Genomic DNA, 144,179 nt, shown 5'->3' with positions numbered 1-144,179 from the left:
TGCAGAGGCCCTTCAGCTGTATTGCAGCCTCCATCCATTTTCTTATAGGTTTAATGTGCAGTTGAGGGACTCCCCACCTACAATCCTCGTCCTCTGTTAGGTGCAAATCGTCGAGACCAAATGGTTCGAAAGTGGTATTAAAATCTCCTGCGATTAATGGCAGTACATTAGGAGGGGTGGCCAGGAGCAATGGTTCCAGAGCTGTTACTACATCAGATTTCTTACCACCTGGTAGGCCCCTGGCATAAACATTAAAGATATCAATTTTTAAATTCGATGGGAAGCTAAGCCTAACAGCAAGAATATCACTACTTGTCACAGGGGTAGTTGGGTGTAACACTTAAGGCTCTGCCTAACCCATACCACTAGTCCACTCATAGGCCGGCCCGGTTGTTTTTTGACTGCAGGGACAAAAAAATTCAAATAGCCCACTTTAAACACAGGTTCAACCACCCAAGTCTCCTGTAAAAGACAGATATCAAATTTGTCAATAAATTCCATCCAAGCGGGTGAGTTAAGTTTGGGCCCCACACCCGACACATTCCATGAAATAAAGGATGTCTGGCATACTGACCTATCAGATCTAAGAGCAAGTGCCCCGCCACAGGAGATACACTAGGGGCTTGGTATGCAATATTCAAATTTACCAATGGGCGCTCTCTTTTAGCCACCTCTAAATTACCTAGACATGTAATGTTTTGCCTGCAGCCACCATTCCCTTCATTCCTGCTTCCCTGGGTGATCACTTGCCCTGCCCTCCTTTCTGCATCCTCCCCATTTCCTGAGGCTATGCTATTCAAAACGGGACTTTGGGGCACATACCATCAGTCGCAATCCCCCAGCCCCGACAGAGCCTCGAATATATTGAACAGCCTTATGTTCCCCAAGGGGCAAGGAAACGGGGTGGCCATAAAAATAGGATAGGGGGAGTGCTTGTATCCCAGGGGACCGGTCGTTTTGAGGCCAGTTACAGATGTGATTGACACACCTCCAGTCTCTGAAGTTAATGATGACACAATCCGCCGCCGACGACTTACAACTCCTTCCTAACCAATTCACTCTCCTGGCAAACAGAATTTCTGCATATATATTAATCGGTAGTGGGCGATACTTATTAAGCCAGAAGGTGCACTTGTTTTTAAGGTCAATATATGACTCCCGCTTCTCCTGGGCCAATGAGGGAACCCCCACCAGGACTACCACAAAGTGGGCTGATTCACGAGGGAGATCAATATTAGGTAAGGTAGCTACACTATGTGCCATAGGCATCGAAGACGATTTTTGCTGTGTGGCAACCGGTCTGCTCCCATCTACCTGGTGCATCCTATTGCTCAGAGCTATATTCCCAGACCCTGTCCCTGTCAAAGTAGGAGGCGGGGGTTCAACAGTGGACACCATGGTGGCTGACTGAATTGAACTGACCCCCCCCCCGTTACAGCACCAACAATACTAGATTCGAACTTTGGGCTATAGTTGTTTTCTGCGGGCAGGTTGGAACACTGGATCTGGATCCCACCTGCTTCTAGACTGATGCAAGCGAGAGTTCGAGACACACCAGTCTGTTTTCAATAGAGTCCAACCGGTCATATATTGGATGACATATCTTCTTGAAGGGGCCCTCCAGTCTTTTCCAAAACAATGGACCCAAGTCGAAGTGTGCCTCCTCCCCCACAGTTACTGGGTGACCACTATGCCCTTCTTTGGCAAGTGATACAGGCCGTGTAGGGCTAGTAAATGACGTAACCACAGGATCCTCGGTGGATGCAGCGTTTCTGGCGATTTTTGCTTTCCTCCCCCCCAGCTTGCATTTGTGCCCCAGGACGCTTTCTTTTTGCTAGCGCTCCCCCCTCCTGCTGAGTAAATCCCGATTTTGCATGGCAGGCTGAACGAGTTTTAATATTAGGGGAGGGAACTCTTCTTGCAACTCTGTGAGAGTCCGTACCCCTAGTGGAGTTCGCACCTGTTTCGAGGATAATCAGTGGCTGTGGTGATAAGCTTCTCTCCTCCACCCCGAAGGAGGAAGCGTACCCTGGGAATCAGCCTGCTGATGAAATGGCGATCTCGCCCTTGCCAGATTTCCCAGAGAAGATCTCTATTCAAAGGGAGTATCCAGGGATAGTCTCTTTTCTGTGAGTTCTATATCCTTGGCCAAGGCCGACGATACCCTGATAAAAAAGTTATCTAAGGTGCCCATTAATGTACCTCCAGTGGACTTCCTACCATTTGAACCTGCGTTCGGCAAGGTATTCATGCTTGCTGAGGTGGGATTGCTACTGTGCACTCTTAACTTGCAGGATGTATCACACCAAGACTTTATTATGAATCACTGACCTTGGGCGGCTGGATCAGATGTTAGGGGGGTGGCCCGTCCCGTCCTTGTCCGGTCTTGAACGGGCTTAAACGGGCCCGCCCTTGGCCCGGGCTTTGCCCGGCGCACGCCCGGCGCGTCCGCATTGCGGAGATTAAGATGCCAAGATGTACTTCCGGTAAGTGGCGAGGGGTCGGGGCTGTCCCTCTGCTCCCAGCGTGGCAACAGTTGCGGCAGGTAAAGCAGCGTCTCCCGTGAAGCGCAAGGAGTCTTTGTAGACCTGGGCGAGTGGCGAGGGGGCGGGGCGGTCTCCTACCAGCACCCGCAGCACTCTGGGCTGTGTGGGCCCTCTGCTCCCAGCGTGGCGTGGCAAGAATGCCAGAAACCGGTCCTCAGAAGCTTGTTTCCAGTCCAGGGAAGACATGGCTTGGCAGTTCGGGCTGGACTGTTCCCATGAGGCACAGGGTCAGAATGATTTGCATATAGCCATGTCTGAACTGGGGTGGCAGAGTGGGCTTAAGAACGGTGATGGATTAAACCCAGATCTTTTGACTGTGTGTGAGTGTTTGATTGATTCAGATGCTCCGTCCATCACCACCCCCTTTTGTACCGTGGCAAGAGTTGCGGCAGGTAAAGCAGCATCTCCCGTGAAGCGGGAGGCGCAAGGAGTCTTTGTAACCCTGGGCCAGAGGCGAGGGGGCGTTCTCCTACCGGCACCCGCAGCACTCTGAGCTGTGTGGTCCCTCTGCTCCCAGCGTGGCGTGGCAAGAGTTGCGGCAGGTAAAGCAGTGTCTCCCGTGAAGCGGCAGGCGCAAGGAGTCTTTGTAGCCCTGGGCGAGTGGCGAGGGGGCGGGGCGGTCTCCTACCGGCGCCCGCAGCACTCTGGGATGTGTGGTCCCTCTGCTCCCAGCGTGGTGTGGCAAGAGTTGCGGCAGGTAAAGCAGCGTCAGTGTTTGGGGCTCACTTCCGGGTTCAGACCGACCACAGGCCCCTCAGTTGGTTGATGCAGATGAGGGGTGAGAACCCCAAGTTGTTGAGGTGGTCAATTTCCCTACAGGAGATAGACTTTAGGCTGTAACACCGCCCTGGTACAGAACATGTCAATTCTGATGGTCTGTACAGATTTTTCCACCTTAGTGAAGAGGACTCCTAATAGGGTGGTTAGTTCATCCCACATTTCAGCTGGAGGGGACAAGTGTTAGACCCGGCATCCTTGGTGTGGATTTCCCCTGTGTTTTTGCCTTTGCCACCTGTGTTTTTACTGTGTGTTGGACTTTGTTTTTTCTGGGCTAGATGGTTTGGGCACTTTGCCACTGCTGTTCAGTGCCAAATAAAGGTGGGCATAAAATCCTTTTCGCGGGCGAATTTGCGGATTTTCCGCGATTTCGCGATCCGTGAATCTCGCGAAATCGCGGTAAAATCCGCGAATCAGCTGGGACGAATTTTCAGCCAAGCAAGGGTTACAGCAGCAGGTGCACAAGTTGAACCTAATTTCTTTGTAACCTTTTACAAAAGGGTTACAAACAAATTAACTTCAACTTGGACACCTGCTGCTAATTGCTTCCTGGCGCCTCGTAGCCTACTTGCAACTATTCTCTGACCCTGCTCTGACCCTTGAAGCAGGGTCAGAGAATAGTTACAAGTAGGCAACGAGGCACCTGTCCAAGGAATTAAACCTCATCAGGAAGCACTTACAGATATAAAAAACAGGAAGAAGGGAGAGAATGGCAAATACACCCATTTTGAGTTGTCAGGAGGGGTTAAACTAAAAGAGACCTTTACAGCACAATTTTCATATGCATTTTGCTAAAAATAAAAAGCTGTATGTTCTGTAGGGGCAACTCAGGAATCTGGCCCTTCAGAGATCCGGCCTCTCTTTCTTTCTCTCGTTCTCTCTCTCCCTCTCTCTTTCCCTCTCTTTCTCTATCTATCTATCTATCTATCTATCTATCTATCTCTCTCTCTCTCTCTCCCTCTCCCATAAACGACTGCATGGGTAACTTCGCTATGCAAGCGGCTCGCGAAGACACAAAAAGCCCCGCAAACACGCAAAAAACCCGCGAGCACGCAAAAAACCCTGCGAACACGCAAAAAAACAAAAATCCGCAAATTCGCACAAATTTGCGAATTTTGCGGATCGCGAATTCACAATTCCGCAAATTCGCGGATCGCGAATTCGCAAAATTCGTCCATGCTTAGTGCCAAAGTGCAAGTGCTGTCATGGACTAGTTTTTGCATAATTGGCTTATTTAGTTTACTATTGAGTCCCTAGTACAGTGCACTGGGTGTGCCCAGGGCCTGTAAACCAAATGCTGTTAGTGGGAATGCAACACTGAGAGTGCCACTCACAATAGCATCCTGTAAATGTAGCTCAGACCAGCCACTAGAGTGTCTGTGCGCAGTTTGGTACTGCCATGTTGACCTGGCAAGTGCACCCACTAATCAGGCCCTAACCTTCCCTTTGAGTCACCCCTCAGGTAGGCGCAAGGTACCCATGTGGGCAGGGTTTAGTGTATGTGAAAGGTAGGACATGTCCTGGTGTGTGTGGCATGTCCTGATAGTGAAATACTGCCAATTTTCTTTTTCACTATTGAAAGGCTATCTGTTCATTAGGATAGAATGGGAGTTTATTTATGACATCTTATAAATATAACATCCCAGTGGGACAAGATAGGAAAGTAAAGTTTAGTATGCCTGAACTCAGAATCTAAAGATGCATCTTTTAGTGACAATGATTTTTACATTTTGTGTTTGAAAATACCACTTTTAGAAAGTAGGTACTTTCTTGCTTAGCCATCCTGTGTGCCTCTTCTAGGTTTGTGTATTGACTGTATGGCTTTGGAGTGACAGGGGCTGTGGATGTGCATTCTGTTCAGACAGCTACTTGGGGGGTGAGGTGTGTCCTGCCTTTCCAGGGTGAGTCAGGGCTGGGCTGAATAGACCTGGACTACAGTCAGAGTACTGGTAGGAGATACCTTTCACACCTGGATGGGCCTCATCTGCCTTGGACAATGCTGTCTCCACCTCCTGCCAGGAAGCTGCACCAGAGAGGACAGAACTGGGTTTGGCTGAGCAAAGAACGTCTATGCCACCAGAGAACAAAGGAATTTGTGCTATAAAAAGTGGAGCCCAGACCCCAGACTTTTAGTTACTTCTGGAATTCAAGAGGAATCTTTGCCAAGGAGAAGAGCTGGAGAAACTGAGGAGTCGAACTGCCCTTTTCCTGTGTGCTGTCTGGGGTTGGCCTGCCGTGGCTGTTTCTGCCAAGGAAAGGATAAGGACTTTGCTGTGTGCCGTGTCCCCTGCTTGAGGAAGATCTTCAAGGGCTTGAAGTAGAGCTTGCAGTGGTAAATCGCACAGGTAACGTTGTGGGGTGGGCAGGACCCGGTGGGGGGTAGTGGAGTGTGACATATGACGGGAAGGTAGAGAGTAAGGAAATAAATAAATAAAAGCATTTACTTTGCGCTCTCCACCCCCCTGTCGTATGTCTCACTGCACTACCCCCCACCCAGCCCAGCCCCACCCCACCCCCTCACAGTACTACCTGTTCAAGCCGCCACTGAGAGCTTGCCTCCTGTTTAGAAGTCTAAGGGAATGAAAATACTTCACCCCCAGCTCTCCTGAACTTCCTTGCTGGGTATTCCGACCTGCCAAGAGGTGCCTGCTGCTGTTCCGAGCCTCTGGAGGTTGTTCCTGCTGTTGGGAGCTGGAAAAGTAACGCAACAATGAGAAGCACGATACATCCACACCTGTTTCCGACGCACTGCCGTAGAAACCAACACAGCGACTGCCCGCAGCTTGAGAAATTGCTGCATGGCGCGTCGAGTGCACCGATCTACGAAGGGCCGAGATCACCGCACCGATTCTGATGCAGGCCCTGCTCTGTGGCTGCAAGAACCAACGCGTCATGGGACAGCGGCTGAAGAAATCAACACAGCGCTGCTGCCGCCACCGCATCGAGAACCGACACATCCCTGATCCTCACGCATCGCACCGGGGCGCCTAGTCTACAGGACACCTGGGCCGCAGTAAGAAAACCGACGCATCACCTCCCCGCACAGTAAGAAACCGACTCATCACCTCCCCGCGCAGTAAGGAACCGATGCATCACCTTCCCTGCGTGGCAGTAAGGAACCGACGTATCACCTTCCCTGGAGTAAGGAACCAACACATTACTTTCCCTGTGGCTGTTATTGCTTTTGAGTTTGAAGCATCCCAGGTACTTTGTGTTGAAAGTATTGCATCTATAGTTTTCTATGGACAACACTGCTGTTACCTTTTAACAGCCATATTTTTATTACTGTATTGTGGATTTTTTTCATTTTGGTCTTGCTTGGTTTAGATAAAGATTACGTATTTTTCTAAACTGATGTGGCATCCATTTCTAGTGTTTTCACTGTATTACTGTATGTGTGCACACATGCTTTACACACTGCCTCTGAGATAAGCCTGTCTACTTGTGTCAAGCTACCAAGGGGGTGTGATGGGATTATTTTAGAAGTGTATCCCCCTTACCCTGACTAGGAAGAAGGGTCCCTACTTAGACAACGGTGTAAACCACTGCCAACTAGAGCCTCCCATTTCTAATAACACATGACTATTTTAAAATGGAACAGCCAATCCTTGTGCTGGTGAGCTGCTACTGGATTCCTACCTCTCTTCTTTCTCCCCTCCCATGAACATTGGGGTAACAACCCTCATGCCTGTATACAGCAGCCGTGACTGTGCATGGCCTAAGCCAGAGGTTGCAATTTAAAAGTCAAGAGTCGCAGTTTTGATCCATGATGACCCCCAATTGACGTCCATGATTATAGCAAGGGTGCATACTTGTCTATTTAATTAATATTTACTAAGCATGGGTGAATTTTGCGAATCTGGCGTTCGCGAATTTGCGTATTTGCGAACTCGCAATCCGCAAAATCCACGAATTCTCGCAAATTTTTTTTTTGTGTGTTCGCAAGGGTTTCTGCCAGTTCGCGAGGGTTTTGTACCAGTTCGCAATTGCGAACTTACTTGTCGGCTCGCAACGGTCGCGACTATGTTGTTTCTACGTCTGGTTCATCATCACAGGTTCCCAGCACCCTCTGTTTCACCACTGCCACCCTCTGTTTCACCCATGCCACCCTCTGGTACATCAATGCCACCCTCTGGTTCATCATCACTGTAGATTATGGGGGGGGAAAGCAAGCACACCTGCCCTGCTTCAACTGACATGAATTAATTTGTGGTTGATTTATTAATGCGTCACTGTTTTAAAATTCCAGTCTGGCACCTGCTTCCTTATCTGTAATTTGCTTTCTGTTGCAGTGCATTTTTTTTCCAGGACCTTTGTGGCCTACTTGTAGCTATTCTATGAGCCTGCTGTGAGGGTCAGAGCAGGGTCATACAATTGTTGCAACTAGCAACTGAACTCTGGATGGGCCCCAGTCAGGAAGCACTACAGGGAATGGTTACTATTACTAATGATGAGTATGAACTTTTGCACCTGCTGAGTGCTTTCAGTTTTGCAAAATTCGTTTTTCTGCAGAAGAGCAACTGTAATGCCCCAAACAAACATAGGCAACTGAACTCTGGAGGGGGCCCTCAGGAAGTACTACAGGGAATGGTTACTAATGATGAGTGAACTTTTGCACCAGCTGAGTGCTTTCAGTTTTGCAAAACTCGTTTTTCTGCAGAACAGCAACTGTAATGCCCCAAACAAACTTACTTATGAAAGTTGATTTCTAATCCAAAAGTGATCCAAAGAAAGTCAAAAGGCCTCAAATCCAAAAAAGTGCAGGCAAATGTCAACCTGCGGAGTTATTCTGATAAAAATCATCATTTTCAGAAGGTCTATGCTGCTTGCTAGTGGATTTCTTGTGCAGAATTGCAAATTTTGTAATTTCGCGAGTGCGAGATTGTTGCTGCCCGCCGCACCTACATGTTCGCAATTGCCAACTCCCACGATGCGTCGCCAAACTCCCACGGGATCCCGCAGCAAGATCCAAAATGGCGCAGCACTCGCAAAATATCGAGAAAAACAACTCTGCAAATGCTGAATGACGGTAAGTGAACGCCGCACACCGCAAAATTCTATCACCAAGAAAAAAAAATCCGCTGCGTGCGAATTTGCGGATTTTCGGTAAATTGGTGAGCGTTCGCGGATTGCGAATTTACCGAAAATCCGCAAAATCCGCGAGCGGAACGGATTTTCCGCCCATGCTTAATATTTACCCATTAGGTGGCCTACTTTGCCAGTATGCGATGCTTTCCCCTGCATCTTGGTGATTCCCATGTCACTTTTCTTGTATATATTGATGACTTGATATTAAAAGATGAGGTTGGTATTGGACTTCAAAGATTACTGGATGCTCTGAATACAGATAACCAAGATAACTTCTTGAGAATTAATAATAATAAAACCAGATTTCTGATCTTTTTAAAAGTAAAAAGATATAAGTGATGATTCATAGAGAAGGTTAAAGTAGCAGCTGACCGCACTACAACTGCCTGGGAAGAGCTCAACAAGGAGGGCTCATATTCAAGATCTGTGTAAACTTAAAACACAGTACTGCATGCAATGGACTCGTTTCAGTAAACAGTATGTTATGCTAATTGATATTTGTATAGCCCGGAATCACCAACAGGTCTCTCAGCGCTAGGGAGGGAGAAGGTGGGCAGCTAGACGACACAGGGTCGAGCGTGAGTTAGGCTGTGCTTAGTGATTCTCTGAACAGGATAGTTTTGAGCTGTTTCCTGAAACGAAGCAGGGAGGGTTCCTTACGGAGACGCTCGGGTAGCTCGTTCTAAAGCTGGGGGTCTAAGACAGTAAAAGGCTCTACCTCCTTTTGATGTAAGCTTATACAGAGGGCAGAATAGGCGAAAGGCCTTGGAAGACCGTAGTGTGCGGCCAGGCACATAGGCCTCCAGGCGTTCTTTTATGTAAGTTGGGGCAAGGCCATAGATTGATTAATGGATGATGCGGAGGCCCTTAAACTTCGCTCTCTGCCTAATAGGGAGCCAATGTAGTTTGTGTAACAACGGGTGGCATGGGATCTTCTAGGAAGCCTGAAAACCAACCTTGCTGCATCATTCAGAACCACCTGGAGTCTGTTAGCTAGTTTCTGAGGGAGGCCCATGTATAAGGCGTTGCCGTAATCTAGCCTTGAGACGATAGTGGCCGAAACTATCATTTGTAGTAAGGTGGTGGTCAAAAGGGGGGATGAGTTTCCGCATCTGTCTGATCAGACCGGTGCATGTACCGACCACCGAGGTGACTTGTTTGGCCATGGAGAGCTTGGAATCGATTTTTAAACCAAGACTCTTCACAACCGGCACGGGGGTAGGGGTGGGGCCTAGCTCTTGGGGCCAGAAGTGATCATTCCAGGGGGAGTTAATAGAGGGGATGACCAAGACCTCTGTCTTGTCCGAATTGATTTTCAGTGAGTTTGCGGACATCCAGCTCACTTTAAGTCTGAGCACATTTTGGACATGGGCCTGGGCAAGGGGGGTGTTGTCTATGCTGAGGAGGAGTTGAGTGTCATCAGCATAGTTGAATATTTTACAGTCCATGCTAGCCAGGGCTGCTATCAGTGGTTGCAGGTATATATTAACAAGCATTTGCAATGCTATAGGTCTCGTATTAGGAAAGTTTGAGCTATTGGTCTTGTAAATGACAATTTATGTGTTGGTTTTGAAAATAGCTAAATTAATAGCTTTGTCATTTACAATGCCAAAAGTTATAACTTTCGCAAATGTGACACCTATAGCATTTATAATGCAACATGTTTTGTATTTACGTGACTTAGATGTATTGATATTACAAATTACAATGGCTTTTAATTTTTTTAAATAATTAATACTTAAATAAAAGTGATTGTAATTTATAATGGCAATAGCTTAAACTTTTGTAAATAACTTTTGTGAAGATTATGTTCAGTGTATTTTATTGTGACGAAAATTCAAGAACAGAAGTGAAATATTAACATCTTTTTGTGACATTTGTAATAAAGCTTGAAACATTGAGAGAACATATTTTAACCAGTTGTTGTTGAATGGTTGCGCAGATTGATGCTGGGGTGGCACTGAGTGATGCTGTGGTGGTGAAGAGTGGTGCTATGGTGATGCTGAGTGGTGCTGAGTGATGCTGGGGTGGTGCTGAGTGATGCTGGGGTGGTGCTGAGTGATGCTGGAGTGGTGCTGAGTGATGGTGAGTGATGCTGTGGTGGTGCTGAGTGATAATGTGGTGGTGCTGAGTGATAATGTGGTGGTGCTGAGTGATGCTGTGGTGGTGCTGAGTGATGCTGTGGTAGTGCTGAGTGGTGTTGTGGTAGTGCTGAGTGGTGGTGCTGAGTGGTGCTGTGGTGGTGCTGAGTAATGCTGTGGTGGTGCTGAGTGATGCTGTGGTGGTGCTGAGTGATGCTGTGGTGGTCCTGAGTGATGCTGTGGTGGCGCTGAGTGGTGCTGTGGTGGTGCTGAGTGGTGGTGCTGAGTGATGCTGTAGTGGTGCTGAGTGATGCTGTGGTGGTGCTGAGTGATGCTGTGGTGGTGCTGAGTGATGCTGTGGTGGTGCTGAGAGATGCTGTGGTGGTGCTGAGTGGTGGTGCTGATGCTGAGTAATGCTGTGGTGGTGCTGAGTGATGCTGTGGTGGTGCTGTGTGATGCTGTGATGGCGCAGAGTGGTGCTGTGGTGGTGCTGAGTGATAATGTGGTGGTGCTGAGAGATGCTGTGGTGGTGCTGAGTGGTGGTGCTGATGCTGAGTAATGCTGTGGTGGTGCTGAGTGATGCTGTGGTGGTGCTGTGTGATGCTGTGGTGGCGCGGAGTGGTGCTGTGGTGGTGCTGAGTGAAATTGTGGTGGTGCTGAGTGATACTGGGGAGGTGCTGAGTGATGCTGGGGTGGTGCTGAGTGGTGCTGAGTGATGCTGGGGAGGTGCTGGGGTGATGCGATAGATAGGGTGTAATTATGTGGCTTGTAACTATGTGGCACTGAGTGGTATTGTTTGGAGTGTATGTTGCATTGAGTGCATTGTAATTATGTAGCATATAATTATGTAGCACTGAGTGGAATTGTGTGGAGTGTGTAATGCATTCAGTAGAGTGTAATTATGTGGCGTGTAATTAGGTGGCACTGAGTGGTTTTTGGAGTGTATGTTGCATTGAGTGCAGTGTAAATATGTGGCGTGTAACTATGTGGCTCTAAGTGGTATTCGGAGTGTATGTTCCATTGAGGGCAGTGTAATTATGTGGCATGTAACTATGTGGGACTGAGTGGTATTTGGAGTGTATGTTGCATTGAGTGCAGTGTAATTATGTGGCATGTAACTGTGGCACTGAGTGGTATTTGGAGTGTATGTTGCTTTGGGCGCAGTATAAATATGTAGCATATAATTATGTGGCACTGAGTGGTATTTGGAGTGTATGTTGCATTGAACGCAGTGTAATTATGTAGCATATAATTATGTGGCACTCAGTGGTATTATGAGGAGTGTATGTTGTATTCAGTAGAGTGCAATTGTGTGGCGTGTAATTATGTGGCACTGAGTTGTATTGTTTGGAGTGTATGTTGCATTGTAATTATGTCGGTATTATATATGGGGTGACCCAAAGAAAGTCCTAGGGCCTGGGTATCAAGTGTTACAGATAAAGTGGTCCTAGACGTTAACTCCAAATACGATTATTGGTACTTTGTTACACAACTCAATTCAATTTTTATTCCACATGTGATTGAATCCTGCAAGGAAGAATTTTGGAAACAAAAGAGAAAACAATAGCCCAAAAGCAATCAAATGTCCAACACACACAATACGTTTTGAATGTCTTAAAAGTAGAGGAAAAGACTCTACTATTTATTTATTTTTTAAATTCCTCATCATTATACAATATACAAATATACAAATTTTGGAGAAGCGAAAAAGGGGTTACCAACAAGTAACGTGCATAGAATAGAGGAAAGTTTTAGTGCTTGTGTGGGACAGAAAAGGACCAAGAGGGTCTAGAGAAGATGCGTTCCAATTAATTTTTGAGTCCAAGGTTAAATAATCCTTAGAATGGTTCTGGAGGAGCCTGCCCTCAACGTTTATTCCACAAAAAATGTCTTTCTTTCTTGCTATGTTACGGTGGACAATTCATCCGTTGCTCTTATTTTCGAAGGGAGGGGGACAGGGGCACAAAAGATGCAGGCTCCAGGTAGGGAAATGGTTGTCGACGTTTCGACACAAGGATAAGAAGGGCAGTTGATATCCTCATGAGCGGGTCTTCATCAGGACGGTTGGGGTGGTAAAGGGAGGGGGCTTAGTTACATTGAATTCATGTAACCCCAGTAGTGTGGGCGAAAAATCAATTGGTTTTAGAAAGCCGTCCAAGCGTGCCCTCGAGTACCTCGCTGTCAATGGCGGCGGGTGGGGTCCGATAAGTTTTCCAAACAATCCGGTCGTCAGCAGACAGATCCCCACTAACAAGTCGTGCAGTCCGACATATGAGACACATCGCGCATAATTGTTTGGAAAACTTATCGGACTCCACCCGCCGCCATTGACAGCGAGGTACTCGAGAGCACGCTTGGACGGCTTTCTAAAACCAATTGATTTTTCGTACATGGCACACCATTAAAGGGTGTCCGCCCACACTACTGGGGTTACATGAATTCAATGTAACTAAGCCCCCTCTCTTCACCACCCCACCCGTCCTGATGAAGACCCGCTCATGAGGATATCAACTGCCCTTCTTATCCTTGGGTCGAAACGTCGACAACCATTCCCCTACCTGGAGCCTGCATCTTTTGTGCCCCTGTCCCTCTCTCCCTTCGAAAATAAGAGCAACGGATGAATTGTCCACCGTAACATAGCAAGAAAGAAAGACATTTTTTGCAGAATAAACGTTGAGGGCAGGCTCCTCCAGAACCATTCTAAGGATTATTTAACCTTGGACTCAAAAATTAATTGGAACGCATCTTCTCTAGACCCTCTTGGTCCTTTTCTGTCCCACACGAGCACTAAAACTTTCACTCTATTCTATGCACGTTACTTGTTGGTAACCCCTTTTTCGCTTCTCCAAAATTTGTATATTTGTATATTGTCTAATGATGAGGAATTTAAAAAAAAAATAAATAGTAGAGTCTTTTCCTCTACTTTTAAGACATTCAAAACGTATTGTGTGTGTTGGACATTTGATTGCTTTTGGGCTATTGTTTTCTCTTTTGTTTCCAAAATTCTTCATTGCAGGATTCAATCGCATGTGGAATGAAAATTGAATTGAGTTGTGTAACAAAGTACCAATAATCGTATTTGGAGTTAACGTCTAGGACCGCATTGTAATTATGTAGCATATAATTTTGTGTTCACCCAGTGGTATTGTGTGGTGTGGTATTCAGTAGAGTGTAATTATGTGGTGTGTAATTATGTGGCACTGAGTGGTATTTGGCGTGTATGTTGCATTGAGTGCAGTGTAATTATGTGGCGTGTAATTATGTGGCACTGAGTGGTATTTGGAGTGTAAGTTGTATTGAGGGTATTGTAATTATGTGGCATGTAACCATGTGGCAATGAGTGGTATTTGGAGTGTATGTTGCATTGAGTGCAGTGTAATTATGTGGTGTGTAACTATGTGGCACTGAGTGGTATTTGAAGTGTATGTTGCATTGAGTGCAGAGTAATTATGTAGCATATAATTATGTGGCACTGAGTGGTATTGTGTGGAGTGTGTTTTGCATTCAGTAGAGTGTAATGATGTGGTGTGTAATTATGTGGCACTGAGTGGTATTTGGAGTGTATGTTGCCATCCATCTGCGGGGCCCTGATTTCCGAGAGCGCGTGTACAGAATCAGAGTGCGTGGCACTCCCAAATGCAGTAGATTGGTTGGAAGCGCACACCGAAGCACAGCACAAATGCGAGCGCACAGGACACTTCCTGCTTGGAAGTGCATTGGGTTTCTAGATTACGTATTCACAATAGTACCAAGTAAAGATAATCATTCACCCATTGTGGCTTCCAAAACGGATGTGCGTCATCTGGTAGGATACAAGGTCACACAAACCCTGGAAAGGGTGGAGAGCGGCAGGAAGATTATATGTTTTATGAAATGCCTGAAACACTGTAGAGACGAACATTAAAGCAATACTGAAAAAAAGAGTCGACTACGTCTTCTGCATTCCTCCTGGCCTAAATGTCTGACTTACCACTGGAATATTATAATTACAAAGCTGGCATTAAGCAGGCTGAGGATCAAGTTACTAATTTCTTGCGAGCAAGCGCTGTAAAGCTGTTTCTGCCAGTAGCGGCTCTCCTGACAAAAACCGTGTGTCTCGTTCATGATGTGACCTGTGGGGAAAACTGGCTTTAATCAAGCAACCTAAAAATGGTATGCAGTTGTGGTCCTGGCTCAAATATCAGACAGCGGGGGAAGAAAATGAAGGGGTTGGAAAAAGCTTTCAACGCAGCAACATGTGAAAACAACGTTCTTAACCCTCTCTGCCGTCCGTGCTTGTACTGAAACTGGGACGGAACATAGGCCAGGGCCAAAATAAAAGTGGCCCCTGTTACAGAATTAGATAGTTAAAAAGTTGCCTGCGTTTGCAAATCATTGCAGTTTTGAATATGTTAAGACAAGCGGTGTGAGTGTTTTGCAAGGAATGGGAGGGTGTATGCATTTGTCCTCGCTGCGGGCAATGTTTATGTTAACAGTAAACAAGGCACGGCCTGCAGCCGTGAATAAGTGACGGCGGGGGGCGGGTGACTGATTTCCGAGAGCGCGTGTACAGAATCAGAGCGCATGGCACTCCCAAACGCAGTAGATTGGTTGGAAGCGCACACCGAAGCACAGCACAAATGCGAGCGCACAGGACACTTCCTGTGTGGAAGTGCATTGGGTTTCTAGATTAAGTATTCACAATAGTACCAAGTAAAGATAATCATTCACCCATTGTGGCTTCCAAAAAGGATGTGCGTCATCTGGTAGGATACAAGGTCACACAAACCCTAGAAAGGGTGGAGAGCGGCAGGAAGATTATATGTTTTATGAAATGCCTGAAACACTGTAGAGACGAACATTAAAGCAATACTGAAAAAAAGAGTCGACTACGTCTTCTGCATTCCTCCTGGCCTAAATGTCTGACTTACCACTGGAATATTATAATTACAAAGCTGGCATAAAGCAGGCTGAGGATCAAGTTACTAATTTCTTGCGAGCAAGCGCTGTAAAGCGGTTTCTGCCAGTAGTGGCTCTCCTGACAAAAACAGTGTGTCTCGTTCATGATGTGACCTGTGGGGAAAACTGGCTTTAATCAAGCAACCTAAAAATGGTATGCAATTGTGGTCCTGGCTCAAATATCAGACAGCGGGGGAAGAAAATGAAGGGGTTGGAAAAAGCTTTCAACGCAGCAACATGTGAAAACAACGTTCTTAACCCTCTCTGCCGTCCGTGCATGTACAGAAACTGGGACGGAACATAGGCCAGGGCCAAAATAAAAGTGGCCCCTGTTACAGAATTAGATAGTTAAAAAGTTGCCTGCGTTTGCAAATCAGTGCAGTTTTGAATATGTTAAGACAAGCGGTGTGAGTGTTTTGCAAGGAATGGGAGGGTGTATGCATTTCTCCTCGCTGCGGCCAATGTTTATGTCAACAGTAAACAAGGCACGGCCTGCAGCCGTGAATAAGTGACGTCGGGGGGCGGGGCAGCTGAAGCCTTTGATGTGGCAAATGCTGCTGGCAGGGGGAAGCCTGTGGGGAAATGCAAGCTCGTGCATGAAGGAGCTTGTGGTCACGTGATTTAACGTGAACTGTTGAGAATCCTCTTCATAAAAAAGTGGATGGATGGCAAAAGGTCTCTCTACAAGACCTAAAAAGTAGTGGAGAGAAGGCAGAACCTTGAGGGACGCCGCAACTAAGCAACCCTTTATCTGACGTCTGCTCACCCTGCTGAATTCTTTGGGACCGGCCAGATAAAAGGATTTGAGCCATTGGTGCGCTCGACTACTGATGCCTAAGGTTGAAAGTCTGGTCAATAATTTCTCATGGCTGACAGTATCAAAAGCCGCTGATAAGTCCAATAGGATCAGGGCACTGGGCTTTTTACTGTCAGCCATGGTTCTGAGCTCGTCAAGTACAGATAACATGACCAGTTCAGTACAGTGGTGTGGTCTGAAGCCAGCTTGGCGAGCCTGGAGGAGTTGGTTGTCCTCCAGGAAGGATGAGAGCGATTTGAGGACATGTTGCTCCAGGAATTTTGCGAGGAAGGGTAGTATGTGTGGCCTATAGTTTTTAAGGTTGGCCGCATCTGCCTCAGATTTCTTCAAAAGGGGTATGACTCTAGCTTCTTTTAGGTTGGATGGCATATACCCGGACTCCAGAGAGTGGTTGAGCATGGAGATGATATGGCTTTCCAAGCCAGGGAATGCCATTGTGAAAAATTTGGGGGGGGAGGGGTCTGCGGGGGAGCCTGTTTTAATTCGAGTCATAATTCGAAGGAGGGAAACAGGGTCCAGAGTGGGGAAGCTAGTAAGCTTTTGATCTGAGGGGGGTTCCTGAGGCAGGTGAGCGTGGCTATAGTTGATCGAGATATTATCAATGTCAGAGAGGCTGTCTCTCACTTTCTGCAGGAGGAAAGCTTGGAATGTGTTGCAGTTAATGCTGTCATCCTCTGGTTTCTGCTCTGCCTTTTGAGTTCCTTCAATATTCTGAAGGTCTCTTTCTGTATGTTTGCCGCTGTAGTGATTCTAGTCTCATAGAATTCAGCTTTGGTGGCAGTGAAGCATTTTTCGTATAGATTGAGCTAGGTCTTATAGATTTCTCGCTCCGCTGGGTCGTTAGTTTTACGCCATTGCCTCTCTGTGTGGCGGAGATTTGTCTTTTTTTCCCTTAGTGATTTATTGAACCAGGGTGCACCTTTTCCCTTATCTGTGATCCTTTCCCTTTTCTCCAGTGCAACGTGATCTATAGTTGCACGTAGTATGGAAGTAAACCTATTGTATAATTACTGAATGCCACAAATGTAATGGAAACCTTGGCACAAAATATTGGGTTTGAGATTTACTGCCTAGCACAAAACCTGTTTTGCACCTGAAATTACCTCCAAGATAACGAATAATAGTAATAGTGCAACTCAGCATCAATGAGCCCTCATGGGGATTTCTTTGCAATCACCCTTGGGTTGTGAGCAAGCCATTACCTACTAACTTTGGTAGACAGGAATTTGTGCCAAAAATTTAGGCCTTCTTGATGCTGACGGAAAGTTAGACACAAGTTTTCTTTTCTCAAAACTTTTCATGTGTGCTGTACTGTAAAGTCCAAATGCAAAGTTATACAGTGTTAACATACTTCAAAGCATAGTATTTCGTACTAGATACGTCCTTCCAATACAAAACATATGCTTGACGTCAAGTACACACCCTTGCACTGTAGCTCCAGGGTGTTTGTATTGGTGTAAGGCAGCAGAAAGAGTGCCAGTGCAAGGACAGAGCAAAAAAAGTGCTTTATCTTAGTAGAGTTGGAGCACAGGGATTACTCAAACCTTAACCTCTCACTCACACCCCGCGTACAGGTCCATGGATCTTTGATGTCGACCTGAGAAGGTGGGAGCAGAAAACATTATTCAATGTAAATAAATACCATTCGAAATTCTCAGTCAATAAAGAGAGCTGATGTGAGTTAAGGGGTTATATTTGAGTCATCAAGGGCCAGATGTAGGTAAATCCTGATTACCGACTCTTAAATACAGACTCATACCGAATCGGTATTTAAAAATCGGAAAACGGGATGTAGGTTAAAAATCGGTAAAAATTACCGATTCTGTATCACTCGGAAAATGAAATGGGTATTTACCGATTCGGTATTTTCAGATTCGGTAAATACCGATTCGATAATACCCATTCATTCCTATGGTCCCCCTTACCCATAGGAATGATTGGGAATTACCGAATCAGTATTTACCGATTCGGTAAATACCGAATCGGTAAATACCGACTCGGTAAATACAGAATCGGAAATATGAAAAAGAACCCATGTGAGCCTGTGAACCAATCAGTAACACCTACCACACCCCAAAACAAAGCTACAGAGGATCCAACCAATCAGATGCAACCACCCCTCCCCAGTACCTGGGAGTGGTCACACCCATGCAGGTGCAGAGCAACTGAACTGTTTGCAGAGCAGGAGTAAACAGAGAGGAGCAGGCTTCCCTGAGCATACCTGATCACCAGAATGGAGTCCCAGGATAGCCAGAAGGATGCATCAGAGTGCAGGAGGAAAATAAAATTCAGCCCAGCAGAATTGCAGGTGCTTGTTGAAGAGGTGGTCAAGCACCACACCCAAATTTTCGGTAAACAGTCTCTGCATGTTGCAGAGTCTGTGAAGCGCAATACATGGCTTGACATCCAGACAAAGGTCAATGCCAATGGGGTGACGTACAGGGAGATTGATGACCTCAAGAAAAGATGGTACGACCTGCGTATCATCACAAAGAAGAAACTTGCTGCACAAAGAAAGGAAGCTGGAGCCACAGGTGGTGGAAAAAACAGAGCACCAAGACTAACAGACCTTGAGGAGCTGGTGGAATCCGCCCTGGAGCCAGAAAGCATCCATGGAATTGGGGATGCAGATAGCTCTGCCAGAGCCGCAGAGAAGCAGGTAAGATGCATGGAGAGTAATCCCCACCCATTTCCCTGTCCCCATTCCCCACTGTGTGTGTAAGCATAACACTCCAGAACAGGTTGTACTGATGGGCAGCAATGCATCATGGGAGACGTAGTAATAAGTACATAAATTCAATGCAGTCACCATAGCATTCAGCAAGGCATGCCACACACTACTTCGAGAAGCTGATGTAGACTAGGCAATTGTGTGATAGAAATGTAATTTAATCATGAGACACAGGTGAACAACACCACTAACCCAATGTCCATATCTGTCCACAGGAGAGTCCTCACGCAGTACAGCTCCAGAAAGGGAGGAGAGGGCACCAACAACTGAGAGGAGGGAAAAGATGAACGAAAGAGCAGGTCACAGCGCTGTTGAGGAAGACAACACCACAGCGCAGGAAGTCACAACACATGAGCAAACCACAACATCACAGCCTCAGTCACCTCTGTTGTTTGGGACACAAGAGTTGGAACCAGCATCACTTTCCCCAACACCAACAACACAGTCAACTGTGCAGGAAAGGGCAAGGAGGCTTGATATGCCCCCTCTGAGGATCCTGCAAACCTCAGATGAGGAGGATGAGGAGGGTGAAATGCAAAGTACTCCACCTGTGGCTGACAAGGCTAGGCAGCAGAGTATTGCAGGCGCTGTGCGGGCCAGTGTCCTTGGCCGAAGGGCACGGGAGAGAGGCGAAGGCCAGGAAGGAGAGGGTTTTTTTTGTAGACTAGAGGCCACCATGGTAAAGGTGCAGCGCCTGCAGGCGAAGGCAATTTGGCAGTGCACAGGCAGGTGCGCAGTACCAATTGCAAAATATCCAACATTGAGCAAGGAATTAGCAACATGGCAAACAAACAATACCAGATCAATGCTACCGGCGTGTTCCATAAAAAAGCTCTCTATTCTAAATAAACACAAGGCTAGATGAGAGAAGGGCAAAGGTGTCAGTTCAGATACCCATGAAGAGTTCTGATGAGAGAAATTTGCATAAGCATGAAACTTTTTCATAAGCCTGAAAGTAATATCAGCTAAATATCAACAGATAAAATTGGCTAATACCTCTCATGAAGAGATATCTATGAAACTTAGTAAAGAGTCTCCTCTAGAGAATCAAGGAATCAGGAGTAAAGAAGTGGGTTTCTCAGAGCAAATCAGAGTCTCCTTTTTCAAGGAAAGGAAGGAAATAGGGGTTCTGAGCCTAATCTAGGAACACACACTAACATAAACACACCCATCTATGTTGCAACACTAGTGTTCTTTCTTCTTCATGTTGACCAATAGTGTTTCCTCCTCGGAACAGGTTTAACTTTAATGCCCATCTTCTCACCAGAGTACAATTGTGTTTCATACATGAGCCCTGGAATGTTGCAGTACATCCAGGGGTGTAGCTTCAGGGGGGTGTTTGGGATGTTACACCCCACTAATAAATGTATTTTATGATGAATAGTTTGATGCAAGTGCTTTCAGTCGGGTATGGTGAGGGGTGTGTTGGATTTCACCCTGGATTTTTGCATGGTCACACTGACAAAAACACACCCTCTATTTCATCTCTGTTTTGAAAGTCCTAATACATTTCATTTTAGAAAATGTTGTGTTTTTCTCACTTAGTGCTCATCCCAATCGGCATTCCTTTCTCTTTCTGCTGCCCCTTACACCTCCCACTGGTGCCCTGCTTGGCATATATTTTAACATTATATGCCAGCGTGATTGTCGGGAAATCTGAAGCTCACCCTCCCCCCCCACCTGTTCCCCCCCCCCTGCCTACCCACCAATCGTACTGACTAAGCTACGCCCCTGAGTACATCGTTCTTGTTTATCACATTCTCTTTCTCATTAATCCTCCTTCCTGTCTGGCATCGACATCTTTCGCAATGAGAACTTTCTTAATTATCAGTCCTCTAACACAAGAAAGCTCTATTCTTTAACTAATTAAACAGTAACTTCTGGAAACAGCAACACCTGCATCAAAGAGATAAACTTCTCGCAAAGCAAATATTTAACGTGAAAACAGGTCTGTCTATACTAATGGCTTTTCCCTGTTTCCATGGCCCACTGCCAGCATGGGCGTCCGCAGGGGGGCAAGGAGGTGCGCTTGCCCCCCCTGGAGCGACCCTCCTTGCCCCCCCCCCCTGCGGACACCCATGAAAACCGTGACTTCAAGGGGGTTCTCACTCTCTTTCCTCTCCTTTCTTTTATTTGCTTCCCTGTGAAATGGATCCAAAAAAGAAAGATGGTTTTGCTGGAAATGTCATATTTTTCTGACACTTTAATTACAAAATGCAGCATTGGGAATAAAAGTCTAAAAAAATGAAAAATAGATAAATAACTAAATAAAGTAAGACAGAGTGGTAGCAAACTGGCCAAACTTTTTTTTATTTATACTGAAACACTGTAGTGCCACTTTTACAGAGTTTGCCAGTGAAGCGCTATTTTTGTTTTCTTGTCTTTGTTTTCCCTGGACTTGGAACTAGTGCACCAATCCTGGAGGTACTGCAATGTGTGGATTGGAAAGCAAAATGTGTGCTGCGGCTCTGCGTCCGGGGATGTGGTCTTTTTACCATACAGCTTACGTTTAGTACGGTTATAAGCAATGGCCATTGAAATGGGTCCATTCAGGGCCCTGTAGTCGTGTCCTTAACTTTTCAGGCAAAAGCACTCACTGATTTCTAAATAGTGAGTGTAAAAGCATTACGGTAACCATGTTGTTTCTGCTTACATTTCCCATGGTTTGCTAAATTTTGCGTTCCCTATAAGTGTTTGCTTTTTCCAGGATGTTGTTACTTTTTTTTTGTAGGCCGCATATTGCTCTTGTCTAGTGCGTAATTTAAATTGAGCCGCATCCAGGTGTTTATAGTGGGCAACAATTGGGTTGTTGTTGAAGACAGTGGGAGTTTTTCTCAGTGGGGCAGTAAGGTGTTCAGTGGGGGAGAGGATGTGGCACTATGGTCAGAGCTGCTGAATTTGGAACTAGGAACCAGGTTCAGCCTTAATAACCAGTCCACCAGACCACTCTCCTGCGAGAGCACAATCACATGCTAGACCTTAGAAGGCTTCGCAACACCCTAGAAGTCCTGGTGTCCTCGCACCAGCAGGTGGGCTGTAGCATGACAAGTGTAGGTTAACCTTCAAGGCTTGTCCACCACTATCCATACTGACGTTCACCTCCAGTCTTGCGGGCAGGCCTATGAAGCAGCACACCCTAGGACAACAGTCACTGAGGTCACAGGACCCTTGAGAAGGGCCAGCTCTAGGGCGGTGTAACCAGTGTGACTGCACCAGGTGCTGACTTTAGGTGGAGGCATCATGTTTGCAAGTTTATTATAGTTTTAAAAACGCTTGCTGCCTCCTTCCTGGCCTCCAGCAATTTTCGGCAACAATAAAAATGTCATGATGACTCTGGTGATTAATGTTCTTCCTAGAGAGAGATCAGAATTTTGTCTAGTGGAAGTTTTGACTCATGGAAAGGTAGCTCAGAGGGTTAATGTACCGGCTGCAAAGAACATGCGCCATGCAGATCACAAAGTGCACATAATGTAAATAGGTCAGTGGGTTACTGCTTTTGTCAGAGAGATCCTTTTGTTACTTGCAGTTTATAAGTTAAAATCCTAACGTAGAACAGTGAGCTATTAACTGTCATCTAAGAGCTGCATACAAACTGCAAGGTATAAATTATGTCTCCCCCCAGTCTTTGATTATCCTAATGTCCCAAAAAGTGTTCTTTTGGACAGAAATCAATTCTGATTATTAAGGAGAACCCCCAACCATGGTATTAGGTTTTAAATTCTGGGTATTGTGTTTCTCCAGACCAATCACTATAAAACTATACGGGCTACTAGTATGGTTGTCATGTGACTCCTACACCTTGTAGTCCTTAGTCTTATGTAACATTTTCTATACAGTGATTTACACACATATTAATTGTCTCTGTGTAATGTGTGTGATGTAAAGTGCTCTGACACCCTACAATGGTATGAGTGGCGCTGTAAAGCAAATTAAATGCATCTGGAAGAGAGTGGTTATGGAAAATGGGGGGCACAGTTAAAGGGTGGTAGTGAGGGAATCCATGGCAGAGGTGGTCATTGGGGGGCACTAACAAACATTAATGCACAGGACACCACCAGTGCTGTGGCTGCACTGGCTGGCCCTGCCCTTGAGGCCAGTCTGCCTCACACGTAGTAGTAGCTGCAACTCACCAGGGATTTGCATTGCAGGATTTGCACGCATACCAAACTAAGGGGCCCATTATGATGGCGGGTGGATTGCCCCCGCCAGGCTGGGTGTAGCCACCGCCAGCCTGGCGGGGGCAATCCGCCCGCCATCCTTCCCTGAATTCCCCCGCCATATTACAATGGCGGGGGGGACCGCAGCGGAGAAAAACACCGCCCCCCACTTTTCCGCCCCGGTCGCCTTGCGGCCGGGGCGGAAAAGGAATATTATGGTGGCGGTGTCAGGGAGTCGGGTGGGGTGGGGACCGGTTACGACTTTGCTGTACGAGATCAATGCTACACAACGTTGATGTAACACACGGTAAAACAGGGAAGGTTCACAATATGGTTGATTATTATGCATAATTTGATTTAATTAAGGTATCTCCGACACCTCTGTACTAGCAGATTTGGACACTAGATAACATGTCAGTTTATTAAAGTTTACTGGGGAGAAAAAGGAAAAGACTGTACATTGATGGAAATGTATACATAAGTAATGGGATACTCTGTAGTCGTAAATAAAGAGTTTTAAAAAAATGGTGGCGGTGTCTATCAGACACCGCTAGCCATATTGTGATGGGCTTTTGGCAATGCTGCCACGGAAAGGCAGGCGGACTTCACTCTGGGGGCCCCGTGCGGGGCCCCAGAGTGAATGAGAGTAGGGGGGTGCATACAGGGGGTGCCTGTGCTACCCCCCTTCATTTGCATTTACAAGCGGCAGGCACCGCGCGGTGCCTGCCGCTTTGTAAATGCAAATGTGAAAGTGCTTTTTCAGCATTGTGGCGGGTGGTGCTGAGAGCACCGTCCGCCACAATGCTTAACATGCAGGATGTGCCCGCCACTGTGGCGGACGCATCCTAATACCACCCCCGGGACCCCCACCATTATGGCGGACGGCCCCAAGTCCAGCTAGGATGACGGGCGGACTAAGTCTGCCCGTCATCATAATGACCCCCTAAGTTTGTAAAGTTACTGTCACCCGGCTTCATTCACAAGCACAATTAACATGTGCTGCCTGCTGTGGGGCCACTGGGATTAATTATGCAGCAAAGGATGACAACATTATGCCGTAGTGTTGACTAGATTATGCATTAAAAAAGGCTGCAGCGTAATGCAGGATATTTTCAGATATTTTACTATTTTGACGTGTGTACACATGCTAACAGTGTCTGGAAAGATTTTGCCTTTTTAGTACCAGTGCAACATACAAAGGCAGCAGCGAGAAAGGTGACCAGTCAACCTTTATAATAGGCGATGCACTCCGCAGCAACACAAGTCACATTTTATAACTTTTGATACGTTTGAGATACAAACAATTTATTAGTTTAAATGGTCAGATCATGCAGCAGATCTTGTATTATGAGGCAAATATGGCAGAGCCATAATTTTAGAGAAAACATTTGCAAACTAGGATATTTTGCCATTCATGTTTGAACTGCTGTTGTGGAAAAAGGGATTAGTGCTGATGACAGAAACTCCATGGCTCGGAGACAAATGGCTTGTGTTTCCACATTTTATCGTATTTGGTACATTCTGTGATTAGAAGCATATCCCACTTTGTAAATATATGTTAATGTCAATTACTCATTATACCCTTAAATAATCATGTGTATCCATTGGTTGATTAAACTGGGCAGTGAAATGCCAAACAAATACTATAAATTGGGATGTCTGCGCATTCTGGCCACACCTCTGGCTCCACCCACAGATCCAATCCTTGGGTTATTCCCGCCCTTTGATTCTCTGCCCACTGTTCCCCTACTTTCCCCCCCCCCCACTTCGACCACTGTGTAAGACTCAGCATCCCTTGACCTGTGATGTGCCGCCGCTGCGGGCACTGCATGTGCCACACATTTACGGTGCCAGGCTTCCGCATAAGGGAGGTGGCCATTATTGTATCCCTAAACGTGGGCACGTTGTCAGTTTGACATTGACTACACTAGAGGGATTCAAAGTTTCTTTTAAAAAATATAGCTAACATTTGGACCTATACATTTTATTTTGTACAAATTAATTGAATGTGTGTAAAATTTAGCAATGCCCGGGGAATTCTAGTAAAGGGACTACCCACTGTCAAATCACTAGCGTGTGTGATTGCTGCATTATTTATTACAAACTCTGACGTTGTGCTTTAACTTTGGATAAAAGTTATCATGAATTCTAGCACCAAGAAGCCAATATTGGTAAATATGTGTGTTACAAATAATCCCTAACACACACTGTGCATACAGTATATTTAATCTGGTGCTTTAATCATAGGCTGTTTTAAAGTATTCTGATAAAAATCGAATCGTGCTGTAGACAGCCTTGACTGGTGTTGGATCGAGGACCCGGAAGTCTGCACACCTAGCACACAGAGATAAAGCACCTTGTCAGAAAGTTTAGCGTTTTCCCTACAGATGGTGTTTGTTGGCCTGTGGCAGCATCAGTCACATGTCCTGGATTCCTGGCATTTAATTGAGTCTATCACAGTTCTGCCCCCCAGTGTTTTTTGTGCCCCACCTGACACACATCATGTCGGAGGATGGTTATGACGTTAACATTTTGCCCCCCCCTGGAAAATGTCTGCGCATGCCCATGTACACAAAGATGCATTGCAGGCAGGAAACGGGATCACCCCATCAACAAAATCGCCCCCCACCCGCGGTGAAACCTGTCCCCACCCTGCCATCCCACTGGGAAAATGCCCGGTGCCCCGTAGGCCAGTCCGGGCCAGGATCTTTGATTAAATTACCGACGGGAAAGAGATGGAGCAGTGCCCAGGATGCTGAGTTCAGCTCCACTCTGACCAAGCTGTCCCAGGGGATCAGGACCAAATAGGAAACAAGCCCCTGGCCCGAGCCTGCATTGCCCACCCCCTTGCCAACCAATACAAATGAAGCACCGTATTTCTATCACAGAGCATTGCTACAGCTGTTTTTTTAATAGAGAGAACGCTGGTACTGGTAGTCAAACCTACATGACTCTGTAAGTTCCCTTTCACACCCACACTGCCTCTTTTATTTATTTATCTTTCCACTGAATTCTCTCATAGATGATTATAGGTTGATAAGCGTTTTTAGGAAGAAACCTTGAGCCTTGCTGCCCCTCCTCCCCGCCTACACACTGGGTTCTCTGCGAATCACTCTTTTGCAATTTCCCTCAGAATCAGAGGTCACTCCATCTATATGAGTCACTTACCAGCTATATAAGGCGGAACCCTCCTGAGCAACACCAGCCTGAGCAGCAGAGATCGAAGATCCAGCCTGAGCAGCAGAGACCGAAGATTCAGCCTGAGCAGCAGAGGGAGTAGATCCAGCCTGAGCAGCAGAGATCGAAGATTCAGCCTGAGCAGCATAGGGAGTAGATCCAGCCTGAGCAGCAGAGATCGAAGATTCAGCCTAAGCAGCCGAGGCAGTAGATCCAGCCTGAGCAGCAGAGATCGAAGATTCAGCCTAAGCAGCAGAGGCAGTAGATCCAGCCTGAGCAGCAGAGGCAGTAGATCCAGTCTGAGCAGCAGAGGCAGTAGATCCAGCCTGAGCAGCAGAGCATGGGGGACCAATGGAAAGTGGTGAGTGTGAAGCAATTGAGGAGGTGAGTGTGAGTGACAAGATGGAAGCGGTGGTGGGACAATGGAAGAAGTGAGTGGTAGTGATACATTAGAAGAGGTGAGTGGGACAATGGAAGAGATGAGTGGGAGTGACACAATAGAAAAGGTGAGTGGGACAACGGTAGAGGTGAGTGGGACAATGGAAGAGGTGAGTGGGAGTGACATAATAGAAAAGGTGAGTGGGACAATGGAAGAGGTGAGTGGGAGTGACACAATAGAAAATGTGAGTGGGACAATGGAAGAGGTGAGTGAGGTGACACAAAAGAAAAGGTGAGTGGGACAATGGAATAGGTGAGTGTGAGTGACACAATAGAAGAGCTGAGTGGGACAATGGGAGAGGTGTGTGTGAGTGAGACAATGCAATAGGTGTGAATTGAACAAAGGAAGTGTTGAGTGGGGGTGAGACAATGGAAGAGGTGTGTGGGACAATGAAAGAGGTGAGTGAGAGTGGGTCAATGAAGGAAATGAGGGAGAGTGGGCCAGTGGAAGAGGGGAGTGGCACCACAAGAGTTAGGTTTTTGTCGGAGTATTAAAGTTTCCAGAAATTCGTAGACCTCAGCATGGCAATTTTAGGATTAAAGGAAAGGTGGTCAAATATGACACCATCGTTCTGGGCTTGATCATCTAGAGATTGAGGAGAACCAGGAAGGCAGGACACTATTGGACAGGCCAGACTGAGCCGGTTGTTGCCAAAAACAATCACTTCAGTCTTGTCGATGCGCATGACAAGAGTTAGTCTGTTGAGCGGGGTACATAATAAGTTGTGATTTGTTCGCATAGCTGTTAAACTGGTGCCCATACTCTGATGAGTCTGGCCAGTTTGTTATGTACATATTTAGGAGACTGGCACAAAGGAGGAACCGTTTTGGGTGTAAGAGACACCATTTGGCACCACTGTTTCTGAATTTCCCTGGGGGAGCAGCCCAATGTGTGTTGGGGTTTCTCATCTCCCTATTCACTCTGTGTGATTAGGGACATGGTTGGAAGTGTGTGGGGGCAGTTTTTTCTTCTGTGTACTCCCTTTGTATGTGAGAAAGGACAAAGGAAAAGGTGAGTGTTAGGGGTTAGAGGATGGACAATTCAAGGGAAGAGGTGAGTGTGAGGGGGTCTGGAGCGGCTTTGGTGGGAAAACTGTGTAAGAAGTATGCACATGGATAATGATGGAAGAGGTGAGTATAAGAGAAGTGATAAAAGGGAGCCGGGAAGGCTGAATGTACGGGGGTGAGGGATAGTGAAAGAGAGGGCTGAGGAGTGAAACATGAAAGGTGGAGACAATGGAAGATGAATTGTTAAAGTGCAATTGGATAATGATGACGCCAAGTGTGAATATAGTGGAAAGGAGGAGAATAGACAAAGAGAGAACATAGAGTGACATGGAGGCAAATGAGTGACACTTGGACACATTATTGTGAAGGTGAGAGGGGGCAATGGAAGGGTGGACTCTGAGGGTATGGCGGAGGGACAGCTTTCGTGAAGACTGTATCTGTGTGAAGCCGAGAGGCAAACCAGGGTGGAGATTGGGTGACCTAGAAAAATGTGTACACACGGGAAGTACATTCGACGATGCTTCACTATTACTAACAACACGTGCCCTTCTTCCCAGTCCTCGTCGAGTGAAGGGTGTCTGAGGTCTACGTCACGTGCAGCACCAGGGAGAACGAGCGTCACCTGAGCGTGTGACGTAGGGCAGGCACGCAGCAAGCGTGCACTCGTGAGGGAGATTGTAAATCCTCGAGGAGCAACAGGTGGTGTTCTAGTGTGTGTGCCTCACGGGTGAGAGTGCCCACAGTCCTCCTGAGTGCACTTGTTGCTTAGAGGTGCGCAACATGTTGCCTCAGCGAGAATACCCATAAACACAGGCTGTGTACTTTCTTGTGTGTTGTCCACACCGCTGCAAAGCATGTCTTTCACATGTGATGGTGTCCTGCTCCGATCCTGTGTGTGCGTCAGGGTGTGGAGCGCGCGTGGCAGGAGTGATGAGGCAGTTCAGTCCTCACTGCGGCTGTAGATCACGTGCTGCACGAGTGAGGGTGTTCTTTACTCTTCAGTGTGGGATTGGTGACTTGCCTATGGGGTCTTCAGACCATGGCTTCCTCCAGTGGAGGTGTGTCATCACCTGCGTGTGTGATGGGGCTGTGGAGCTTGAGTGGCATCAGTGAGGGGCTCTTCAATGTTCTGTGTGTATGGTGGCGTTCCTCGGACCTTATCCTGGGTGTGAGACAGGTGCTGCTCGAGGTTGTGAGCGTGTGCTGCACTAAGAATGGAACGCAAAGAATCTTATATAGCGCATTATGCCAAGGCGTCAAAGCGCTAGAAGCAACAGAAAGAAGCATTCGCTAAATTAATGAGAAAAGACAACATGCCTTTACGGAAGAGAAGAGAGCCACGTTTTGAATTGCTTCCGAAGGGCATCAAAAGAGTCCAGACTAGCAATTTGAGTGGGCAGGGTGTTCACATGTTGGCATCCGCTACAGAAAAGGAGCGGTCGCCCCATCCAGCTTTCCTAAGTTTTGGAATAGTCATCTTCTTAAGGCAAGATGACCTAGAATGTCTTTTCTTTCGGGAGTGTACCAATGAAAAGCTGTTCTGAGAGGCACAGACCTTTGCTGGTGTAGAACCTGAAATACCATGCAGAGCGCCTTGAATGTCTAACAGGAAGTCAGTGAAGGGAGCGCATACCCTCCCTTTCTGAGCGATGTTTGGGGACATTCAGAAGCAGGTGTGCAGCCGCATTCTGAGTGACCTGCAATCTGATGAGCGAGGACACTTCTGCTGTCTAAATATAAGGCGTTACAATAATCAAGGCACCATGGGGGATATCAATAACAATTAGAGATAAACAACGCTAAAGCGCGTTTAGCGATGTTTATCCTATCGCTGGATTTCATCGCCGTGATAGCACTGTATCCACAACGCTTTTCACAACAGCGATAAAAAATCCTGCGAAAGCGGGGAAATCGCCGTTTTGCAGGGAACATCGCTGGAAAACCAGCGATGTTCCCTGCAAAACGGCGATAACCTTGCTGATGCGACCCTGTGGTCGTATCAGCATATTCAACCCCCTATGTTAAGCATAGGTAAGTCAGGATTTTAGCAGGCGTTAGTTTTTGGCGAAAACCGCAGTTTTCGCCAAAATCTAATGTGTGCTACAATCCTGTGGGCTGCCTTGTAAATATTGCGATGTGAACATCAGCAATATTTTACATGGTAGTCCATCCAAGGTAAGCCCAGTGACGCCCACTTTGCCTCTCAGAGATGCAAAGGGAGGCGTCTGGAAAAGGGTACTAACATGCGATTATGCATGTTAGCACCCTCTTGTAAATAGGACAATAGTTTTATCTCCACTTTTTTGGCTTTTTAAGCCAAAAAAGCGGAGATAAAGCCCTTGTTAATATGCCCCCATGTTTTCAGAGCAATTGCTACTTCCACTCTAGGCTCCACCAAAAGGAATGCAAAGATTTTTTTAATGGATTTTGATTATATAAAAACAGGAGCTTACAGTTCTATTGACCTGGGTGTCAAAAGTGAGAGAATTGTCAAAAATGACACCTACGTTTTTGCCCGAAGCCACAGGGGTAGGTAATGGGCCTCACATCTCAGGCCACCAGATTTCTGATGATACCGATTGCTGTGCTCCAAAAACCAGGATCTCGTCTTAGCGGCATTTAATTTCAGATGATTTTCCTTCATCCAGTTACTAACACTGACCATGCAGAATTTAATCTTGTCAGCTGTCCCAGGCAAATCATCAGTTAAAGAAACAATGATTTGTAATTCGTCTGCATAAGACAGCACCTGAAAGTCAAACGACCTCACCAGTCTGGCCAGGGGTGCAACATATGTGTTAAAAACGGTCTGAATGAGGGAGGTCCCCTTTGAAACTCCGCAGGGAAGCTGGAAAGGATCAGCCCTGAACTTGCCACAGCTGACTTTATGAGTCCTATTAGTCAGAAAGGACTCTAAAAGTTCCAAAGCCGTATCCTTCACCTCTGCCTGATGCAGTCTTTGCACCAGGCGGGATGGGGATATCGTATTGAATGCAGTTGACAAATCCAGCGTTACCAGAATAGCAGCACCTACCCAATCTACCTGGCAGCGTATAGAATTTGCAGCGGCAATCAATGTCGACTCAGTGCTATGACCACTGAAAAATCCATTTTGTGAGGGTCTAAAAGATCATGTGCAGTTATGAACTTAACCAGTTCCTGGTTTAAATATGTGTCTAAAATCTTTGCTGGTGCAGGCTGCAGCGAAATAAGGTGCAGATTTTTAAGATCCTCCGCATCCCCACTAGGCTTTTTTTGGAGGGGAGGACTACTGCTTCCTTCCACAGTTGAGGAAATACTCCTGTGGGCAATATCTGATGGAAACCTCTTGCAGGAAAGGCACAATCAGGTACGGAGGACGTTGAAGAATTGTAGGAGGACAGGGACCATCAGGTGATCCTGATTTTAAGCTCATAAGAAGATTTTCTGCTTTAGACAAGGAGATTGGAGTAAAAGCTGACAAAACAGAGAGCACATAATCGTCGAACGCATATTCCGTTACCAATGCAGAGGGAAGTTCTTTCTCCAGTACGTTGAACTCAGACTAGATCTTTAAGATCTTGTCTTTGAAATACGCTGCAACATTATTGCAAAAACTTTGAGAGCTTTCCAAGGGTTGCTGAGTACCCGGTATGCAAAGCTCTTTGACCACCTTGAATAATACATTGGGAGTGTTGGTGACGATTCTAATTTTTCTAATTTAACAAGTGGATTTGGTTGCAGCACTAGCACGTTTATATATAAGTAACACTTCTTTGTGTTTACCTTTTTCTTCTGATGTAGAATTAGCCCTCCATTTTTCTTTTGCCTCCAGCACTGCCTTCTTAGTATTTTCATTTCTTCCGAGAACCAGGGTGCGGAAGCTTTGGCTCTAGTGCAAATCATAGATTTAATAGAAGCGACTTGGTCAATGGTGCCCGTAAGCCAGTTTTTAAAGTTATCTGCACTAAGTTTATGGGCATAATTATTATTTTCAAAAGCCTCTCTAAGCGCAGATGTCATATCTTCTGCAGAGATTTTATTCCAACTCTTAAAGAGTATAGGTTTATCCTGTGACTGTCCTACTTTTGTCTGCGTTAACATTCTATAAGTCACCCCCGAGTGATCCACCCAGCTTAAAGGAAGAGTATCCCCCACCGACAATGCTTCATGGTTGGTAAAAATCCATTCCAATTTATGTCCTACTGTATGGGTCGGGGATTTGACATATTGGATAAATTCAAAGCTTGACATACATCCCAGCAGTTTGAGGGAGTCATTGCGCCCCTTATCTTCCAAATGGGAGTTAAAATCACCCAATGTAGTGAGCAAGGTAAAGAAATTCAGCCCCAGGACTCGATAAACTGAGTCCAAGAGCCAGGGGGTGATATATCAGTAGCCCGGAGAGTGAGATATTCTTGATCACTTTAAGTTTAAACTCTGCCACCTCACACATCCCGTCAAAGTCCACACTAATTGGCTCTAAGGTGCACCTAATAGACTTTATTTTAGTGTAATAGCCACACCACTCTATGGAGGGGCCAGTCAAGCCTAACAATCATAAAGCCTGAGCGGACAGATGACACCAGGTCGGGTCCTGAATCCCCCTAAGCTTAGGTCTCCGTAATGAACAAACATTCTAGATCCAACATCAGTGAGGGACTCTTCCATGTTCTGTGTGTGGTGGCGTTCCTCAGAGGTGCAGATCACATGCCTCCTCAGTGTGTGACAGGTGCTGCTTGAAGTTGCAGTGCGTGTGCTGCACTAAGTGTCTTCAGTGTTCAGCGTGTGTCGGTGATGTCTGCCCTGGTGAGGCCTCAGTGTGTGACTAGTTATCTAGAGTGGGTTTGTTCACAGGTGAGAGGGCAGGCACTGCTGCTCAAGAGTGAATGCTCATCTTCTTAGATAGTCACGGTGTGAGGCACCAGGCAAGAGCATCTCAGTTCCCACTGTGTGACAGCGACACTCAGTAATGCCCTGCATTAGTGAGGGTGTGTCACCATCCTGTGTATGTGACAGGTGGTGCTTCGTGTAGTGCAAAAGGTGCTCTTCAGTTCTGATTGGTTGACGAGTTTACTGTGGTACAGAACATGTGCCGCATCAGTGAGAGGGTTCTTCGGTCATCTTTGGGTCCCCGGGGTCTTAGGTGTTCAGAGAATGTGCAGCGCTAGTGAGAGAACTTCGTGCCATGTGGTGTTCAGTGCTGTAGAGTATTTGCTTCTCTACTGAGGCAGCTTTTCAATTCCCGATGAATGATTGGTCAATCTGGGCAGGGGCTGAACGCAGGCCCCTGCAGCCCCTGGGGAGCAGGCGGGGACCCCGAACCTTTAGGGGGCTCCAACCCTTCAGGCGGTCCCCACTGAGCCCAAGACCAATGATTATCTGTGAGACATGGGCTACTCAGGAGCCTCTATCACATTCTGCAGGGGGGGGGGGCTCATAATATTGTGTTACACCAGTGGATCTGAGCTGAACATGTGCTGCACTAGTGTGAATGGACTCTCCATATGTCATTGTGTGACAAGCATACAAGGGGCTACAATGCATATGCTATACTAGTGAGGGTGCTCTTCAACCCGTAGTATGTGCCAAGGGGCCTGGGCACGTCATAGGCACTACTCAGTCCCTGCGTTTAACAGGGAGTTCTGAGGATGCATTAAGGAGAGGGTGTTCCAGGGAGTTCTGAGGAGGCATCAAGGATGAAGTGTACGATGGAGTACTGAGAATGCACTAAGGAGAGGGTGTACATGGGAGTTCAGAGGAGGCATTAGGGAGAGGGTGTACATCAGGGTTCTGAGGATGCATTAGGGAGAGGGTGTACCTCAGAGTTCTGAGGATACATTAGGGAGAGGGTGTACAGGGAGTTCTGAGGATGGATTAAGAAGAGGGTGTACCTCAGAGTTCTGAGGATGCATTAAGAAGAGGGTGTACAGGGAGTTCTGAGGATGCATTAGGGAGAGGGTGTACATCAGGGTTCTGAGGATGCATTAAGAAGAGGGTGTACCACAGAGTTCTGAGGATGCATTGAGGAGAGGGTGTACATCAGGGTTCTGAGGATGCATTAAGAAGAGGGCGTACAGGGAGTTCTGAGGATTCATTAAGGAGATGGTGTACCACGGAGTTCTGAGGATGCATTAGGGAGAGGGTGTACATCAGGGTTCTGAGGATGCATTAGGGAGAGGGTGTACCTCAGAGTTCTGAGGATACATTAGGGAGAGGGTGTACATCAGGGTTCTGAGAATGGATTAAGAAGAGGGTGTACCTCAGAGTTCTGAGGATGTACAGCGAGTTCTGAGGGTGCACTAAGAAGAGTTGTGTACCAAGGAGTTCTGAGGATGCATTAGGGAGAGGCTGTACCTCAGGGTTCTGAGGATGCATTAAGGAGCAATGTACAGGGAGTTCTGAGGATGCATTAGGGAGAGGGTGTACCACGGAGTTCTGAGGATGCATTAGGGAGAGGGTGTACCACAGAGTTCTGAGGATGCATTAGGGAGAGGGTGTACCTCAGGGTTCTGAGGATGCATTAAGGAGAGGATGTACAGGGAGTTCTGAGGGTGCACTAAGGAGAGTTGTGTACCAAGGAGTTCTGAGGATGCATTAGGGAGAGGGTGTACATCAGGGGTCTGAGGATGCATTAAGAAGAGGGTGTACCAAGGAGTTCAGAGGATGCATTAGGGAGAGGGTGTACATCAGGGTTCTGAGGATGCATTAAGAAGAGGGTGTACAGGGAGGTCTGAGGATGCATTAAGGAGAGGGTGTACCACAGAGTTCTGAGGATGCATTAGGGAGAGGGTGTACCTCAGGTTCTGAGGATGCATTAAGGAGAGGATGTACAGGGAGTTCTGAGGGTGCACTAAGGAGAGTTGTGTACCAAGGAGTTATGAGGATGCATTAGGGAGAGGGTGTACATCAGGGGTCTGAGGATGCATTAAGAAAGGGGTGTACCAAGGAGTTCTGAGGATGCATTAGGGAGAGGGTGTACATCAGGGTTCTGAGGATGCATTAAGAAGAGGGTGTACAGGGAGTTCTGAGGATGCATTAAGGAGAGGGTGTACCACGGAGTTCTGAGAATGCATTAGGGAGAGGGTGTACCTCAGGGTTCTGAGGATGCATTAAGGAGAGGGTGTACAGGGAGTTCTGAGGATGCATTAAGGAGAGTTGTGTACCACGGCGTTATGAGGATGCATTAGGGAGAGGGTGTACAGGGAGTTCTGAGGATGGATTAAGAAGAGGGTGTACCTCAGAGTTCTGAGGATGTACAGGGAGTTCTGAGGGTGCACTAAGGAGAGTTGTGTACCAAGGAGTTCTGAGGATGCATCAGGGAGAGGGTGTACATCAGGGTTCTGAGGATGCATTAAAGAGAGGGATTACAGGGAGTTCTGAGGATGCATTAAGGAGAGGGTGTACCACGGAGTTCTGAGGATGCATTAGGGAGAGGGTGTACCTCAGGGTCCTGAGGATGCATTAAGGAGAGGATGTACAGGGCGTTCTGAGGGTGCACTAAGGAGAGTTGTGTACCAAGGAGTTCTGAGGATGCATTAGGGAGAGGGTGTACATCAGGGTTCTGAGCATGCATTAAGAAGAGGGTGTACCAAGGAGTTCTGAGGATGCGTTAGGACGAGGGTGGACATCAGGGTTCTGAGGATGCACTAAGAAGAGGGTGTACAGGGAGTTCTGAGGATGCATTAAAGAGAGGGTGTACCACGGAGTTCTGAGGATGCATTAGGGAAAGGGTGTACCATAGAGTTCTGAGGATGCATTAGGGAGAGGGTGTACCTCAGGGTTCTGAGGATGCATTAGGGAGAGGGTGTACAGGGAGTTCTGAGGATGCATTAAGGAGAGGGTGTACATGGGATATCTGAGGATGCATTAAGGAGAGGTTGTACCAGGGAGTTCTGAGGATGCATTAGGGAGAGGGTGTACCACAGAGTTCTGAGGATGCATTAGGGAGAGGGTGTACCTCAGGGTTCTGAGGATGCATTAAGAAGAGGGTATACGAGGGAGTTCTGAGGGTGCACTAAGGAGAGTTGTGTACCAAGGAGTTCTGAGGATGCATTAGGGAGAGGGTGTACATCAGGGTTCTGAGGATGCATTAAGAAGAGGGTGTACCAAGGAGTTCTGAGGATGCATTAGGGAGAGGGTGTACATCAGGGTTCTGAGGATGCATTAGGGAGAGGGTGTACCTCAGGGTTTTGAGGATGCATTAAGGAGAGGATGTACCTCAGGGTTCTGAGGATGCATTAAGGAGAGGATGTACAGGGAGTTCTGAGGGTGCACTAAGGAGAGTTGTGTACCAAGGTGTTCTGAGGATGCATAAGGAGAGGGTGTACATCAGGGTTCTGAGGATGCATCAAGAAGAGGGTGTACCAAGGAGTTCAGAGGATGCATTAGGGAGAGGGTGTACACCAGGGTTCTGAGGATGCATTAAGAAGAGGGTGTACAGGGAGGTCTGAGGATGCATTAAGGAGAGGGTGTACCACAGAGTTCTGAGGATGCATTAGGGAGAGGGTGTACCTCAGGGTTCTGAGGATGCATTAAGGAGAGGATGTACAGGGAGTTCTGAGGGTGCACTAAGGAGAGTTGTGTACCAAGGAGTTCTGAGGATGCATTAGGGAGAGGGTGTACATCAGGGGTCTGAGGATGCATTAAGAAGAGGGTGTACCAAGGAGTTCTGAGGATGCATTAGGGAGAGGGTGTACATCAGGGTTCTGAGGATGCATTAAGAAGGGGGTGTACAGGGAGTTCTGAGGATGCATTAAGGAGAGTGTGTACCACGGAGTTCTGAGAATGCATTAGGGAGAGGGTGTACCTCAGGATTCTGAGGATGCATTAAGGAGAGGGTGTACAGGGAGTTCTGAGGATGCATTAAGGAGAGTTGTGAACCACTGCGTTATGAGGATGCATTAGGGAGAGGGTGTACAGGGAGTTCTGAGGATGGATTAAGAAGAGGGTATACCTCAGAGTTCTGAGGATGTACAGGGAGTTCTGAGGGTGCACTAAGGAGAGTTGTGTACCAAGGAGTTCTGAGGATGTATTAGGGAGAGGGTGGACATCAGGGTTCTGAGGATGCACTAAGAAGAGGGTGTACAGGGAGTTCTGAGGATGCATTAAAGAGAGGGTGTACCACGGAGTTCTGAGGATGCATTAGGGAAAGGGTGTACCACAGAGTTCTGAGGATGCATTAGGGAGAGGGTGTACCTCAGGGTTCTGAGGATGCATTAGGGAGAGGGTGTACAGGGAGTTCTGATTATGCATTAAGGAGAGGGTGTACATGGGATATCTGAGGATGCATTAAGGAGAGGTTGTACCAAGGAGTTCTGAGGATGCATTAGGGAGAGGGTGTTCCACAGAGTTCTGAGGATGCATTAGGGAGAGGGTGTACCTCAGGGTTCTGAGGATGCATTAAGAAGAGGGTATCCGAGGGAGTTCTGAGGGTGCACTAAGGAGAGTTGTGTACCAAGGAGTTCTGAGGATGCATTAGGGAGAGGGTGTACATCAGGGTTCTGAGGATGCATTAAGAAGAGGGTGTACCAAGGAGTTCTGAGGATGCATTAGGGAGAGGGTGTACCACAGAGTTCTGAGGATGCATTGAGGAGAGGGTGTACCACGGAGTTCTGAGGATGCATTAGGGAGAGGATGTACAGGGAGTTCTGAGGGTGCACTATGGAGAGTTGTGTACCAAGGAGTTCTGAGGATGCATTAGGGAGAGGCTGTACCTCAGGGTTCTGAGGATGCATTAAGGAGAGGTGAACCACGGAGTTCTGAGGATGCATTAAGGAGAGGGTGTACCACGGAGTTCTGAGGATGCATTGAGGAGAGGGTGTACCACGGAGTTCTGAGGATGCATTAGGGAGAGGGTGTACCATGGAGTTCTGAGGATGCATTGAGGGGAGGGTGTACCACAGAGTTTTGAGGATGCATTAAGGAGAGGGTGTACCACGGAGTACTGAGGATGCATTAGGGAGAGGGTGTACATCAGGGTTCTGCGGATGCATTAGGGAGAGGGTGTACCTCAGAGTTCTGAGGATACCTTACGGAGAGGGTGTACATCAGGGTTCTGAGGATGGATTAAGAAGAGGGTGTACCAAGGAGTTCTGAGGATGCATTAGGGAGAGGCTGTACCTCAGGGTTCTGAGGATGCATTAAGGAGCAATGTACAGGGAGTTCTGAGGATGCATTAAGGAGAGGGTGTACCACGGAGTTCTGAGGATGCATTAGGGCGAGGGTGTACATCAGGGTTCTGAGGATGCATTAAGAAGAGGGTGTACCAAGGAGTTCTGAGGATGCATTAGGGAGAGGGTGTACATCAGGGTTTTGAGGATGTATTAAGAAGAGGGTGTACAGGGACTTCTGAGGATGCATTAAGGAGAGGGTGTACCACGGAGTTCTGAGGATGCATTAGGGAGAGGGTGTACCTCAGGGTTCTGAGGATGCATTAGGAAGAGGTTGTACATCAGGGTTCTGAGGATGCATTAAGAAGAGGGTGTACCAAGGAGTTCTGAGGATGCATTAGGGAGAGGGTGTATCTCAGGGTTCTGAGGATGCATTAAGGAGAGGCTCTACAGGGAGTTCTGAGGGTTCACTAAGGAGAGTTGTGTACCAAGGAGTTCTGAGGATGCATTAGGGAGAGGCTGTACCTCAGGGTTCTGAGGATGCATTAAGGAGAGGGTGTACCAGCGAGTTCTGAGGATGCATTAGGGAGAGGGTGTACCACAGAGTTCTGAGGATGCATTAGGGAGAGGGTGTACCTCAGGGTTCTGGGGAGGCATTAAGGAGAGGGTGTACAGGGAGTTCTGAGGGTGCACTAAGGAGAGTTGTGTACCAAGGAGTTCTGAGGATGCAATAGGGAGAGGGTGTACCTCAGGGTTCTGAGGATGCATTAAGAAGAGGGTGTACAGGGAGTTCTGAGGATGAATTAAGGAGAGGGTGTACCACGGAGTTCTGAGGATGCATTAGGGAGAGGGTGTACCACAGAGTTCTGAGGATGCATTAGGGAGAGGGTGTACCAAGGAGTTCTGAGGATGCATTAGGGAGAGGGTGTACATCAGGGTTCTGAGGATGCAATAAGGAGAAGGTGTACAGGGAGTTCTGAGGGTGCACTAAGGAGAGATGGGAGTTCTGAGGATGCATTAAGGAGAGGGTGTACCAGGGAGTTCTGAGGATGCATTAGGGAGAGGGTGTACCACAGAGTTCTGAGGATGCATTAGGGAGAGGGTGTACCTTAGGGTTCTGAGGATGCATTAGGGAGAGGGTGTACAGGGAGTTCTGAGGGTGCATTAAGGAGAGGGTGTACATGGGAGTTCTGAGGATGCATTAAGGAGAGGGTGTACCAAGGAGTTCTGAGGATGCATTAGGGAGAGGGTGTACATCAGGGTTCTGAGGATGCAATAAGGAGAAGGTGTACAGGGAGTTCTGAGGGTGCACTAAGGAGAGATGGGAGTTCTGAGGATGCATTAAGGAGAGGATGTACCAGGGAGTTCTGAGGATGCATTAGGGAGAGGGTGTACCACAGAGTTCTGAGGATGCATTAGGGAGAGGGTGTACCTCAGGGTTCTGAGGATGCAATAAGGAGAAGGTGGTCAGGGAGTTCTGAGGGTGCACTAAGGAGAGATGTGTACCAAGGAGTTCTGAGGAGGCATTAGGGAGAGGGTGTACATCAGGGTTCTGAGGATGCATTAAGAAGAGGGTGTACCATAGAGTTCTGAGGATGCATTAGGCAGAGTGTGTATCTCAGGGTTCTGAGGATGCATTAAGGAGAGGATGTACAGGGAGTTCTGAGGGTTCACTAAGGAGAGTTTTGTTCCAAGGAGTTCTGAGGATGCATTAGGGAGAGGCTGTACCTCAGGGATCTGAGGATGCATTAAGGAGAGGGTGTACCAAGGAGTTCTGAGGATGAATTAGGGAGAAGGTGTACATCAGGGTTCTGAGGATGCATTAAGGAGAGGGTGTACCACAGAGTTCTGAGGATGTATTGAGGAGAGGGTGTACCACAGAGTTCTGAGTATGCATTAGGGAGAGGGTGTACCACGGAGTTCTGAGGATGCATTAGGGAGAGGCTGTACCTCAGGGTGTACAGGGAGTTCTGAGGGTGCACAAGGAGAGTTGTGTACCAAGGAGTTCTGAGGATGCATTAAGGAGACGGTATACGAAGGAGTTCTGAGGATGCACTAAGGAGAGTGTTTACCGGGGGAGTTCTGAGGGTGCATTAAGGAGAGGGTGTACCAGGGAGTTCTAAGGATACACTCAGGATAGTGCTCTTCCATTCACAATACTGAGATCTGGAGGGGTGCACAGAATGTGCTACACTATTAATGGTGCCCTGCGAACGCTAGTGTAGGGCCGGAGGTGCTAGGGGCTTCTGGGCATGCACTGCACTCCTGAGTGTGCACTTTAGTCCTCAGTGTTGGCAGAGCGTGCCCAGGGGCTGTATTAATAAGGTAGGTCTTCAATCTTCACTGCACGAAGAGTGCTGAGGGATTCAGGAATGTGTTGCACTACTGAGGTTGCTCTATCAAACGCAGTATAAGGCAGAGTATGTTCTTGGGAGCAGAAAACACTAGCGAGGGTGTTCCAGTACGTGGTCCAGGTAGATCTTAGGCATGCAGACAATGTACAGCACTAGTGAGGGTGTTCGTCAATGGGGTCCAGGTAGATCTTAGATGTGCAGACAATGTACAGCACTAGCGAGGGTGTTCTGCAATGTGGTCCAGGTAGATCTTAGGCGTGCAGACAGTGTACATCACTAGTGGGGTGCGCCTCAGTTGGTGACACAGGTGGTCAGCGGTAGAAAGACTATGATGCACTGGTTAGGGTGCTTTTCATGCCACAGTGTGTGACGAAGAGTGCACAAAGGTGAAGAGAAAGCGCTGCACTACTCTATAATATTGAGTGTGAGTCAGGAGGTTTGTAAAGGTGCATAGAATATGCTCCACCAGCGATGGTGCTCTTCAGTCCTCAGTGTGTATGACACAGTCTTGAGTATGTGCTGCATTAGTGAGGCCTCTCCCCAGAATTCAGTGTATGACACAGTCAGGGGTATACGCTGCACCGTTGAGGGTGCTCTTCAGTCCTCAGTGTGTGACACAGTCAGGGGTATATGCTGCACTGGTGAGGGTGCTCTCCAGACTTCAGTGTATGACACAGTCAGGGGTATATGCTGCACTGGTGAGGGTGCTCTCCAGACTTCAGTGTATGACACTTGTCAGGGTATATGCTGCACTGGTGAGGGTGCTCTTCAGTCCTCAGTGTGTGACACAGTCAGGGGTATATGCTGCACTGGTAAAGGGTGCTCTTCAGTCCTCAGTGTGTGACACAGTCAGGGGTATATGCTGCACTAGTGAGGGTGCTCTTCAGTCCTCAGTGTGTGACACAGTCAGGGGTATATGCTGCACTAGTGAGGGTGCTCTTCAGACTTCAGTGTGTGACACAGTCAGGGGTGTATGCTGCACTGGTGAGGGTGCTCTCCAGACCCTAGTGTATGACACAGTCAGGGGTGTATGCTGCACTGGTGAGGGTGCTTTCCAGACTTCAGTGTATGACACGGTCAGGGGTATATGCTGCACTAGTAAGGGTGCTCTCCAGACGTCAGTGGATGACACAGTCAGGGGTATATGCTGCACTAGTGAGGGTGCTCTTCAGTCCTCAGTGTGTGACACAGTCAGGTGTATATGCTGCACTGGTGAGGGTGCTCTCCAGACTTCAGTGTATGACACGGTCAGGGGTATATGCTGCACTGGTGAGGGTGCTCTCCAGACTTCAGTGTATGACACAGTCAGGGGTATATGCTGCACTAGTGAGGGTGCTCTTCAGTCCTCAGTGTGTGACACAGTCAGGGGTATATGCTGCACTGGTGAGGGTGCTCTCCAGACTTCAGTGTATGACACAGTCAGGGGTATATGCTGCACTGGTGAGGGTGCTCTCCAGTCCTCAGTGTGTGACACAGTCAGGGGTATATGCTGCACTAGTGAGGGTCCCCTCCAGACTTCAGTGTATGACACAGTCAAGGGTATATGCTGCACCGGTGAGGGTGCTCTCCAGACTTCAGTGTATGATACGGTCAGGGGTATATGCTGCACTGGTGACGGTGGTCTTCAGTCCTTAGTGTGTGACACAGTCAGGGGTATATACTGCACTAGTGAGGGTGCTCTCCAGACCTCGGTGTGTGACACAGTCAGGGGTATATGCTGCACTGGTGAGGGTGCTCTTCAGTCCTCAGTGTGTGACAAAGTCAGGGGTATATGCTGCACTGGTGAGGGTGTTCTTCAGTCCTAAGTGTGTGACACAGTCAGGGGTATATGCTGCACTAATGAGGGTGCTCTTCAGACTTCAGTGTGTGACACAGTCAGGGGTATATGCTGCACTAGTGAGGGTGCTCTCCAGACTTCAGTGTATGACACAGTCAAGGGTATATGCTGCACTAGTGAGAGTGCTCTCCAGACTTCAGTGCATGACACAGTCAGGGGTATATGCTGCACTAGTGAGGGTTCTCTTCAGTCCTAAGTGTGTGACACAGTCAGGGGTATATGCTGCACTGGTGAGGGAGCTCTTCAGACCTCTGTGTGTGACACAGTCTGGGGTATATGCTGCACCGGTGAGGGTGCTCTCCAGACCCCAATGTATGACACAGTCAGGGGTATATGCTGCACTGGTGAGGGTGCTCTTCAGACCCCAGTGTATGACACAGCCAGGGGTATATGCTGCACTGGTGAGGGTGCTCTTCAGACCCCAGTGTATGACACAGACAGGGTTTTATGCTGCACTGGTTAGGGTTCTCTCCAGACTTCAGTGTATGACACAGTCAGGGGTATATGCTGCACTAGTGAGGGTGCCCTCCAGTCCTCAGTGTGTATGACACAGTCAGGGGTATATGCTGCACTAGTGAGGGTGCTCTCCAGACCTCGGTGTGTGACACAGTCAGGGGTATATGCTGCACTGGTGAGGGTGCTCTCCAGACCTCGGTGTGTGACACAGTCAGGGGTATATGCTGCACTGGTGAGGGTGTTCTCCAGTCCTCAGTGTGTGACACAGTCAGGGGTATATGCTGCACTAGTGAGGGTGCTCTTCAGTCCTCAGTGTGTGACACAGTCAGGGGTATATGCTGCACTGGTGAGGGTGCTCTTCAGTCCTCAGTGTGTGCACAGTCTGGGGTATATGCTGCACTAGTGAGGGTGCTCTCCAGACTTCAGTGTATGACACTTGTCAGGGTATATGCTGCACTGGTGAGGGTTCTCTTCAGTCCTAAGTGTGTGACACAGTCAGGGGTATATGCGGCACTGGTGACGGAGCTCTTCAGACCTCTGTGTGTGACACAGTCTGGGGTATATGCTGCACCGGTGAGGGTGCTCTCCAGACCCCAATGTATGACACAGTCAGGGGTATATGCTGCACTGGTGAGGGTGCTCTTCAGACCCCAGTGTATGACACAGCCAGGGGTATATGCTGCACTGGTGAGGGTGCTCTTCAGACCCCATTGTATAACACAGCCAGCGGTATATGCTGCACTGGTGAGGGTGCTCTCCAGACTTCAGTGTATGACACAGTCAGGGGATATGCTGCACTAGTGAGGGTGCCCTTCAGTCCTCAGTGTGTATGACACAGTCAGGGATATATGCTGCACTAGTGAGGGTGCTCTCCAGACCTCGGTGTGTGACACAGTCAGGGGTATATGCTGCACTGGTGAGGGTGCTCTCCAGACCTCGGTGTGTGACACAGTCAGGGGTATATGCTGCACTGGTGAGGGTGCTCTTCAGTCCTCAGTGTGTGACCCAGTCAGGGGTATATGCTACACTGGTGAGGGTGCTCTTCAGTCCTCAGTGTGTGACACAGTCAGGGGTATATGCTGCACTGGTGAGGGTGCTCTCCAGACTTCAGCGTATGACACGGTTAGGGGTATATGCTGCACTAGTGAGGGTGCTCTCCAGACTTCAGCGTATGACACAGTCAGGGGTATATGCTGCACTGGTGAGGGTGCTCTCCAGACTTCAGTGTATGACACGGTCAGGGGTATATGCTGCACTGGTGAGGGTGCTCTTCAGTCCTTAGTGTGTGACACAGTCAGGGGTATATGCTGCACTAGTGAGGGTGCTCTCCAGACTTCAGTGTATGACACAGTCAAGGGTATATGCTGCACCGGTGAGGGTGCTCTCCAGACTTCAGTGTAATACACGGTCAGGGGTATATGCTGCACTGGTGACTGTGCTCTTCAGTACTTAGTGTGTGACACAGTCAGGGGTATATACTGCACTAGTGAGGGTGCTCTCCAGACCTCGGTGTGTGACATAGTCAAGGGTATATGCTGCACTGGTGAGGGTGCTCTTCAGTCCTCAGTGTGTGACATAGTCAGGGGTATATGCTGCACTAGTGAGGGTGCTCTCCAGACTTCAGTGTGTGACACAGTCAGGGGTATATGCTGCACTGGTGAGGGTGCTCTCCAGACCTCGGTGTGTGACAAAGTCAGGGGTATATGCTGCACTGGTGAGGGTGCTCTCCAGACCCCAGTGTATGACAGGGTCAGGGGCATATGCTGCACTAGTGAGGGTGCTCTCCAGACTTCAGTGTATGACACAGTCAGGGGTATGTGCTGCACTAATGAGGGTGCTCTTCAGACTTCAGTGTGTGACACAGTCAGGGGTATATGCTGCACTAGTGAGGGTGCTCTCCAGACTTCAGTGTATGACACAGTCAATGGTATATGCTGCACTAGTGAGAGTGCTCTCCAGACTTCAGTGCGTGACACAGTCAGTGGTATATGCTGCACTAGTGAGGGTTCTCTTCAGTCCTAAGTGTGTGGCACAGTCAGGGGTATATGCTGCACTGGTGAGGGAGCTCTTCAGACCTCTGTGTGTGACACAGTCTGGGGTATATGCTGCACCGGTGAGGGTGCTCTCCAGACTTCAGTGTATGACACAGTCAGGGGTATATGCTGCACTGGTGAGGGTGCTCTCCAGACGTCAGTGTGTGACACAGTAAGGGGTATATGCTGCACTGGTGAGGGTGCTCTCCAGACTTCAGTGTGTGACACAGTCAGGGGTATATGCTGCACTGGTGAGGGAGCTCTTCAGACCTCTGTGTGTGACACAGTCTGGGGTATATGCTGCACCGGTGAGGGTGCTCTCCAGACCCCAATGTATGACACAGTCAAGGGTATATGCTGCACTGGTGAGGGTGCTCTTCAGACCCCAGTGTATGACACAGCCAGGGGTATATGCTGCACTGGTGAGGCTGCTCTTCAGACCCCAGTGTATGACACAGCCAGGGGTATATGCTGCACTGGTGAGGGTGCTCTCCGGACTTCAGTGTATGACACAGTCAGGGGTATATGCTGCACTAGTGAGGGTGCCCTTCAGTCCTCAGTGTGTATGACACAGTCAGGGGTATATGCTGCACTAGTGAGGGTCCTCTCCAGACCTCGGTGTGTGACACAGTCAGCGGTATATGCTGCACTGGTGAGGGTGCTCTCCAGACCTCGGTGTGTGACACAGTCAGGGGTATATGCTGCACTGGTGAGGGTGCTCTTCAGTCCTCAGTGTGTGCCCCAGTCAGGGGTATATGCTGCACTGGTGAGGGTGCTCTTCAGTCCTCAGTGTGTGCACAGTCTGGGGTATATGCTGCACTAGTGAGGGTGCTCTCCAGACTTCAGTGTATGACACTGGTCAGGGTATATGCTGCACTGGTGAGGGTGCTCCTCAGTCCTCAGTGTGTGACACAGTCAGGGGTATATGCTGCACTAGTGAGGGTGCTCTTCAGTCCTTGGTGTGTGACACAGTCAGGGGTATATGCTGCACTGGTGAGGGTGCTCTCCAGACTTCAGTGTATGACACAGTCAGGGGTATATGCTGCACTAGTGAGGGTGCTCTTCAGTCCTCAGTGTGTGACACAGTCAGGGGTATATGCTGCACTAGTGAGAGTGCTCTTCAGTCCTCAGTGTGTGACACAGTCAGGGGTATATGCTGCACTGGTTAGGGTGCTCTTCAGTCCTTGGTGTGTGACACAGTCAGGGGTATATGCTGCACTGGTGAGGGTGCTCTCCAGACTTCAGTGTATGACACAGTCAGGGGTATATGCTGCACTAGTGAGGGTGCTCTTCAGTCCTCAGTGTGTGACACAGTCAGGGGTAAAGGCTGCACTGGTGAGGGTGCTCTTCAGACTTCAGTGTATTACAAAATCAGGGGTATATGCTGCACTAGTGAGGGTGCTCTTCAGTCCTCAGTGTGTATGACACAATCAGGGGTATATGCTGCACTAGTGAGGGTGCTCTCCAGACCTCGGTGTGTGACACAGTCAGGGGTATATGCTGCACTGGTGAGGGTGCTCTTCAGTCCTTGGTGTGTGACACAGTCAGGGGTATATGCTGCACTGGTGAGGGTGCTCTCCAGACTTCAGTGTATGACACAGTCAGGGGTATATGCTGCACTAGTGAGGGTGCTCTTCAGTCCTCAGTGTGTGACACAGTCAGGGGTATATGCTGCAATAGTGAGAGTGCTCTTCAGTCCTCAGTGTGTGACACAGTCAGGGGTATATGCTGCACTGGTGAGGGTGCTCTTCAGTCCTTGGTGTGTGACACAGTCAGGGGTATATGCTGCACTGGTGAGGGTGCTCTCCAGACTTCCGTGTATGACACAGTCAGGGGTATATGCTGCACTAGTGAGGGTGCTCTTCAGTCCTCAGTGTGTGACACAGTCAGGGGTATAGGCTGCACTGGTGAGGGTGCTCTTCAGACTTCAGTGAATTACAAAATCAGGGGTATATGCTGCACTAGTGAGGGTGCTCTTCAGTCCTCAGTGTGTATGACACAATCAGGGGTATATGCTGCACTAGTGAGGGTGCTCTCCAGACCTCTTTGTGTGACACAGCCTGGGGTATATGCTGCACTGGTGAGGGTGCTCTCCAGACCTCGGTGTGTGACACAGTCAGGGGTATATGCTGCACTGGTGAGGGTGCTCTTCAGTCCTCGGTGTGTGACACACTCAGGGGTATATGCTGCACTATTGAGGGTGCTCTCCCGACTTCAGTGTATGACACGGTCAGGGGTATATGCTGCACTGGTGAGGGTGCTCTTCAGTCCTCATAGTGTGACACAGTCAGGGGTATATGCTACACTGGTGAGGGTGCTCTTCAGTCCTCAGTGTGTGACACTGTCAGGGGTATATGCTTCACTAGTGAGAGTGCTATTCAGTCCTCAGTGTGTGACACAGTCAGGGGTATATGCTGCACTAGTGAGGGTGCTCTTCAGTCCTCAGTGTGTATGACCCAGTCAGGGGTATATGCTGCACTGGTGAGGGTGCTCTTCAGTCCTCAGTGTGTGACACAGTCAGGGGCATATGCTGCACTGGTGAGGGTGCTCTTCAGTCCTCAGTGTGTGACACAGTCAGGGGTATATGCTGCACTGGTGAGGTTGCTCTCCAGACTTCAGTGTATGACACGGTCAGGGGTATATGCTGCACTGGACTGGTGAGGGTGCTCTCCAGACTTCAGTGTATGACACGGTTAGGGGGATATGCTGCACTGGTGAGGGTGCTCTTCAGTCCTTGGTGTGTGACACAGTCAGGGGTATATGCTGCACTGGTGAGTGTGCTCTCCAGACTTCAGTGTATGACACAGTCAGGGGTATATGCTACACTAGTGAGGGTGCTCCTCAGTCCTCAGTGTGTGACACAGTCAGGGGTATATGCTGCACTGGTGAGGGTGCTCTTCAGTCCTCAGTGTGTGCACAGTCTGGGGTATATGCTGCACTAGTGAGGGTGCTCTCCAGACTTCAGTGTATTACACTTGTCAGGGTATATGCTGCACTGGTGAGGGTGCTCCTCAGTCCTCAGTGTGTGACACAGTCAGGGGTACATGCTGCACTAGTGAGGGTGCTCTTCAGTCCTCAGTGTGTGGCACAGTCGAGGGTATATGCTGCACTAGTAAGGTGCTCTTCAGTCCTCAGTGTGTGACACAGTCAGGGGTATATGCTGCACTGGTGAGGGTGCTCTTCAGTCCTTGGTGTGTGACACAGTCAGGGGTATATGCTGCACTGGTGAGGGTGCTCTCCAGACTTTAGTGTATGACACAGTCAGGGGTATATGCTGCACTAGTGAGGGTGCTCTTCAGTCCTCAGTGTGTGACACAGTCAGGGGTATATGCTGCACTAGTAAGAGTGCTCTTCAGTCCTTAGTGTGTGACACAGTCAGGCGTATATGCTGCACTGGTGAGGGTGCTCTTCAGCCCTTGGTGGGTGACACAGTCAGGGGTATATGCTGCACTGGTGACGGTGCTCTCCAGACTTCAGTGTATTACACAGTCAGGGGTATATGCTGCACTAGTGAGGGTGCTCTTCAGTCCTCAGTGTGTGACAAAGTCAGGGGTATAGGCTGCACTGGTGAGGGTGCTCTTCAGACTTCAGTGTATTACAAAATCAGGGGTATATGCTGCACTAGTGAGGGTGCTCTTCAGTCCTCAGTGTGTATGACACAGTCAGGGGTATATGCTGCACTAGTGAGGGTGCTCTCCAGACCTCGGTGTGTGACACAGTCAGGGGTATATGCTGCACTGGTGAGGGTTCTCTCCAGACCTCGGTGTGTGACACATTCAGGGGTATATGCTGCACTGGTGAGGGTGCTCTCCAGACTTTAGTGTATGACACAGTCAGGGGTATATGCTGCACTAGTGAGGGTGCTCTTCAGTCCTCAGTGTGTGACACAGTCAGGGGTATATGCTGCACTATTGAGGGTGCTCTTCAGTCCTCAGTGTGTGACACAGTCAGGGGTATATGCTGCACTAGTGAGGGTGCTCTTCAGTCCTCAGTGTGTATGACCCAGTCAGGGGTATATGCTGCACTGGTGAGGGTGCTCTTCAGTCCTCAGTGTGTGACACAGTCAGGGGCATATGCTGCACTGGTGAGGGTGCTCTCCAGACCTCGGTGTGTGACACAGTCAGGGGTATATGCTGCACTGGTGAGGGTGTTCTTCAGTCCTCAGTGTGTGACACAGTCAGGGGTATATGCTGCACTAGTGAGGGTGCTCTTCAGTCCTCAGTGTGTGACACAGTCAGGGGTATATGCTGCACTGGTGAGGGTGCTCTTCAGTCCTCAGTGTGTGCACAGTCTGGGGTATATGCTGCACTAGTGAGGGTGCTCTCCAGACTTCAGTGTATGACACGGTCAGGGGTATATGCTGCACTGGACTGGTGAGGGTGCTCTCCAGACTTCAGTGTATGACACGGTTAGGGGGATATGCTGCACTGGTGAGGGTGCTCTCCAGACTTCAGTGTATGACACAGCCAGGGGTATATGCTGCACTGGTGAGGGTGCTCTTCAGACCCCATTGTATAACACAGCCAGGGGTATATGCTGCACTGGTGAGGGTGCTCTTCAGTCCTAAGTGTGTGACACAGTCAGGGGTATATGCGGCACTGGTGACGGAGCTCTTCAGACCTCTGTGTGTGACACAGTCTGGGGTATATGCTGCACCGGTGAGGGTGCTCTCCAGACCCCAATGTATGACACAGTCAGGGGTATATGCTGCACTGGTGAGGGTGCTCTTCAGACCCCAGTGTATGACACAGCCAGGGGTATATGCTGCACTGGTGAGGGTGCTCTTCAGACCCCATTGTATAACACAGCCAGGGGTATATGCTGCACTGGTGAGGGTGCTCTCCAGACTTCAGTGTATGACACAGTCAGGGGATATGCTGCACTAGTGAGGGTGCCCTTCAGTCCTCAGTGTGTATGACACAGTCAGGGATATATGCTGCACTAGTGAGGGTGCTCTCCAGACCTCGGTGTGTGACACAGTCAGGGGTATATGCTGCACTGGTGAGGGTGCTCTCCAGACCTCGGTGTGTGACACAGTCAGGGGTATATGCTGCACTGGTGAGGGTGCTCTTCAGTCCTCAGTGTGTGACCCAGTCAGGGGTATATGCTGCACTGGTGAGGGTGTTCTTCAGTCCTCATTGTGTGCACAGTCCGGGGTATATGCTGCACTGGTGAGGGTGCTCTTCAGTCCTCAGTGTGTGACCCAGTCAGGGGTATATGCTACACTGGTGAGGGTGCTCTTCAGTCCTCAGTGTGTGACACAGTCAGGGGTATATGCTGCACTGGTGAGGGTGCTCTCCAGACTTCAGCGTATGACACGGTTAGGGGTATATGCTGCACTAGTGAGGGTGCTCTCCAGACTTCAGTGTATGACACAGTCAGGGGTATATGCTGCACTGGTGAGGGTGCTCTCCAGACTTCAGTGTATGACACGGTCAGGGGTATATGCTGCACTGGTGAGGGTGCTCTTCAGTCCTTAGTGTGTGACACAGTCAGGGGTATATGCTGCACTAGTGAGGGTGCTCTCCAGACTTCAGTGTAATACACGGTCAGGGGTATATGCTGCACTGGTGACTGTGCTCTTCAGTACTTAGTGTGTGACACAGTCAGGGGTATATACTGCACTAGTGAGGGTGCTCTCCAGACCTCGGTGTGTGACATAGTCAAGGGTATATGCTGCACTGGTGAGGGTGCTCTTCAGTCCTCAGTGTGTGACAAAGTCAGGGGTATATGCTGCACTAGTGAGGGTGCTCTCCAGACTTCAGTGTGTGACACAGTCAGGGGTATATGCTGCACTGGTGAGGGTGCTCCCCAGACCTCGGTGTGTGACAAAGTCAGGGGTATATGCTGCACTGGTGAGGGTGCTCTCCAGACCCCAGTGTATGACAGGGTCAGGGGCATATGCTGCACTAGTGAGGGTGCTCTCCAGACTTCAGTGTATGACACAGTCAGGGGTATGTGCTGCACTAATGAGGGTGCTCTTCAGACTTCAGTGTGTGACACAGTCAGGGGTATATGCTGCACTAGTGAGGGTGCTCTCCAGACTTCAGTGTATGACACAGTCAATGGTATATGCTGCACTAGTGAGAGTGCTCTCCAGACTTCAGTGCGTGACACAGTCAGTGGTATATGCTGCACTAGTGAGGGTTCTCTTCAGTCCTAAGTGTGTGGCACAGTCAGGGGTATATGCGGCACTGGTGACGGAGCTCTTCAGACCTCTGTGTGTGACACAGTCTGGGGTATATGCTGCACCGGTGAGGGTGCTCTCCAGACCCCAATGTATGACACAGTCAAGGGTATATGCTGCACTGGTGAGGGTGCTCTTCAGACCCCAGTGTATGACACAGCCAGGGGTATATGCTGCACTGGTGAGGCTGCTCTTCAGACCCCAGTGTATGACACAGCCAGGGGTATATGCTGCACTGGTGAGGGTGCTCTCCGGACTTCAGTGTATGACACAGTCAGGGGTATATGCTGCACTAGTGAGGGTGCCCTTCAGTCCTCAGTGTGTATGACACAGTCAGGGTGTTAGACGGACCGGGAGGGTCGGCCGAGGATAAGGGGAGAGGTCTCCGGGGAGAGCCGTCTCCAGCGATCGTACAGACAAGTAACTTCCCCCCCACAGACGGACACCACACCAGGATAAGGTTCAACGATACTTTATAGGCAATTCTTTAAGTACGGTAGATGGTACAAGGAGGTCTGGACTCAGGGGTCCCCTCGGTTCTGGTCTCTGGATTGGGAAAAGGGTAGCGGGACAGTCTTGTTACCAATAGATGAAAATAGCTCTCAATCCTCGAGCTCGGCGTTCTAGATGATCGGGCCGCGGCGGAGCCAGCAGGTCCCGAGATGGGTGAAGGAAGCGACGGTCCGCGGCGGAGCCAGCAGGTCCCGATGAAGATGGTAGTTACAAACGGTCCGCGGCCACGCCAGCAGGTCCCGACGACGATGAAGGTTACGAAGGTTGCGGCAGCGCCAGCAGGTAGGACGATAGTTCGCAAGGCAGAGCTACGGCAGCGCCAGTAGTCCGTCCAGGATGAGTTCTTCTCTGCGTCTCTCGACTCCAGGATACAACTGCCTTCCTGCTCTGGAGTTGCCCCAGTTATAGGGCTGGGGCCCTTTGATGTCCGGGCCCTCGCACTTGGAGGTCGGGGGGTCCGGGATGAGGGAGCCCAGACGCTCAGCAGGGGGGTGGAGCCAGCGCCCGGGGAGGTTGTGGGCGAGCGGCACCTGGCGGGGGAGAGCCATCGACACCTCTTTCTCCCATTGACCTGCCAAGTGGTCCGCTCACCTCCTGGGTGGATGGTGGTGCCGGGATGTCTGGGGCCTGGCCAGGCCCAGGGTTGGGGTCGATCGGGGGCCACGCGGCCTCGTGGCGGAGTGTCCAAGATGGCGCCCAGGCTGGGCGTGTGGGCCAGTAGTGGATCGGGCCCACGAGGTCGATATGTTCAGAGGCAAGGGTCCCGGAGGGGACGGAAAACGTGAAGTGGTGGTGTGTGACACTTGAGGGACCAGGCTCGGGCCTGGTCGGGCAGAGGGGGAGCGGCCCTTCATGTGGCCTGTCCAACATGCGTCCCCCCCAGCTGAAGGCGGGGAGAGTCACCCATCCTCTTGGGGACTCTCCTCGTCGAGGCGGAAAAAGCGGGACAGGCCATCCGCGTTGGCGTGATCTGGCCCAGGCCGGTGTTCAACAGTGAAGTCCATCCCTTGCAGGGAGATGGACCAACGTAGTAGTTTTGGGTTCTCCCCCCGCATCTGCATCAGCCACTGCAGGGGTCGATGGTCTGTCTGCACCCGAAAGTGTGTGCCAAAGAGGTAGGGCCGGAGCTTTTTGAGGGCCCACACCACGGCGAAGGCCTCCCTCTCGATGGTGCTCCAGCGTTGTTCTCGAGGTAGGAGTCGCCTGCTGATGAAGGCCACTGGCTGATCAAGGCCTTCGGTGTTCAATTGAGACAGGACCGCCCCAATGCCGTGGTCGGAGGCATCCGTCTGGACGACAAATTCCCGGCTGTAGTCGGGGGCCTGGAGCACCGGGGCGGAGCACATGGCGGCCTTCAGTTGTTCGAAGGCTGTTTGACAATCTGGGGTCCAGTTGACCTTCTTGGGTTGACTTTTGGACGTGAGTTCTGTGAGGGGCCCCACTATGGTACCATAGTCTTTCACGAACCGTCTGTAATAGCCCGTGAGCCCCAGAAAGGCGCGTACCTCGGTCTGGGTGATGGGGGGCTGCCAGGACTGGATGGCGGCAATCTTGAGCTGCAGAGGGGCCACCAGGCCGCTTCCCACCTGGTGTCCGAGGTAGGTTACGGACCCCTGACCAATTTGGCATTTGCTGGCCTTGATCGTGAGGCCAGCTCGCTGAAGGGCCTGTAGCACCGCTCGGAGGTGGTGGAGGTGCTCGGACCAATGGTGGCTGTATACAGCGATGTCGTCTAGGTAGGCGGCGCTGAATCCTTCGAGCCCGGCCAAGACCTGATTGACGAGCCGCTGAAATGTTGCTGGAGCATTCTTCATGCCGAAGGGCATGACCCTGAAATGATAATGGCCATCAGGAGTGGAAAAAGCAGATCGTTCTTGGGCCCGGGGTGTGAGGCCGATCTGCCAGTAGCCCGCCGTCAGGTCGAAAATACTGAGGTAGCGGGCAGCTCCCATGCGGTCAATTAGCTCATCGGCCCGGGGGATGGGGTGTGCGTCCGTTCTGGTGACCGCATTCAAGCCCCGGTAGTCAACGCAGAACCGGAGTTCCGGTGGGGTGCCGGGAGTGGCTGCTTTGGGGACCAGTACTACTGGGCTGGCCCAGGGGCTGTCTGAGGGCTCGATGACCCCGAGCGTGAGCATTTTGGTTACTTCTTCCTGGATGCAGGCCCGTACCCGATCTGGCACGCGGTAGGCCCGGTGGCGGATAGGGGGGCTGTCCCCCGTGTCCACGTCGTGCACACACCAGGAAGTGACACCTGGGGTGAGGGAAAACAGGCTGGCGAACTGCAACAGAAGGTCTCGACATTCTTGGCGTTGTTCCAGGGTGAGGGCCTCCGAGAGTCGGACCCCATCCACGGAGCCATCTTTCTCCCGAGTCCGTAGGAGGTCAGGGAGGGGTTCGGAGTCTTCTTCGGCTCCATTGTCTGTGGCCATCAGGAGGCTGAGTTCTGACCGCACAAAGTGGGGTTTCAGTCTATTAGTGTGGAGGACTCGGAGGGGGTTCCGTGAAGATTCCATGTCGATGAGATAGGTGACAGGACCCTTGCGCTCGACTACTTTGAAGGGCCCCGTCCACTTGTCTTGCAGGGCGCAGGGTTCGGTGGGGGACATCACCCATACCTGTTGTCCCGGTTCAAATTCGATGGAGGAGGCATTCTGGTCATACCATTTTTTCTTGTCCTCTTGACTGGCCTCCAAGTTTGCTTTAGCCAGCTCTCTGAACCGTCGGGTCTGGTTGCGGAGGGTTAGGAGGTATTTGAAGACATCTGGAGGGTTCTTTAGAGGGGGCATCTCCCAGCCTTCCTTGACTAGACTGAGCGGCCCCCGTACGGGGTGTCCATACAATAATTCAAACGGGCTGAAGCCGAGGGACTTCTGGGGGACCTCTCGATATGCGAAGAGGAGGCACGGCAGCAGCACATCCCACTGGCGACGGAGGGGCTCTTCCAACCCCCCAATCATCCCTTTGAGCGTGCGGTTGAACCGCTCCACGAGTCCGTTTCCTTGAGGGTGATAGGGGGTCGTGAATCGGTAGGTGACCCCACACTGTTGCCAGAGGGACTTCATATATTTGGAAATAAAGTTCGTGCCTCTGTCGCTGACGACTTCCCGGGGGAAGCCCACACGGGAGAAGATCCCCATCAGGGCCCGGACGACTACCGGGGCTGTCACAGTTCGCAGGGGAACAGCCTCGGGGTAGCGGGTGGCGTGGTCCACCAGCACCAGGATGAACCTATGTCCTTGTTTTGTACGGGGGTCCAGGGGCCCCACAATGTCTATCCCGACCCTCTCGAACGGGGTGGTGACCACGGGAAATGGTTGCAGGGGGGCTTTTAGTTTGCGGCCGCTCTTCCCACTGGCTTGGCACGTGGGGCAAGATCGGCAATGTTGTAGTACATCATTCCTCATTTTGGGCCAGAAGAAGTGGGTCACTAGGCGGCTGTAGGTTTTATCTTGACCCAGGTGTCCAGCCAGGGGGACATCGTGGGCCAGGTTTAGCAAGAAGTCTCTAAAACGGAGGGGCACCACTAGCACTCGGCTGGCCCCCAGCTCCGCGATCCTTTGTTCACTGTATAGCAGATCATTGTCCCAGTAGATCCAATGTGTTCCGGAGGTATCCCCTGCGCTCTGGGCGAGGGCTTGTTGGCGTAGTCCCTCGAGGGAGGGACAGGTCTCCTGCTCTTGGCGAAACTGTTCCTGTGTGGGCCCCCCTTCTTGATGCCACTGGTCGAGGCCAGCGAGGTCCAGAGGTTGAGCTGGTTCTGGGGGGACGGCACGGTCGGTGTCTTCGACTGGGGCGACCGGGGGAGGAGACGCCGGCCATTCGGGTTCCTCTGGTCGGAGATTGGCACGGGCAGCCATGGACCGGGTGGTGACGCACGCCCAGTCCGGGATGCCTAACATCCCCAGGTGTTCTCTTCGTTCTACGGCTGCCCATGGAGAGCTTTCAAGGTCATTTCCCAGGAGGCAGTCTACGGGGGCGTCATCTCGGACCGTCACTTTCAACATGCCGGAGACCCCTCCCCATTCGAAAGGGACGCAGGCCATCCGACACAGACTTTCCGAGTTATCGGCTGATCGTACAGGGCAGAGAATGTTTGGTAGGAATTGTTCTTGGGTCACCAGGTGACAGCGGACGGCTGTTACACTGGCCCCGGTGTCACGGAGGGCTTCGGCCTGGCGTCCATTGATGCTCACCCATTGGCTGTACTTCCGGGTGTTAGCGGGTAGGGGGACCCGCGGGACCATGTCTTTCCCCCCTAAGCATGCTAGAGCCATGGCGGCTGGCTCCCATTCTTGATGCTCTTGCTCATATTCCTCCTGCTCCTCGGAGATCTGTTCCTCCCCCAGGGCAGCCGCCGCCATCTGGCGGGGTCTTGTGTTCTGGTACTGTGGGCAATTCGGGTCGTTTGCATAGTGGCCGACTCGTTGGCATCGGTGACACGTGACATTGGCTCTGTATCCCGGTCGCGCCGGGGTGCTGCCCCGGTTGGCCGGGGGTGTGGTGCGGGTAGCGGGGGCGACCGGAGCGTTGTCTCTTCCTCGTCCTCATCCCCTCCTCCTCCTCGGGGACGGTGCTGACCGTTGCTGTTCCGGTTCTGTTCATAGGATCCATTTCGGCCCACTCTGGTGATTTCCCACCGGTCAGCCTCGGCTGCGAGCTGCCGTGGATCAGTCAATTTGCTGTCGAGGAGGTGCTGGCGGAGCTCAATGAAGCAATTGTTTGATAGATGCTCCCACACCATGAGGTTGAAGAGTTGTTCGTAAGTTGTGACATTGCTTCCTTTGATCCAGCCCTCGAAGGCTCGGCTAAAATAGTTCACGTAGTCCACCCAAGTTGTACCCGGGATGCGGGTGCAGTCTCGGAACCTCTGACGGTACATCTCGGGTGTGAGACCATAGCGGGTGAGGAGGGCAGCTTTCATGTGGTCATAGGAGGTCATCTGATGGTCCGGGAGCTGTAGCAGGGCATCGCGGCCCTCATTGAGGAATCTCCCCCATAGACCGGCTCCCCAGTCGCTTCGGTCGATCCGGTGGGCGGTCATAGCGATTTCGTAGGCCTTAAACCATTGCTGGATGTCGTCCTCTCGGAAGTATTCTCGAACGACATCCTTGGGGATGTGTACCTTTTTCTCTGTGGCCCCTGGGGTGTGGGGTTGCTCGGGCACCCCTAATTCTTTGCTCTGTTTGCGTAAGTCTATCTCCGCTAATTTGCGCTCGTGTTCATATGCCAGTCTCTTTTCCTCGAGCTCCCTTTGTCTCTGTTTTTCCTCTCTTTCTTCTCGGAGACGCAGGTGCTCTAAGCTCAGTTTTTGTTCGGCCAACTTAAGTTCAACATCCATTTTGAGCCGGGCCATTTCTAGTTCATGTAGTCGTGTTCTTTCTCGTTCCTGGATCTCGTCTTGCGAGAGACCCGTTCTTCGCTCCTCGGGGGCCGTGGTGTTTTTTTCTACTGCTGCGATGTTTTGGTCGGGGGTTCCGACGGCCCCGGTTTCTGCCCAGGACTCTAGGGCATGCTTGAAATCGTCTTTGGTACTTAGACCGGTGGTAGCGATACCTAAGTCGATGCAGAATTGTTTTAATTCACGATGGCTGTACTCGTCCAATTTCTCCATCTGAAATTTCTCGGTGGATCCGCTTTCTTTGGTTGTCATCGTGATTTCGTCGTGGGGTGAGCTACTTTCTGTACGATTATGCGGTGATTCGGATCGCGCCGCTGGCCACCAATGTTAGACGGACCGGGAGGGTCGGCCGAGGATAAGGGGAGAGGTCTCCGGGGAGAGCCGTCTCCAGCGATCGTACAGACAAGTAACTTCCCCCCCACAGACGGACACCACACCAGGATAAGGTTCAACGATACTTTATAGGCAATTCTTTAAGTACGGTAGATGGTACAAGGAGGTCTGGACTCAGGGGTCCCCTCGGTTCTGGTCTCTGGATTGGGAAAAGGGTAGCGGGACAGTCTTGTTACCAATAGATGAAAATAGTTCTCAATCCTCGAGCTCGGCGTTCTAGATGATCGGGCCGCGGCGGAGCCAGCAGGTCCCGAGATGGGTGAAGGAAGCGACGGTCCGCGGCGGAGCCAGCAGGTCCCGATGAAGATGGTAGTTACAAACGGTCCGCGGCCACGCCAGCAGGTCCCGACGACGATGAAGGTTACGAAGGTTGCGGCAGCGCCAGCAGGTAGGACGATAGTTCGCAAGGCAGAGCTACGGCAGCGCCAGTAGTCCGTCCAGGATGAGTTCTTCTCTGCGTCTCTCGACTCCAGGATACAACTGCCTTCCTGCTCTGGAGTTGCCCCAGTTATAGGGCTGGGGCCCTTTGATGTCCGGGCCCTCGCACTTGGAGGTCGGGGGGTCCGGGATGAGGGAGCCCAGACGCTCAGCAGGGGGGTGGAGCCAGCGCCCGGGGAGGTTGTGGGCGAGCGGGACCTGGCGGGGGACAGCCATCGACACCTCTTTCTCCCATTGACCTGCCAAGTGGTCCGCTCACCTCCTGGGTGGATGGTGGTGCCGGGATGTCTGGGGCCTGGCCAGGCCCAGGGTTGGGGTCGATCGGGGGCCACGCGGCCTCGTGGCGTAGTGTCCAAGATGGCGCCCAGGCTGGCCGTGTGGGCCAGTAGTGGATCGGGCCCACGAGGTCGATATGTTCAGAGGCAAGGGTCCCGGAGGGGACGGAAAACGTGAAGTGGTGGTGTGTGACACTTGAGGGACCAGGCTCGGGCCTGGTCGGGCAGAGGGGGAGCGGCCCTTCATGTGGCCTGTCCAACACAGGGGTATATGCTGCACTAGTGAGGGTCCTCTCCAGACCTCGGTGTGTGACACAGTCAGCGGTATATGCTGCACTGGTGAGGGTGCTCTTCAGTCCTCAGTGTGTGCCCCAGTCAGGGGTATATGCTGCACTGGTGCGGGTGCTCTTCAGTCCTCAGTGTGTGCACAGTCTGGGGTATATGCTGCACTAGTGAGGGTGCTCTCCAGACTTCAGTGTATGACACTGGTCAGGGTATATGCTGCACTGGTGAGGGTGCTCCTCAGTCCTCAGTGTGTGACACAGTCAGGGGTATATGCTGCACTAGTGAGGGTGCTCTTCAGTCCTTGGTGTGTGACACAGTCAGGGGTATATGCTGCACTGGTGAGGGTGCTCTCCAGACTTCAGTGTATGACACAGTCAGGGGTATATGCTGCACTAGTGAGGGTGCTCTTCAGTCCTCAGTGTGTGACACAGTCAGGGGTATATGCTGCACTAGTGAGAGTGCTCTTCAGTCCTCAGTGTGTGACACAGTCAGGGGTATATGCTGCACTGGTTAGGGTGCTCTTCAGTCCTTGGTGTGTGACACAGTCAGGGGTATATGCTGCACTGGTGAGGGTGCTCTCCAGACTTCAGTGTATGACACAGTCAGGGGTATATGCTGCACTAGTGAGGGTGCTCTTCAGTCCTCAGTGTGTGACACAGTCAGGGGTAAAGGCTGCACTGGTGAGGGTGCTCTTCAGACTTCAGTGTATTACAAAATCAGGGGTATATGCTGCACTAGTGAGGGTGCTCTTCAGTCCTCAGTGTGTATGACACAATCAGGGGTATATGCTGCACTAGTGAGGGTGCTCTCCAGACCTCGGTGTGTGACACAGTCAGGGGTATATGCTGCACTGGTGAGGGTGCTCTTCAGTCCTTGGTGTATGACACAGTCAGGGGTATATGCTGCACTGGTGAGGGTGCTCTCCAGACTTCAGTGTATGACACAGTCAGGGGTATATGCTGCACTAGTGAGGGTGCTCTTCAGTCCTCAGTGTGTGACACAGTCAGGGGTATATGCTGCAATAGTGAGAGTGCTCTTCAGTCCTCAGTGTGTGACACAGTCAGGGGTATATGCTGCACTGGTGAGGGTGCTCTTCAGTCCTTGGTGTGTGACACAGTCAGGGGTATATGCTGCACTGGTGAGGGTGCTCTCCAGACTTCAGTGTATGACACAGTCAGGGGTATATGCTGCACTAGTGAGGGTGCTCTTCAGTCCTCAGTGTGTAACACAGTCAGGGGTATAGGCTGCACTGGTGAGGGTGCTCTTCAGACTTCAGTGTATTACAAAATCAGGGGTATATGCTGCACTAGTGAGGGTGCTCTTCAGTCCTCAGTGTGTATGACACAATCAGGGGTATATGCTGCACTAGTGAGGGTGCTCTCCAGACCTCGGTGTGTGACACAGCCAGGGGTATATGCTGCACTGGTGAGGGTGCTCTCCAGACCTCGGTGTGTGACACAGTCAGGGGTATATGCTGCACTGGTGAGGGTGCTCTCCAGACTTCAGTGTATGACACAGTCAGGGGTATATGCTGCACTAGTGAGGGTGCTCTTCAGTCCTCGGTGTGTGACACACTCAGGGGTATATGCTGCACTATTGAGGGTGCTCTCCAGACTTCAGTGTATGACACGGTCAGGGGTATATGCTGCACTGGTGAGGGTGCTCTTCAGTCCTCATAGTGTGACACAGTCAGGGGTATATGCTACACTGGTGAGGGTGCTCTTCAGTCCTCAGTGTGTGACACAGTCAGGGGTATATGCTTCACTAGTGAGAGTGCTATTCAGTCCTCAGTGTGTGACACAGTCAGGGGTATATGCTGCACTAGTGAGGGTGCTCTTCAGTCCTCAGTGTGTATGACCCAGTCAGGGGTATATGCTGCACTGGTGAGGGTGCTCTTCAGTCCTCAGTGTGTGACACAGTCAGGGGCATATGATGCACTGGTGAGGGTGCTCTTCAGTCCTCAGTGTGTGACACAGTCAGGGGTATATGCTGCACTGGTGAGGTTGCTCTCCAGACTTCAGTGTATGACACGGTCAGGGGTATATGCTGCACTGGACTGGTGAGGGTGCTCTCCAGACTTCAGTGTATGACACGGTTAGGGGGATATGCTGCACTGGTGAGGGTGCTCTCCAGACTTCAGTGTATGACACAGTAAGGGGTATATGCTGCACTGGTAAGGGTGCTCTTCAGTCCTTGGTGTGTGACACAGTCAGGGGTATATGCTGCACTGGTGAGTGTGCTCTCCAGACTTCAGTGTATGACACAGTCAGGGGTATATGCTACACTAGTGAGGGTGCTCTTCAGTCCTCAGTGTGTGACACAGTCAGGGGTATATGCTGCACTGGTGAGGGTGCTCTTCAGTCCTCAGTGTGTGCACAGTCTGGGGTATATGCTGCACTAGTGAGGGTGCTCTCCAGACTTCAGTGTATTACACTTGTCAGGGTATATGCTGCACTGGTGAGGGTGCTCCTCAGTCCTCAGTGTGTGACACAGTCAGGGGTATATGCTGCACTAGTGAGGGTGTTCTTCAGTCCTCAGTGTGTGGCACAGTCGAGGGTATATGCTGCACTAGTAAGGTGCTCTTCAGTCCTCAGTGTGTGACACAGTCAGGGGTATATGCTGCACTGGTGAGGGTGCTCTTCAGTCCTTGGTGTGTGACACAGTCAGGGGTATATGCTGCACTGGTGAGGGTGCTCTCCAGACTTTAGTGTATGACACAGTCAGGGGTATATGCTGCACTAGTGAGGGTGCTCTTCAGTCCTCAGTGTGTGACACAGTCAGGGGTATATGCTGCACTAGTGAGAGTGCTCTTCAGTCCTTAGTGTGTGACACAGTCAGGCGTATATGCTGCACTGGTGAGGGTGCTCTTCAGCCCTTGGTGGGTGACACAGTCAGGGGTATATGCTGCACTGGTGACGGTGCTCTCCAGACTTCAGTGTATTACACAGTCAGGGGTATATGCTGCACTAGTGAGGGTGCTCTTCAGTCCTCAGTGTGTGACAAAGTCAGGGGTATAGGCTGCACTGGTGAGGGTGCTCTTCAGACTTCAGTGTATTACAAAATCAGGGGTATATGCTGCACTAGTGAGGGTGCTCTTCAGTCCTCAGTGTGTATGACACAGTCAGGGGTATATGCTGCACTAGTGAGGGTGCTCTCCAGACCTCGGTGTGTGACACAGTCAGGGGTATATGCTGCACTGGTGAGGGTGCTCTCCAGACCTCGGTGTGTGACACATTCAGGGGTATATGCTGCACTGGTGAGGGTGCTCTCCAGACTTTAGTGTATGACACAGTCAGGGGTATATGCTGCACTAGTGAGGGTGCTCTTCAGTCCTCAGTGTGTGACACAGTCAGGGGTATATGCTGCACTATTGAGGGTGCTCTTCAGTCCTCAGTGTGTGACACAGTCAGGGGTATATGCTGCACTAGTGAGGGTGCTCTTCAGTCCTCAGTGTGTATGACCCAGTCAGGGGTATATGCTGCACTGGTGAGGGTGCTCTTCAGTCCTCAGTGTGTGACACAGTCAGGGGTATATGCTGCACTGGTGAGGTTGCTCTCCAGACTTCAGTGTATGACACGGTCAGGGGTATATGCTGCACTGGACTGGTGAGGGTGCTCTCCAGACTTCAGTGTATGACACGGTCAGGGGTATATGCTGCACTGGTGAGGGTGCTCTCCAGACTTCAGTGTATGACACAGTCAGGGGTATATGCTGCACTGGTGAGGGTGCTCTTCAGTCCTTGGTGTGTGACACAGTCAGGGGTATATGCTGCACTGGTGAGGGTGCTCGCCAGACTTCAGTGTATGACACAGTCAGGGGTATATGCTACACTAGTGAGGGTGCTCTTCAGTCCTCAGTGTATGACACAGTCAGGGGTATATGCTGCACTAGTGAGGGTGCTCTTCAGTCCTCAGTGTGTATGACACAGTCAGGGGTATATGCTGCACTGGTGAGGGTGCTCTTCAGTCCTCAGTGTGTGCACAGTCTGGGGTATATGCTGCACTAGTGAGGGAGCTCTACAGACTTCAGTGTATGACACTTGTCAGGGGTATATGCTGCGCTGGCGAGGATGCTCTTTAGTCCTCAGTGTCTGACACAGTCAGGGGTATATGCTGCACTAGTGAGGGTACTCTTCAGTCCTCAGTGTGTGACACAGTCAGGGGTATATGCTGCACTAGTGAGGGTGCTCTTCAGACTTCAGTGTGTGACACGGTCAGTGGTGTATGCTGCACTGGTGAGGGTGCTCTTTAGTCGTCAGTGTGTGACACCGTCAGGGGTATATGGTACACTGGTGAGGGCGCTCTTCAGACCTCAGTGTATGACACAGACAGGGGTATATGCTGCACTGGTGAGGGTGCTCTTCAGTCCTCAGTGTGTGACACAGCCTGGGGTATATGCTGCACTAGTGAGGGTGCTCTTCAGTCCTTAGTGTGTGACACAGTAAGGGGTATATGCTGCACTGGTGAGGGTGCTCTTCAGACTTCAGTGTATGACACGGTCAGGGGTATATGCTGCACTAGTGAGGGTGCCCTTCAGTCCTCAGTGTGTATGACACAGTCAGGGGTATATGCTGCACTAGTGAGGGTCCTCTCCAGACCTCGGTGTGTGACACAGTCAGCGGTATATGCTGCACTGGTGAGGGTGCTCTCCAGACCTCGGTGTGTGACACAGTCAGGGGTATATGCTGCACTGGTGAGGGTGCTCTTCAGTCCTCAGTGTGTGCCCCAGTCAGGGGTATATGCTGCACTGGTGAGGGTGCTCTTCAGTCCTCAGTGTGTGCACAGTCTGGGGTATATGCTGCACTAGTGAGGGTGCTCTCCAGACTTCAGTGTATGACACTGGTCAGGGTATATGCTGCACTGGTGAGGGTGCTCCTCAGTCCTCAGTGTGTGACACAGTCAGGGGTATATGCTGCACTAGTGAGGGTGCTCTTCAGTCCTTGGTCTGTGACACAGTCAGGGGTATATGCTGCACTGGTGAGGGTGCTCTCCAGACTTCAGTGTATGACACAGTCAGGGGTATATGCTGCACTAGTGAGGGTGCTCTTCAGTCCCCAGTGTGTGACACAGTCAGGGGTATATGCTGCACTAGTGAGAGTGCTCTTCAGTCCTCAGTGTGTGACACAGTCAGGGGTATATGCTGCACTGGTTAGGGTGCTCTTCAGTCCTTGGTGTGTGACACAGTCAGGGGTATATGCTGCACTGGTGAGGGTGCTCTCCAGACTTCAGTGTATGACACAGTCAGGGGTATATGCTGCACTAGTGAGGGTGCTCTTCAGTCCTCAGTGTGTGACACAGTCAGGGGTAAAGGCTGCACTGGTGAGGGTGCTCTTCAGACTTCAGTGTATTACAAAATCAGGGGTATATGCTGCACTAGTGAGGGTGCTCTTCAGTCCTCAGTGTGTATGACACAATCAGGGGTATATGCTGCACTAGTGAGGGTGCTCTCCAGACCTCGGTGTGTGACACAGTCAGGGGTATATGCTGCACTGGTGAGGGTGCTCTTCAGTCCTTGGTGTGTGACACAGTCAGGGGTATATGCTGCACTGGTGAGGGTGCTCTCCAGACTTCAGTGTATGACACAGTCAGGGGTATATGCTGCACTAGTGAGGGTGCTCTTCAGTCCTCAGTGTGTGACACAGTCAGGGGTATATGCTGCAATAGTGAGAGTGCTCTTCAGTCCTCAGTGTGTGACACAGTCAGGGGTATATGCTGCACTGGTGAGGGTGCTCTTCAGTCCTTGGTGTGTGACACAGTCAGGGGTATATGCTGCACTGGTGAGGGTGCTCTCCAGACTTCAGTGTATGACACAGTCAGGGGTATATGCTGCACTAGTGAGGGTGCTCTTCAGTCCTCAGTGGGTGACACAGTCAGGGGTATAGGCTGCACTGGTGAGGGTGCTCTTCAGACTTCAGTGTATTACAAAATCAGGGGTATATGCTGCACTAGTGAGGGTGCTCTCCAGACCTCGGTGTGTGACACAGCCAGGGGTATATGCTGCACTGGTGAGGGTGCTCTCCAGACCTCGGTGTGTGACACAGTCAGGGGTATATGCTGCACTGGTGAGGGTGCTCTCCAGACTTCAGTGTATGACACAGTCAGGGGTATATACTGCACTAGTGAGGGTGCTCTTCAGTCCTCGGTGTGTGACACACTCAGGGGTATATGCTGCACTATTGAGGGTGCTCTCCAGACTTCAGTGTATGACACGGTCAGGGGTATATGCTGCACTGGTGAGGGTGCTCTTCAGTCCTCATAGTGTGACACAGTCAGGGGTATATGCTACACTGGTGAGGGTGCTCTTCAGTCCTCAGTGTGTGACACAGTCAGGGGTATATGCTTCACTAGTGAGAGTGCTATTCAGTCCTCAGTGTGTGACACAGTCAGGGGTATATGCTGCACTAGTGAGGGTGCTCTTCAGTCCTCAGTGTGTATGACCCAGTCAGGGGTATATGCTGCACTGGTGAGGGTGCTCTTCAGTCCTCAGTGTGTGACACAGTCAGGGGCATATGCTGCACTGGTGAGGGTGCTCTTCAGTCCTCAGTGTGTGACACAGTCAGGGGTATATGCTGCACTGGTGAGGTTGCTCTCCAGACTTTAGTGTATGACACGGTCAGGGGTATATGCTGCACTGGACTGGTGAGGGTGCTCTCCAGACTTCAGTGTATGACACGGTTAGGGGGATATGCTGCACTGGTGAGGGTGCTCTCCAGACTTCAGTGTATGACACAGTCAGGGGTATATGCTGCACTGGTAAGGGTGCTCTTCAGTCCTTGGTGTGTGACACAGTCAGGGGTATATGCTGCACTGGTGAGTGTGCTCTCCAGACTTCAGTGTATGACACAGTCAGGGGCATATGCTACACTAGTGAGGGTGCTCTTCAGTCCTCAGTGTGTGACACAGTCAGGGGTATATGCTGCACTGGTGAGGGTGCTCTTCAGTCCTCAGTGTGTGCACAGTCTGGGGTATATGCTGCACTAGTGAGGGTGCTCTCCAGACTTCAGTGTATTACACTTGTCAGGGTATATGCTGCACTGGTGAGGGTGCTCCTCAGTCCTCAGTGTGTGACACAGTCAGGGGTATATGCTGCACTAGTGAGGGTGCTCTTCAGTCCTCAGTGTGTGGCACAGTCGAGGGTATATGCTGCACTAGTAAGGTGCTCTTCAGTCCTCAGTGTATGACACAGTCAGGGGTATATGCTGCACTGGTGAGGGTGCTCTTCAGTCCTTGGTGTGTGACACAGTCAGGGGTATATGCTGCACTGGTGAGGGTGCTCTCCAGACTTTAGTGTATGACACAGTCAGGGGTATATGCTGCACTAGTGAGGGTGCTCTTCAGTCCTCAGTGTGTGACACAGTCAGGGGTATATGCTGCACTAGTGAGAGTGCTCTTCAGTCCTTAGTGTGTGACACAGTCAGGCGTATATGCTGCACTGGTGAGGGTGCTCTTCAGCCCTTGGTGGGTGACACAGTCAGGGGTATATGCTGCACTGGTGACGGTGCTCTCCAGACTTCAGTGTATTACACAGTCAGGGGTATATGCTGCACTAGTGAGGGTGCTCTTCAGTCCTCAGTGTGTGACAAAGTCAGGGGTATAGGCTGCACTGGTGAGGGTGCTCTTCAGACTTCAGTGTATTACAAAATCAGGGGTATATGCTGCACTAGTGAGGGTGCTCTTCAGTCCTCAGTGTGTATGACACAGTCAGGGGTATATGCTGCACTAGTGAGGGTGCTCTCCAGACCTCGGTGTGTGACACAGTCAGGGGTATATGCTGCACTGGTGAGGGTGCTCTCCAGACCTCGGTGTGTGACACATTCAGGGGTATATGCTGCACTGGTGAGGGTGCTCTCCAGACTTTAGTGTATGACACAGTCAGGGGTATATGCTGCACTAGTGAGGGTGCTCTTCAGTCCTCAGTGTGTGACACAGTCAGGGGTATATGCTGCACTATTGAGGGTGCTCGTCAGTCCTCAGTGTGTGACACAGTCAGGGGTATATGCTGCACTAGTGAGGGTGCTCTTCAGTCCTCAGTGTGTATGACCCAGTCAGGGGTATATGCTGCACTGGTGAGGGTGCTCTTCAGTCCTCAGTGTGTGACACAGTCAGGGGTATATGCTGCACTGGTGAGGTTGCTCTCCAGACTTCAGTGTATGACACGGTCAGGGGTATATGCTGCACTGGACTGGTCAGGGTGCTCTCCAGACTTCAGTGTATGACACGGTCAGGGGTATATGCTGCACTGGTGAGGGTGCTCTCCAGACTTCAGTGCATGACACAGTCAGGGGTATATGCTGCACTGGTGAGGGTGCTCTTCAGTCCTTGGTGTGTGACACAGTCAGGGGTATATGCTGCACTGGTGAGGGTGCTCTCCAGACTTCAGTGTATGACACAGTCAGGGGTATATGCTACACTAGTGAGGGTGCTCTTCAGTCCTCAGTGTATGACACAGTCAGGGGTATATGCTGCACTAGTGAGGGTGCTCTTCAGTCCTCAGTGTGTATGACACAGTCAGGGGTATATGCTGCACTGGTGAGGGTGCTCTTCAGTCCTCAGTGTGTGCACAGTCTGGGGTATATGCTGCACTAGTGAGGGAGCTCTACAGACTTCAGTGTATGACACTTGTCAGGGGTATATGCTGCGCTGGCGAGGATGCTCTTTAGTCCTCAGTGTCTGACACAGTCAGGGGTATATGCTGCACTAGTGAGGGTACTCTTCAGTCCTCAGTGTGTGACACAGTCAGGGGTATATGCTGCACTAGTGAGGGTGCTCTTCAGACTTCAGTGTGTGACACGGTCAGTGGTGTATGCTGCACTGGTGAGGGTGCTCTTCAGTCGTCAGTGTGTGACACCGTCAGGGGTATATGGTACACTGGTGAGGGCGCTCTTCAGACCTCAGTGTATGACACAGACAGGGGTATATGCTGCACTGGTGAGGGTGCTCTTCAGTCCTCAGTGTGTGACACAGCCTGGGGTATATGCTGCACTAGTGACGGTGCTCTTCAGTCCTTAGTGTGTGACACAGTAAGGGGTATATGCTGCACTGGTGAGGGTGCTCTTCAGACTTCAGTGTATGACACGGTCAGGGGTATATGCTGCACTGGTGAGGGTGCTCTCCAGACGTCAGTGTGTGACACAGTAAGGGGTATATGCTGCACTGGTGAGGGTGCTCTCCAGACTTCAGTGTATGACACAGTCAGGGGTATATGCTGCACTAGTGAGGGTGCTCTTCAGTCCTCAGTGTGTGACACAGTCAGGGGTATATGCTGCACTGCTGAGCGTGCTCTTCAGTCCTCAGTGTGTGACACAGTCAGGGGCATATGCTGCACTGGTGAGGGTGCTCTTCAGTCCTCAGTCTGTGACACAGTCAGGGGTATATGCTGCACTGGTGAGGTTGCTCTCCAGACTTCAGTGTATGACACGGTCAGGGGTATATGCTGCACTGGACTGGTGAGGGTGCTCTCCAGACTTCAGTGTATGACACGGTCAGGGGTATATGCTGCACTGGTGAGGGTGCTCTCCAGACGTCAGTGTGTGACACAGTAAGGGGTATATGCTGCACTGGTGAGGGTGCTCTCCAGACTTCAGTGTATGACACAGTCAGGGGTATATGCTGCACTAGTGAGGGTGCTCTTCAGTCCTCAGTGTGTATGACACAGTCAGGGGTATATGCTGCACTAGTGAGGGTGCTCTCCAGACCTCGGTGTGTGACACAGTCAGGGGTATATGCTGCACTGGTGAGGGTGCTCTCCAGACCTCGGTGTGTGACACATTCAGGGGTATATGCTGCACTGGTGAGGGTGCTCTCCAGACTTTAGTGTATGACACAGTCAGGGGTATATGCTGCACTAGTGAGGGTGCTCTTCAGTCCTCAGTGTGTGACACAGTCAGGGGTATATGCTGCACTATTGAGGGTGCTCTTCAGTCCTCAGTGTGTGACACAGTCAGGGGTATATGCTGCACTAGTGAGGGTGCTCTTCAGTCCTCAGTGTGTATGACCCAGTCAGGGGTATATGCTGCACTGGTGAGGGTGCTCTTCAGTCCTCAGTGTGTGACACAGCCTGGGGTATATGCTGCACTAGTGAGGGTGCTCTTCAGTCCTTAGTGTGTGACACAGTAAGGGGTATATGCTGCACTGGTGAGGGTGCTCTTCAGACTTCAGTGTATGACACGGTCAGGGGTATATGCTGCACTGGTGAGGGTGCTCTCCAGACGTCAGTGTGTGACACAGTAAGGGGTATATGCTGCACTGGTGAGGGTGCTCTCCAGACTTCAGTGTATGACACAGTCAGGGGTATATGCTGCACTAGTGAGGGTGCTCTTCAGTCCTCAGTGTGTGACACAGTCAGGGGTATATGTTGCACTATTGAGGGTGCTCTTCAGTCCTCAGTGTGTGACACAGTCAGGGGTATATGCTGCACTAGTGAGGGTGCTCTTCAGTCCTCAGTGTGTATGACCCAGTCAGGGGTATATGCTGCACTGCTGAGGGTGCTCTTCAGTCCTCAGTGTGTGACACAGTCAGGGGCATATGCTGCACTGGTGAGGGTGCTCTTCAGTCCTCAGTCTGTGACACAGTCAGGGGTATATGCTGCACTGGTGAGGTTGCTCTCCAGACTTCAGTGTATGACACGGTCAGGGGTATATGCTGCACTGGACTGGTGAGGGTGCTCTCCAGACTTCAGTGTATGACACGGTCAGGGGTATATGCTGCACTGGTGAGGGTGCTCTCCAGACGTCAGTGTGTGACACAGTAAGGGGTATATGCTGCACTGGTGAGGGTGCTCTCCAGACTTCAGTGTATGACACAGTCAGGGGTATATGCTGCACTAGTGAGGGTGCTCTTCAGTCCTCAGTGTGTATGACACAGTCAGGGGTATATGCTGCACTAGTGAGGGTGCTCTCCAGACCTCGGTGTGTGACACAGTCAGGGGTATATGCTGCACTGGTGAGGGTGCTCTCCAGACCTCGGTGTGTGACACATTCAGGGGTATATGCTGCACTGGTGAGGGTGCTCTCCAGACTTTAGTGTATGACACAGTCAGGGGTATATGCTGCACTAGTGAGGGTGCTCTTCAGTCCTCAGTGTGTGACACAGTCAGGGGTATATGCTGCACTATTGAGGGTGCTCTTCAGTCCTCAGTGTGTGACACAGTCAGGGGTATATGCTGCACTAGTGAGGGTGCTCTTCAGTCCTCAGTGTGTATGACCCAGTCAGGGGTATATGCTGCACTGGTGAGGGTGCTCTTCAGTCCTCAGTGTGTGACACAGTCAGGGGTATATGCTGCACTGGTGAGGTTGCTCTCCAGACTTCAGTGTATGACACGGTCAGGGGTATATGCTGCACTGGACTGGTCAGGGTGCTCTCCAGACTTCAGTGTATGACACGGTCAGGGGTATATGCTGCACTGGTGAGGGTGCTCTCCAGACTTCAGTGTATGACACAGTCAGGGGTATATGCTGCACTGGTGAGGGTGCTCTTCAGTCCTTGGTGTGTGACACAGTCAGGGGTATATGCTGCACTGGTGAGGGTGCTCTCCAGACTTCAGTGTATGACACAGTCAGGGGTATATGCTACACTAGTGAGGGTGCTCTTCAGTCCTCAGTGTATGACACAGTCAGGGGTATATGCTGCACTAGTGAGGGTGCTCTTCAGTCCTCAGTGTGTATGACACAGTCAGGGGTATATGCTGCACTGGTGAGGGTGCTCTTCAGTCCTCAGTGTGTGCACAGTCTGGGGTATATGCTGCACTAGTGAGGGAGCTCTACAGACTTCAGTGTATGACACTTGTCAGGGGTATATGCTGCGCTGGCGAGGATGCTCTTTAGTCCTCAGTGTCTGACACAGTCAGGGGTATATGCTGCACTAGTGAGGGTACTCTTCAGTCCTCAGTGTGTGACACAGTCAGGGGTATATGCTGCACTAGTGAGGGTGCTCTTCAGACTTCAGTGTGTGACACGGTCAGTGGTGTATGCTGCACTGGTGAGGGTGCTCTTCAGTCGTCAGTGTGTGACACCGTCAGGGGTATATGGTACACTGGTGAGGGCGCTCTTCAGACCTCAGTGTATGACACAGACAGGGGTATATGCTGCACTGGTGAGGGTGCTCTTCAGTCCTCAGTGTGTGACACAGCCTGGGGTATATGCTGCACTAGTGAGGGTGCTCTTCAGTCCTTAGTGTGTGACACAGTAAGGGGTATATGCTGCACTGGTGAGGGTGCTCTTCAGACTTCAGTGTATGACACGGTCAGGGGTATATGCTGCACTGGTGAGGGTGCTCTCCAGACGTCAGTGTGTGACACAGTAAGGGGTATATGCTGCACTGGTGAGGGTGCTCTCCAGACTTCAGTGTATGACACAGTCAGGGGTATATGCTGCACTAGTGAGGGTGCTCTTCAGTCCTCAGTGTGTGACACAGTCAGGGGTATATGCTGCACTATTGAGGGTGCTCTTCAGTCCTCAGTGTGTGACACAGTCAGGGGTATATGCTGCACTAGTGAGGGTGCTCTTCAGTCCTCAGTGTGTATGACCCAGTCAGGGGTATATGCTGCACTGCTGAGGGTGCTCTTCAGTCCTCAGTGTGTGACACAGTCAGGGGCATATGCTGCACTGGTGAGGGTGCTCTTCAGTCCTCAGTCTGTGACACAGTCAGGGGTATATGCTGCACTGGTGAGGTTGCTCTCCAGACTTCAGTGTATGACACGGTCAGGGGTATATGCTGCACTGGACTGGTGAGGTTGCTCTCCAGACTTCAGTGTATGACACGGTCAGGGGTATATGCTGCACTTGTGAGGGTGCTCTTCAGTCCTTAGTGTGTGACACAGTCAGGGGTATATGCTGCACTGGTGAGGGTGCTCTCCAGACTTCAGTGTATGACACAGTCAGGGGTATATGCTGCACTGGTGAGGGTGCTCTTCAGTCCTTGGTGTTTGACACAGTCAGGGGTATATGCTGCACTGGTGAGGGTGCTCTCCAGACTTCAGTGTATGACACAGTCAGGGGTATATGCTACACTAGTGAGGGTGCTCTTCAGTCCTCAGTGTGTGACACAGTCAGGGGTATATGCTGTACTAGTGAGGGTGCTCTTCAGTCCTCAGTGTGTATGACACAGTCAGGGGTATATGCTGCACTAGTGAGGGTGCTCTTCAGACCTCAGTGTGTGACACAGACAGTGGTATATGCTGCACTGGTGAGGGTGCTCTTCAGTCGTCAGTGTGTGACACCGTCAGGGGTATATGGTGCACTGGTGAGGGTGCTCTTCAGACCTCAGTGTGTGACACAGACAGGGGTATATGCTGCACTGGTGAGGGTGCTCTTCAGTCCTCAGTGTGTGACACAGCCTGGGGTATATGCTGCACTAGTGAGGGTGCTCTTCAGTCCTTAGTGTGTGACACAGTCAGGGGTATATGCTGCACTAGTGAGGGTGCTCTTTAGTCCTTAGTGTGTGACACAGTCAGGGGTATATGCTGCACTAGTGACGGTGCTCTCCAGACTTCGGTGTATTACACAGTCAGGGGTATATGCTGCACTAGTGAGGGTGCTCTTCAGTCCTCAGTGTGTGACAAAGTCAGGGGTATAGGCTGCACTGGTGAGGGTGCTCTTCAGACTTCAGTGTATTACAAAATCAGGGGTATATGCTGCACTAGTGAGGGTGCTCTTCAGTCCTCAGTGTGTATGACACAGTCAGGGGTATATGCTGCACTAGTGAGGGTGCTCTCCAGACCTCGGTGTGTGACACAGTCAGGGGTATATGCTGCACTGGTGAGGGTGCTCTGCAGACCTCGGTGTGTGACACATTCAGGGGTATATGCTGCACTGGTGAGGGTGCTCTCCAGACTTTAGTGTATGACACAGTCAGGGGTATATGCTGCACTAGTGAGGGTGCTCTTCAGTCCTCAGTGTGTATGACCCAGTCAGGGGTATATGCTGCACTGGTGAGGGTGCTCTTCAGTCCTCAGTGTGTGACACAGTCAGGGGTATATGCTGCACTGGTGAGGTTGCTCTCCAGACTTCAGTGTATGACACGGTCAGGGGTATATGCTGCACTGGACTGGTGAGGGTGCTCTCCAGACTTCAGTGTATGACACGGTCAGGGGTATATGCTGCACTGGTGAGGGTGCTCTCCAGACTTCAGTGTATGACACAGTCAGGGGTATATGCTGCACTGGTGAGGGTGCTCTTCAGTCCTTGGTGTGTGACACAGTCAGGGGTATATGCTGCACTGGTGAGGGTGCTCTCCAGACTTCAGTGTATGACACAGTCAGGGGTATATGCTACACTAGTGAGGGTGCTCTTCAGTCCTCAGTGTATGACACAGTCAGGGGTATATGCTGCACTAGTGAGGGTGCTCTTCAGTCCTCAGTGTGTATGACACAGTCAGGGGTATATGCTGCACTGGTGAGGGTGCTCTTCAGTCCTCAGTGTGTGCACAGTCTGGGGTATATGCTGCACTAGTGAGGGAGCTCTACAGACTTCAGTGTATGACACTTGTCAGGGGTATATGCTGCGCTGGCGAGGATGCTCTTTAGTCCTCAGTGTCTGACACAGTCAGGGGTATATGCTGCACTAGTGAGGGTACTCTTCAGTCCTCAGTGTGTGACACAGTCAGGGGTATATGCTGCACTAGTGAGGGTGCTCTTCAGACTTCAGTGTGTGACACAGTCAGGGGTATATGCTGCACTAGTGAGGGTGCTCTTCAGTCCTCAGTGTGTATGACACAGTCAGGGGTATATGCTGCACTAGTGAGGGTGCTCTCCAGACCTCGGTGTGTGACACAGTCAGGGGTATATGCTGCACTGGTGAGGGTGCTCTCCAGACCTCGGTGTGTGACACATTCAGGGGTATATGCTGCACTGGTGAGGGTGCTCTCCAGACTTTAGTGTATGACACAGTCAGGGGTATATGCTGCACTAGTGAGGGTGCTCTTCAGTCCTCAGTGTGTGACACAGTCAGGGGTATATGCTGCACTATTGAGGGTGCTCGTCAGTCCTCAGTGTGTGACACAGTCAGGGGTATATGCTGCACTAGTGAGGGTGCTCTTCAGTCCTCAGTGTGTATGACCCAGTCAGGGGTATATGCTGCACTGGTGAGGGTGCTCTTCAGTCCTCAGTGTGTGACACAGCCTGGGGTATATGCTGCACTAGTGAGGGTGCTCTTCAGTCCTTAGTGTGTGACACAGTAAGGGGTATATGCTGCACTGGTGAGGGTGCTCTTCAGACTTCAGTGTATGACACGGTCAGGGGTATATGCTGCACTGGTGAGGGTGCTCTCCAGACGTCAGTGTGTGACACAGTAAGGGGTATATGCTGCACTGGTGAGGGTGCTCTCCAGACTTCAGTGTATGACACAGTCAGGGGTATATGCTGCACTAGTGAGGGTGCTCTTCAGTCCTCAGTGTGTGACACAGTCAGGGGTATATGCTGCACTATTGAGGGTGCTCTTCAGTCCTCAGTGTGTGACACAGTCAGGGGTATATGCTGCACTAGTGAGGGTGCTCTTCAGTCCTCAGTGTGTATGACCCAGTCAGGGGTATATGCTGCACTGCTGAGGGTGCTCTTCAGTCCTCAGTGTGTGACACAGTCAGGGGCATATGCTGCACTGGTGAGGGTGCTCTTCAGTCCTCAGTCTGTGACACAGTCAGGGGTATATGCTGCACTGGTGAGGTTGCTCTCCAGACTTCAGTGTATGACACGGTCAGGGGTATATGCTGCACTGGACTGGTGAGGGTGCTCTCCAGACTTCAGTGTATGACACGGTCAGGGGTATATGCTGCACTGGTGAGGGTGCTCTCCAGACGTCAGTGTGTGACACAGTAAGGGGTATATGCTGCACTGGTGAGGGTGCTCTCCAGACTTCAGTGTATGACACAGTCAGGGGTATATGCTGCACTAGTGAGGGTGCTCTTCAGTCCTCAGTGTGTATGACACAGTCAGGGGTATATGCTGCACTAGTGAGGGTGCTCTCCAGACCTCGGTGTGTGACACAGTCAGGGGTATATGCTGCACTGGTGAGGGTGCTCTCCAGACCTCGGTGTGTGACACATTCAGGGGTATATGCTGCACTGGTGAGGGTGCTCTCCAGACTTTAGTGTATGACACAGTCAGGGGTATATGCTGCACTAGTGAGGGTGCTCTTCAGTCCTCAGTGTGTGACACAGTCAGGGGTATATGCTGCACTATTGAGGGTGCTCTTCAGTCCTCAGTGTGTGACACAGTCAGGGGTATATGCTGCACTAGTGAGGGTGCTCTTCAGTCCTCAGTGTGTATGACCCAGTCAGGGGTATATGCTGCACTGGTGAGGGTGCTCTTCAGTCCTCAGTGTGTGACACAGTCAGGGGTATATGCTGCACTGGTGAGGTTGCTCTCCAGACTTCAGTGTATGACACGGTCAGGGGTATATGCTGCACTGGACTGGTCAGGGTGCTCTCCAGACTTCAGTGTATGACACGGTCAGGGGTATATGCTGCACTGGTGAGGGTGCTCTCCAGACTTCAGTGTATGACACAGTCAGGGGTATATGCTGCACTGGTGAGGGTGCTCTTCAGTCCTTGGTGTGTGACACAGTCAGGGGTATATGCTGCACTGGTGAGGGTGCTCTCCAGACTTCAGTGTATGACACAGTCAGGGGTATATGCTACACTAGTGAGGGTGCTCTTCAGTCCTCAGTGTATGACACAGTCAGGGGTATATGCTGCACTAGTGAGGGTGCTCTTCAGTCCTCAGTGTGTATGACACAGTCAGGGGTATATGCTGCACTGGTGAGGGTGCTCTTCAGTCCTCAGTGTGTGCACAGTCTGGGGTATATGCTGCACTAGTGAGGGAGCTCTACAGACTTCAGTGTATGACACTTGTCAGGGGTATATGCTGCGCTGGCGAGGATGCTCTTTAGTCCTCAGTGTCTGACACAGTCAGGGGTATATGCTGCACTAGTGAGGGTACTCTTCAGTCCTCAGTGTGTGACACAGTCAGGGGTATATGCTGCACTAGTGAGGGTGCTCTTCAGACTTCAGTGTGTGACACGGTCAGTGGTGTATGCTGCACTGGTGAGGGTGCTCTTCAGTCGTCAGTGTGTGACACCGTCAGGGGTATATGGTACACTGGTGAGGGCGCTCTTCAGACCTCAGTGTATGACACAGACAGGGGTATATGCTGCACTGGTGAGGGTGCTCTTCAGTCCTCAGTGTGTGACACAGCCTGGGGTATATGCTGCACTAGTGAGGGTGCTCTTCAGTCCTTAGTGTGTGACACAGTAAGGGGTATATGCTGCACTGGTGAGGGTGCTCTTCAGACTTCAGTGTATGACACGGTCAGGGGTATATGCTGCACTGGTGAGGGTGCTCTCCAGACGTCAGTGTGTGACACAGTAAGGGGTATATGCTGCACTGGTGAGGGTGCTCTCCAGACTTCAGTGTATGACACAGTCAGGGGTATATGCTGCACTAGTGAGGGTGCTCTTCAGTCCTCAGTGTGTGACACAGTCAGGGGTATATGCTGCACTATTGAGGGTGCTCTTCAGTCCTCAGTGTGTGACACAGTCAGGGGTATATGCTGCACTAGTGAGGGTGCTCTTCAGTCCTCAGTGTGTATGACCCAGTCAGGGGTATATGCTGCACTGCTGAGGGTGCTCTTCAGTCCTCAGTGTGTGACACAGTCAGGGGCATATGCTGCACTGGTGAGGGTGCTCTTCAGTCCTCAGTCTGTGACACAGTCAGGGGTATATGCTGCACTGGTGAGGTTGCTCTCCAGACTTCAGTGTATGACACGGTCAGGGGTATATGCTGCACTGGACTGGTGAGGGTGCTCTCCAGACTTCAGTGTATGACACGGTCAGGGGTATATGCTGCACTTGTGAGGGTGCTCTTCAGTCCTTAGTGTGTGACACAGTCAGGGGTATAAGCTGCACTGGTGAGGGTGCTCTCCAGACTTCAGTGTATGACACAGTCAGGGGTATATGCTGCACTGGTGAGGGTGCTCTTCAGTCCTTGGTGTTTGACACAGTCAGGGGTATATGCTGCACTGGTGAGGGTGCTCTCCAGACTTCAGTGTATGACACAGTCAGGGGTATATGCTACACTAGTGAGGGTGCTCTTCAGTCCTCAGTGTGTGACACACTCAGGGGTATATGCTGTACTAGTGAGGGTGCTCTTCAGTCCTCAGTGTGTATGACACACTCAGGGGTATATGCTGCACTAGTGAGGGTGCTCTTCAGACCTCAGTGTGTGACACAGACAGTGGTATATGCTGCACTGGTGAGGGTGCTCTTCAGTCGTCAGTGTGTGACACCGTCAGGGGTATATGGTGCACTGGTGAGGGTGCTCTTCAGACCTCAGTGTGTGACACAGACAGGGGTATATGCTGCACTGGTGAGGGTGCTCTTCAGTCCTCAGTGTGTGACACAGCCTGGGGTATATGCTGCACTAGTGAGGGTGCTCTTCAGTCCTTAGTGTGTGACACAGTCAGGGGTATATGCTGCACTAGTGAGGGTGCTCTTTAGTCCTTAGTGTGTGACACAGTCAGGGGTATATGCTGCACTAGTGACGGTGCTCTCCAGACTTCGGTGTATTACACAGTCAGGGGTATATGCTGCACTAGTGAGGGTGCTCTTCAGTCCTCAGTGTGTGACAAAGTCAGGGGTATAGGCTGCACTGGTGAGGGTGCTCTTCAGACTTCAGTGTATTACAAAATCAGGGGTATATGCTGCACTAGTGAGGGTGCTCTTCAGTCCTCAGTGTGTATGACACAGTCAGGGGTATATGCTGCACTAGTGAGGGTGCTCTCCAGACCTCGGTGTGTGACACAGTCAGGGGTATATGCTGCACTGGTGAGGGTGCTCTGCAGACCTCGGTGTGTGACACATTCAGGGGTATATGCTGCACTGGTGAGGGTGCTCTCCAGACTTTAGTGTATGACACAGTCAGGGGTATATGCTGCACTAGTGAGGGTGCTCTTCAGTCCTCAGTGTGTATGACCCAGTCAGGGGTATATGCTGCACTGGTGAGGGTGCTCTTCAGTCCTCAGTGTGTGACACAGTCAGGGGTATATGCTGCACTGGTGAGGTTGCTCTCCAGACTTCAGTGTATGACACGGTCAGGGGTATATGCTGCACTGGACTGGTGAGGGTGCTCTCCAGACTTCAGTGTATGACACGGTCAGGGGTATATGCTGCACTGGTGAGGGTGCTCTCCAGACTTCAGTGTATGACACAGTCAGGGGTATATGCTGCACTGGTGAGGGTGCTCTTCAGTCCTTGGTGTGTGACACAGTCAGGGGTATATGCTGCACTGGTGAGGGTGCTCTCCAGACTTCAGTGTATGACACAGTCAGGGGTATATGCTACACTAGTGAGGGTGCTCTTCAGTCCTCAGTGTATGACACAGTCAGGGGTATATGCTGCACTAGTGAGGGTGCTCTTCAGTCCTCAGTGTGTATGACACAGTCAGGGGTATATGCTGCACTGGTGAGGGTGCTCTTCAGTCCTCAGTGTGTGCACAGTCTGGGGTATATGCTGCACTAGTGAGGGAGCTCTACAGACTTCAGTGTATGACACTTGTCAGGGGTATATGCTGCGCTGTCGAGGATGCTCTTTTGTCCTCAGTGTCTGACACAGTCAGGGGTATATGCTGCACTAGTGAGGGTACTCTTCAGTCCTCAGTGTGTGACACAGTCAGGGGTATATGCTGCACTAGTGAGGGTGCTCTTCAGACTTCAGTGTGTGACACGGTCAGTGGTGTATGCTGCACTGGTGAGGGTGCTCTTCAGTCGTCAGTGTGTGACACCGTCAGGGGTATATGCTGCACTAGTGAGGGTGCTCTTCAGTCCTTGGTGTGTGACACAGTAAGGGGTATATGCTGCACTGGTGAGGGTGCTCTTCAGTCCTCAGTGTGTGACACAGCCTGGGGTATATGCTGCACTAGTGAGGGTGCTCTTCAGTCCTTAGTGTGTGACACAGTAAGGGGTATATGCTGCACTGGTGAGGGTGCTCTTCAGACTTCAGTGTATGACACGGTCAGGGGTATATGCTGCACTAGTGAGGGTGCCCTTCAGTCCTCAGTGTGTATGACACAGTCAGGGGTATATGCTGCACTAGTGAGGGTCCTCTCCAGACCTCGGTGTGTGACACAGTCAGCGGTATATGCTGCACTGGTGAGGGTGCTCTCCAGACCTCAGTGTGTGACACAGTCAGGGGTATATGCTGCACTGGTGAGGGTGCTCTTCAGTCCTCAGTGTGTGCCCCAGTCAGGGGTATATGCTGCACTGGTGAGGGTGCTCTTCAGTCCTCAGTGTGTGACACAGTCAGGGGTATATGCTGCACTGGTGAGGGTGCTCTCCAGACTTCAGTGTATGACACAGTCAGGGGTATATGCTGCACTAGTGAGGGTGCTCTTCAGTCCTCGGTGTGTGACACACTCAGGGGTATATGCTGCACTAGTGAGGGTGCTCTCCAGACTTCAGTGTATGACACTGGTCAGGGTATATGCTGCACTGGTGAGGGTGCTCCTCAGTCCTCAGTGTGTGACACAGTCAGGGGTATATGCTGCACTAGTGAGGGTGCTCTTCAGTCCTTGGTGTGTGACACAGTCAGGGGTATATGCTGCACTGGTGAGGGTGCTCTCCAGACTTCAGTGTATGACACAGTCAGGGGTATATGCTGCACTAGTGAGGGTGCTCTTCAGTCCTCAGTGTGTGACACAGTCAGGGGTATATGCTGCACTAGTGAGAGTGCTCTTCAGTCCTCAGTGTGTGACACAGTCAGGGGTATATGCTGCACTGGTTAGGGTGCTCTTCAGTCTTTGGTGTGTGACACAGTCAGGGGTATATGCTGCACTGGTGAGGGTGCTCTCCAGACTTCAGTGTATGCCACAGTCAGGGGTATATGCTGCACTAGTGAGGGTGCTCTTCAGTCCTCAGTGTGTGACACAGTCAGGGGTAAAGGCTGCACTGGTGAGGGTGCTCTTCAGACTTCAGTGTATTACAAAATCAGTGGTATATGCTGCACTAGTGAGGGTGCTCTTCAGTCCTCAGTGTGTATGACACAATCAGGGGTATATGCTGCACTAGTGAGGGTGCTCTCCAGACCTCGGTGTGTGACACAGTCAGGGGTATATGCTGCACTGGTGAGGGTGCTCTTCAGTCCTTGGTGTGTGACACAGTCAGGGGTATATGCTGCACTGGTGAGGGTGCTCTCCAGACTTCAGTGTATGACACAGTCAGGGGTATATGCTGCACTAGTGAGGGTGCTCTTCAGTCCTCAGTGTGTGACACAGTCAGGGGTATATGCTGCAATAGTGAGAGTGCTCTTCAGTCCTCAGTGTGTGACACAGTCAGGGGTATATGCTGCACTGGTGAGGGTGCTTTTCAGTCCTTGGTGTGTGACACAGTCAGGGGTATATGCTGCACTGGTGAGGGTGCTCTCCAGACTTCAGTGTATGACACAGTCAGGGGTATATGCTGCACTAGTGAGGGTGCTCTTCAGTCCTCAGTGTGTGACACAGTCAGGGGTATAGGCTGCACTGGTGAGGGTGCTCTTCAGACTTCAGTGTATTACAAAATCAGGGGTATATGCTGCACTAGTGAGGGTGCTCTTCAGTCCTCAGTGTGTATGACACAATCAGGGGTATATGCTGCACTAGTGAGGGTGCTCTCCAGACCTCGGTGTGTGACACAGCCAGGGGTATATGCTGCACTGGTGAGGGTGTTCTCCAGACCTCGGTGTGTGACACAGTCAGGGGTATATGCTGCACTGGTGAGGGTGCTCTCCAGACTTCAGTGTATGACACAGTCAGGGGTATATGCTGCACTAGTGAGGGTGCTCTTCAGTCCTCGGTGTGTGACACACTCAGGGGTATATGCTGCACTATTGAGGGTGCTCTCCAGACTTCAGTGTATGACACGGTCAGGGGTATATGCTGCACTGGTGAGGGTGCTCTTCAGTCCTCATAGTGTGACACAGTCAGGGGTATATGCTACACTGGTGAGGGTGCTCTTCAGTCCTCAGTGTGTGACACAGTCAGGGGTATATGCTTCACTAGTGAGAGTGCTATTCAGTCCTCAGTGTGTGACACAGTCAGGGGTATATGCTGCACTAGTGAGGGTGCTCTTCAGTCCTCAGTGTGTATGACCCAGCCAGGGGTATATGCTGCACTGGTGAGGGTGCTCTTCAGTCCTCAGTGTGTGACACAGTCAGGGGCATATGCTGCACTGGTGAGGGTGCTCTTCAGTCCTCAGTGTGTGACACAGTCAGGGGTATATGCTGCACTGGTGAGGTTGCTCTCCAGACTTCAGTGTATGACACGGTCAGGGGTATATGCTACACTGGACTGGTGAGGGTGCTCTCCAGACTTCAGTGTATGACACGGTTAGGGGGATATGCTGCACTGGTGAGGGTGCTCTCCAGACTTCAGTGTATGACACAGTCAGGGGTATATGCTGCACTGGTAAGGGTGCTCTTCAGTCCTTGGTGTGTGACACAGTCAGGGGTATATGCTGCACTGGTGAGTGTGCTCTCCAGACTTCAGTGTATGACACAGTCAGGGGTATATGCTACACTAGTGAGGGTGCTCTTCAGTCCTCAGTGTGTGACACAGTCAGGGGTATATGCTGCACTGGTGAGGGTGCTCTTCAGTCCTCAGTGTGTGCACAGTCTGGGGTATATGCTGCACTAGTGAGGGTGCTCTCCAGACTTCAGTGTATTACACTTGTCAGGGTATATGCTGCACTGGTGAGGGTGCTCCTCAGTCCTCAGTGTGTGACACAGTCAGGGGTATATGCTGCACTAGTGAGGGTGCTCTTCAGTCCTCAGTGTGTGGCACAGTCGAGGGTATATGCTGCACTAGTAAGGTGCTCTTCAGTCCTCAGTGTGTGACACAGTCAGGGGTATATGCTGCACTGGTGAGGGTGCTCTTCAGTCCTTGGTGTGTGACACAGTCAGGGGTATATGCTGCACTGGTGAGGGTGCTCTCCAGACTTTAGTGTATGACACAGTCAGGGGTATATGCTGCACTAGTGAGGGTGCTCTTCAGTCCTTAGTGTGTGACACAGTCAGGCGTATATGCTGCACTGGTGAGGGTGCTCTTCAGCCCTTGGTGGGTGACACAGTCAGGGGTATATGCTGCACTGGTGACGGTGCTCTCCAGACTTCAGTGTATTACACAGTCAGGCGTATATGCTGCACTAGTGAGGGTGCTCTTCAGTCCTCAGTGTGTGACACAGTCAGGGGTATATGCTGCACTAGTGAGGGTGCTCTTCAGACTTCAGTGTGTGACACGGTCAGTGGTGTATGCTGCACTGGTGAGGGTGCTCTTCAGTCGTCAGTGTGTGACACCGTCAGGGGTATATGCTGCACTAGTGAGGGTGCTCTTCAGTCCTTGGTGTGTGACACAGTAAGGGGTATATGCTGCACTGGTGAGGGTGCTCTTCAGTCCTCAGTGTGTGACACAGCCTGGGGTATATGCTGCACTAGTGAGGGTGCTCTTCAGTCCTTAGTGTGTGACACAGTAAGGGGTATATGCTGCACTGGTGAGGGTGCTCTTCAGACTTCAGTGTATGACACGGTCAGGGGTATATGCTGCACTAGTGAGGGTGCCCTTCAGTCCTCAGTGTGTATGACACAGTCAGGGGTATATGCTGCACTAGTGAGGGTCCTCTCCAGACCTCGGTGTGTGACACAGTCAGCGGTATATGCTGCACTGGTGAGGGTGCTCTCCAGACCTCAGTGTGTGACACAGTCAGGGGTATATGCTGCACTGGTGAGGGTGCTCTTCAGTCCTCAGTGTGTGCCCCAGTCAGGGGTATATGCTGCACTGGTGAGGGTGCTCTTCAGTCCTCAGTGTGTGACACAGTCAGGGGTATATGCTGCACTGGTGAGGGTGCTCTCCAGACTTCAGTGTATGACACAGTCAGGGGTATATGCTGCACTAGTGAGGGTGCTCTTCAGTCCTCGGTGTGTGACACACTCAGGGGTATATGCTGCACTAGTGAGGGTGCTCTCCAGACTTCAGTGTATGACACTGGTCAGGGTATATGCTGCACTGGTGAGGGTGCTCCTCAGTCCTCAGTGTGTGACACAGTCAGGGGTATATGCTGCACTAGTGAGGGTGCTCTTCAGTCCTTGGTGTGTGACACAGTCAGGGGTATATGCTGCACTGGTGAGGGTGCTCTCCAGACTTCAGTGTATGACACAGTCAGGGGTATATGCTGCACTAGTGAGGGTGCTCTTCAGTCCTCAGTGTGTGACACAGTCAGGGGTATATGCTGCACTAGTGAGAGTGCTCTTCAGTCCTCAGTGTGTGACACAGTCAGGGGTATATGCTGCACTGGTTAGGGTGCTCTTCAGTCTTTGGTGTGTGACACAGTCAGGGGTATATGCTGCACTGGTGAGGGTGCTCTCCAGACTTCAGTGTATGACACAGTCAGGGGTATATGCTGCACTAGTGAGGGTGCTCTTCAGTCCTCAGTGTGTGACACAGTCAGGGGTAAAGGCTGCACTGGTGAGGGTGCTCTTCAGACTTCAGTGTATTACAAAATCAGTGGTATATGCTGCACTAGTGAGGGTGCTCTTCAGTCCTCAGTGTGTATGACACAATCAGGGGTATATGCTGCACTAGTGAGGGTGCTCTCCAGACCTCGGTGTGTGACACAGTCAGGGGTATATGCTGCACTGGTGAGGGTGCTCTTCAGTCCTTGGTGTGTGACACAGTCAGGGGTATATGCTGCACTGGTGAGGGTGCTCTCCAGACTTCAGTGTATGACACAGTCAGGGGTATATGCTGCACTAGTGAGGGTGCTCTTCAGTCCTCAGTGTGTGACACAGTCAGGGGTATATGCTGCAATAGTGAGAGTGCTCTTCAGTCCTCAGTGTGTGACACAGTCAGGGGTATATGCTGCACTGGTGAGGGTGCTTTTCAGTCCTTGGTGTGTGACACAGTCAGGGGTATATGCTGCACTGGTGAGGGTGCTCTCCAGACTTCAGTGTATGACACAGTCAGGGGTATATGCTGCACTAGTGAGGGTGCTCTTCAGTCCTCAGTGTGTGACACAGTCAGGGGTATAGGCTGCACTGGTGAGGGTGCTCTTCAGACTTCAGTGTATTACAAAATCAGGGGTATATGCTGCACTAGTGAGGGTGCTCTTCAGTCCTCAGTGTGTATGACACAATCAGGGGTATATGCTGCACTAGTGAGGGTGCTCTCCAGACCTCGGTGTGTGACACAGCCAGGGGTATATGCTGCACTGGTGAGGGTGTTCTCCAGACCTCGGTGTGTGACACAGTCAGGGGTATATGCTGCACTGGTGAGGGTGCTCTCCAGACTTCAGTGTATGACACAGTCAGGGGTATATGCTGCACTAGTGAGGGTGCTCTTCAGTCCTCGGTGTGTGACACACTCAGGGGTATATGCTGCACTATTGAGGGTGCTCTCCAGACTTCAGTGTATGACACGGTCAGGGGTATATGCTGCACTGGTGAGGGTGCTCTTCAGTCCTCATAGTGTGACACAGTCAGGGGTATATGCTACACTGGTGAGGGTGCTCTTCAGTCCTCAGTGTGTGACACAGTCAGGGGTATATGCTTCACTAGTGAGAGTGCTATTCAGTCCTCAGTGTGTGACACAGTCAGGGGTATATGCTGCACTAGTGAGGGTGCTCTTCAGTCCTCAGTGTGTATGACCCAGCCAGGGGTATATGCTGCACTGGTGAGGGTGCTCTTCAGTCCTCAGTGTGTGACACAGTCAGGGGCATATGCTGCACTGGTGAGGGTGCTCTTCAGTCCTCAGTGTGTGACACAGTCAGGGGTATATGCTGCACTGGTGAGGTTGCTCTCCAGACTTCAGTGTATGACACGGTCAGGGGTATATGCTGCACTGGACTGGTGAGGGTGCTCTCCAGACTTCAGTGTATGACACGGTTAGGGGGATATGCTGCACTGGTGAGGGTGCTCTCCAGACTTCAGTGTATGACACAGTCAGGGGTATATGCTGCACTGGTAAGGGTGCTCTTCAGTCCTTGGTGTGTGACACAGTCAGGGGTATATGCTGCACTGGTGAGTGTGCTCTCCAGACTTCAGTGTATGACACAGTCAGGGGTATATGCTACACTAGTGAGGGTGCTCTTCAGTCCTCAGTGTGTGACACAGTCAGGGGTATATGCTGCACTGGTGAGGGTGCTCTTCAGTCCTCAGTGTGTGCACAGTCTGGGGTATATGCTGCACTAGTGAGGGTGCTCTCCAGACTTCAGTGTATTACACTTGTCAGGGTATATGCTGCACTGGTGAGGGTGCTCCTCAGTCCTCAGTGTGTGACACAGTCAGGGGTATATGCTGCACTAGTGAGGGTGCTCTTCAGTCCTCAGTGTGTGGCACAGTCGAGGGTATATGCTGCACTAGTAAGGTGCTCTTCAGTCCTCAGTGTGTGACACAGTCAGGGGTATATGCTGCACTGGTGAGGGTGCTCTTCAGTCCTTGGTGTGTGACACAGTCAGGGGTATATGCTGCACTGGTGAGGGTGCTCTCCAGACTTTAGTGTATGACACAGTCAGGGGTATATGCTGCACTAGTGAGGGTGCTCTTCAGTCCTTAGTGTGTGACACAGTCAGGCGTATATGCTGCACTGGTGAGGGTGCTCTTCAGCCCTTGGTGGGTGACACAGTCAGGGGTATATGCTGCACTGGTGACGGTGCTCTCCAGACTTCAGTGTATTACACAGTCAGGCGTATATGCTGCACTAGTGAGGGTGCTCTTCAGTCCTCAGTGTGTGACAAAGTCAGGGGTAAAGGCTGCACTGGTGAGGGTGCTCTTCAGACTTCAGTGTATTACAAAATCAGGGGTATATGCTGCACTAGTGAGGGTGCTCTTCAGTCCTCAGTGTGTATGACACAGTCAGGGGTATATGCTGCACTAGTGAGGGTGCTCTCCAGACCTCGGTGTGTGACACAGTCAGGGGTATATGCTGCACTGGTGAGGGTGCTCTCCAGACCTCGGTGTGTGACACATTCAGGGGTATATGCTGCACTGGTGAGGGTGCTCTCCAGACTTTAGTGTATGACACAGTCAGGGGTATATGCTGCACTAGTGAGGGTGCTCTTCAGTCCTCAGTGTGTGACACAGTCAGGGGTATATGCTGCACTATTGAGGGTGCTCTTCAGTCCTCAGTGTGTGACACAGTCAGGGGTATATGCTGCACTAGTGAGGGTGCTCTTCAGTCCTCAGTGTGTATGACCCAGTCAGGGGTATATGCTGCACTGGTGAGGGTGCTCTTCAGTCCTCAGTGTGTGACACAGTCAGGGGTATATGCTGCACTGGTGAGGTTGCTCTCCAGACTTCAGTGTATGACACGGTCAGGGGTATATGCTGCACTGGACTGGTCAGGGTGCTCTCCAGACTTCAGTGTATGACACGGTCAGGGGTATATGCTGCACTGGTGAGGGTGCTCTCCAGACTTCAGTGTATGACACAGTCAGGGGTATATGCTGCACTGGTGAGGGTGCTCTTCAGTCCTTGGTGTGTGACTTAGTCAGGGGTATATGCTGCACTGGTGAGGGTGCTCTCCAGACTTCAGTGTATGACACAGTCAGGGGTATATGCTACACTAGTGAGGGTGCTCTTCAGTCCTCAGTGTATGACACAGTCAGGGGTATATGCTGCACTAGTGAGGGTGCTCTTCAGTCCTCAGTGTGTATGACACAGTCAGGGGTATATGCTGCACTGGTGAGGGTGCTCTTCAGTCCTCAGTGTGTGCACAGTCTGGGGTATATGCTGCACTAGTGAGGGAGCTCTACAGACTTCAGTGTATGACACTTGTCAGGGGTATATGCTGCGCTGGCGAGGATGCTCTTTAGTCCTCAGTGTCTGACACAGTCAGGGGTATATGCTGCACTAGTGAGGGTACTCTTCAGTCCTCAGTGTGTGACACAGTCAGGGGTATATGCTGCACTAGTGAGGGTGCTCTTCAGACTTCAGTGTGTGACACGGTCAGTGGTGTATGCTGCACTGGTGAGGGTGCTCTTCAGTCGTCAGTGTGTGACACCGTCAGGGGTATATGGTACACTGGTGAGGGCGCTCTTCAGACCTCAGTGTATGACACAGACAGGGGTATATGCTGCACTGGTGAGGGTGCTCTTCAGTCCTCAGTGTGTGACACAGCCTGGGGTATATGCTGCACTAGTGAGGGTGCTCTTCAGTCCTTAGTGTGTGACACAGTAAGGGGTATATGCTGCACTGGTGAGGGTGCTCTTCAGACTTCAGTGTATGACACGGTCAGGGGTATATTATTATTATTATTATTATGTTTCTTATATAGCGCCTGAATCGACCCCCGAAGGGGTATCTCCGCGCTTGCCTTGGGAACCCGTCCTGGCTTTTCCCTGTGAGATAGCCCCTACAGGGCATCCCCAAGGTGAAAGCCAGGCATCCCGCCGCGGGGGGGGCGTTGTGGAGATTAAGCAAGCTTAATGCCCAGAGTTGCAGAGTGTGAACCCATGATTAGGTCAGGCACCGAAGCGAGAATTATCAAGTCCATGGACATTTGAGCTCAAGACCCTGCCGCGTCGGGAATTGAACCCTGGTCCCGGGTCTGACCTCTGCTTCAGGGTCTGCCTGCTCTAACCAGTGAGCCACACTTCTCCACATATATGCTGCACTGGTGAGGGTGCTCTCCAGACGTCAGTGTGTGACACAGTAAGGGGTATATGCTGCACTGGTGAGGGTGCTCTCCAGACTTCAGTGTATGACACAGTCAGGGGTATATGCTGCACTAGTGAGGGTGCTCTTCAGTCCTCAGTGTGTGACACAGTCAGGGGTATATGCTGCACTATTGAGGGTGCTCTTCAGTCCTCAGTGTGTGACACAGTCAGGGGTATATGCTGCACTAGTGAGGGTGCTCTTCAGTCCTCAGTGTGTATGACCCAGTCAGGGGTATATGCTGCACTGCTGAGGGTGCTCTTCAGTCCTCAGTGTGTGACACAGTCAGGGGCATATGCTGCACTGGTGAGGGTGCTCTTCAGTCCTCAGTCTGTGACACAGTCAGGGGTATATGCTGCACTGGTGAGGTTGCTCTCCAGACTTTAGTGTATGACACGGTCAGGGGTATATGCTGCACTGGACTGGTGAGGGTGCTCTCCAGACTTCAGTGTATGACACGGTCAGGGGTATATGCTGCACTGGTGAGGGTGCTCTCCAGACGTCAGTGTGTGACACAGTAAGGGGTATATGCTGCACTGGTGAGGGTGCTCTCCAGACTTCAGTGTATGACACAGTCAGGGGTATATGCTGCACTAGTGAGGGTGCTCTTCAGTCCTCAGTGTGTATGACACAGTCAGGGGTATATGCTGCACTAGTGAGGGTGCTCTCCAGACCTCGGTGTGTGACACAGTCAGGGGTATATGAGGCACTGGTGAGGGTGCTCTCCAGACCTCGGTGTGTGACACATTCAGGGGTATATGCTGCACTGGTGAGGGTGCTCTCCAGACTTTAGTGTATGACACAGTCAGGGGTATATGCTGCACTAGTGAGGGTGCTCTTCAGTCCTCAGTGTGTGACACAGTCAGGGGTATATGCTGCACTATTGAGGGTGCTCTTCAGTCCTCAGTGTGTGACACAGTCAGGGGTATATGCTGCACTAGTGAGGGTGCTCTTCAGTCCTCAGTGTGTATGACCCAGTCAGGGGTATATGCTGCACTGGTGAGGGTGCTCTTCAGTCCTCAGTGTGTGACACAGCCTGGGGTATATGCTGCACTAGTGAGGGTGCTCTTCAGTCCTTAGTGTGTGACACAGTAAGGGGTATATGCTGCACTGGTGAGGGTGCTCTTCAGACTTCAGTGTATGACACGGTCAGGGGTATATGCTGCACTGGTGAGGGTGCTCTCCAGACGTCAGTGTGTGACACAGTAAGGGGTATATGCTGCACTGGTGAGGGTGCTCTCCAGACTTCAGTGTATGACACAGTCAGGGGTATATGCTGCACTAGTGAGGGTGTTCTTCAGTCCTCAGTGTGTGACACAGTCAGGGGTATATGCTGCACTATTGAGGGTGCTCTTCAGTCCTCAGTGTGTGACACAGTCAGGGGTATATGCTGCACTAGTGAGGGTGCTCTTCAGTCCTCAGTGTGTATGACCCAGTCAGGGGTATATGCTGCACTGCTGAGGGTGCTCTTCAGTCCTCAGTGTGTGACACAGTCAGGGGCATATGCTGCACTGGTGAGGGTGCTCTTCAGTCCTCAGTCTGTGACACAGTCAGGGGTATATGCTGCACTGGTGAGGTTGCTCTCCAGACTTCAGTGTATGACACGGTCAGGGGTATATGCTGCACTGGACTGGTGAGGGTGCTCTCCAGACTTCAGTGTATGACACGGTCAGGGGTATATGCTGCACTGGTGAGGGTGCTCTCCAGACGTCAGTGTGTGACACAGTAAGGGGTATATGCTGCACTGGTGAGGGTGCTCTCCAGACTTCAGTGTATGACACAGTCAGGGGTATATGCTGCACTAGTGAGGGTGCTCTTCAGTCCTCAGTGTGTATGACACAGTCAGGGGTATATGCTGCACTAGTGAGGGTGCTCTCCAGACCTCGGTGTGTGACACAGTCAGGGGTATATGCTGCACTGGTGAGGGTGCTCTCCAGACCTCGGTGTGTGACACATTCAGGGGTATATGCTGCACTGGTGAGGGTGCTCTCCAGACTTTAGTGTATGACACAGTCAGGGGTATATGCTGCACTAGTGAGGGTGCTCTTCAGTCCTCAGTGTGTGACACAGTCAGGGGCATATGCTGCACTGGTGAGGGTGCTCTTCAGTCCTCAGTCTGTGACACAGTCAGGGGTATATGCTGCACTGGTGAGGTTGCTCTCCAGACTTCAGTGTATGACACGGTCAGGGGTATATGCTGCACTGGACTGGTGAGGGTGCTCTCCAGACTTCAGTGTATGACACGGTCAGGGGTATATGCTGCACTGGTGAGGGTGCTCTCCAGACGTCAGTGTGTGACACAGTAAGGGGTATATGCTGCACTGGTGAGGGTGCTCTCCAGACTTCAGTGTATGACACAGTCAGGGGTATATGCTGCACTAGTGAGGGTGCTCTTCAGTCCTCAGTGTGTATGACACAGTCAGGGGTATATGCTGCACTAGTGAGGGTGCTCTCCAGACCTCGGTGTGTGACACAGTCAGGGGTATATGCTGCACTGGTGAGGGTGCTCTCCAGACCTCGGTGTGTGACACATTCAGGGGTATATGCTGCACTGGTGAGGGTGCTCTCCAGACTTTAGTGTATGACACAGTCAGGGGTATATGCTGCACTAGTGAGGGTGCTCTTCAGTCCTCAGTGTGTGACACAGTCAGGGGTATATGCTGCACTATTGAGGGTGCTCATCAGTCCTCAGTGTGTGACACAGTCAGGGGTATATGCTGCACTAGTGAGGGTGCTCTTCAGTCCTCAGTGTGTATGACCCAGTCAGGGGTATATGCTGCACTGGTGAGGGTGCTCTTCAGTCCTCAGTGTGTGACACAGCCTGGGGTATATGCTGCACTAGTGAGGGTGCTCTTCAGTCCTTAGTGTGTGACACAGTAAGGGGTATATGCTGCACTGGTGAGGGTGCTCTTCAGACTTCAGTGTATGACACGGTCAGGGGTATATGCTGCACTGGTGAGGGTGCTCTCCAGACGTCAGTGTGTGACACAGTAAGGGGTATATGCTGCACTGGTGAGGGTGCTCTCCAGACTTCAGTGTATGACACAGTCAGGGGTATATGCTGCACTAGTGAGGGTGCTCTTCAGTCCTCAGTGTGTGACACAGTCAGGGGTATATGCTGCACTATTGAGGGTGCTCTTCAGTCCTCAGTGTGTGACACAGTCAGGGGTATATGCTGCACTAGTGAGGGTGCTCTTCAGTCCTCAGTGTGTATGACCCAGTCAGGGGTATATGCTGCACTGCTGAGGGTGCTCTTCAGTCCTCAGTGTGTGACACAGTCAGGGGCATATGCTGCACTGGTGAGGGTGCTCTTCAGTCCTCAGTCTGTGACACAGTCAGGGGTATATGCTGCACTGGTGAGGTTGCTCTCCAGACTTCAGTGTATGACACGGTCAGGGGTATATGCTGCACTGGACTGGTGAGGGTGCTCTCCAGACTTCAGTGTATGACACGGTCAGGGGTATATGCTGCACTGGTGAGGGTGCTCTCCAGACGTCAGTGTGTGACACAGTAAGGGGTATATGCTGCACTGGTGAGGGTGCTCTCCAGACTTCAGTGTATGACACAGTCAGGGCTATATGCTGCACTAGTGAGGGTGCTCTTCAGTCCTCAGTGTGTATGACACAGTCAGGGGTATATGCTGCACTAGTGAGGGTGCTCTCCAGACCTCGGTGTGTGACACAGTCAGGGGTATATGCTGCACTGGTGAGGGTGCTCTCCAGACCTCGGTGTGTGACACATTCAGGGGTATATGCTGCACTGGTGAGGGTGCTCTCCAGACTTTAGTGTATGACACAGTCAGGGGTATATGCTGCACTAGTGAGGGTGCTCTTCAGTCCTCAGTGTGTGACACAGTCAGGGGTATATGCTGCACTATTGAGGGTGCTCTTCAGTCCTCAGTGTGTGACACAGTCAGGGGTATATGCTGCACTAGTGAGGGTGCTCTTCAGTCCTCAGTGTGTATGACCCAGTCAGGGGTATATGCTGCACTGGTGAGGGTGCTCTTCAGTCCTCAGTGTGTGACACAGTCAGGGGTATATGCTGCACTGGTGAGGTTGCTCTCCAGACTTCAGTGTATGACACGGTCAGGGGTATATGCTGCACTGGACTGGTCAGGGTGCTCTCTAGACTTCAGTGTATGACACGGTCAGGGGTATATGCTGCACTGGTGAGGGTGCTCTCCAGACTTCAGTGTATGACACAGTCAGGGGTATATGCTGCACTGGTGAGGGTGCTCTTCAGTCCTTGGTGTGTGACACAGTCAGGGGTATATGCTGCACTGGTGAGGGTGCTCTCCAGACTTCAGTGTATGACACAGTCAGGGGTATATGCTACACTAGTGAGGGTGCTCTTCAGTCCTCAGTGTATGACACAGTCAGGGGTATATGCTGCACTAGTGAGGGTGCTCTTCAGTCCTCAGTGTGTATGACACAGTCAGGGGTATATGCTGCACTGGTGAGGGTGCTCTTCAGTCCTCAGTGTGTGCACAGTCTGGGGTATATGCTGCACTAGTGAGGGAGCTCTACAGACTTCAGTGTATGACACTTGTCAGGGGTATATGCTGCGCTGGCGAGGATGCTCTTTAGTCCTCAGTGTCTGACACAGTCAGGGGTATATGCTGCACTAGTGAGGGTACTCTTCAGTCCTCAGTGTGTGACACAGTCAGGGGTATATGCTGCACTAGTGAGGGTGCTCTTCAGACTTCAGTGTGTGACACGGTCAGTGGTGTATGCTGCACTGGTGAGGGTGCTCTTCAGTCGTCAGTGTGTGACACCGTCAGGGGTATATGGTACACTGGTGAGGGCGCTCTTCAGACCTCAGTGTATGACACAGACAGGGGTATATGCTGCACTGGTGAGGGTGCTCTTCAGTCCTCAGTGTGTGACACAGCCTGGGGTATATGCTGCACTAGTGAGGGTGCTCTTCAGTCCTTAGTGTGTGACACAGTAAGGGGTATATGCTGCACTGGTGAGGGTGCTCTTCAGACTTCAGTGTATGACACGGTCAGGGGTATATGCTGCACTGGTGAGGGTGCTCTCCAGACGTCAGTGTGTGACACAGTAAGGGGTATATGCTGCACTGGTGAGGGTGCTCTCCAGACTTCAGTATATGACACAGTCAGGGGTATATGCTGCACTAGTGAGGGTGCTCTTCAGTCCTCAGTGTGTGACACAGTCAGGGGTATATGCTGCACTATTGAGGGTGCTCTTCAGTCCTCAGTGTGTGACACAGTCAGGGGTATATGCTGCACTAGTGAGGGTGCTCTTCAGTCCTCAGTGTGTATGACCCAGTCAGGGGTATATGCTGCACTGCTGAGGGTGCTCTTCAGTCCTCAGTGTGTGACACAGTCAGGGGCATATGCTGCACTGGTGAGGGTGCTCTTCAGTCCTCAGTCTGTGACACAGTCAGGGGTATATGCTGCACTGGTGAGGTTGCTCTCCAGACTTCAGTGTATGACACGGTCAGGGGTATATGCTGCACTGGACTGGTGAGGGTGCTCTCCAGACTTCAGTGTATGACACGGTCAGGGGTATATGCTGCACTTGTGAGGGTGCTCTTCAGTCCTTAGTGTGTGACACAGTCAGGGGTATATGCTGCACTGGTGAGGGTGCTCTCCAGACTTCAGTGTATGACACAGTCAGGGGTATATGCTGCACTGGTGAGGGTGCTCTTCAGTCCTTGGTGTTTGACACAGTCAGGGGTATATGCTGCACTGGTGAGGGTGCTCTCCAGACTTCAGTGTATGACACAGTCAGGGGTATATGCTACACTAGTGAGGGTGCTCTTCAGTCCTCAGTGTGTGACACAGTCAGGGGTATATGCTGTACTAGTGAGGGTGCTCTTCAGTCCTCAGTGTGTATGACACAGTCAGGGGTATATGCTGCACTAGTGAGGGTGCTCTTCAGACCTCAGTGTGTGACACAGACAGTGGTATATGCTGCACTGGTGAGGGTGCTCTTCAGTCGTCAGTGTGTGACACCGTCAGGGGTATATGGTGCACTGGTGAGGGTGCTCTTCAGACCTCAGTGTGTGACACAGACAGGGGTATATGCTGCACTGGTGAGGGTGCTCTTCAGTCCTCAGTGTGTGACACAGCCTGGGGTATATGCTGCACTAGTGAGGGTGCTCTTCAGTCCTTAGTGTGTGACACAGTCAGGGGTATATGCTGCACTAGTGAGGGTGCTCTTTAGTCCTTAGTGTGTGACACAGTCAGGGGTATATGCTGCACTAGTGACGGTGCTCTCCAGACTTCGGTGTATTACACAGTCAGGGGTATATGCTGCACTAGTGAGGGTGCTCTTCAGTCCTCAGTGTGTGACAAAGTCAGGGGTATAGGCTGCACTGGTGAGGGTGCTCTTCAGACTTCAGTGTATTACAAAATCAGGGGTATATGCTGCACTAGTGAGGGTGCTCTTCAGTCCTCAGTGTGTATGACACAGTCAGGGGTATATGCTGCACTAGTGAGGGTGCTCTCCAGACCTCGGTGTGTGACACAGTCAGGGGTATATGCTGCACTGGTGAGGGTGCTCTCCAGACCTCGGTGTGTGACACATTCAGGGGTATATGCTGCACTGGTGAGGGTGCTCTCCAGACTTTAGTGTATGACACAGTCAGGGGTATATGCTGCACTAGTGAGGGTGCTCTTCAGTCCTCAGTGTGTGACACAGTCAGGGGTATATGCTGCACTATTGAGGGTGCTCTTCAGTCCTCAGTGTGTGACACAGTCAGGGGTATATGCTGCACTAGTGAGGGTGCTATTCAGTCCTCAGTGTGTATGACCCAGTCAGGGGTATATGCTGCACTGGTGAGGGTGCTCTTCAGTCCTCAGTGTGTGACACAGTCAGGGGTATATGCTGCACTGGTGAGGTTGCTCTCCAGACTTCAGCGTATGACACGGTCAGGGGTATATGCTGCACTGGACTGGTGAGGGTGCTCTCCGGACTTCAGTGTATGACACGGTCAGGGGTATATGCTGCACTGGTGAGGGTGCTCTCCAGACTTCAGTGTATGACACAGTCAGGGGTATATGCTGCACTGGTGAGGGTGCTCTTCAGTCCTTGGTGTGTGACACAGTCAGGGGTATATGCTGCACTGGTGAGGGTGCTCTCCAGACTTCAGTGTATGACACAGTCAGGGGTATATGCTACACTAGTGAGGGTGCTCTTCAGTCCTCGGTGTATGACACAGTCAGGGGTATATGCTGCACTAGTGAGGGTGCTCTTCAGTCCTCAGTGTGTATGACACAGTCAGGGGTATATGCTGCACTGGTGAGGGTGCTCTTCAGTCCTCAGTGTGTGCACAGTCTGGGGTATATGCTGCACTAGTGAGGGAGCTCTACAGACTTCAGTGTATGACACTTGTCAGGGGTATATGCTGCGCTGGCGAGGATGCTCTTTAGTCCTCAGTGTCTGACACAGTCAGGGGTATATGCTGCACTAGTGAGGGTACTCTTCAGTCCTCAGTGTGTGACACAGTCAGGGGTATATGCTGCACTAGTGAGGGTGCTCTTCAGACTTCAGTGTGTGACACGGTCAGTGGTATATGCTGCACTGGTGAGGGTGCTCTTCAGTCGTCAGTGTGTGACACCGTCAGGGGTATATGGTACACTGGTGAGGGCGCTCTTCAGACCTCAGTGTGTGACACAGACAGGGGTATATGCTGCACTGGTGAGGGTGCTCTTCAGTCCTCAGTGTGTGACACAGCCTGGGGTATATGCTGCACTAGTGAGGGTGCTCTTCAGTCCTTAGTGTGTGACACAGTCAGGGGTATATGCTGCACTAGTGAGGGTGCTCTTCAGTCCTCAGTGTGTGACACAGTCAGGGGTATATGCTGCACTGGTGAGGGTGCTCTTCAGACTTCAGTGTATGATACGGTCAGGGGTATATGCTGCAATGGTGAGGGTGCTCTCCAGACGTCAGTGTGTGACACAGTAAGGGGTATATGCTGCACTGGTGAGGGTGCTCTTCAGACTTCAGTGTATGACACGGTCAGGGGTATATGCTGCACTGGTGAGGGTGCTCTCCAGACGTCAGTGTGTGACACAGTAACGGGTATATGCTGCACTGGTGAGGGTGCTCTCCAGACTTCAGTGTATGACACAGTCAGGGGTATATGCTGCACTAGTGAGGGTGCTCTTCAGTCCTCAGTGTGTGACACAGTCAGGGGTATATGCTGCACTATTGAGGGTGCTCTTCAGTCCTCAGTGTGTGACACAGTCAGGGGTATATGCTGCACTAGTGAGGGTGCTCTTCAGTCCTCAGTGTGTATGACCCAGTCAGGGGTATATGCTGCACTGGTGAGGGTGCTCTTCAGTCCTCAGTGTGTGACACAGTCAGGGGCATATGCTGCACTGGTGAGGGTGCTCTTCAGTCCTCAGTCTGTGACACAGTCAGGGGTATATGCTGCACTGGTGAGGTTGCTCTCCAGACTTCAGTGTATGACACGGTCAGGGGTATATGCTGCACTGGACTGGTGAGGCTGCTCTCCAGACTTCAGTGTATGACACGGTCAGGGGTATATGCTGCACTGGTGAGGGTGCTCTTCAGTCCTTAGTGTGTGACACAGTCAGGGGTATATGCTGCACTGGTGAGGGTGCTCTTCAGTCCTCAGTGTGTATGACACAGTCAGGGGTATATGCTGCACTAGTGAGGGTGCTCTCCAGACCTCGGTGTGTGACACAGTCAGGGGTATATGCTGCACTGGTGAGGGTGCTCTCCAGACCTCGGTGTGTGACACATTCAGGGGTATATGCTGCACTGGTGAGGGTGCTCTCCAGACTTTAGTGTATGACACAGTCAGGGGTATATGCTGCACTAGTGAGGGTGCTCTTCAGTCCTCAGTGTGTGACACAGTCAGGGGTATATGCTGCACTATTGAGGGTGCTCATCAGTCCTCAGTGTGTGACACAGTCAGGGGTATATGCTGCACTAGTGAGGGTGCTCTTCAGTCCTCAGTGTGTATGACCCAGTCAGGGGTATATGCTGCACTGGTGAGGGTGCTCTTCAGTCCTCAGTGTGTGACACAGCCTGGGGTATATGCTGCACTAGTGAGGGTGCTCTTCAGTCCTTAGTGTGTGACACAGTAAGGGGTATATGCTGCACTGGTGAGGGTGCTCTTCAGACTTCAGTGTATGACACGGTCAGGGGTATATGCTGCACTGGTGAGGGTGCTCTCCAGACGTCAGTGTGTGACACAGTAAGGGGTATATGCTGCACTGGTGAGGGTGCTCTCCAGACTTCAGTGTATGACACAGTCAGGGGTATATGCTGCACTAGTGAGGGTGCTCTTCAGTCCTCAGTGTGTGACACAGTCAGGGGTATATGCTGCGCTATTGAGGGTGCTCTTCAGTCCTCAGTGTGTGACACAGTCAGGGGTATATGCTGCACTAGTGAGGGTGCTCTTCAGTCCTCAGTGTGTATGACCCAGTCAGGGGTATATGCTGCACTGCTGAGGGTGCTCTTCAGTCCTCAGTGTGTGACACAGTCAGGGGCATATGCTGCACTGGTGAGGGTGCTCTTCAGTCCTCAGTCTGTGACACAGTCAGGGGTATATGCTGCACTGGTGAGGTTGCTCTCCAGACTTCAGTGTATGACACGGTCAGGGGTATATGCTGCACTGGACTGGTGAGGGTGCTCTCCAGACTTCAGTGTATGACACGGTCAGGGGTATATGCTGCACTGGTGAGGGTGCTCTCCAGACGTCAGTGTGTGACACAGTAAGGGGTATATGCTGCACTGGTGAGGGTGCTCTCCAGACTTCAGTGTATGACACAGTCAGGGCTATATGCTGCACTAGTGAGGGTGCTCTTCAGTCCTCAGTGTGTATGACACAGTCAGGGGTATATGCTGCACTAGTGAGGGTGCTCTCCAGACCTCGGTGTGTGACACAGTCAGGGGTATATGCTGCACTGGTGAGGGTGCTCTCCAGACCTCGGTGTGTGACACATTCAGGGGTATATGCTGCACTGGTGAGGGTGCTCTCCAGACTTTAGTGTATGACACAGTCAGGGGTATATGCTGCACTAGTGAGGGTGCTCTTCAGTCCTCAGTGTGTGACACAGTCAGGGGTATATGCTGCACTATTGAGGGTGCTCTTCAGTCCTCAGTGTGTGACACAGTCAGGGGTATATGCTGCACTAGTGAGGGTGCTCTTCAGTCCTCAGTGTGTATGACCCAGTCAGGGGTATATGCTGCACTGGTGAGGGTGCTCTTCAGTCCTCAGTGTGTGACACAGTCAGGGGTATATGCTGCACTGGTGAGGTTGCTCTCCAGACTTCAGTGTATGACACGGTCAGGGGTATATGCTGCACTGGACTGGTCAGGGTGCTCTCTAGACTTCAGTGTATGACACGGTCAGGGGTATATGCTGCACTGGTGAGGGTGCTCTCCAGACTTCAGTGTATGGCACAGTCAGGGGTATATGCTGCACTGGTGAGGGTGCTCTTCAGTCCTTGGTGTGTGACACAGTCAGGGGTATATGCTGCACTGGTGAGGGTGCTCTCCAGACTTCAGTGTATGACACAGTCAGGGGTATATGCTACACTAGTGAGGGTGCTCTTCAGTCCTCAGTGTATGACACAGTCAGGGGTATATGCTGCACTAGTGAGGGTGCTCTTCAGTCCTCAGTGTGTATGACACAGTCAGGGGTATATGCTGCACTGGTGAGGGTGCTCTTCAGTCCTCAGTGTGTGCACAGTCTGGGGTATATGCTGCACTAGTGAGGGAGCTCTACAGACTTCAGTGTATGACACTTGTCAGGGGTATATGCTGCGCTGGCGAGGATGCTCTTTAGTCCTCAGTGTCTGACACAGTCAGGGGTATATGCTGCACTAGTGAGGGTACTCTTCAGTCCTCAGTGTGTGACACAGTCAGGGGTATATGCTGCACTAGTGAGGGTGCTCTTCAGACTTCAGTGTGTGACACGGTCAGTGGTGTATGCTGCACTGGTGAGGGTGCTCTTCAGTCGTCAGTGTGTGACACCGTCAGGGGTATATGGTACACTGGTGAGGGCGCTCTTCAGACCTCAGTGTATGACACAGACAGGGGTATATGCTGCACTGGTGAGGGTGCTCTTCAGTCCTCAGTGTGTGACACAGCCTGGGGTATATGCTGCACTAGTGAGGGTGCTCTTCAGTCCTTAGTGTGTGACACAGTAAGGGGTATATGCTGCACTGGTGAGGGTGCTCTTCAGACTTCAGTGTATGACACGGTCAGGGGTATATGCTGCACTGGTGAGGGTGCTCTCCAGACGTCAGTGTGTGACACAGTAAGGGGTATATGCTGCACTGGTGAGGGTGCTCTCCAGACTTCAGTATATGACACAGTCAGGGGTATATGCTGCACTAGTGAGGGTGCTCTTCAGTCCTCAGTGTGTGACACAGTCAGGGGTATATGCTGCACTATTGAGGGTGCTCTTCAGTCCTCAGTGTGTGACACAGTCAGGGGTATATGCTGCACTAGTGAGGGTGCTCTTCAGTCCTCAGTGTGTATGACCCAGTCAGGGGTATATGCTGCACTGCTGAGGGTGCTCTTCAGTCCTCAGTGTGTGACACAGTCAGGGGCATATGCTGCACTGGTGAGGGTGCTCTTCAGTCCTCAGTCTGTGACACAGTCAGGGGTATATGCTGCACTGGTGAGGTTGCTCTCCAGACTTCAGTGTATGACACGGTCAGGGGTATATGCTGCACTGGACTGGTGAGGGTGCTCTCCAGACTTCAGTGTATGACACGGTCAGGGGTATATGCTGCACTTGTGAGGGTGCTCTTCAGTCCTTAGTGTGTGACACAGTCAGGGGTATATGCTGCACTGGTGAGGGTGCTCTCCAGACTTCAGTGTATGACACAGTCAGGGGTATATGCTGCACTGGTGAGGGTGCTCTTCAGTCCTTGGTGTTTGACACAGTCAGGGGTATATGCTGCACTGGTGAGGGTGCTCTCCAGACTTCAGTGTATGACACAGTCAGGGGTATATGCTACACTAGTGAGGGTGCTCTTCAGTCCTCAGTGTGTGACACTGTCAGGGGTATATGCTGTACTAGTGAGGGTGCTCTTCAGTCCTCAGTGTGTATGACACAGTCAGGGGTATATGCTGCACTAGTGAGGGTGCTCTTCAGACCTCAGTGTGTGACACAGACAGTGGTATATGCTGCACTGGTGAGGGTGCTCTTCAGTCGTCAGTGTGTGACACCGTCAGGGGTATATGGTGCACTGGTGAGGGTGCTCTTCAGACCTCAGTGTGTGACACAGACAGGGGTATATGCTGCACTGGTGAGGGTGCTCTTCAGTCCTCAGTGTGTGACACAGCCTGGGGTATATGCTGCACTAGTGAGGGTGCTCTTCAGTCCTTAGTGTGTGACACAGTCAGGGGTATATGCTGCACTAGTGAGGGTGCTCTTTAGTCCTTAGTGTGTGACACAGTCAGGGGTATATGCTGCACTAGTGACGGTGCTCTCCAGACTTCGGTGTATTACACAGTCAGGGGTATATGCTGCACTAGTGAGGGTGCTCTTCAGTCCTCAGTGTGTGACAAAGTCAGGGGTATAGGCTGCACTGGTGAGGGTGCTCTTCAGACTTCAGTGTATTACAAAATCAGGGGTATATGCTGCACTAGTGAGGGTGCTCTTCAGTCCTCAGTGTGTATGACACAGTCAGGGGTATATGCTGCACTAGTGAGGGTGCTCTCCAGACCTCGGTGTGTGACACAGTCAGGGGTATATGCTGCACTGGTGAGGGTGCTCTCCAGACCTCGGTGTGTGACACATTCAGGGGTATATGCTGCACTGGTGAGGGTGCTCTCCAGACTTTAGTGTATGACACAGTCAGGGGTATATGCTGCACTAGTGAGGGTGCTCTTCAGTCCTCAGTGTGTGACACAGTCAGGGGTATATGCTGCACTATTGAGGGTGCTCTTCAGTCCTCAGTGTGTGACACAGTCAGGGGTATATGCTGCACTAGTGAGGGTGCTATTCAGTCCTCAGTGTGTATGACCCAGTCAGGGGTATATGCTGCACTGGTGAGGGTGCTCTTCAGTCCTCAGTGTGTGACACAGTCAGGGGTATATGCTGCACTGGTGAGGTTGCTCTCCAGACTTCAGCGTATGACACGGTCAGGGGTATATGCTGCACTGGACTGGTGAGGGTGCTCTCCGGACTTCAGTGTATGACACGGTCAGGGGTATATGCTGCACTGGTGAGGGTGCTCTCCAGACTTCAGTGTATGACACAGTCAGGGGTATATGCTGCACTGGTGGGGGTGCTCTTCAGTCCTTGGTGTGTGACACAGTCAGGGGTATATGCTGCACTGGTGAGGGTGCTCTCCAGACTTCAGTGTATGACACAGTCAGGGGTATATGCTACACTAGTGAGGGTGCTCTTCAGTCCTCGGTGTATGACACAGTCAGGGGTATATGCTGCACTAGTGAGGGTGCTCTTCAGTCCTCAGTGTGTATGACACAGTCAGGGGTATATGCTGCACTGGTGAGGGTGCTCTTCAGTCCTCAGTGTGTGCACAGTCTGGGGTATATGCTGCACTAGTGAGGGAGCTCTACAGACTTCAGTGTATGACACTTGTCAGGGGTATATGCTGCGCTGGCGAGGATGCTCTTTAGTCCTCAGTGTCTGACACAGTCAGGGGTATATGCTGCACTAGTGAGGGTACTCTTCAGTCCTCAGTGTGTGACACAGTCAGGGGTATATGCTGCACTAGTGAGGGTGCTCTTCAGACTTCAGTGTGTGACACGGTCAGTGGTATATGCTGCACTGGTGAGGGTGCTCTTCAGTCGTCAGTGTGTGACACCGTCAGGGGTATATGGTACACTGGTGAGGGCGCTCTTCAGACCTCAGTGTGTGACACAGACAGGGGTATATGCTGCACTGGTGAGGGTGCTCTTCAGTCCTCAGTGTGTGACACAGCCTGGGGTATATGCTGCACTAGTGAGGGTGCTCTTCAGTCCTTAGTGTGTGACACAGTCAGGGGTATATGCTGCACTAGTGAGGGTGCTCTTCAGTCCTCAGTGTGTGACACAGTCAGGGGTATATGCTGCACTGGTGAGGGTGCTCTTCAGACTTCAGTGTATGATACGGTCAGGGGTATATGCTGCAATGGTGAGGGTGCTCTCCAGACGTCAGTGTGTGACACAGTAAGGGGTATATGCTGCACTGGTGAGGGTGCTCTTCAGACTTCAGTGTATGACACGGTCAGGGGTATATGCTGCACTGGTGAGGGTGCTCTCCAGACGTCAGTGTGTGACACAGTAACGGGTATATGCTGCACTGGTGAGGGTGCTCTCCAGACTTCAGTGTATGACACAGTCAGGGGTATATGCTGCACTAGTGAGGGTGCTCTTCAGTCCTCAGTGTGTGACACAGTCAGGGGTATATGCTGCACTATTGAGGGTGCTCTTCAGTCCTCAGTGTGTGACACAGTCAGGGGTATATGCTGCACTAGTGAGGGTGCTCTTCAGTCCTCAGTGTGTATGACCCAGTCAGGGGTATATGCTGCACTGGTGAGGGTGCTCTTCAGTCCTCAGTGTGTGACACAGTCAGGGGCATATGCTGCACTGGTGAGGGTGCTCTTCAGTCCTCAGTCTGTGACACAGTCAGGGGTATATGCTGCACTGGTGAGGTTGCTCTCCAGACTTCAGTGTATGACACGGTCAGGGGTATATGCTGCACTGGACTGGTGAGGCTGCTCTCCAGACTTCAGTGTATGACACGGTCAGGGGTATATGCTGCACTGGTGAGGGTGCTCTTCAGTCCTTAGTGTGTGACACAGTCAGGGGTATATGCTGCACTGGTGAGGGTGCTCTCCAGACTTCAGTGTATGACACAGTCAGGGGTATATGCTGCACTGGTGAGGGTGCTCTTCAGTCCTTGGTGTTTGACACAGTCAGGGGTATATGCTGCACTGGTGAGGGTGCTCTCCAGACTTCAGTGAATGACACAGTCAGGGGTATATGCTACACTAGTGAGGGTGCTCTTCAGTCCTCAGTGTGTATGACACAGTCAGGGGTATATGCTGCACTAGTGAGGGTGCTCTTCAGTCCTCAGTGTGTGACACGGTCAGTGGTATATGCTGCACTGGTGAGGGTGCTCTTCAGTCGTCAGTGTGTGACACCGTCAGGGGTATATGGTGCACTGGTGAGGGTGCTCTTCAGACCTCAGTGTGTGACACAGACAGGGGTATATGCTGCATCCGTGAGGGTGCTCTTCAGTCCTCAGTGTGTGACACAGCCTGGGGTATATGCTGCACTAGTGAGGGTGCTCTTCAGTCCTTAGTGTGTGACACAGTCAGGGGTATATGCTGCACTAGTGAGGGTGCTCTTTAGTCCTTAGTGTGTGACACAGTCAGGGGTATATGCTGCACTAGTGAGGGTGCTCTCCAGACTTCAGTGTAGAACACAGTCAGGGGTATATGCTGCACTGGTGAGGGTGCTCTTCAGACTTCAGTGTATGACACGGTCAGGGGTATATGCTGCACTGGTGAGGGTGCTCTCCAGACGTCAGTGTGTGACACAGTAAGGGGTATATGCTGCACTGGTGAGGGTGCTCTCCAGACTTCAGTGTGTGACACAGTCAGGGGTATGCTGCACTGGTGAGGGTGCTCTCCAGACTTCAGTGTGTGACACAGTCAGGGGTATATGCTGCACTGGTGAGGATGCTCTTCAGACTTCAGTGTGTGACACAGTCAGGGGTATATGCTGCACTGGTGAGGATGCTCTCCAGACCTCGTTGTGTGACACAGTCGGGGGTATATGCTGCACCGTTGAGGGTGCTCTCCAGACCTCGTTGTGTGACACAGTCGGGGGTATATGCTGCACCGGTGAGGGAGCTCTTCAGTCCTCAGTGTGTGACACAGTCTGGGGTATATGCTGCACCGGTGAGGGTGCTCTCCAGACCTCGTTGTGTGACACAGTCGGGGGTATATGCTGCACCGGTGAGGGAGCTCTTCAGTCCTCAGTATGTGACACAGTCTGGGGTATATGCTGCACTAGTGAGGGTGCTCTCCAGACCTCGTTGTGTGACACAGTCGGGGGTATATGCTGCACTGGTGAGGGAGCTCTTCAGTCCTCAGTGTGTGACACAGTCTGGGGTATATGCTGCACTTGCGAGGGTGCTCTCCAAAGCTAGATGGGTGACAGTCAATTTAGTCAGTGCTAATAATGAGTGCACCAATGAATGATCTTTTAAAACCTCAGTGTGTGACACGTGGTCACGGAAACAGATTCTATGCTGCACAAGTGATGGTGCTCTCCAGACCTCAGCGTGGGCAGTGCAATTAATGACTGCACCAGTGAAGGTGCTTTTTTGTTCTCAGCGTGTGCCGGGGCCGTTCAAGGGAGGAGCTCCAACAGTCAGAATGTTATTAAATTGTGGGAGGAGCTGAGAATGTGATGCACACATGAGGGTGTTCTTCAATCCTTTATGTATGACGGTGGATCTGAGAAGTGCAAATAACGTGCAGCACTAGTGAGTATGATTCACTCCCCAGGGTGTGATAGGGACCCCTCTGAGGTCCACACAATGTGCTGCTCTTGTGAAAGTGGTCTAATTGTTTGTCAGTTCCTAGTGTGTGCCAGGAAGTCACCAGGGTGCAGACTGCGCTGTAACATTAAGGTGACGCTTCAATCCTCAGGGGTGCATGACGTGGTGCTCGAGTAAGGATGATCTACAATCCTCAGTGTCTTCCATGGGGGGGGGGGGGGGGGGGGTCTCAGTGGTTCAGAGGATGTGGCCTTGCAGTGAGAGTGTTTTTCAATCTTCTAAGTGTGGTAGGAGTGCACGTGACATGCTGCCCAGGAGAGAATGCATTTCTTGCCTGGGAAACTCTGGGTGCAGGAAATGTGCTGCACTTGTGAGGGTTCTCTACAGTAGTGTTGGACAGGCCACATGAAAGGCCGCTCTCCCCCGGCCCGACCCGGCCTGAGCCCGGTCATACAGGTACCACACACCACCCTTGCACGTCCTCCGTCCCCTCAGGGACCCCTGCCCTCGAGCATGTCAACCTCGTGGGTCCGATCCACTGCCGGCCTACGCGCCCATCCTGGGGCGCCATCTTGGACACTCCACCACGTGGCCGCCTGGCCCCCGGCCGACCTCAACCCTGGGCCTGGCCAGGCCTCAGACATCCCGGCACCACCATCCACCCAGGAGGTGAGCGGGCTACTTGGCAAGTCAATGGGGGAAAGAGGTGTCGATGGTTCTCCCCCGCCAAGTGCCGCTCGCCCATCGCCTCCCCGGGCACTGGCTCCACCCCCCTGCTGGGTGTCTGGACTCCCTCATCCCGGACCTCCCGACCTCCAAGTGCGAGGGTCCGGACATCAAAGCACACCAGCCCTATAACTGGGGCAGCTCCAGAGCAGGAAGGCAGTTGTATCTTGGAGTCGAGAGACGTAAAGAGGAACTCATCCTAGACGGACTACTGGCGCTGCCGTAGCTCGGTCTTGTGCACCATCGTCCTGCCTGTTGGCGCTGCCACAACCTCCGCAACCTTCATCACCTTCATCGTCGTCGGGACCTGCTGGCGTGGCCGCGGACCGTTGTAACCATCATCTTCACCGGGACCTGCAGGCTCCGCCGCGGACCGTCGTTTTCCTTCGTCCATCTCGGGACCTGCCTGGCTCCGCCGCGGCCCGATCATCTAGAACGCCGAGCTCGAGGATTGAGAGCTGTTTTCCACTCATTGGTAACAAGACTGTCCCGCTACCCTTTTCCCAAACCAGAGACTAGAAATCGAGGGGACCCCTGAGTCCAGACCTCCTTGTATCATATCATCGTAACCTAAGAATTGCATATAAAGTCTCGTTAACCTTCAACCTTGTGTGGTGTCCGTCTGTGGGGGGGAAGTTACTTGTCTGTACAGTCGTTGGAGACGGCTCTCCCCGGAGACCTCTCCCCGTAGTCTCGGCCGACCCTCCCGGTCCGTCTAACATTGGTGGCCAGCGGCGCGATCCGAATCACTGCATAACGTACAGAGAGTAGCTCACCCCACGACGAAATCACAATGACAACCAAAGAAAGCGGATCAACCGAGAAATTCCAAATGGAGAAATTGGAGGAGTACAGCCATCGTGAACTGAAACAATTCTGCATCGAACTGGGTATCGCTACCACCGGACTAAGCACCAAGGACGATTTTAAGCATGCCCTAGAATCTTGGGCAGAGACCGGGGCTGCCGGAACCCCCGATCAAAGCACCGCAGAAAAAACCACCACGGCTCCTGAAGAGCGAAGAACGGGTCTCTCGCAAGACGAGATCCGGGAAAGAGAAAAAACCCGACTACACGAGCTGGAAATGGCCCGACTCAAAATGGACGTTGAACTTAAGTTGGCCGAACAAAAAATCAACTTAGAGCACCTGCGTCTCCGAGAAGAAAGAGAGGAGAAACAAAGACAGAGGGAGCTCGAGGAAAAAAAACTGGCGTACGAACACGAACGGAACCTAGCCGAGATCAACCTGCGCAAACAGAATAAAGAAGCAGGGGTGCCCGAGCGACCCCACACCTCAGGGGCCACAGAGAAAAAGGTACACATCCCCAAGGATGTTGTACGAGAATATTTCCGAGAGGACGACATCCAGCAATGGTTTAAGGCCTATGAAATCGCTATGACTGCACACCGGATCGATAGAAGCGACTGGGGAGCCGGTCTATGGGGGAGATTCCTCAATGAGGGCCGCGACACCCTGCTACAGCTCCCGGACCACCAGATGACCTCCTATGACCATATGAAAGCGGCACTCCTCACCCGCTATGGCCTCACACCCGAGATGTACCGTCAGAGGTTCCGAGACTGCACCCGCATCCCGGGTACAACTTGGGTGGACTATGTAACATACTTTAGCCGAGCCTTCGAGGGCTGGATCAGAGGAAGCAACGTCACGACCTACGAACAACTGTTCAATCTGATGGTATGGGAGCACCTGTCGAACAATTGCTTCATTGAACTCCGCCAGCACCTCCTCGACAGCAAATTAACGGATCCCCGGCAGCTCGCAGCCGAGGCTGACCGGTGGGAAATCACCAGAGTGGGCCGGAATGGGTCCATACGAACAGAACCGGAACAACAATGGTCAGCACCGACCACGAGGAGGAGGAGGGGGCCAAGGACGAGGAAGAGACAACGCTCCGGTCGCCCCCGCTACCAGCACCACCCCCCCGGCCAACCGGGGCAACACCCCGGCGCGACCGGGGTACAGAGCCAACGTCACGTGTCACCGATGTCAACGAGTCGGCCACTATGCAAACGACCCAAACTGCCCGCAGTACCAGAGCCCAAGACCCCGCCAAATGGCCGCTGCAGCCCTAGGGGAAGAACAGATCTCCGAGGAGCAGGAAGAATACGAACAAGAGCATCAGGAGTGGGAGCCAGCCGCCATGGCTCTAGCATGCTTAGGGGGGAAAGACATGGTCCCGCGGGTCCCCCTACCCGCTAACACCCAGAAGTACAGCCAATGGGTGAGCATCAATGGACGCCGGGCCGAAGCCCTTCGTGACACCGGGGCCAGTGTAACAGCCGTCCGCTGTCACCTGGTGACCCCAGAACAGTATCTGCCGAACATTCTCTGCCCTGTACGATCAGCCGATAACTCAGAAAGTCTGTGTCGGATGGCCTGCGTCCCTTTCGAATGGGGAGGGGTCTCCGGCATGTTGAAAGTAACGGTCCGAGACGATGCCCCCGTAGACTGCCTCCTGGGGAATGACCTTGAAAGCTCTCCGTGGGCAACCGTGGAACGAAGAGAACACCTGGGGATGTTAGGCGTCCCGGACTGGGCGTGCGTCACCACCCGGTCCATGGCCGCCCGTGCCAACCACCGCCCAGAAGAACCCGAATGGCCGGCGCCACCGCCTCCGGTCGCCCCAGCCGAAAACACCGACCGTGACATCCCCCCCGAACCAGCTCAACCTTCCGACCTCGCTAACCTCGACCAGTGGCCTCAAGAGGGGGGGCCCACGCAAGAACAATTTCGCCAAGAACAGAAGACCTGTCCCTCCCTCGAGGGACTCCGCCAGCAAGCGCTCGCCCAAAGCGCAGGGGATACCTCCGGAACTCATTGGGTCTACTGGGACAATGATCTGCTGTACAGCGAGCAAAGAATCGCCGAGCTGGGGAGCAACCGAGTATTAGTGGTACCCCTCCGTTTTAGAGACTTTCTGTTAAATCTGGCCCACGATGTCCCCCTGGCAGGACACCTGGGACAAGATAAAACCTACAGTCGCCTAGTGACCCACTTCTTCTGGCCCAAAATGAGGAACGATGTGCACCAGCACTGCCGATCTTGCCCCACGTGCCAAGCCAGTGGAAAGAGCGGCCGCAAGCTAAAAGCTCCCCTACAACCCTTTCCCGTGGTCACTACCCCGTTTGAGAGGGTCGGAATAGACATTGTGGGGCCCCTGGACCCGCGCACAAAACAAGGCCATCGATTCATCTTGGTGCTGGTGGACCACGCCACCCGCTACCCTGAGGCTGTCCCTCTGCGGACTGTGACCGCCCCGGTAGTCGGCCGGGCTCTGATGGGGATCTTCTCCCGTGTGGGCTTCCCCCGAGAAGTCGTCAGCGACAGAGGCACGAACTTTATTTCTAAATACATGAAATCCCTCTGGCAACAGTGCGGGGTCACCTACCGATTTACGACCCCCTATCACCCTCAAGGGAACGGACTCGTTGAGCGGTTCAACCGCACGCTCAAGGGGATGATCGGGGGGTTGGAAGAGCCCCTCCGTCGCCAGTGGGATGTGCTGCTGCCGTGCCTCCTCTTCGCTTATCGAGAGGTCCCCCAGAAATCCCTGGGCTTCAGCCCATTTGAACTGCTATATGGACACCCAGTGCGAGGGCCGCTCAGCCTAGTCAAAGAAGGCTGGGAGATGCCTCCGTTAAAGAACCCTCCAGATGTCTTCCGGTATCTCTTAACCCTCCGCAACCAGACCCGGCGGTTCCGGGAACTAGCAAAAGCCAACCTAGAGGCCAGTCAAGAGGACATGAAAAAGTGGTATGACCGGAATGCCTCATCCATTGAATTTGAACCTGGACAACAGGTATGGGTGATGTCCCCCACTGAGCCATGCGCCCTACAAGACAAATGGACGGGGCCCTTCAAAGTAATCGAGCGCAAGGGCCCGGCCACCTATCTCATCGACCTGGAATCCTCCCGGAACCCACTCCGGGTCCTCCACGCTAACAGACTAAAGCCCCACTTTGTGCGTACAGAACTCAGCCTCCTGATGGCCACAGACACTGGGGCTGATGAAGACTCCGAGCCCCTCCCTGACCTCCTACGGACTCGGGAGCAAGACGGCTCCGTGGATGGGGTCCGACTCTCGGAGACCCTCACCGGAGAGCAACGTCAGGAATGTCAAGCTCTCCTATCACAGTTCGCCAGCCTGTTCTCCCTCACCCCAGGTGTCACTTCCTGGTGTGTGCACGATGTAGACACGGGGGACAGCCCCCCTATCCGCCACCGGGCCTACCGCGTGCCAGATCGGGTACGGGCCTGCATCCAGGAAGAAGTAGCCAAGATGCTCACCCTCGGGGTCATCGAGGCTTCAGACAGCCCCTGGGCCAGCCCTGTAGTACTGGTCCCCAAAGCAGCTGCCCCCGGCACCACCGCAGAACTTCGGTTCTGCGTCGACTACCGGGGCTTGAACGCGGTCACCCGAACAGACGCGCATCCCATCCCCCGGGCAGATGAACTGATCGACCGCATGGGAGCTGCCCGCTACCTCAGTATCTTCGACCTGACGGCGGGCTACTGGCAGATCGGCCTCACACCCCGGGCGCAAGAACGTTCTGCCTTTTCCACACCCGATGGCCATTACCATTTCACAGTCATGCCCTTCGGCATGAAGAACGCCCCAGCGACATTCCAACGTCTCGTCAATCAGGTCCTGGCGGGGCTCGAAGGATTCAGCGCCGCCTACCTAGACGACATCGCTGTATACAGCCACCATTGGTCCGAGCACCTCCACCACCTCCGAGCAGTGCTGCAAGCCCTACAGCGGGCTGGCCTCACGATCAAGGCCAGCAAATGCCAAATTGGACAAGGGTCTGTAACCTACCTCGGGCACCAGGTGGGAAGCGGCCTGGTGGCCCCCCTGCAGCTGAAAATTGCCGCCATCCAGTCCTGGCAGTCCCCCATCACACAGACCGAGGTACGAGCCTTTCTGGGCCTCACAGGCTACTACCGAAGGTTCGTGAAAGACTATGGTACTATAGTGGGACCCCTCACAGAACTCACGTCGAAAAACCAGCCCAAGAAAGTCAACTGGACCCCAGAGTGTCAAGCTGCCTTTGAACAATTGAAAGCCGCCATGTGTTCCGCCCCTGTGCTCCAGGCCCCCGACTACAGCCGGGAGTTCGTCGTCCAGACGGATGCCTCCGACCATGGCATTGGGGCAGTCCTGTCTCAAGTGAACACCGAAGGCCTTGATCAACCGGTGGCCTTCATTAGCAGACGACTCCTACCACGAGAACAGCGCTGGAGCACCATAGAGCGAGAGGCCTTCGCTGTGGTATGGGCCCTCAAGAAGCTCCGGCCCTACCTTTTTGGCACCCACTTTCGGGTACAGACCGATCACCGACCCCTGCAGTGGCTGATGCAGATGCGGGGGGAAAACCCGAAGTTACTACGCTGGTCCATCTCCCTACAAGGTATGGACTTCACAGTCGAACACCGGCCTGGGCCAGATCACGCCAACGCGGATGGCCTGTCCCGGTTCTTCCGCCTCGACGAGGAGAGTCCCCAAGAGGATGGGTAACTCTCCCCGCCTTCAGCTGGGGGGGACGCATGTTGGACAGGCCACATGAAAGGCCGCTCTCCCCCGGCCCGACCCGGCCTGAGCCCGGTCATACAGGTACCACACACCACCCTTGCACGTCCTCCGTCCCCTCAGGGACCCCTGCCCTCGAGCATGTCAACCTCGTGGGTCCGATCCACTGCCGGCCTACGCGCCCATCCTGGGGCGCCATCTTGGACACTCCACCACGTGGCCGCCTGGCCCCCGGCCGACCTCAACCCTGGGCCTGGCCAGGCCTCAGACATCCCGGCACCACCATCCACCCAGGAGGTGAGCGGGCTACTTGGCAAGTCAATGGGGGAAAGAGGTGTCGATGGTTCTCCCCCGCCAAGTGCCGCTCGCCCATCGCCTCCCCGGGCACTGGCTCCACCCCCCTGCTGGGTGTCTGGACTCCCTCATCCCGGACCTCCCGACCTCCAAGTGCGAGGGTCCGGACATCAAAGCACACCAGCCCTATAACTGGGGCAGCTCCAGAGCAGGAAGGCAGTTGTATCTTGGAGTCGAGAGACGTAAAGAGGAACTCATCCTAGACGGACTACTGGCGCTGCCGTAGCTCGGTCTTGTGCACCATCGTCCTGCCTGTTGGCGCTGCCACAACCTCCGCAACCTTCATCACCTTCATCGTCGTCGGGACCTGCTGGCGTGGCCGCGGACCGTTGTAACCATCATCTTCACCGGGACCTGCAGGCTCCGCCGCGGACCGTCGTTTTCCTTCGTCCATCTCGGGACCTGCCTGGCTCCGCCGCGGCCCGATCATCTAGAACGCCGAGCTCGAGGATTGAGAGCTGTTTTCCACTCATTGGTAACAAGACTGTCCCGCTACCCTTTTCCCAAACCAGAGACTAGAAATCGAGGGGACCCCTGAGTCCAGACCTCCTTGTATCATATCATCGTAACCTAAGAATTGCATATAAAGTCTCGTTAACCTTCAACCTTGTGTGGTGTCCGTCTGTGGGGGGGAAGTTACTTGTCTGTACAGTCGTTGGAGACGGCTCTCCCCGGAGACCTCTCCCCGTAGTCTCGGCCGACCCTCCCGGTCCGTCTAACAAGTAGTATGTTTGCAACCGATTTGCATACAATATACTCCACTAATGAAGGTGCTGTTCAGTCCTCAGTGAGTGGATGTCAGATGTGGACATGTTTTGCTGCTTCATGGAGGGTCTCTTCACACAGCATCACGTGGCAGGGACCGAAGTCCACTTCTCAGCAAGGCTAGAGTTGTCAGGAAGTCCCTGAAATCCACGCAGTGTCCCATGGTGCACGCCTGGGAGCCGCTGCTGGAGATACTGACTCACATTTCGTAATGCACCTGATTCAGGAGTCATGTGGACTCTTTTCTGTGATCCGGATCACATCACATGTAATGTGCCTTTTTGTCATGTTGCCACTGGTCCTCATTTTGTGTAATGTCCCAATATGGTTTTAAAACATGGAAAAGCCTACCTCTTCCTGGCCGCAGAATCACCATGGCAGTTTTCCAAGGCCGCCATTTGGACCACCCACAGTGGCGCAAAGGAAGTGCCCTTCCCTGACGGTGACACATCGAACAGGGGTATCCAATATGGAAGGCAAGACCGCCGCGGTCTGCCGAGCATATTTCGAGTTTCCCCACCGTCAACATTTTCATAGTGGTGAGCCCTCCATGAAAAGGCTAGTGGTGGAGAAACATAGGGGGTCCTCTGGGGCCCCCAAGCCCTTGCCACCATGAGAATGCATTCAGGGGGCACAACATGTGCCCCTCTGTTTGCATGCACCCCAAGTTCCAGCACGGCATGGACTTCACAGTCCATGCAGTTCTGGAAATTCTTTTGCGTTCCACAGCAAAAGAAAAGCCCGCCAGACACAAGTTGTACTCGTAATCTGGCGGGTGAGACCATGCACAGCTTCGGTGGTGCTGTGCAAGAGCAAAGCTGCTGCAGCATCACCAAAGTCGTAACCAGGCCCTTTGTTTTCAGCCACTGATATGGTGTCAATGAGGGCAGCACATTCACAGTGTAATCCACCGACCATAGTGTAATAGAGGGGGGTCAGAACCATATAGCAACCACCTCCACTCCAATATCTCAATTTGTTTTCTCTTCTCTCACAGACACAGGTGACCGACAAACTTTGTCTGAGGCCTGGCAAGACTCTAATCATTGAGGGCATTGTACATTGTCAGACCGAACGGTAAGAGTTGGGGTATCTGGGGTGAAGGGGTGGAGGGCTGGTGCCTGTTGGTGGGTCCGGGTGGAAGCAGGGAGCAGACAGGACACCTGGAGGCGGAGAGTATGTATCTGTGTCTGGTGAGGAAAGATAAAGTATAGACGTGCATGGGATAGGCATTTTGGGGCATCCGGAGGGGCAGTGGGGAAAGGCTGGGGTATTTAGAAGCAGGAGGTGTGAACCGCGGGTAAAAGAGCCTTTACAATTTCGAGACAAAATGTAAGCAAAGTATCTATCTTTTCCCCTTTAGCTTTAACATCAGCATTGGGCAGGACCTCAACACTATTGCTTTGGTCGTGGACGCTCGCTTCCACTTTGGCACCACCATCAATACAATCGTCCTCAACTCCCGTTACAAGGGCGTCTGGGCGGAAGAGGCCCGCTCCTATGTCTTCCCCTTCTGTCTAGGACAGAAAATGAGGGTAAGTGTTACGGCAGGGTAGTGGCAGAGGTCTTTGCCAGGGATGTACGTCGTTACAACGCATGCATTTACCACGCATGCCTTTACGACGCAACTTTTACAACGCAAACCATTACAACGCATAGTGTTGAGGGGTGCTGGATGGTGAATAGTTTAATTTACTATTCCAACTCCAGTCCCCGTGGATAGTAGGGAAGGTGTTGGATAGTAAATTAAATCTATTCCCTATCCTAGAGCGCCCCCCAGCGCAATGCGTTGTAATGGTTTTGTTGTAATAGTTGCGTCATAAAGGCACTGCGTGGTAAAAGTTGCATTTTAAAGGATGTTTCCCCTTTGCCAGTGTAACATTTTGGATTACGCTTTAGTAATCTGCATAATTTGGGGAATTTCGCGTCATGCTTGTAATGCAAAATTCCTAATATTATGCCATTATGCTACATTGCATATTTACATGCCTTTAATAGTTAAAAGGTACAGTGAACACGCCTTATGAAAACAGCAGAATGCCAGTGGCTGTTACTAGCTGTGCTTTCTTTTATTTTACATTATTTTTAAAATAAAATTGACACAAGGACACATTTCACCCTAATGCAGAGCACTGAATGACTGTTTTTGACCTTATATAAGTACGTGTAATCTTACCAGACTTTTATTTAGTTATGATAAATGCAAATTATGCGCATTTCTTACTCTCCTACGGTGGTCAGACCTCTGTTGATTACTTTAGGTTATCAAAAGTCAACAGATATCCCTCTGGTTATCATTTAACACTTAAAATAAATAGTCCATTAACATCAGATACATTCGATCATTATTGCAGAATAACTTGGGAATGAAAAATGTGGTTTGCCAGTTTGGGGCATAGAGATATTGCTTATTAAATACTAGGGTCTATTAGGAGCAATTAAGAAGTTGATGGACTCTTTTCGAATTAGGTTATAACTTTCATTGTATTAGTCCTTCAAATAGGCAACACCATTGTGTACTACCTTTTTATGATCACTTTTTTATGTATTGTTTCAATATTTCAACCACTTGCACTGTGTGATCCCTTTACTTCACAGAGCAGCATTATTGCTTTTTAGTTGATCCTTGTGTACAGTGCTGTAACTGTAAAAATCTGTTTTTTCGATAATTCCTGTACATAAAGGAATGTAGCATATCACATTGATTTACGTTTATCATTGCCAGTTATTCTGCAATAATGATCAAATGTACCAGAGGTTAATGGATTATTATTGTTAATTGTTGAATGAAACCAAGAGGGATAGCTGTTTTTTTTTATTACACAATACCCTTACCTCTCTGGGTATAAAGGTTGCTTCTTGGTGAATACAATAGCGATTACTTTGGATGAAAAATAAAAGAAGCATTGGCTCTTAAGAGCGGTAGAGGGATGCCTGACTCCAAGCGTGGACAGGGCAAGTCTGACTGACTGTTGGAAAGTGGGTTATTAGCAGTGGCAAATGCACATCTGTCACTGGCAATACGGCCACAAACACAGTCTAGGGCTCAGAACAGGTCTTAGAAAATAATTTCCATGCTCAATCCTTGGTAGCTTGGCTGCAAGCGGGCAAGCTTAACTTCAAAGACGGGTATGTCAAGCATTTAAAAACACCAATGCAGTAAATAATTAGGACACAACACAGAATAAAAATGCAACACCAATTTATAAAAATAGGAAATATTTTCTATCTTTAAAATGGCATCAAACTGAAAAAAAGCCAATGTAGGGAACCGGAGATATGAATTTTTAAAGATTTAGCACTAAATAGCACATAGAGACCTATAGCGCCTATTGGGACATCCGGTCACGCTTGACCGGGACAAAGTCAAAGATTCAGGCTGATCGCGATGGAGCCCTGCTCGGCTATCCCTTGCGGTAGGTATTGATCAAAGCTTTTATTTTTGAATTTAGAAACTTTCCTGGAGCTTTTCTCTCCGGGGTTACTCAAAGCTTTTAGCCAGTCCGGATTCTGTGCTGGTTCACCGGGTTACCTTGCAACGAGCTCCCGGTCAAACTTATGGAAGTCAGACATCCGGAGATTTCCAGCAGGACAAACAGGAGAGATTCAGGCTGGCACGCGGTTCGAAGCTATTCTGTTGGCCCGGTCACCTCTCCTATGTTTGGACTTGGAACCTTTTACGGAGCGTTTTCTTCAGGGGTGCCTAAATACTCTTGACCAGGCTGGCTTCAGTGAGGGTTCATTGGCTGGGGTTTCAGCTTACTCCCGGTCCAACTCTGGAATTCAGACCTCCAGAGCATTTCATTGGGACAAGCCTGGATGGCAGGTCAGCTCACGGTTGAGTGTCACCAGCTTGGCTGGCCAGGTCCAGTCGATCCACTTATGAAGCTTTATTTCCAAAATTGCTCCAAAGTTCTCCAAACTTCTGGAAATTCTCCCTGAAGTTCCCCAAAGGGTCCCAACGTGTGCAAAACTTACTCCAAGGGTCTAGAAGCTCCAAGATGGTCCTTTAAAGTTTGGGAATTCACTTCCCACAATCTTGGACAAAACCCTTACAAATCCACTGGTAGTACTCCAGGCTGAGGATTCTTGGTGGTGATGTTCCAGGTGAGTCTGTTAACCTGTAGTTTGCATGGATCCCACTCTTTAGTCCTTTCGAAGCAAGGTAGTCCACAGGTCTGTAGTTTCGGATTGTGCAGCAGGAGCAGTCTACAGAATGCAGGGCCTGGTTGTTACACATCCAACTTCTCAGCAGGGACCCTTCTTCTTCCTTTTGTTTCAAGCAGAAGATCTGAGAGGCTCTGAGCCTCTCGGATACTTATTCCAAGTTCTCTTGGTCAAGCAGGAGGGCATTCCTGTCCAATGAGATACAGGGCAACGCGCCAGGGTTTGACCATATCCTCCAAAGTGTGGCACTATAGTCTCCCAGTGAGCACTATTTCTCCAAAATTCAACAAGGCTGATTTTCTGGCAGAGGGACAAGAGCTGGCTAAGCCCTCATTCAGGATGTTTAATTTCCATACTGTACCCAACCCCCCTTACATCTGCTCATTCCTTCCTTAATGTTTACATCTGCCTGGGTTCAAAGAGTAGGGGTGTAAATGAAACTGGCAACTTCTGCCTGTCGCCATTTTTTATTGAAGAGGATTGTTTACGACCCCTCCCCCTGCTCTGTCCTTCCTATTTAGCAAAACCCTGCCCTCCCAGAATGTCTATCTAACCCCCAGGGGTTCCTTTGCCCTTCATTAAAGCAGCCTGGCCAATCCACTTAACTTTGGCCTTCAGGTCTGAATACTGGAAGGCTAAATGTTGGCTTACGGATGAGAAAGTCTTACAACTTCTTGTCTGTACATTTTAGGATAAATTCAACATTAGCCTATTGTTGGATTTATAAATACCATTCTAGTAAGTCTTTAAACTATATTTATATATATTTATATGCCCCACCACCTTAACATTAGTTATTATTATTATTTTATTTTTATTTTTTTTTAAACTTTATTGTGCAAAAAAGAATTACAGATATGGGCCTACAACCACAGGGGCTGGCCGCTAGGACATTGAAAGCAAACTAAGTAGTTCACAGAGCAAAGACCGCTCCACTGTGGCTCAGAGTAACACAGGATACCTTTTCGGCAACACAGGATGTAGGCAGGATTTAGGAAGTTTTAATTTTTTAAGAAAGAAAAAAAGAGAGAAAGAAGAAAAGAAAAAGAACTCGAGGCGAAAGATAATATAAACATTGTCAAGCTCCCACAGCATAAACCAACTGATCAGGAGGGCATAAAGTACCATCGGGAAGGGGGGAGGCAGTGGGGAAGTCAAACACTTAATAATAAAAGGAAAATTAAACTGGTACAGGAACCGCCGGATCAGGGGGAGGATGGAAAGTCCAGATTGTCTTCGAGGGGAGGTGTGCAAATATTCCCTCTGTAGGCGTTCCACTGACCCCAGATCTTCCTCCACGCCCCAGGCTTGCCCCTAGCCACATATACCGTCTTCTCCCTAAACATACACCAGTCCATATTCTCCTTCCATGCCGACACGGTGGGAGGCCGCGGGGAACCCCACAACTGCGCAATATCTCTTTTAGCAATCATGTTCCCCAGTGCCGCCCACCGGGCCTGGGCAATGTTATAATCATTCGGTTCCCACAAATTCAACAGACATCTACGGGCCTCAGGCAGCAAAGCAGCCCCAGTAACACTCTCCATGCGCGCATGCACCCGCTGCCAATACGCCGCCACCTCCCGACACTCCCAGAGGATGTGAAGGAAGGTAGCACTCATACCACAACCACGCCTACACAGCCCATCCAAGGAAAAACCCATTGCAACCAGACGAGGACCCGTAACATATACACTGTGGAGAATCTTGAGCTGAACAAGTCGGAGATGGGCCGGAATGGCGACCTCTTTGGGGGAGGATAAGGCGGCTTGCCAGTCCTCGTCGTCCAACTCCAACCCATCCCCGGACCAGACCTCTCTGAGACGCACAAGAAGGTCTGCCCGATTGTTAATGAGTTTCTTGTAGATCAAGGAGATCGTACTATCGGGCAGATGACCATCAAGGATACGGTCCTCGAGTGGGGATGACTCAGGAACAGACAACAAGGCGTGGCGAACCGGTACATACCGGAAGAATTCTCGGTCCCCAACTCATACTCATGTTGGAGCGTCTCAAAGGCCTTCACCGCTCCCTTCACCCAAAGATCACCCACTCTGCTGATACCAATCATATCCCAGTTCTCAAAACCTTTCATCGTCCAGAGGCATCCCAAGCGTTCTGATGCATACAGTGGGGTCGCTTGCGTCAATCGATCATTCCATCCCATTGCCGCATTCGCATCCGTCCACACGCGCACTGCAACCCTGGTGGGTCCCGTGAGGTTCCTCCCCGCGGCCCGAGAGTAAAGTGCTCTATTAAAATTACCGCCGGGCAACTGATATTTGTCCATCTCGAATGCATGCGCCGGACCGGGTTCGTATGTAGCATGGTTAATGGCGGACAGCTGAGAAGCCCAATAGTACCTCCTGATGTCCGGGAGCGCGACGCCCCCGTCATACCAGGGGAGAGTAAGTTTTGCAAGCGCAATGCGAGCACGACCGTCCCACACAAGCCTCCTCTGCAAGCCCTCCACCTCCCTAAAATACGACGCCGGAATAGCGTCAAAAGAATTTTGGAGTGCATAGAGGAAGCGAGGCAGCGACATCATTTTAAAGAGCGCCGCTCGACCAAGTGGCGACAACGGCAGCTTACGCCACCGCGCCACGTCTAGCTTCAGTCGTCGGAGCGGAGGAAGGAGATTTTGCCCGTAGCGGGCAACTGGATCCAACGATATGTAGACTCCCAGGTACCTGAAGCCGGATTGCAAGATTTGAATAGGGAACCTACTCGGCAAGGGGGGGAGGCCGCCTGAGATGACATACACACACGATTTGGACCAGTTGATAATCAGACCAGAGTTCTTGCCAAAAGAAGTGAGAACATCAAACAGGACATTAAGGGATTTACGGGGGGAGGTGAGGTACAGAAGGATATCGTTGGCATACAATGAAACACGATCTTCAAAATCGGGAGACCACTGGATGCCCTTTATTGAAGGCTCCCAACGGAGCCAGGCTGCAAGCGGTTCGAGAGCAAGAGCAAACAGCAAGGGGGACAGCGGACATCCCTGCCGCGTACCCCTTCCGAGAGCAAAGGACCGGGACACCCTGCCGTTGACGACGACCTGCGCTAACGGATCCGCATACAAAAGCTTAACCCAACTATTAAAGCCCGCACCAAAACCGAATTTAGCCAGGGTGGCGCAAAGATATGGCCATTCAATCGTATCAAAGGCCATCGTGGCGTCCAAGGAAGCCAAGATGGCCGACTCAGATAAAGACTCCGCCCTAGCGAGAACACCGTGTAGGCGCCGCAAGTTGAGAGCAGTGTTTCGGTGCGGAATGAATCCGGATTGATCCGGGTGGATCAGGTCACAAATTACAGTGATTAAGCGATTGGCAAGGACCTTGGCAAGGATCTTAGGTTCGGCATTTAGTAGGGAAATAGGCCGATACAACGCACAGCGTTCACGGGGCTTGCCCTCCTTAGGAATCACACCTATAGTTGCCAGACGCTGATCATACGGGAGGGCACCGAGCTCACGTGACTCCCTGAACATTGCGCGAAGGTAAGGCGCAACTTTGTCCGGGCGCAGTTTATACAGTTCGACAGGAAGGCCATTAGGGCCCATAGCCTTACCAGAACGGAGGGAACGGATTGCGGTAGCAATCTCATCAACTGACAAAGGAGCCTCCATGCGCTCTCGATCCTCTTCAGACAGACAAGGCAAAGCAATGTCCCTCAGCAGTAAATGAGAGTCATCTTCATCCTTGTCAGACACCGGGGAGTAAACCAAATGAAAATAATCGGCAAAACATTCCACTATCTCGCCAGGGTCAGTCACACACACGCCATCCGAGGTCAGTATCTCGGGAACCACACGGTTAGCTCTCTCCTTCTTATCCAGCCATGCGAACAATTTGCCCGCCTTATCACCAACATCATACAGTCTGCCCTGCTGCTCCCTGAACATTGTCTTAGCGGCATCCGTAACATAGGACTTATAATCAAACTGTTTCAAACTAAGGGCGTGGAGTTTCTCCCGGGTAACGCCTGATTCCAGATCAGCCTCTAACTCAAGTACTTCTGCCTCCAGATTCTCAACCTCCATATTTCTAGCCTTCTTGGTCTCGGCTATTAGGGACAGGGCCTGACCACGAATGACAGTTTTGAATGCCTCCCACAAGGACACAGAGGACGAAACGGACCCCTCGTTTTCCAAAAAGTAAGAATCTAGGGATTTTATCAGGCCATTACGGGTCTTGGGGTCGCGCAGATACCACGGATTGATAGGGGCAATCCGCCCGCAGCATTTATCCCCGTGTCAAAGCTAAGCCATAAAGGAGAGTGGTCAGAGATACCTCGGGCCAAATGTCTGATCTCCCTGACATAGGAAGACTGAACTGCAGGCACAAGGACATAATCGAGCCTGGATAGACTCCCATGGGCCCAGAATGGAAGGTGTACTGACATTGCGTCGGATGCATTAACCTCCAGCAGTCCACCAGGCCAAAAGTATCTATGAACCCACCAAGCCAAGATTGGGAAGTGGGAAGCGTCCTGGGGGGGTGGCGATCCAACTCGCCTGAAAGCACCGAATTAAAATCCCCACCCATAAAAAGGAGACTGTCAGGGAGGTCCAGCAGCAGTCGGCCAACATCAGAGAAAGTGGAGGTCTGGAGACGTGGGGGAATGTATACTGTAACCAAGGAAAGAGTTTTACCCTCCCACCTGCCAGTGACGGCTGCGTAGCGCCCTCTACCATCAAGGGTAACAGTATCTATCTCGATGGGGAGGGAAGCCCGAATCAGGATACCAACCCCTCTAGAAACAGTTGTGAACGCCGAGTGGGCCACCAGTCGGTAACCTCACCTGTTTAAAGCATGGCACACATTTCCCACCAAATGCGTTTCCTGCAAGAGTACCACATCAGGAGACAAACGATGCAAATATCGCAACACAACACCCCGTTTGATACGATCCCCCAATCCATTGACGTTCCATGGCACCAACCTCAACCCACTACCCCCCATCCCCACAAGTGAAGCATGGGTAACCCCACAAAGAGCCGGACACCCGAAAACAGGAAAAAATCACATTGTCGCCTTGAAAAGAAAAAACACACTCCCAAACCACCCCTCAACCAACACCCGTTACAACTCCCCCCTCCCTGTACCCCTGCAATAGACAAAAATGCCACCCCAACATGCAGTGTGCCTGTCGCCCTAAAAACTCCACTCTACAAAAAAGACCCCGGAGGAGGAAAGAGGCCCGTCACCACCCACCACCCAGACATGAACCGCACTGAACCATGTTAGAAAAGAAACAGGACCCAGCTGAGAAAGGTCTAGTGTTCGGAAGTCAGGGACCGAAAAAGTCACTTCCGCGTAGGCTCACCACCTTCGGCACCGCCAGGGTGCTCAGTCCGATCACCCCGGCCAGGTAGGGTGTCCAGCCAGTCATTCACATTGTCCGGCCAGTCAAAAAAGAAAGTCCGCTCCTCGTACTCCACTCGAAGCCTAGTAGGAAAGAGCATAGCGTACTTCACATCAAGGTCCCGAAGCCGTCGTTTTACCCCCTGGAAGGCCATTCGTTGTCTCTGGACCTGTTGGGTAAAGTCCGGGAAGAAGTTGACAGAGGAGTTCTCGAAGTGCACCGGGCCGTGTACTCTCGAAGCCTGTAGGATCGCGTCCCGGTCTCTGAAGTGGAAGAGTCTCGCAATCATGGGCCTCGGAGGAGCGCCCGGCTTGGGCTTTCCACCCGGCACTCGATGCGCCCGCTCCACAGTGAAAAACTTGCTGAGTCCAGAGGGCGAAAGGTGCTTCAGGACAAGATCCTCAACCAGGAGGTCCACTGAGTGAGGCTCAGGATTTTCTGCCACTCCAATGACGTGAATGTTGTTGCGTCGCACCCTATTCTCAAACTCCTCAAACTCCTCAAGGCGTTGGGACATCAGATCGTTGGCCGATTTCAAGTTACCAACTTCCGTCTGAAGTTCCGATATAACGGTCGTGAGGCTGGAAGTCTTGAGATCCAATGGCTTCACTTTCTCATTGGTCTTGGACAGGTCGGCCCTGATCAGGGTGACATCGATGGCGAGCGTGTCGATTTTACGAGCAAGTGCCTCGTATTGCTGGCCGATGGTCTCCTTCATGTTAGAGATGGCGCACATGATGTCCTGTAGGGACAGGTCGACAAGGGCGGAGGGATCCTCTTTGGCATCCTCTGGGGTACGACTGGAAAGGCCAGGGGAGCCTTTGGGCTGAGTGTAGCGATCGATAACATTTGTCTGGACCAGTCCCCCACGAAGAGGCGCCTTCGTCTTACGCTTCTCAGCTTCACCCTTACCAGCCATTTTGGAAGATGCGCCCCGGAGGGACCCGCAAGACCTGGTAAAAATGGCCGCCGCGAAGCCAAGCACCAAGAGACCCCAAAAGTCGGCTCGTAATGCCAAAACCAAAGTACAAAAGCGATCCACACAACTGCAGAGTCACGACAGTGGTTGCATTAACTGGAGGCTGGAATGGCACCAAGCCGAGGGATACGGCCTCACAATCAGACCGTATCAGGATCCAGAACCGAAACCGAAAGTAATGAAGGGGCGACTGAGGAGACCCCACTGCCGTTGTTGTTCGATTCCGACCCGGACCCACAATCTGCCCAGTCCCCGGCTTGCCTCCTGGTGGGCCCAAAAAGTTCAAGTCGACACAGTTTCGGTTGCCCAAGTCCGATTTAAGATCTGAAAAGAGTTATGAGCTCAGCCGAGGTTCATCACAAAGAATCCGTCCACAAAATCAGGATAACTGCAGGATAGATGGCGAAGGGTGGCGAGGGTCCGGGGAGCCCTGTGCTCGCGCGACCATCTTGGATCTGCGCTAAGCTCCTCCTTTTAACATTAGTTATTATTAAATAACTTCTTGCCATGTAAACTTTTGTGGCTGAGAATTTGCAATGGGGAAAATGAACTGAGCTGATTCTCCAACACCAGGGCTTTTAAAACATTTTTGATAAGGACCCTGGCTATGTCTACAGGAACCCCCCCCCCCCCACTAACATCTAAGGGAGACTTTAGGGGTACTGAATATGTCAAAATATTGCAGATCCTCACTTAACAGTTCTCCTAGCACAAAAGTCGATTTCGGGACGCAATCGGGGGAGTGAATTGTACAATTGCAATAACCCCAGGGCATATTAAAAAAACAGTTTATAAAGACCCTCTTTATAAATACCTGACCATCCAAACCACCCACCCACCCTGCACTGGGAAACATAGGGGAGTCCCTGGGGGTACCCAATAAGCCAAAACATTGTACTTTAATAATTATTAAGTGACCCTAACACAAAAGTCGAGTTTGGGCACAAGTTGTAATTTTAAAAGCAGTCCTGAAACACAAAGCTGCTTTAAAACTGACCCCAGGCTTCTGCAGTGCACACATGCAAATGCAGAAAGGCTGCTGGCCTCTAAACTGCCATGCCCTATTATATACTAGGGACTTAAAGGTAGCTTCAATACACCTGTCCTAGTATGTACTAGGGCCTTATAGGGGAGTTAAGTTAATGCCAATGATTGGGGTACCCTAACCCATAGTGTACCTTAAGTGTATGTAAGTGTTTTTACTGTATTCTATGTGTGTTTTCAGCATTGTGCTGGCCCTGGTTAAACAGAACCCAGGGTCAGTCAGAGTCAGTTACCACCAGTACAAGTCAACAAAAAAGTTGGGGTTGCCCAGGGTACAGTATGACTGTGCAACACCGACTAAAAGCAATGATATACAAATAAAAGACGAAATTTCGACAAAGTATCCATGCCTACTGTTCCCACTTTGAAGGAACCAATCAAACCTAAAAATTAAGGAAACATTAGTGTCAGTCCTCTTCTCATGAATCATACAATGTAAGATTTTCCAACACCGTGGTGTTCACAAATATCCCACAAGTGGGGATTCTTCTCCACTGCCTTCCTCATGAACAAATCAAGGACTACTGTGACTATGGCACCTTTAGAGGAACACACTCTAACACTGTTTAACTTTTAATGCGAAAATTACTCTTTATGGCCACTCAAAATGTAAAATCACATTCAAATGCGATCAAGCGAATAATACAAGTAATACGCAATTATGTGTAGTCAAATAAAAAATAAAAGATAAAAAAGGGTTACAATGCGCCACTACCCCTCACTTTTGGGAAGCTATCAGGTAAACTTCAGAGCATTCCCTTCTGTGATCTTTAGGAACTTGGAACTGGAACAACAAGTGGGTCTGTGGACCCTTCTTCAATACAAAGCCTACAGGACATGTGTATCCACTGTCTGCACATTCAGAACCGGATTGCGTTTGCAATCCACTCAAGTGTCCTTTTGATGCTACTCTCTTGACCCAGCCTTTACATAGAGTGATGCTTTCTGCACCTGGCTGTCATCAGCCACCCTGAAATGCGACCAAGGGAAAGACAAAAGACTGGCCTCCCCTAAGAGGTCCCTTTTTCCTTGAACAAAAGAGACTACAGTCCCACCTTGAACCCCACCTCACCAAACAGTAGTGCTTCAAAGAGACTTATCAGCAGCTCCTCTCAGCCAAAGGCCTGATCGAATTTCTAAAGGATCCCTGCCTCTTGTTTACCCACTTCATTGTCTAGTTCGTCTCTCCAGCTTCAGGATTGTCAGCAAAACACTTTTACTGTCTCTGAAAGCAACTGACTTTCATCTTGTGCAAGAGGCAAAAGCAGGGGCATCAACAATGGATCCCACAGGCCTCCATTACTTTGGTTCACTCACACACACACAATCCATGTACCATGCAGACCACATGTGCGACTATTCATGTCATGAAGCGGTGGCCCCACCGCTAAGGCGGAGGAACGTCGCCCCACTACATTTTGAGCAGTGGATAAAATAAAAATATATGGATAATAACACTATGTTATTATCAGTTTATTTTTTCGGTTTCTGGGGTGGGCGGGGCTTGGCTGTGTCACAGTCAGCAAAGGGAGGAGTGGTGGCCACTTAAGTGAGCATGACTGCTTGGCCGGCCGTCTTGGCCCGGCCAAATATTTGCACGCACTTTGCATGTTCCTCACCAGGCTGTAATGCACAGCCCGGTGAGAAACATGCACTGGCTATCACTGCCTGCCTGAGCGCCGAACCACGGTGCTCAGACCAATCACAATGCCGCATTGCAGTGTTGTGATTGGCTGAGGAAGCCTGTTTGTTCTTCATGCTTCAAGCAGGAGCAGAAGAGGATGACAGAAGGCGAGACGGCAGTCCATGAGCAAGGTAACTCATTTTTTTAATTTATTGTTTTCTTTCCCACCTAACCTCAACCCCCGCCCATGCTACTTGGTGGCAGCTGCCACTGATCTCATGCACTTGGGATTTTAGCGCTAAGAAGTGGCACTTTACACTATTATGCCAGTAGGTCTTTATTCCAGTGATGCAGATCAAAATTTGTGGTCAAAGCAAGCATAGATTCACCAAAAATTGAATGCTGCCTTCAACACTATATGTACTATACCTGTGACAGGGATTGTAGTCCAATGTCTCACAATGAGAGCACACTTGGTGTGCCCGTCCAGTTTATAGGACAGCTCCAGGACCCAACTTATGTCATGTCATCTGGTGTGGCCCCTGCCACACTAGATTAGTGTGTGGCTACTGCCAACACAAAAAAATATATGTGATACCAGGTAAATGCAGTAAATGCAGTCAAGTATTCCAGGCAGAGTAACAAGACTGTTCAGCGGTTAGGGGATATTCTCGTCCCAACACTGTGTATAGTATTAAGCTGTTAAAACAAGGCAGAGTTTGCACAAAAATGAGGGCCTATGTCTCCTCATATTCACAGGTTAATTGCCCTTATAGTTCTTATTTCATCTTATAGTCCTATCTAACATCTGTCAGTATAATAGATGTAGCTTCTTGCAGTCGGCCTATGTACACCACGGCTCGATGCACCACATACATCTCTCTCACATCTTTCACCCTTTCATCTGTACATCTATGGATCCTACCTTTAGAAAGTGCCCGTGGAGAAGATGCAATATGTCTCTAGGGCAAGTTGAGTGCGGTGATAATGTCACTTAGATACACTAAGGGCCTGATTGCGACCTTGGCAGTCGAACTGCAGCGTCAGCAGTTGGGAGAATGTTGGCAAGCCAAAGGCATCCCGGAAAGCTGGATTTTGACTTTCCCACCCGGCTGGCGATGTGCCAGCGGCGGTCTTGCGGTGGCGGCATGCTACGTCTCCTATACAGAGCCTGAAAGCAATGCTGCCACACTACACCATCTCCACAGTAGTGTGTGCACTGTTGCCTTGCACCATATCATGCCTGGCGCACCATGCGCCCACGACAGTGGAAGCATAGGGGACAGTATGTGCCCCTTGCCACTACCCACACTGGGCAGAATCACCCTGGAGCCCTGTTTGGGGCCCCTTACCTTCCTTTCCACCAACTTGTTCGTGGCAGGATTTCCGCCATGAAAAGGTCAGTGGAAAGGAAGGCCATGATCTGCATGGCAGTGCCACCAGAGATCGCGCCTTTCCCCAGCGCCACACCTGCTGGATCCTAGATCCTGGCGGCAGTCGGACCACCCAGGAAGAGGCGGTCAGCTTGCCACCCCGAGTACACTGGTCTTGGAACTGCCATACTCGTAATCAGGCCCTAAGTCTTTCACGGAGTGCTTTACAGCTGCCATTGAGCCCTGTCCCCAACAAATAGCCACTCATAGACAGCATGAGTGCCACGGCTGAGACACAGCTCATTGAGGCTGCTACACTCCTAACAAAAAGCTCAGCACAGCCAACAGGTGAGACAGAGCAACAGGTTTATCAATCATGTCTGAGAGCATAAAGACTGACACTAGTAGTCTAGAAACAAGGTGCAAGCCCATGGTAGGTGTATGAAGTCCTCTTCCGATTGTTGAACCGTGCCCACCTCTAAACCAAAGTTTTCTATTCTCCATGGGGTATAATACAACTCGAGCAGATGTTTACAGCATAGCAAGCTATGTCTGTTATTCACAAAAATATCCATAGTCTGCGAGCAAAAGTGTTGCCACTGCTCACTTGCGCATGTAATCCACAAGCCTTTGGCATCTCTGTCTTGCAGCTAGCTGCAGTAATGTGTCGAATGAGCTTGCACGTTGCAAAATTAGGTGCAGGAGTATGTCCTATGGCTGCTGCTCTACTAACAGTGAGGGTATGACAGTACTCAAAGATAAGTTGGAATATAAAGTAGAGAAGGGTTTCTAATAGTCATCGGGGTGCTTTTATTGAACAACATCTGAATTTCACATGGATTTTATGTTAGTTAGCAAATATTACATTGCTCCTGTGATATACAGATTTCATCCTTTGGGAGCCCTAGTCTGACTTTGTTCACTCTAGCTAATTAGTCTCAAATTATGATACAGCCTATATATAACAATAGTTCCAAACTATAATCAAACCTTCACATTTTGCTCTTTATTTAAGAAGCATACTCCAGCTAAAAGCAAGCAGAACCCGAACATAATAATTGCAATCAGAGCCAATAGGTAGCCAATATTTCAGGCAGCATCTTCATGAATCTCCGATTGGTAAAGAGGATGTATAGTGATCGGACACTTAAAAAGTAAACTAATGGTGATTGTAGGTGACAATACGGTGTGAATGCTCAGAAATATTTGTCATTGTAAATTATTATACACATGTTTTAAAAGCTCAAAAACATTTGAGAAGAAAATAAAGTGGTAAAAAATGATCAGACCCCCTCATGAAATTGGAATAATTTGATAATCTGCCTTCCTTGTGAATATTAAGCTCCATGGGCCGTATTAGGCATGACTGCACCTGCGCTAGTTGTCGCTGTTCTCCGGAGTATGCATCTGTTGCCATTATGGAGGATCAGTTTGTAATACGCCGCAATGTTGGCGCAGACTTTGCGGTCTGTGTTTATGTGCGTTTGCGTCTGTGCGCATATGGTATTAGCGCTGGTGTAAATGCATTTTTGGCTGTAACATTCCAGTGCGTGTAGGTTCACAAACGGTTTCCTATTTAGGGGGTCATTAGGATGGCGGAGGGATGACCACCTGCGATAGAAACCCGGAAAAATGCCGGTCCGATTAGCATTGCGGTCATGACCGCGGCGGTGTGAATTTCCGCCCGCCACTTTTCCACCTGTAGCAGTCTGCCCGCCTGCCTGACAGGCAGAGCTTGACCACAACAATTGTGGCGGATCAGGGCCAGGCTCCGCTGGCATAATTATGATGCCGGCGGTAGCCAGCTTTTCCGCTGCGCTGGACCGCCATGGAAAGGGTGGTAGAGACATGTTCCAGGGGACCATTGCGGGCCCCCAATGTGTTGGGGGGGTGTGGGTGCACTGGGGGGTACCCATGGTACCACCACATTTCCCTGTACCAGGTGGCATGCACTGTGCAGTGCTTGCCACACAGTGCACGGAGATGCAGGACATACTCCTTTTCACTTCGCGGCGGTGCTGCTGGCAGCAGCGACCGCCGCAATGTTAAAGGGCAAAATATCGACTGCCGCAGTCATATTTCAACTACTGAGCCGGTCCTTTCCCGCTACAATGGCGATTGGGGAGATTTTGCGACTGTCATTCTAATGACCGCCATGGATAGGTTTTGCGCCACAGCAACATAATACGGCGCATTAATAAACATTCAAAGGGTTGCAGTGCAAATGCTACAGCACACATTTGTATGCACCAGGCGTAAACCATTCTGTAGTACGGCCCCGTGTCCTCATATATTTGTTCTTGATTTTGACTATTGCTATTCATATTTGGGGATTCTATCACTGGGAAGTACTTTCAAGGGGTCTGGATATAGTTGGTTGTCTTGAGTATGACCCACACAGGTTGGGACGCGTGGAAATTTGCCTACATTTTCAAACAACATGAATACATAAAGGAATGTATAGTTTTACATGTAAAGTGCTGGTATTAGGAAACGGTGTAGTTGTGAATAATACTCAGCTTTTTTTTAAAACATTTTTTCTTTTTATAATTTTTGTGCTATTTGATGAATTTTTCATTTTAATTCCCATTGTAAGTTTAGCAAAAATGCTTCAGTGCAGTTACAACAAACATGGCATGAAAGTAGGCCTATGCTTTTTGAGCTATTCATATAAAAAATGTGGTTATTTGCAACTGAAACATGCTCCTCTTGTATTAGCGTTTGGCTCGCTCATTCTCACTCAACCCAAGAAGTTCCTGCTTTAGGGAAAGGTCTCAGAAGTGCTACTGGCTTCTCCTTATTACTTGTCTTCTGCATGGAAGGTGCCAACTCAAAAGTTGCCAGCCGTGACAAAACAATCTGAGAGCTCAGTATGGTTTGGAACTATCTGTGAAAACTAGGACATAAGTGAGAAGAGCAGCATTCAGAGGAATTACATTGAGTACAATAGTGACCCTGGCTGCCAGAAGTTCAGTAGGTCACATCTGATCCCCGGCCTCCTCCTGTACCTATTCTGTAGTTGTTTCACTTCCAAGTTTCTTCTTTTTCTTGAACTAGTCTTTCTCTCTCTCTCTCTCTCTCTCTTTTTTTATCTCAAACGTTGACCTTCTCATTTAAGTATTGGATCCCAAGCTTCTCTTACACACTTACACTAACACCTCCTTTTGTCTGTCATCTGAAGCTCCTTTCTCATGAGTCCCTGGAAGTCAGATGAAGTCAGAGAAGGACGCACAAGGACAGTGACACTAGATGGTATTGTGTCCTTAAGGGGCAAAGCTGATCAGAGAAGGAAAATTTGAGATGCTACAAATTCTACTTTGAGTCAATAGTATCAGAATGACCTTTGGTCCCTGTGTCAGGGCTCCCATTTCCCATTGAACTAGCAGGCCACGATGTTGACAATAAAGTGATCTCTTTTAGTGGCTGCAGGGTTAACCTTTTTCAAACACAGAGTTCACCTTCAGCTCTTCACGTTACCTCAACATCATCAACAAGGTCCTGATGTTATCCACAATCATTTATTACCTTTCTCCCCTCTGATAATCTACTCAGCATCAAAATGTCTTATTATTTTTGTCACCAACTCTCCTTTTACTTTAGAGAAAGACACCCCTTAACCCTTTTATCAATCCACAAGCCTCTGCAGAGCACGCCTGTTTCATATCCCAAACCATCCACTAGTCATAGATATTATTTCAATCATATTTTATTCAAGATCATGAATTACTTTGTTACAGGTTAATGATTCTGGCATCATGCATTATATCTGCCATTTCAAGTGGTCACTTACAATTAATGTACAGAACTTTATTAAGTGGTATTTAGTGTGTTGTAGCGTAAATGTGCTGAACCTTATAAATGTTTATATTGAGCTTGTTACTCTAAACCACACAATAACCTCAGCTACCATACTAAGGGGCCGATTATGATGGCGGATTTCCCGCATCCTCCGGGCCGGCGGGAAATCCGCCACGGATGCTGAAAAGACCCACCACCAAATTAGGATGGCTGGTGGGTCTTCGAATCTGTCCGCTGCTTTTTCGCCGCGGTCGCCTTCCGACCGCGGCGGAAAAGCATTAACATGGCTGCAGGTGTGTATCAGACACCGCCAGCCATATTATGATGGAGTAGTAAGTATGCTTTTCCACAGCGGCTTTTCCGCCGTGGAAAAGCATACGGACCTTCACTTCGGGGGCCCGTTGCGGGCCCCCTGGGTGAAGGGGGGTGGGGGGTGCACATGGGGGGTACCTATGGTACCCCCCTGCATTTACGTGAACAAAGCGACAGGCACCGCGTGGTGCCTGCCGCTTTGTGCACGCAAATGCTGTGCATGCATTTTTAACATTGCGGCGGGTGCAGCTTGAAGCTGCACCCGCCGCAATGTTAAAAATAGAGGATGTGACCGCCACCCTGGCGGTCACATCCTAATCTGCACAGAGGGACCGCCTCTGCCCCTGCGGACGGTCCTCCTACTCTATGGTGGCGGACGGACTCTGGTCCGTCCGCCATCTTAATCGGCCCCTATATCTCTTAGGTCCTCTGATGGATCTTGTTCTGTGCTGAAAACGACTCGGATACTTAGGGGAAGAATAATTATCATATGAGGAGCTAGAATAAGATCATCGTTAATTTTAATTTATTACTGATGGAATTTTCCAGGTAATTCTATCTCTAGATCAGTTAATTATAAGGCAGATTAATTTGGCCACAGCCAAATAATGAAATAGAATCAGCAAAGTATTTTACTTCAACTTGTACTTTTATCAAAACTGAAATGATTAGCATAAAAATCTAATTTTAGAAATTGAACTGATTTAATAAGCATTAACAAGCCTGTGAAACCCAATTTTGAAGAGAGCTATCTTCCTCAGCCTAGGAAGATTTTCTCATATGAGAGAAAATATTTTAGGAAATCAGTTATCTCTCACACAAAGCCTATTTATTTAAGTTCCGTAAGTCACAGAATGACCAGTTCCAGCTCATGGACAGGTTGTCGGCCCCTGTCCATATTGCAGCATCAATGCCACAGATGTTTGAAGGAACCCTTCCAGCTGGAAAGATTCCACCACGCACACATACCACCCGGCAGCAAACTCAGTATATCGCAGTGTTCGCCTTGTTTCTGGAAGTCCAAGTCATCAGTCTCTGTACCAAAAGATGGGTAGAGAAAAGATGGACAAGATAGGAACCACCCCTGCCTAGAGTTTAGGCAATTATGCTCCATCGATTTCTGGCTTACACCCTTTGACATCACCAAAATTTTCAGACCAGTCTATCCAATTGGTCAGTTTCAATAGGATGTGATGATGTAGTAATTTAAAGAATACACATGAGTAAGAATTAAGTAATCCATTACTTTGCATTTTCCTTAAGACCACTATACTTTAGTCATACAATTGGTTGTGACATTTAGGTTGTAGGCGAGTTTATGATCTCATCCTTTGTCAGTTCTTTCCCAAGCATGTGCTCTAGGAAGTAACAATTTTGTTGCAAGACTAGTCAAGTAAGCTACAATCGTGAAAAGAATCATTCAGTGTTACCACACAAGTAGAAACTTTACAAAAGGTTCCCATAGGCTTCAGACTATTCAGTTCCCACTAAGAAAGAAAAGCACGTTTTTGAGACCTTCATGAAACACAGCTTGGGCACGATGAATTTGTGCTGAAATATGAACTGCACATAATTTAAAACAGTGCATTAGTTCTTCAATTAGGCAAACTAGTGATTTGCAATTATATCATATGAGTATAAGGTGCCCATAAAAGAAATATTAACACTTCACTATAATTTTGCATATAATTTGTAAATCTCTCAACACGTTATAGTTTAATATATAATTCAGGATTTGATAGGCACATTTAAAATAAACCTTTACGAAGCACAAATTATAACATCACCTTGTGTAGCATCTATTTCTCCTGTCAATGTCAGTGCTCACATCACACATTCTAGTGTTATTAACCATTTTCCTAACACACAAAATGGCTTTTCTTATATAGAAATGTCTATGTTATCATTTGTTTACATTCATCTATGCATAAAGAAAACATATGTTAATCTTTTTGTTAAACTTCACATTAGCTTATCAATGAGTAAATGTCATAAGAAACCCACACCAATCTTTCTGAATGCTTTTATGATGCAGTATCTAAATCAAGCTTCATTTGTGCATTTTTATTAAACTTGGTAACCTAACTCACATTTGTCATTATCATACATTAATGTCACAAATCCTTTTTCCAAGGTGAATTCATAGAGACAGACAAAATATAATGTATATGCTCTATTAAGGGTCTTCTAAAATCTTAAATCTAGTAACCCCCGCAACGTATCCATCAATAATAGTCTTTTAATAGGGGCCTGGGTCAATGTGCCGTAACTTCACTATCCTAAGTGTGTACAGTCATTAAACAGTGGTGTTTCCTTGCCAGTTATTCTGGTTGCACTTATATTGTGTAATCAAGTTACTCCTGTTCTGCACTTCTCCCTAGGGGCAGTGAAGTTAAGCAGTTTCAAGACTGCCATCAAATTACTCCTTTTCAGCACATTTTTGAGGGGTAGCAAAGTTGAGCAGTGGCGACTTAGGTCCTAATTTAAGGTTTGACAGACTGTACTCAATCTGTCAGGGTGGTGGAGGGCATTACGTCAGCCACCCTAATGGACTACAAGTCACCACATTTAGAAATGATCGCCAGCCAGTCGTCATCTCTATACCTTGAAAGGAACCGCTGTTAAAGTGGTTATTTTCAATGTTTAAAAAGTTTGGTGGACAGCCACCGTCAGTTTTGATGTCTAGTTACCATTATTTTTCAAAGTTTTTGTTATTCAGAAATAAACTCCACTAGTGGAATGTTGTTTCTGTAAAGCAAAGATCTAATGACTCTCATACTCTGGCAGTTTTCTCCCAAATATGGAGTTTGCTAGTGCTTTTTTTCTGTCCCTCACCCCCAGGTTTATCTGGCAGTGGTGGGCAGAAAGAAAATACATTACACTGTCCACTCTAAATAGCAAGGATGGTGCATTGTCCTTCCTCTGACATCCTCTAATCAATTGAGCCCTCAGAGGAAGATGTGCTACCTTTAAATGAGGTGCATGGACCAACAATTTGAGTTTAGGTTGTTCATTTGAGTTTGTGATGGAGTACCTTCTCTGCCACACTTTAAAAATAGATCATTAGTCTACAAGGGGTTAGAAACGAAAATACAGCACCAATGACAGAATGACACCCAAACTTAATATTCAGTCACTGCTATGAGGTAAATGGCACAAATATTAAAGTAAAAATATCATGTCACATGAATATCATGTCAAAAATATTGTGAATACCAATATATCGCAGAATAGAATTTATAATGTAGTCGTTGGTCTGTATGGTAATAGGATGGGAAGGTCAATAAATTGTAATTGATTTATTGACATTTTTAAATGTATATTAATTTATATTTTAGTAGTGAATTGGTATATTAAATACTAGTTGTCTATTTAATTGTTAATCAGGTCTTTTGTAACTGATAATTAACTTAGTATATTTTTATTTATTGTTAAAATTATTTGTTTTATTAGGATTAATTCATTGCTACATGTTTGTCTAATTAATATTTGTAAAAGGTGTTTAAAAGTTTTTATTTTGTTTTATTTAAGTAATATTTTCCTGTAAATGTTAATTTATTTAATGTTTGGGTGTTTGTGATATTTCTGGGTCACAGGGAAAGAAGTGACTTTAATTTAATATTAATTAACTTATTATGTAGATGATTGTATTTGTATTGTTTTGGTTTATGTTGTATGCAGCTTTTGTTTTCATAAAATAGGATTTAAAATGTTATTGTTGTTTGGAATTTAAATGTTTTCTAGAAAATATTTATGTGTTCAACACTTACCCTACATTTGCATACATTGGAGGTGGAATAGTAATTGGACTTTCCCTAATGTTGCTTAGATTGGAGTGGGAATAGCAAATCTAACCTCTTTGAAGTTGAGCGCTTTGCAGACTGATGAGTAGACTGGAATGGGGCTAGTAAATGTAACCCCTCTGAAGACCAACATTTTCTTACTGTTGAATAGATTTAAGTGAGAATAGTAGCTTTAACCACACCGAAGTACTATGCTTTCCCTTACGTGGCTTAGATTTGAGTGGAAATAGTAAATCTAACCCCTCAAAACAGTTTCCCTAATGTTGGTTAGAGTGGAATTATATTCAGTTCTATTTTGTTGTTTAATTTTATTTTTCCCAATGTTTTTATATTTTGTTTTTTATGTGTATATTGTTTTAATTTTTGTATTTAATATATTATTGTAAGTATTTTTTTGTTTTTGTTATTACTATTTTTGTAAATGTATAAATTATTAAAATATTGTTATTCTGTTCGTCTTAAAATATATATATCGTTGTATATTATTTGTAATTTTCACTTCAATTTAATGTTAATATTTAAATTAAATAAATGTAAAATGTTAGTTATTCCTATATATTTAATGTCTATATCTATTAATATATATATATTATTATATATGTAATTAAATTAAATTAAATCAATGATTTCAACTATTTAACATTCTATTATCTTGAAAGAATTAACTATTTCAAATAAATTACTTTGAAGTCAATATTTATTAATAAAAACAATATTGTTCCCTTTTTTGACTGATATTCTCTTCAACGATATTTTTGGCGCACTATTTTTGTCATTTCTATTATAAATACCTAAACGGAATATTTTGGTAAACTATATTTTGACACAATATTCATGTCACATGATATTTTTGTTCACAATATTTTGTCATACAACATTCTAATACTTAAAATATAATAGGACTATGTGAACAGATAATCAGAAAACGACCAATAGAAATAGGATAGATATAAAAACTCGAAAAAAAAAATCCTGACTCAGAGCCTGGCACCTTCAGAAGAACCAAATATGTGGTTATAGGTTTGACAAGCTAGAGAGTACATTTTCAGATATCATTTAGCACTAGCCTAGTGTTATCTTATGAGGCATTGTGCAGACAATCACAAAAAGGGTCAGGCCGCCTCAGTTTACTATTATGAATTGTAAATAGTTAAAATGTTGTGCTTGATAGAAAAATGGTAAGTGTATATTTTGGATGTGATCTGTGTTCCCGCTGATATAATGACTCTTATGGCAGCCTGGGCTAATCAGTGGATTGAAACTCTAATGTTAAGATATCAGTCAAAGCAATTCTATAACTTCATGTCCTAAAAAACGACCACAAAACAAAGGTCTCACACATGTGATGTTCAGACTGCCAACAGATTCTCAGTATCCTGTTAACAGGGTGTTCAATGAATCCCTTACCTACTTTGATTACCCTTGAAGAGACCACATTTCAGAAGTCTATATCTCAAAATGTAGTAATCTTAGTCAAATTTCTTTCCATACCAGGGGCTCCAATAAAACAGCAAATGGATGGTGGATGCCAAAGGCTAGCCCGACTGAGGTCAAAAATGGGATTTATGTCTTTGGTCTAATCACAGCTTTAAAGGATATTATCTACATATTCTTAAGGGCTGGAGAGATAAACTGCTCTGAAACCAAAACAATTGGCCACATGTAATGAAGTACAGCTTTAAGTGATAGGCTTGAAGAGGAAATAGCAAAGGGACCGGATGGAGGTTGTAGAACCGGGAAGGTTGGACATGGTTTACGCTCAAAACTAATTTTGGTGGGGAAACAGTAGATGTAGCTGCTGTACTTCAGGCCTAGCTTTGGCTGCAGGGATATTGTGGATTCTGGACATCTAAGTCCATTAAATTAGCCTCAAGGCAGATCTTATCAACTGCACCTTGAATAGGCCTTTTTGACAGCGAGAGGACTAGAGCTGAGCTAAATTTAAATTAGCTGGTGTCATTTCAGGAACTTCATGACACAGTTATTAAGCAAACCTCTGCAAAATTTTCTACAAATGGAACGGAACTTGAGCGGCTGTTATTTGGGGTGCTTTCGTTTTTGCACACCGGAACATCTGAACGTGAGTGGCTGTTTGTGGGGCTTTTCTACTTGTGGCGTATTTTATGCTAAAATATATCACTAAATGATGACCTTGCATTTTGCCTAATTAAGTGTAATTGCACATGTTTTGTCTTCATTTTGCAAAACTAGACGAAGCAAATTACGTGAATTTCGCATAATCCTAGACAAGACACGTCTCTTTTTATATGGAAGGGCAGCGAGAGGATCCCTGAGGGCAATGTGACATGGATTATTTTTGTCCTCCTTCCTTAATTGTATTTTTGCAACTGGTCTAAACTTTTTCCTCTTCTAAAATAGTTTTGTCTGCCTTACTTGTGCTGTGGATGTCAGAATAAAAATGTAATGTTTCTTCAGTGAGAAGGCCTGTCTGTTGTGCAACTTACAATGCAGAGGGGTGAAAATATGGAGTGGAAAAAATATAATGTGTACCTTAGACCTAGGTTTCAGATCCCAATGGTTGCACCATAGTTCATGCAAATTGCAATAAGTTTCTGAAAAGTATGAACAAGCTTTACAAGTCCCCCACCATCAATGGCTTGTATTACATGCTTCCACAATCTACCTCCACCAGAGACATGCAGTTTAACAGCTTCCACAGTCATGTGAACATGTATTTAAACACTTGTAAAATCCCCCATCACCTTGCATGCATTTTTTATTTTTATTTTATCCCATATCTTCCACCACCAGCGACATTTATTTACAAGCAGCCATAGCTCTCTTCCAACTGGGAGATGTATTTACAACCTGCCGATGTCCTTTTTCACTAGGGACAAGCATTTGAAAACATCAATGATCATTCCCCGTGAGGGTCACATATTTACAAGCTTCCCATATCTTCCTTCACCAGCGATGTGTGTTTATGGGCTTCCCATGTGCTCCTCTACCAGGACATGTATTTACAAGATTCCAATCCTCTTCTAGAAGGGTCGTGCATTTGCAACTCCTACTGTCTTATGCAAGGGGTTTTAGAAGTAAAATTGGGGCAGATTACAAGATAATTCTAGTGAAAACTGGTAGCAGGTGGAAATGATAGAGCCCTGGTTGAACCTAAGAGTCAAAGAAAGTTAGAGGAGCACTCAGTAGAGGTTTTGGGGTGGAGGTGAAGAGGAGGGTGGGGCTGGAGGAAGAGACTGATGCAAGCAGTGGGGTTTGAGAGGCTGGCAAGATCCAGGTTGGCAGAAACTGAAGCATGGCATGTTACCCTAATAGTGAACTCTACTTTTTCCTATTCATTGCAGGTAACCATACGATACGGCATGGATCAAATGCTGATCACTTTGCAGGATACTGTAAAGATTTCGTTTCCAAACCGGCTGTGCCTGGATGTGGTCAACTGTCTGTTTATTGAAGGATTTGACTTGCATTCTTACAGTGTGGCTACAATGTTTAAGGAAGGATGCTGAAGCCTGTGGTGACAGCCTAGAGTACACGCCACAGAAACTCCCTGACTGTGGGAAGTCAGCCCGATTATCTAGAGAGGGCGTGGAGTTTGAGCTTATCCCATGGGGTGTCATCTTTTTCAATAAGGTCCTCTGTATACGAATATGTATTCTGAATAAAGTTTTCTTTTCTTTATTAAATTGTTGCTTCTAGAGTTAGTTATTCCTCTACATCTATTTCTGTAACCAGTAAAAGGGCAACACCTTAAAAAATATATCTCTTCTCTTACGACTATCCCTGCAAATGTGCTGCCTGGCCATGGTTGAAAAATCTATTTTTGGGATACCATATTCACTTTATAAAAGGGATTCTGGTCTGGCAAAAGGTCTCTACGACGAAAGACCGACCAATGTAATTTCGCATCTGCAAATGGCAGAAAGACAGAAAAGCTTTTTTATATCGCTTTGTTCTGATTGTCCCAACTTTTAAGTTTAATACCAAGTGACAATATTATTCAATTATTCATTTACTCACTAAACATTACCTTAGCCAAATGTGATTCCTGCAGGAATTACTGTCACATGAAGTGTCATTACAGGAAGTGGCCTCCCATGATGTCTCACTCAGTGAGGACGTCAGTGACACAGAGGAGAAGGAGCCTGGGTTGTGATGTAGTTAGTATCTTGTTTGTGAGTTCTTACAACATGTATACTCAGCAATTCACAGATGCGTCATGTCAGAGAAGGAGGGCACGTGACTTAGGCAATGGTTGCATCAGAGTTCTTAACACTCTGTGAACAAAAAGCGCAGGATTTTTCAGGTTTCAGAAAAATAATTTGCATTGTGATTAAGGGCCAGAGAACAATGCCGGTCAGACTTACATCTGACCAGTTCTGTGGTAGAAGCAGGACGGCCCAACTAGTAGTCGGCGGTCCCACTGCCTGCATTACAAGAGACCGCCTTAACGGCGGTCACAATGTGTATACTTTGTCTTGCGGCGTGTGCTGCGGACTGCAGCCCACGCTGCATTACAAAATATGCACATCTTACATATCCCTGCACTATGTTGTAGGCCTCATTTGGTGCCGGCCACATGGTGCAGTGACATGTAGGGTTCACCATAGGTGCCCCCCAGGGCCCAAAGCAGAGGCTCAGGGGGAAGGGGGCCTGCTAGGGGCCCCCAAGTCACTTTCTGCCTACCTTTTCATGGCGGGTTAACCGCCATGAAATGGCCGCCGCATAGGGACATCCTAATCCCTGCTCAGGCCCGCCCATTGTATGGAGTAGCATTCCAGCCGCTGCACTGATGTGATCCTTGATCCTGTCGGACACAGTGGTCTTTCCCCCCACCAGTCATGATCCGACCGCCTGCAACATAATGCGACGGTCAGATCAGATGGGCTGGATGGCAGTGGGACAGCCACCGGCAACCTGACGGTGGCTGTCCTACCGCCATCGTAATCAGGCCCTAAATCACTAGAAACTGTATTACTTGACCTTTGGCCTGACAGTGGCATCACCAAAAAAATCATATGGGAAGAAATGTGACTCGAAAAGTGAGTGGAAAAGATAAGGTGGCTTCTGACCCAGATGACAGCAAGAGAAATGAATTGCCCTTTGAGCAAGTTTAAGCGAGGGCCCACATGAAAGTCGTTACAAAAAACATTATGGGACAATGCAGTGTTGTTTATTGGTAGCTAGTGATATCTGAAATTGGTGTGGTGTAAATGCCATCTGGACAGTAGTGACTAAACCTGACTTACTTGAAGGGTACTTTCTGTGGGGTACTCCTAAAAAAAGCTCTTGAAAAACTGGATCCCAAAAGATCATTTTAGAACAGTATTTTCTGTCATAAATATACAGAAAACTGATAGGTTCCGAGGTGTCACTTATGAAAAATTCCAATACTTTCAAGATGTGGCAAGTAAAGTTGACAGTCCGCAGGGGTGTTGAATATCCACCTGCCTCCAGAAAACTGTGGCAAAAACTGCCTTTACAGGACAGATTGACCTAACAAATGTATACAAAACCATAGGCGACTACACTGTGACAATAATTACCACAAATGTGCCTGGTCAAGCATTAATCCAGGACTGTGCACTGTCACAACATGGCAGCTAAGAGCATGCTAAGAATTACCACCATAGTTGCTAGGGTTGATACTAGTCCTTTATTGGGCACAACTATTTGTATTTGTATTTTGTGAAGCGCAACATTCATCCCAAGGGACATCACAGTGCTGGGATAGATGGAGAGCCTGCTTGGAGTGAAAATATGGTAAATGCTAAAGACATCAGGTCTGGAGCCATAATCCATGAGCATCACTACTTGAGTCCTGAAAAAAAACATGTCTTCAGCTTCTTTCGAAAACTCATGTGATCCTCAGTGAGAAGAAGCTCTAACGGGAGGTTGTTCCAGTGGGTAGCTGCCAGATAGGTAAAGGAAAGACCCCCTGCTCTAACTCGTTGATGTGTGGGGTTTTGGCTAGAGCGTGACTGCCTGACCTAAGGTCGCGAGAGGAGACATAGAATTCCAATTTGTTGTGCGGTATTCTGAGGCTATGTTTAAACAGTGCTTTGTGCGCATTGCTTATACTCGGCTCTTTTCTGATAGGCAGCCAGTGTAGTTCTTTTAGACAGGCTGAGGCTGAACTATACCACGGGATGCCTATAATATGCAAGGACTTCCGACCATTATGATGGGGCAATCGGTTTCCTGCTTTGGATTCCCACAATACCGTGAATTACTGTAATTATGGAAGGACCAGGAGTATCTGAGGGGTGGTCTGGTCACCATTGCACCAGGGATACCTACAATATATGAAGAATTGCCACCATAATGCCAAAGCCAGCAGTAAACATGGTGTGGGTGTCATAATTGGTATAAAAGTGGATCAAGCAGCAAAGTTGCCGGAGATAACTGATCACCACGGATTCCTGTGATCTACTGCTTGCCCAAGATCCACAAAAACCCACAATCACCACCAGGCCGCCCCATAGTTTCGGGCTGTGGTTCGATCCTCGAACCATTAGGGCATTACATAGATTATTTCATCAAGCCATTCGTCCCTGAAACCATCTGTTACATCAGGGACAGTATGGCTATGATACATTTCATAGAGGATTACCCCTTTGATCCCACATCCAGCACTATGTGCACGCTGGATGTGGAATCACTGTACACCAATATCCCACAATTTGAATCCCTCCGTGTGATTGAGAAGGTCCTTGAATCAAGAGCACGTCCTCATAACGTGCCCTCTATATTCATCCTTGAGCTACTCGAAATCTGTTTGACAAAAAACTTTTTTCTTTTTGAGGGACAATTTTATGGTCAAGTCAAAGGAACTTCCATGGGAGCGATTTTTGCTCCCAACCTAGCCATTCTAAACATGGACCATCTGGAGACCAACAGCATTCTCCACACGTCTAATCCTTTCCACAATGGCATTGCCTTGTGGAAAAGATATATTGACAATATTTTTCTACTATGGAATGATTCTCCTGAAAATCTCACAGCCTTCCAACACTGGCTGAACAACAACAGTGGCGGACTTTGCTATACTCTGTCCACTAATAAGGATTCCATCCCTTTCCTTGACTTACAAATAAGACACACAGAAGGCCGTCTAACCACCACACTGCATCACAAGCCCACTGAGCGCAACACTCTGCTCGAATACACTAGCCATCACCCCCAGGCCCTACGCGATTCCTTACCCTTCTCCCAGTTCCTCCGCATCAGGCGTAACTGTTATTTTAGGGATGATTATTTTGCTGAGGCGAAGATCCTTAGCAAAAAACTTAGAAGTAGAGGTTACCCACGTAAACTGGTGCACAAATCTCTTAAAAGGGCTTGGTATTGCCCAAGAGAGACCCTTTTAGAGCCCAAACAAAAGAATGCACCGGACAAACTCATCTGTGTTACCACATTCTCACCGGCATCCAATGCCATCAGAAAAAGTGTACTGAAACACTGGCCAGTCCTCAATGCGGGGCAACTAACACTAGACAAGCCCATGTTTGCCTTCAAGCGTGCTAAGAATATTAAAGATCATCTCGTTAGGGCAGCTCTCCCGCCACAAACACCAAAAACCACTGTAAATGATATCTGGGGCCTTCACCCACTCATAGGCCATGCTAAGTGTGGGGGTTGTATCTGTTGTGACACCACAATCGAAGGAAAAACGTTTGAATATGGTAACATCAAATTTGAACGGAAATATTTTTCTAATTGTAATTCTGCGAACCTAGTGTATGCCATTCTGTGTCCTTGTATGCTCATCTATATAGGACAAACCAGCCAAAAAATAAAACTCCAGATCGGTCAACATCGGAGTAGGATCAAATGCAAAACAGCGAATGCACCACTTGTGGAACCCTTTTCTACCAAAGGACACAGTGAAAAAGACTTTCTCTGGACTGTGATTACAATTATCAAACCACCACCCAGAGGAGCAGACATGTCACAACTGCTGAATAAAGAAGAATTACACTGGATCCTGCGTACCAACAGCATTCGTAATGGGTTAAATCGACTTGAGGACTGGACGTCCCTGCTGTAAATTTCTAGAAATTCATTACATGTCATTAAGTTTCAGAAAATACAGATATTGTATTTCCTTCTGTGCAAACTGCATGTTGACTATAGTATAAATCACTACTGTAAAATGGCCGCCGCAAACACTCCCTTTCACCTCACCCTCGCTACCCAGTCCTTTCACGCTGTTCACTCCCCTTGAGATTTAAACCCGGGAAACTATGCCGATCCAGCACCGGATCGCCACACCCGCGGCAGCGTTGATTCTCCTACCCAGTAAGTTTACTCCTGCTGCATGCCAAGACTGCCACTATACTAGCGAGTAGCTTTTATCTTTTTTCTCGTATAATTCGGCATTCCTTCGCTTCATTCTAGATAGCCATTGTGCTCCTCGCATATTATTTAATACGAACGAGCTGTGTTCACCCGCTCCGGACAATTTTAGAAACCGGAAGAACATAAAGCTAAGGATTAAACCCGATTTTCCAGGTAACACACTTTCCTAATCCCTTAGAGTAAATGTGCACGCCGCGCATTGTCAAGGCTTTAACCAACGGTTTATTTCTTAACAGATAGCCTGACATAGCGGTGCTTACCCTGTAGAACTTCCTACTGATCGCCTCACAGTTACTACGTAGGTGCTATTCAATACCTGTTTAGACCTCTTGCCAAACCGCTGTTATTGGCAGTAAGCACGCCCAACCCCCTCTGTGCACGATTCGAACAGACAGTGCACACGACCCATTTTTAACAAATGGCAATATCGTCCTGCACGCCCATGATTTTAGGAGAGTGCTATTATGCATGTTACCGCCTTAAATATATTCTCACAGTCACTGCGCCGTAATTTCTCGCATGATGCCACAAACTATGTTTCATCCGGACTCCTCACTCCTCAATTATTTTAAACACCTGTCACGGACAAATGACCCACTTTAGCCAATGTCAATATCGTCTTGCACGTCCACGTTCTTAGGAGAGTGCTATCATGCATGTTACAGCCTTCATATACTCTCACAGTCACCGCGCCGTTTTTTTCACAGGATGCCACAAACTATGCCTCACTCCTCAACTGTTTTAAACACCCACCACGGTTAAAAGACAGAGTGCGTCACCCGAAATCACTCCATGTATAGCCATAAAGGATCTTTGTTATATGCCTGTTACTCATGTTATTTTCTTTTGTCTTCCCCCCCTTTTCTTCCCAATGTAAATATGTTTGTAAAGTAAATGTAACGAAAAGGCTTAAATTTTACTAATGGTGTCCAAGACAACAATAATATCATCCCTTGTCCTGGTGATGATGCCTCTATTTTAGAAAAGGCATCGAAACGTCGACCTTTAACCCCATATGCAAACTTTCTATGTAACATTGAATAATGCAATGGTGGTTTTTTTTTGAACATCTCAAGTCTGTTTCACTGAAGTACAAGTGCACAGACAGATTTTTTGCTTTTTCCACTTTTCTCGTTGTTGTGTCTTGTATGTTAAAGGTCACGGCTGTGCCCGCTTGACATCTTTTAGAAACTTTGAATTTCACTTAATAGAAAATAAAAATCCTGTCCGGACGGACAGAAGACATACTACTTACTAAGTGTATGATCATTGTGTTCTTTGTATACTACTTTCATATAGGGACCACTGTTCTTTGTAATAGGAGATAACTGTGTGCACTACTTGAACAATGTTTTAACTCTTTTATCTCAATATTAGCTGTAATTATCACGATGATAAACAATGTTCATACAGAAAACAGCTTAGTCAAAAATTTATGTCCAAGAATATTTTCATTGTTTCTCTGGAACAAAACAAATTTCAAAAGAATTTCAATCGATTTACACCATATATTCTAGTACACTTGATACATGGTACAAAAATATAGAAATAAAGTACAGTCTTCTTATTTCATGTTCCACTTAATTGTGTGATGCCATATGCATTTCGGGACCTATCGTCCCTTCTTCAGGGGACACTGTGAAATAAACAGATATTAAGCACTTGATTACCACCTTGTCAAGTAACCATTATTTATAACTACCAAATTTAATGAAACTCCCTCTCGGTATGGTATGAACTGCATAACTCCCGCATGTATACCAAATTTCCAAGACAATAAAGTTGGTGTCATAATGCCATGGATTTTCCTCACATACTGGCAAGAATTACCACAATTATACCAGTACCAGTAATATGTGCCAGTAGTATGCCAAGTGTGAGTGCCAATGTGATTGGAGGCCTCAAGAAAGCCTGCACTCTCTGCCCTACTGCCTCAATAGCATCTACTTCCACTTTCCTTATCACTTGTGCTTCTACCTGACTTCAGGTGGATTCTAAAATGATCCCATTTAACTCCTAGGTCCCTATGAGCATGTTATTTGCAAGACGGTGGTAAATGCTAAGCCATATACTTATCGAGCAGGAGATGTCGCCAATGTTCACTGCACCACTATGAGGGTGTCCCTCTGGAAGGAGGCACAGGCTGCCCTGTCAGTGCAAACGAGGTGGCGTATTTTCATATTCAGTGCTTGAGTAGTTCATGCAGTCCAGGTTTTCCCCTGAATTCTGCACTTGTAGTTCTAAATGTATAATAGTTTAAACTAACCTGCAAATATCTGTAGGAAAAAGAAAGAAATTAATTGAATAGCCTCTCACCCATGGAATTAGGAAGCCCATGAGAACTGCCGCCTCCTCCCCTTCAATTGAGAGCCAGGATCCCATGCAGGACCCCTCTCTGCCACAAGGCACAAATTGGGCTGTCAACTAGTTTTCTCTGGAGCCACTTTCCCAAAGAAAAGGCAGACTGAGAAAAACACATGCCATAGGAGGATACTGATGGGGATACAGCGATTGGATTTCCTATTGCAGACCTGCCACTGTGTGACACACGATATCTGCTCCTTTCCTACGGTCTCCTGGTGAAGAGCTGATATCACACTGCTTCACAAGGGTAGAATAAAAGATGATCTGGAAACCCCTTCACAGTGTAGTTTTCCGGCTTGTGTTCAGAGTTCCTGCATAGCAGATGAAGGGGAGTGAAACCTAACTAGGACATCAGCAGCAGCCTTAGAAGCATTTTCTTGGTGTGGAAAGGTGGAAAGACGTCCCTCACAGTGTGCTCAGCACTAGGCCCCACCCATCC

General features: G+C 49.8%; 1 protein-coding gene across 2 annotated transcripts; it reads left to right on the top strand.

The window, feature by feature from the left end:
- Window positions 1-26,294: 26,294 nt before the first annotated feature.
- On the top strand, window positions 26,295-142,628 carry LOC147750572 (galectin-1-like). 2 transcript variants are annotated; one of them, XR_015310084.1, is made up of 5 exons: window positions 26,295-26,673; window positions 111,558-111,637; window positions 111,924-112,095; window positions 136,360-137,440; window positions 137,519-142,628. XR_015310084.1 is itself a non-coding variant. In XM_086966957.1 (4 exons), the coding sequence occupies exons 1-4, from the start codon at window positions 26,653-26,655 to the stop codon at window positions 136,522-136,524; spliced, it is 438 nt and encodes a 145-aa protein (XP_086823083.1). In that variant the 5' UTR covers window positions 26,295-26,652; the 3' UTR covers window positions 136,525-142,628. The 2 variants fall into 2 exon arrangements, 1 of the variants encoding a protein (XP_086823083.1); XM_086966957.1 differs by having other exon boundaries at window positions 136,360-142,628.
- The last annotated feature ends 1,551 nt before the right edge of the window (window positions 142,629-144,179 follow it).

Source organism: Lissotriton vulgaris, chromosome 1_1 (genome assembly GCF_964263255.1).
Source record: "Lissotriton vulgaris chromosome 1_1, aLisVul1.2, whole genome shotgun sequence".
Lineage (NCBI taxonomy): Eukaryota > Metazoa > Chordata > Amphibia > Caudata > Salamandridae > Lissotriton > Lissotriton vulgaris.
Note: the sequence above shows the minus strand (reverse complement) of the source record. Positions and strands in the feature narration are given on the sequence as shown.

Coding starts and splice junctions, on each gene's coding strand:
- LOC147750572 (XM_086966957.1), top strand. CDS start 26,653: ATGGGGGACCAATGGAAAGTG. Junction 26,674..111,557: donor TGGGGGACCAATGGAAAGTG/GTGAGTGTGAAG, acceptor CTTCTCTCACAG/ACACAGGTGACCGACAAACT. Junction 112,096..136,359: donor GTCTAGGACAGAAAATGAGG/GTAAGTGTTACG, acceptor TATTCATTGCAG/GTAACCATACGATACGGCAT.